General features: G+C 41.3%; 3 protein-coding genes across 3 annotated transcripts in view; all 3 read right to left on the bottom strand.

The window, feature by feature from the left end:
- Positions 1–25,362: 25,362 nt before the first annotated feature.
- On the bottom strand, positions 25,363–104,522 carry lmcd1 (LIM and cysteine-rich domains 1). Its single transcript, XM_081384395.1, has 6 exons — positions 104,303–104,522; positions 96,517–96,605; positions 90,669–90,924; positions 56,456–56,773; positions 27,274–27,489; positions 25,363–27,131 (listed from the first exon to the last, which is right to left on the bottom strand). Exons 1-6 carry the CDS (start codon positions 104,327–104,329, stop codon positions 27,003–27,005), a joined length of 1,035 nt encoding a protein of 344 aa, XP_081240521.1. The 5' UTR covers positions 104,330–104,522; the 3' UTR covers positions 25,363–27,002.
- Positions 104,523–105,765: 1,243 nt separating this feature from the next.
- Positions 105,766–116,171, bottom strand: gmppb (GDP-mannose pyrophosphorylase B). Its single transcript, XM_081385605.1, has 10 exons — positions 115,980–116,171; positions 115,246–115,435; positions 115,070–115,150; positions 114,936–114,984; positions 114,714–114,856; positions 113,367–113,525; positions 110,743–110,821; positions 109,763–109,890; positions 108,788–108,970; positions 105,766–106,970 (listed from the first exon to the last, which is right to left on the bottom strand). Exons 2-10 carry the CDS (start codon positions 115,372–115,374, stop codon positions 106,839–106,841), a joined length of 1,083 nt encoding a protein of 360 aa, XP_081241731.1. The 5' UTR covers positions 115,375–115,435; positions 115,980–116,171; the 3' UTR covers positions 105,766–106,838.
- A 23,253-nt stretch (positions 116,172–139,424) lies between these two features.
- Positions 139,425–144,179, bottom strand: part of ip6k1 (inositol hexakisphosphate kinase 1) — a 44,326-nt gene continuing 39,571 nt past the window's right edge. Inside the window, exon 6 of the mRNA XM_081385604.1 lies at positions 139,425–142,573. Coding sequence (XP_081241730.1) covers positions 142,124–142,573 — 450 coding nt within the window. The 3' untranslated portion in view covers positions 139,425–142,123. The remainder of the gene's footprint in view (positions 142,574–144,179) is intronic.

Below are 144,179 nucleotides of genomic sequence, written 5' to 3'. Positions count from 1 at the left end.
AAAACATTTTAGTTACTAAACTGAATTTTATTAGGTTTAGTGACAACATGTTGCAATGTTTATATTATATGGTACAATTTCTGGTAGGCCTACGTTTTTTTTATATTGCTTGAAACAATTTCAGGATTTCAATTCAGTTAAATTCTTGTGATTTGTTTTAACATTGACTAATTTGGATAAATATTAGGTACACAAGATAGGCGTTATTTTTTTTTCAAGAAAAAAATTTCTCACCTAATGCTGTAAGTTAAACATACAGAGAGCCTTATCAGCTGGCAGTATTATTTAAGGTTAAAAATAACTCAAATAAAATATAATGCGTTTTTTTTATTATAATAACAACTTTATTTAATGATATAAGAAAACATATAATAAATATGTAATATAGTACACATATTTAGCAAAATACTCTCTTTAGCTCTTTTTTTCTTTCCTGAGGTAAATGTTATGTGACATAATTGTTCTCCAGCTGTTTTATTGACCCTTTCCGCGGTTAAAAAAGACACCGATTGATGGATATTATGTATGATGAATATACATTTCGGTAGGTTATGCTACTGTTTCTTTTAACATTGTTCATCCGTGTTTATTTACTATTAAGTTATGATCGGTTCACGTGCCATAGGGATCTGTCACGTCACATTTACAAACGCCAAAATATTTATTGTTTGAATTTCATAATAAAATTGACAGAATCTGAGAGCTGAGCTTTTTTTTATATCATAACTAACCTGCTCTGTCTAGTCTGTCGGTCTCCGTGTCCTCTTTGCTTCTCGATTTTTATGTGCGTGAGAAAATGGATGTGTGGCGTGAGAGCGTGTGAAAAGTGTCAATTGCGTGTGTCTCACGGTGAAAGCGTGAGAGTTGGCAGCTTACAGGTATTCAACATTATTTTATTAATCATCTGGCATGCGAGCTTCAGAACCTAAAGTACAGGGCATTGATTGAAGGTCAGAATTACATGAGCTCCGGATGGATTGGCCAGATACTGCATACCTTCGCAGATGAGCTCACATTAAAAGGTGTCGTGCGGTTTTCACAGGCAGTGAACTCGTACCATGATGTGTCAGTAACAATATAGAGAGAAAACTGCAAAGTTCTCGAAGTAGTGTGTGACTGCATGGCCGGCCGAGGGAAGTGTTGTAGCCATACAGCAGGGCGACTGTACAAAATTAAAGATGAATAGATAAAAATAACATTTCGTACAGCTAAATCTGCTACAGCCGCCTACGGGACCAACACTACTTCCTTAACAGCAAGGCACGCAGTAATGGCGGCGCTGCTTTACTTCAGTGTTTCGCCGGATTTGTCTATTGGTCTCTCCTGTCCACACACAGGGGGAGGGGGAGATAGAGAGAGAGAGAGATAGAGAGAGAAATAGAGGGAGAAAAGAGGAGGAGGGAGAAAAAAAGAGAAAACAAAACCATTGGTCAAAGGTGTCTGTCTTGTCATCATGTGCCTTGGTGATATCTTTTGATTCGCTGATTGGACTGGTGCCAAGTTCAAGACCACTGTCCTCCTCCTTACTTGACCACTCAACAACAACTACACATCAGGTGAGACCCTTTTTACTTTTCAACAAACTAAATTAATTACAATAAAATGTAAATATTAAGGCCTATATGACATTTACAAAACAAGATTTGATCTCAGAGAAGGGGTTCTGACTGATTTTTTTTTTTTTTTTCTGAAGTAATTTTTCCACTTTTTCAAATTAAATTCATGATTTTTCTGAAGCTATGGTGAAATGACAGTATAATAAAATATATTCTGACAGGATTTGGTCTCAGAGGAGGTGTTCTGACTGAAATAAATGGATAAATTACTTCAGAAAATAATTTTTTCGAATTAAATTCATGATTTTTATAAAGTTCAGTCACCTCCTCAGAGAAGGGGTTCTGACTGAACAAGTTATTTTGTAAAGGTCCCATATTGTCAAAATTGAAATTTACTGAATTTTTCATGATAACAGAGCTCTAGGGGCTATGCAACTACCATACAAGTTTCAAAACAATCGAACCACAGACAAATGCACACAGTCTGCATAAAGAGAGACAGAGCGTATTTAGGCCACACCCACACCCAGGGGGAAAACAATCCAACCGTCTCCATTGACTTTGCATTGCGAGAGGCTGCTTGTCATTTCTTGCTTCTAACAAAAGACAGAAAAATGCCTAAAAGCTGCTGTGTGACAAGGTGAACAGCAAACAAGCTAAAAAACCCAGAACTACGTTTTTATTAGCTCTCGACCCCAAAAAATGAGTGTTTAGGACATAAAAGTGGATACAGGCAGTTGAGACGTGTCTCATTACTCTGAGAACGTACTCGGTTACTAATGTAACCTCGGTTCTCTCTAGAAGAGGGAACGAGTATTGCGTAAGGTTAGCTTACGCATCGGGAAAGTCTTCTTTCTTCGAGATCTGAAGCCAAAAAATTATCCTTAATTTTGTATTCATTGTCAACGCAGTGCAGCAGCCGACAGACCTAGGCAGGCTGTATAAGCGTGCTCATTGGCTGCTCGGTGGCAACTGCTTAAGCCTATCGGTGAGCGCTCTGAACGCGGCAACCAATGAGGGCGCTTCGCGCCCTCCACACCCTTCTAACCGTCAGAATGGGTGTGGCCAGCGTGTATATATTCAGCGCTCACAGGCTAAAATTCTGGTTTTCGCAGTCTGAAGCGCAAAAGCTCGTGGCGCGACACGGCAGGCCACACCGTGTTCTCTTCTAGAGAGAACCGAGGTTACATTAGTAACCGAGTACGTTCTCTTACGAGAGGTCTCTCGTATTGCGTAAGGTTAGCTTACGCATCGGGAACCCTTTGTCAACGCCGTGTGCGCCGAGCATCCAGCCCATGAATCCCAGGGAAACCGGGGAAAACACTCTGCTGGGAAATGTGGCCGGTCGGAGAGACGGGCCAGCACAGTACAGCCACTTCATGCAGCATATGAAATAGAACGGCGCGGCCGGTCTATAAACATATAACAGTACAAACAGTAGGGCCGGCAGAGCGAGCCCATACAGTACATAAGCACTCATAAGGGTAGGAGAAAAACGACATAGTCGGTCTCACATGAAGAGAAAAAATTCCCGCGCGAGAATAATACGGGCGGCCAGCAGCGCGGGGCCAGCACCGACAACAGCGCGTAACGGGAAATAGGAAACAGAGCGGATCAGCCGGTCTGAGTCAAACACTTCACCCTGAGTATAGTACCAGAATAGCGCCAGCATATGAACGTAGTCTGCACACGAGAAATGGGCAGAGCATACATGTCACTTATACTGACAGTATTTTTGCCTGTAGGGCAGGAACTTCCAGGTTATAAAACCTCACGAATGTTGACGGGGAGGCCCAGCCCGCCGCCATACAAATATCGTGAATAGAAATTCCGCTGGACCAGGCCCACGACGAGGCCATGCCTCTAGTGGAGTGGGCTCTGATGCCCAGAGGGCACTGCAGGTGTCTGGAGGCATAAGCTGCTGCTATCGCGTCCACTATCCACCTGGACAAGCTCTGCTTCGAGGCGGCAAGACCCTTGGTGCGTCCGCCGAAGGAAACAAAGAGCTGCTCTGAACGCCTGAAAGCGGCGGAGCGCGTGATGTAAACTCTCAGTGCCCGGACAGGGCATAGGAGGTTATCACTGTCCCCACTATCGGATGCTGGCAGAGCCGAGAGGGAAATAACTTGTGCCCTAAACGGGGTTCCAATCGCTTTGGGGATGTAACCGTGTCTCGGTCTGAGAATGACTTTCGAGTCATTCGGCCCGAACTCAAGACATGCAGGGCTAACAGATCACCCACTCGTTTGACTGAAGACAGAGCTATCAGAAAAACGTTTTTTAAGCGACAGATACTTTAGATCCGCGGATTCAAGCGGTTCAAAGGGAAAAGCCTTTAGGGCCGCTAGGACCAAGGACAGATCCCACGAGGGAACCGAGGGGGGCCGCGGGGGATTCATCCGTCTAGCTCCTCTGAGGAAGCGGATAATGAGCTCATTCCTTCCCATTGCCCGGCCGCGCGTCGTCTCAGCGAACGCTGCAATAGCGGCCACATATACTTTGAGCGTGGAAGGGGATCTGCCCTTTTCCAACAGCTCTTGTAAGAAGGAGAGCACCCGCGGGACCCCGCATGCGCGCGGATCCAAGTTTTAAGTAGCGCACCATTTAGAAAACACCGACCATTTAGACGCGTAGAGCCGTCTCGTGGAGGGGCTCTCGACTGTGTGATCGTGTTCACGACCCCTTCTGACAGGTCAACGGGTATCCGTTGATCACCCATGCATGCAGCGACCAGCGCTCTGGATGGGGATGCCAGATCGATCCACCGGCTTGGGAGAGGAGATCCTTTCTCACCGGGATCGGCCATGGGGGTGAGTGCGACAGCCTCACTAGCTCTGGGTACCAAGTTTGGTTTTCCCATCGCGGGGCTATAAGCAGCACTGAGTGGTGCGTTTCTCTGATCCTCGAAATGACCTGTGGCAACAGGGAGATCGGAGGAAAAGCATACAGCGGGAGGCTGGGCCATGTCTGGGACAGCGCGTCCTCGCTCTTCGAATAAAACTTTGGGCATTGAGCATAGTCTTTCGACGCAAAGAGGTCGATTTCCGCTCTGCCGAATAGGCGCCAGAGAAACTGGACTGTCTGGGGGTGCAGAGACCATTCTCCCGGGGGAATGTTGTCCCTGGACAGTCTGTCTGGACCGATATTCAGGTGGCCCGGCATGTGCGCGGCTCTCAGCGAGCGCAGCGAGCGGTAAGCCCACACGAGAAGGCGTTCTGTCAGCCTGCACAGATTCCTGGATCTGACACCGCCCTGTCCGTTCACATAGGATACCACGGACGTGTTGTCCGAGCGGACTAGCACATGGTGATCCCGTATGAATGGGAGGAAGCGCCTGAGCGCGTTCTCGACCGCCATCATCTCCAAACAGTTTATGTGGAGGCATTTTTCCCGGTCTGACCATAGGCCAAAAGCCGGTTTGCCCTCGAACAGAGCGCCCCAGCCTGAGGTGGAAGCGTCCGTCGAGATAACTTTGCGGTGTGAGATAGCTCCCATTGTCACTCCCCGCTGGTACCAGTCGGCCGCTAACCAGGGCTTCAGAGCTGAAACGCAGCTCTGAGACACTCTGATGCGAACACCGCCGGAAGCCCATGCTCTGTGAGGCACTCGGGCATTCAGCCAGCGTTGTAGCGGGCGCATTCGTAAAAGACCCAGCCGAAGCACTGCTGCGGCTGAGGCCATCCAACCCAGTAACCTCTGAAATGTTTTGAGAGGTACGGTGCTGCCCGGCCGGAGGGACGCGGCCAGGCATCGAATGCAGCGCGCTCTTGGTGCTTAGATACGGCGGATCGCACGCAGCGATAGCTGGCCGTTTTACACACAGTGTCCCGGTGGCTTTGGACGGGGAACATATATTGTGAGGCGCGATGCGCGATGTCGGGGCGAAAATGTTAGTTAGTATGTGTGAGCGCTCGAGGGCGGGCACAGGACTTACATTCAAAACATGACCGGTCGTGCGAGGCCGTGTGACAGAGCGGGCAGTGAGTAGGTGTGGGCACGGAGAAGTGGACACGTGACCTACTTCTAACACTAAAGCGGCTTTTGCCTGCTTCATGAGAGTGGGCTCTGTGAGAGACACGGGATGTATAGTGCTTGTGTACAGGGGTGAGCACAGAAACGTGGGCACATTCACTGTACTAGAAACACATACGGCGCGGAGGGCGGCAAGCGAACTGCAGAGTATAGCCCTGTTTTACTGTGCTTAGCACCCGTTCTGATGCGCCTGGAATAGCTTCCCACGCTTTTGCGTGTGCAGCCAGGGGCAGAATGGCCTCCGGGCTCCGATCGCCGCGCATCGCGGGCTCGAGAGCTCGAAACGGAGGGGCGGGCACGGCGCGCGCGCTCTTGGTGCTTAGATACGGCGGATCGCACGCAGCGATAGCTGGCCGTTTTACACACAGTGTCCCGGTGGCTTTAGACGGGGAACATATAGTGTGAGGCGCGGCGAAAATGTTCGTTAGTATGTGTGAGCGCTCGAGGGCGGGCACAGGACTTACATTTCAGGGGCGCGCGCGCTCTTGGTGCTTAGATACGGCGTATCGCACGCAGCGATAGCTGGCCGTTTTACACACAGTGTCCCGGTGGCTTTGGACGGGGAACATATATTGTGAGGCGCGATGTCGGGGCGAAAATGTTAGTTAGTATGTGTGAGCGCTCGAGGGCGGGCACAGGACTTACATTCAAAACATGACCGGTCGTGCGAGGCCGTGTGACAGAGCGGGCAGTGAGTAGGTGTGGGCACGGAGAAGTGGACACGTGACCTACTTCTAACACTAAAGCGGCTTTTGCCTGCTTCATGAGAGTGGGCTCTGTGAGAGACACGGGATGTATAGTGCTTGTGTACAGGGGTGAGCACAGAAACGTGGGCACATTCACTGTACTAGAAACACATACGGCGTCAGCCGTGCAACCAGACATTATGCTCTTTTGAAATTTCTCTGGGTTGCTGTGAGAACGGCGGATGCGCGCAGGCGAGCGGGTAGATATACCGGCTCGTTGACTGCGAGGTAAACAGCTGCAGTAGCCGTGGCAACGGGGACTGACAGTGCGTGAAGCTTCGACGGTGGTCCAGCCGCAGAGCTGCGGGGCTTAACCGTCTTTTCTTCTCTCGTGTTTAGACGCTCATAAATACTCGAGCACCCTGAGTAGGTGTGGTGCGAGAGGCGGGTTCGCTTTCTGTAAGTAAGAAAGACTGGCCGCGAGCTCGGAGAAGCAAGCAGCATAAATTTTTATCTGCCCCCGAGAGCTGGGATCGAACGCGGATCTCCCGCACGAAAGCGTATGATTCTGCCACTGAGCCACAGGGGCAAACACATTAGCTTTCAGTTAGCGCGAGCATATAAAAAGCGACCTCATGTGTCGCGTCGGCGTTTGTTTGCAGGCGTGCGTGTGTTTAAAACAGGCTCGTTTACTGCAATAGTAATATTTCCAGTCGCCTGAACTTAAGAGGGGACTGAGAAATGTGTGAGAATTGGCGGTTGTCCAGCCGTAGCGAGACTAACACACTCTCTTCTCTTTTCGCCGGTGAGTGAGGCGCGCACGCTGAACGCTGCTCGTGACCGTCCGCTTCGTCATCCCTTGAACGGCGCAATCTGCGCGGCCCAACGAGGGAGAGAGCGGGCTTGCTTTCTGTATGTAAGAAAAACTGGCCGCGAGCTCGGAGAAGCGAACAGCATAAATTTTTAACTGCCGCGAGAGCGGGGACCGAACCCGGGTCTCTAGCTTGACAGTCTAGGATTCCACCACAGCGTCATCATGTCTGATATACTGCAATAGTAACAATTCCAGTCGCCTGAACTTAAGAGGGGACTGAGAAATGTGTGAGAAATGGAGGTTATAGTCCAGGCCACAGCGGGACGAAAACACTCTGTTCCCCTTTCACCGGTGAGTGACGCGCGAGGACGGAGTAGCTTTCTTGTAACGTAAAGAGAGCTCCAAGACCGTCCGCTCCTGCCATCCCTTGTGAGCGGCGCAGTTTGTGCGGCTCGAACAGAGGGAGAGGAAACTCGCTCCGAGACCGTCCGCTTCTGCCATCCCTTGTGAGCGGCGTAGTTGCACGGCTCGAACAGAGGGAGAGTACGGGTATCTATCACATTCGCCTCATCTCCTGACGCGGCGGCGGCGCGGGCGAGAGCCGGCGGTTGAGCGGCCGGGAGGGTGAGGGCGAGAGAGAGCTCGAGGGAGAGGTTCCGGCGAGCTCCTCAGTCACAACAGTCTCCGGTGGTCGCTGCGAGCGGCGCTTCTTATTGCGCGGCCCGGCAGGGACAGGCGGAGCGACAGCTTGGTCGAAAGCTTCAAGTCGAGCCCGCAGGGTCGACATTGAAAGCTCTTCGCACTCGGAGAGTGCGGTGGCGGCGTGCCCGCGGCCCAGGCGGAGAGCGCAGAGAGGTGGCGGTCTCCGTTGCTGAGCGGGGCGCGGCACGAGCCGCAGGAAAAACGAGGCGTTTTTACAAAAACGCCTCGTGCTCTTTAGAATACACACAGTAACAGTAATAATGTAAAGGATATGTCGCCGGATAGCGTAGCAGGCACGGATGGCTGAAGGTGGCGAAGACGGCCGGCTTCCTCAGGCGCTGTCCTAAGCTTGCTGGTCGCTGGTTTCAACGGCGGCGGCTCTCAAGATCCAGCGATGCGAAGAGCGTCGCTGAAGACAAGAAAATCAGAATTTTAGCCTGTGAGCGCTGAATATATACACGCTGGCCACACCCATTCTGACGGTTAGAAGGGTGTGGAGGGCGCGAAGCGCCCTCATTGGTTGCCGCGTTCAGAGCGCTCACCGATAGGCTTAAGCAGTTGCCACCGAGCAGCCAATGAGCACGCTTATACAGCCTGCCTAGGTCTGTCGGCTGCTGCACTGCGTTGACAATGAATACAAAATTAAGGATAATTTTTTGGCTTCAGATCTCGAAGAAAGAAGACTTTCCCGATGCGTAAGCTAACCTTACGCAATACGAGAGACCTCTCGTAAGAGAACTAATGTACGCCCGCTGGAGGAGACCGTAATCGGCAACACAGGATAGTTTATCTTACAGAAATATAATATATGCATCTGACATTTGGATATTTGACTCACCAGTGACCAAATGTTTAACTTACTGCACACGCGGTGTATTTTTAGTGCATTCTGAGTGTCAGGATCCCACAATTTACCCATTCGTTCCAGCCTGTATCCACTTTTATGTCCTCAAACGCTCGTTTTTTGGGGTCGACAGCTTATGAAAACTTATTTCTGGGTTTCTTAGCTTGTTTGCTGTACACCTTGTCACATAGCAGCTTTTAGACATTATTCTGTCTTTTCTTAGAAGCAAGAAATGACAAGGAGGCAGCCTCTCGCAATGCAAAGTAAATGGAGACGGTTGGTTTGTTTTCCCCCTTGGTGGGCGTGGTCTTCAGATTATGACGCGTTGCGCTCTGTCTCTATTGTGACTTCCATATAAATGTGATGTCATAACTACTCAATCACCACCACCCCTACCAATGGTGGGTCACTCAGAGAACAACAGGCCAATCAGAAGAGAGGCTCATGAATATTAAGTAGACAGGGCAAAATCGACCTGTTCTTGGCAGAGCTCCTGAGAAAGGAGCTGTAAAATATATATATATATTGAGATGGTTTTTGGTGCTTATACAGCAAATATATATTCTCCAGGAAATAAAAAACCTAAAATAAAACTTCAGAAAGGTGTACAATATGGAACCTTTAAAGTAATTTTTTCCACTTCAAATAAATAATCGGTAGGGTTTTATTTTGGGGTGAACCATTCTTTCAAAACTCATTTTGTTTCCTTCAAAATATTGCTTTGACTTTAATTTTATGAACAAAAAGTAAATAATATTTGCCAGAGTTTTCACATGTACCTTTCTCTGCTTTTTCTTCTCATCAGCATGGCAACTCCATCTTCTCCGCCAGCATTGCTGCGTTGCAAGTGCGTTACAACGAGGATGAACCAGCGAGGCCTCAACTTCTCAAAGGGAGGAAAGATTACAATTAATAGGCTTAAAAACAGAATCTTTGAGTGCTTTAAGCGTAGGGTTAAAAACCTATATAAATAAAAAAGATGGGTTTACCCCAGAGTTCGAGGAGGGGGTTAGCTATATTTTACAAAAATACACCTTGACCAATGCATTTGAACAGATGCATTTGTTTGTTGGCCCTGGAACCCTGAAATTTAAAACTGTTCCACTGGAGACCACAAAGGAGGCGGAAAATCAGGCCAAACATGCCCTTTGTCCGTCTTCTCTAGTGATGAGTGGCGAAGAAGAGCACATATTCTCGAAGGGTGGATACCTCAGCCTCCAGGGGAAGATCATGGAAGTGAGTAAATTTTCTATCCGCCTAATACATTTTGCAGTGTTAAACTAATTCTTTAAGCTTTTAACCTAATACAATTTACTAACTTGACAGCATTACATCCTCATCATCCAGTTCCAAGTTGCCTAAAACAGAAATTTTAGAAAAAACAGTGATAATAACCGTGTTCTGCAATGTGCCAAATTCAATTATATTGCTAATTTTGTATATTTGAGCTGAATAGTCTCAAAAACATACTAAATACATTACAACATTGTATTATATTTATTTTGAAATAGTTTGTGCATCTAATGGGTCAAAGTTATAAGAAAATTCACAGGACAATACAGAAATACTGTTGACACCATATACGCTTTTTCACCTCCAGATTTACTATCTATCGTTCTATCTGACCGTCTTCATCTGTCTGTCACTATGGCACTGTGATTTGAACACACGTTCAGGAAATCTCAACACTCCAAATTTTGGATTTTTCACTTATTTGGAAAACAAATCATGTAATTAACAAATTGAATAAAAAAAATCTAAATGTGCAATGTTGAGGAAATCCAGGAACAAAAATAAGAAACAGAACTGTATTATACTCACCCATGAATTTCATTTTTCCAGTTGCGTGGCGTGAAGATGACATGCACTAATGTCCCCGTTCTGGACATTCAGCTGCAGTGTGGACGAAAGTTCCTTGAAGTGTGGAGGGATGAGGCACTGACTGACATCTACGTGGTTGATGAGGTGGTGATTACTCACCTTCGCCCCTGCATCATCCACAACGGGCGAGGAATATTCCACTCCTCACCCTACACGACTGTGGAGGTACATAATGCACAACACTACTGCTGCCATAGTATATACATTGTAACAGAGTAAAACATGCATTTTGGAGTTGTAAACCTACCTTGCAATTAATAAATATCACATGAACAAAACCATAACTGTTCAGATCAGTTAGATCTGCTAGAGCAGTGGCGTAGGCAGAAATTGTATTTTGGGCGGGCCAGTGAAAAAGTGAGTGGGCCTATTGTTTTTCCTAGAAAAAAAATAATTACTCAAATAATAATTAAACCTTAGAGAGTAGAAAAAAGAATAGGCAAACTGCAAAAACAGTAACACCTTTATTTTGCAATATTCAGCAAAGGCAATAACAAAACACTGTCTAATCATCATGTTCAACCAACAGAGCTCAATAAAGGCTGGACAAACCACCAGCATAGACAATAACCTGTCTATTTTATTCATGCTAGTCAGCAGTGCAAAGACAGTTCATCCGAAAATAAAGTAGGCTAAAAGTAAAAGAAATTCAAATAATGAAAACTATCAGCAGAGCACGGTTTAAAATAAATAACAACGCACTCCCTAATTTCTGTTAAATCAACCATATACAGTGCAATCAGCATGGTGGAAATTAAGCTTTTGTGCCAAAAAAATAGCAACTAATTTAAACTAAACAATGTAGGCTAGCCTATAAGGCTATAAAGCTATACACAACACACCACTAACTTAAGGCGAGACACTACAGGTGAATATAGGGTAACATTTTAAAATAATAGATATTACTAATAAAACTATAAAAAAAAGTTGATCCGGAGAATGACAAACAACTAATTTTGAGAAAACAACATTTAAAGATTTGTAATGTAAAAAATCATACTTTTTTAGTAGAAACAACTATTTACAGACACAATATCTTATCAAATCAGCAACAAACAATACAAACCACCTAAAACACATCAAAACTTATAACACAGCATTTATGGCCTTCAACTGAACAGAACCCCAGTCAAAAACACACATCAAAATGTCAGAGCACGTCACATAATGCATCTGAACGAATCACGTTGTCAGAAATTGACATCAGCCAATGAGATTTCGCTTTTAGAGTTAAAGGGGGGTGCGACCAAAAACGTTTGAGAACCACTGGGTTACACCATATGCTGACAAATCACACAGTGGTGTTAATATGAAATGCCAGGTTATGGGATGTTCTTTCACTTCCACATCCGTATCTTGTCTTTGTGAGCATTTAAAATGGCACATTAGAGACGGCAAGGCAGTCAAATGTCCTTTTCAAAGCTGCAAGAAAAAATTCAGGGTTAGGTCATCTTTTCTCTCTCACATAAGCAGAAAACATTCGGCGCGTGATATCTGTGGTGCAGACGGTGCTGTAGGTCTTGACACCAGTATGTCATGTGCTGCTGATGAGTCTGACAATGTAACGTTTGCAGAGATTGTAGGGCTCATGCAGAGGGACATGTGCTAATGACTAACTTGGCCCTCTTTTACCTCAGAATGCAAGCAAAAGTGCTCCTGCCAGCCACCACAATATCAGCATTAATAGAAGAAATCCAAGATTTACATGAGCACGGGATGGCACATGGCAAAAGTAAGCCAAGAACTGACAAAACTTTAGATACCTAGAGATAGGATCCAAACCATAGTTGAAGGGCTCTCAAAGGAAAATTTGTTGAAGATGTACAATCAGGGTGTGTTTAGGTCTCGTCAAATGTGCAAAACCAGCCGGTGGCGCCCCGACAAATCACGACTCGCTTTAAGGCACAACGTCACATACATCAACAACATATGAAGTAGCATCTATGGAAGAGACACTAGCACGCATTTCAGACGTGAATCATGGCAGAGTTGACGAAGAAAACGAAGAAAGCGCGGTCGGAAGTGTGCAGAGTGAGTGAGTGGTGCGTGAGTGGTGTTTACGACAGTAACGTGAAATACAAGTACTCTACAGCAACTCTAGGGGTCGCTGTTTGAGAAAAACGGAAACTGCATAGTGTGCCTTTAAGTCGTACACCAATCACAACAGACTGGACCATCTGACCAATCAGAGCAGAGGAAACTCTCTGAAGAAAGGGTTTAAACTTTAGAGAGACCAGATCCTTTATTGAATCGTTTCAGACACTGTGAGAAAAGAAGTGATGCTGCAATGGATATTATGAGAATATTAAATTTTTTATTTTTTTATTTTACATAACCTTGGATGAATGTAAACGTATTGTTACTTAAAAGTCGTCATGAAAGAAAGTTGCGATAGTCTTTTCTCCCCTATTGGGATGTACTATTACCGAGTGAAACGCTTCTGGAACAAGAACAAATGTGGGCGGGGGCTTGATTTTGTCGGTCGGGAATTGATTGGATGGTTGTGGTTTGATATTGGCTGATCTCATGTGAGTGACAGGTTGCATCGCCTACATCATCAGAGAAGAGAAGAGATGAGCTGTTATTCTGATTCAGGATTACCAGGAACATGAATTTAAAACAATGATGTGCATAAATGTGACCCTGGACCACAACACAAGTCACGAGTCGCAATAGCCAAAAATACATTGTGTGGGTCAAAATGATCGATTTTTCTTTTATGCCAAAAATTATTAGGAAATTAAGAAAAGATCATGTTCCATGAAGATATTTTGTAAATTTCCTACCGTAAAGATATAAAGCATGTATTTGTGTGAGTGAATGCAGCACAATCGGCAACATAAATGAACAACTCTAAAGGCGATTTTCTCAATGTTAAGAGTTTTTTTTATCTCGGCCAAATATTGTCCTATCCTAACAAAGAAAAGCTTATTTATTCAGCTTTCTGAATCTCAATAAAAAAAACAAAACAACAACTGACAATTATTGACCCATGTGACTGGTTTTGTGGTATAAATGATTTAGAATAAAAACTGTAATATTGCATAAAAAAAGAAGAAGAAGAATTTACCATTTTTGATTTCATGCTGACTATAGAGCAGATGTAGTGTGTGTAGTGAGTGAGGAGTACCTGGTGTGTGTGTGCAGTGGGATGCCGGTGGACTGGTTAGTGAAGCCGATGCAGGCTCGAGGACTGGAGGTGTTCACCCAGAGCTTCTCCCGCAAGCTGCCGTTCCCCGATGAGAACGAGGAAAGATATGTGAGTCCATCACGTTTTTAACCTTATGTAATGCAAATTACCTGTACTGAGTGTAAGCTGGTTTTGGGGGAATATTGTTGTTTTTTAAATACATAGGCATTTAGCATTTAGTTTGATTCAGTAATGAGGTATAATTGACTAAAACCTGTTTTCCCGTGTGTTTTGTTCAGGTGGTTCGAGGCACAAATGTGTACGGGATCTTGCGAACTCCTCGCACAGAGGCTCTCGTCATCAGCGCTCCCTGCAGTCCTTGACACAGCAACAACCAGGCGGTCGGTCTTCTGCTGGCTCTCGCGCAGTATTTCAGGAGTAAGACACTGGGTATACTGGAACACAGGGCTGTGCAGCGGAGCCGGTATCTGCAGACCTGTTTACACTCGCTACTAAGATGAGTTTGGGTGGATCTGATCACAAGTAGACCCAGGGTGTTTTAACACAACCTGGTGTTTTAATCCGTCTTCTGTCCACTTTCACCCACTTCTGTCCTGATTTCTTCGAGGGGAGGGTCTATGGCCAGGTGGATGTAGTGTTTTCTTCAGATCTTTCAGTCTAATGGACGAAATAAGCTTGTGTAATTTACATGTGAACACGACCGGAGCCAAACGCTGTGAGTGTGTGTTAGAAATCAGGAATGATGAGAGAACATTGTGTTTGGTACGTTTTTCATCTTCAAACCAAACTTGGGTCAGAAGTGGACAAGCTCAAAACATTTGAACCCCGTTTACACCTGTATTTAGTGTCGCCCACCAGTGATCCGATCGACCGAAACGAATCTTAATATCAACTATACAAAGGGCCTACAAATCTCAACACCGCTGGAAAAGTGGACGGGGTCTGTATATGTATTCGGGTGCAACCGAAAGTGGGCGGGGCTTAAGATGAAACGATTAGTTTAAAAGTCTTTATTGGGCGGGCGAGAAATTGCTTGAATTCTTAGAACTCTTCTACTTGAACTTTTAGGTACTTCTATATCTGTATATTTCCATAGTGAGTTATATTAATATGGATCTGTAGTTTTGAAGAACTTGATGTTGTTCTAACACTGATGGGGATTTAGAGGAATCTGTATATTTGCATTATTTACTAGTGATAGATTAATGTAACTTTGTACATTCTATGGACTTATTTTGTAATATGTAGATGTAGGTGAAACTCTATTTTCATTATTTATGAGATATTTCTTTTTTAAATGGTTGTTTTAATGTTGATGTGTACATTTAAAGCCTTGAATACTTGAAATTACTGCAGTATTCTTTCAGTAATAGTAATTATTTTTGTTAATATAAATAAATTACTAGTTCTATGCACTTTGGGTGTGCTTTTTTTCAGTATTCATGGGTGACTTTTATGTGAATTACATTTTTACATTTTAGGGTCTTGATGTTTGTCAATAATATGAAATATTTAATCCGGAAAGGACAAAACAAATGATAATGAATGAACCCCTAAAAGGTTCCATATAGAACCTTTTTCCTGGTTACAAAGAACCCTAAAGGGTTCTTTTGATTGAACCCTTAAAAGGGGTTCTGTATAGAACCTTTTAGGGGTTCCAAATACATAGCGCCTGATAGAACCTTTTAAGGTTCTATATAGAACCTTTTCTTCTAAGAGTGTATGGAATAGATTTATTGATGTATGGAATAGATGTGATGTATGGAAAAGATGTATTGATGTATGGATGTATGGAATAGATGTATTGATGTGTGGAATAGATGTATGTAATTGATGTATGGAATAGATGTATTGATGTGTGGAATAGATGTATGTAATTGATGTATGGAATAGATGTATTGATGTGTGGAATAGATGTATGTAATAGATGTATTGATGTATGGAATAGATGTATGGATGTATGTAATAGATGTATGGATGTATGTAATGGATGTATGGAATAGATGTATGGATGTATGGAATAGATGGATGGATGTGTGGAATAGATGGATGGATGTGTGGAATAGATGTATTGATGTATGGAATAGATGTATGGATGTGTGGAATAGATGGATGGATGTGTGGAATAGATGGATGTATGGAATAGATGTATGGATGTGTGGAATAGATGTATGGATGTATGGAATAGATGTATGGATGTATGGAATAGATGTATGGATGTATGGAATACATTGATGTATGGAATAGATGTATAGATGTATGGATGTGTGGAATATATGTATGGAATAGATGGATGTATGGATGTTCAGTTTTGTGAGAATCTAGTTCTCCCTCTCTCTGACACTCTTCTTTCCCCATCACTGTGTCTTCCTTGATCCATGTTTCCAAACAAAATCATTCTGAAGACATCCTGATTTACCAAAAGAAAAAAAAGAAGAAAAAATAGGACACCTGGGTCGGCTTTCCACAGAAATTGTAATTAGTTGTACGTGTTTGGAAAAAATATTATTATATTTAATTGTAAATATGATTATATTTAATTGTAAATATGATTATATTTCATTGTAAATATTATTATATTTCATTGTACATATTCCACAAAGATTTTATATTTCAAAATAATTTATGCGGTCAGTATTATAAACATTCATTATAGACACTGCATCAAAAAATGGAGAACAGAAACCATTGCAAACCGTTACAGAAAAAAAAGTATATTGAAACAAAGTAAACAAATTTTGAAAAAAAGTATAGTAATGACATCTTGCAGTAGTAGGTGAATAAATTGTATACTTTATGCACTGCAAGTATAGTGTTGTACTGAATATTCTATACAGTATTGAATGTCTGTATATTCAGCACTTGCATATACTGTGACAATACAGTGACCCAACGGCAACAGCCAAAAAGGTTTGAGTATTGTTGTGTAATATCAAGGAAATGCAATTACCTGCCTCCTTGTTTATTGTAGATGCCTTTTTGTTGCATGCATTGCATTCAATGTTGTTATTTATTTTGTTCGTAAAAGATGGCTTATATTGTTTTGGCATAGATGTACAGTAATTGGTTATGTATGTATATGTGACTGTGCCAACCCATATTGAGAGGAGGAGAAAAGTGTGATTATGTGTGTGTGCGCTAGAAGACTCTTAGAACTTTAAATGAACTCAGCCATCTTAGTTGAGTTTACTGGAGTTCAAGGACATGAAGAGGTGGACCGCTTGCACCTGCCTGGAGAAGGATCTGGGAAACTTTGGAGGAGTACCTAGCGCCTGTTGTAAACAACAGAAGTATAAAAGACTGATTAACTGACTGCCTCTTGGGATACTGATACGCTAGAGCTGAGGACAAGAAACCCCAAGCAAAAGATAAGAAGCCCAGAGCTTACTACACCTTTGATTCAAAACGTGATTATTGTATTTTATACTTAAACGATGAAGTTTTATTTGGCTTTATATGTTTGTTTATTATAAAAAGAAAAGTAACCAATTAAAAGAAATTTATTTGATTACAAAATCTGCCTACTGAGATTTATGATACTGGAAGACTTTTAATGAGAACATACCACAGAGGAGTCTTCTGACCAAATTGTAAGTACCTTTTGAATGCTAATGGTTTAGGTCAGATTTGACTTTCTTTACCTTACCTGAGAATAATAAATAAATAGGTAAAAGGTGTTAAGAGTAAAACAGTATCAAACTCTACAGGAAGAGCATGTTACAGTCACTCAGAAGAGTTCAAGGTCAGAGAGAGGTTTATTCTGCTTCAGCATCATGTCTTCATGTTGGTCCGGCCGAGGAGTTTCTCCACATCACAGACTCTGTCGTCTCTGCAGACAAAGCAGCCTTGACAACACTATACACACCTGCTCTTCCTCGTCCTCTTCCTCCTCTCCCTCATATATTGTTTCATATTGTTGGTATCAAAATTCATTGCAACATTTTGAGTCAGTTTTGGGACTCTGAACTGACTTGTATTATGTATTACAGCTGGTTTGGTCACATCATTAGAAACTAGATGTACCGCATCGCGGTACAAAATATGACCGCCGCTCAGGCCTGCACTGGCTTTCCACAAAAATAAATGACGTGGAGTAATTTGGCTGTATTGCGTGTTTATGTATATACCTAAAAAAAGTAATAGTATGTGCATGTCTGTCTGTGTGTGTGTGTGTGTGTGTGTGTGTGTGTATGTGTGTGTGTGTGTGTGTGTTTGTGTATGTGTGTGTCTGTGTGTGTGTGTGTGTGTGTGTGTGTGTGTGTGTGTGTCTGTGCGTGTATGTATGTGTGCGTACATGTGTGCACGTGTGTGTTTGTGTGTGTGTGTCTGTGCATGTGGATTTGTATGTGTGTGTATGGGTGTGTGTCTGTGCGTGTGGATGTCAGTGTGTGTGCATGCTTGCGTTTCTTTGTATTCCTGCATGTGTGTGTGTGACAGTATCATCCTAAACCAGCAACCCTTCGCTCAACAGCACCATCTACAGGCCGATGAGTGTACAGTCACTAAATGTGCACATAAATGAATTTATTTTATACCCCCCCATGGATGAAATTCTACAAAACTTAGCAGAGGATACCCCCAGAGGATGTCAAGTTAATCATACACATGAAATATGGTGCAGTTCTGAACATCTCCACTGAAGATAGGGGCGATTAAAGCAGAATAATATTGCATTTTCATTTTTTATGGGAGGGGCGCAAATCACAAATGAGTGATTATGGGCTAGGTTGATGTGGGCCCTTAAGAGCAACATACCATAAAAATTTCTTCATCCTCGTTGCCACGGTTCAGGTAGTTATTTAGGAAAAACTGCATTTTTTTGGGTTTGGGGGGGCCCAGCGCGGGGGGGGGAGTGGCCCCCGGGGACCAAACGAAATTTTTCCGTAGAAGTCTAGTGGGGCTACATGCCCACCAAATTTCATGTTCCCCGGTGCTTCGGTGTCCCTGGTATCGTTGACGAAAAATTTACGGGGGCCCCAGCTCAGGGGGGGAAGTGGCCCCCGGGGACCAAACGAAATTTTTCTGTAAAAGTCTAGTAGACCAACATACCATAAAAATTTCTTCATCCTCGGTGCCACGGTTCAGGTAGTTATTTAGGAAAAACTGCATTTTTTTGGGTTTGGGGGGGCCCAGCGCGGGGGGGGAGTGGCCCCCGGGGACCAAACGAAATTTTTCCTTAGAAGTCTAGTGGGGCTACATGCCCACCAAATTTCATGTTCCCCGGTGCTTCAGTGTCCCTGGTATCGTTGACAAAAAATTTACGGGGGCCCCAGCGCGGGGGGGGGGGGGGGGGGTTGAAGTGGCCCCCGGGGACCAAACGAAATTTTTTCCTAAAAGTCTAGTAGACCAACATACCATAAAAATTTCTTCATCCTCGGTGCCACGGTTCAGGTAGTTATTTAGGAAAAACTGCATTTTTCTGGGTTTGGGGGGCCCAGCCCGGGGGGGGGAGTGGCCCCCGGGGACCAAACGAAATTTTTCCTTAGAAGTCTAGTGGGGCTAAATGCCCACCAAATTTCATGTTCCCCGGTGCTTCGGTGTCCCTGGTATCGTTGACGAAAAATTTACGGGGGCCCCAGCGCGGGGGGGGAAGTGGCCCCCGGGGACCAAACGAAATTTTTCCGTAAAAGTCTAGTAGACCAACATACCATAAAAATTTCTTCATCCTCGGTGCCACGGTTCAGGTAGTTATTTAGGAAAAACTGCATTTTTTGGGGTTTGGGGGGGCCCAGCGCGGGGGGGGGGAGTGGCCCCCGGGGACCAAACGAAATTTTTCCTTAGAAGTCTAGTGGGGCTACATGCCCACCAAATTTCATGTTCCCCGGTGCTTCGGTGTCCCTGGTATCGTTGACGAAAAATTTACGGGGGCCCCAGCGCGGGGGGGGGGGGGGGGGGGATGGCCCCCGGGGACCAAACGAAATTTTTCCCTAAAAGTCTAGTAGACCAACATACCATAAAAATTTCTTCATCCTCGGTGCCACGGTTCAGGTAGTTATTTAGGAAAAACTGCATTTTTTTTGGGTTTGGGGGGGCCCAGCGCGGGGGGGGGAGTGGCCCCCGGGGACCAAACGAAATTTTTCCTTAGAAGTCTAGTGGGGCTACATGCCCACCAAATTTCATGTTCCCCGGTGCTTCGGTGTCCCTGGTATCGTTGACGAAAAATTTACGGGGGCCCCAGCGCGGGGGGGGGAAGTGGCCCCCGGGGACCAAACGAAATTTTTCCCTAAAAGTCTAGTAGACCAACATACCATAAAAATTTCTTCATCCTCGGTGCCACGGTTCAGGTAGTTATTTAGGAAAAACTGCATTGTTTTGGGTTTGGGGGGGCCCAGCGCGGGGGGGGGGGGGGGGGGGGGAGTGGCCCCCGGGGACCAAACGAAATTTTTCCTTAGAAGTCTAGTGGGGCTACATGCCCACCAAATTTCATGTTCCCCGGTGCTTCGGTGTCCCTGGTATCGTTGACGAAAAATTTACGGGGGCCCCAGGGGGGGGGGGGGAAGTGGCCCCCGGGGACCAAACGAAATTTTTCTGTAAAAGTCTAGTAGACCAACATACCATAAAAATTTCTTCATCCTCGGTGCCACGGTTCAGGTAGTTATTTAGGAAAAACTGCATTTTTTTGGGTTTGGGGGGGCCCAGCGCGGGGGGGGAGTGGCCCCCGGGGACCAAACGAAATTTTTCCTTAGAAGTCTAGTGGGGCTACATGCCCACCAAATTTCATGTTCCCCGGTGCTTCGGTGTCCCTGGTATCGTTGACAAAAAATTTACGGGGGCCCCAGCGCGGGGGGGGGGAAGTGGCCCCCGGGGACCAAACGAAATTTTTCTGTAAAAGTCTAGTAGACCAACATACCATAAAAATTTCTTCATCCTCGGTGCCACGGTTCAGGTAGTTATTTAGGAAAAACTGCATTGTTTTGGGTTTCAGGGGGCCCAGCGCGGGGGGGGGGGGGTGGCCCCCGGGGACCAAACGAAATTTTTCCTTAGAAGTCTAGTGGGGCTACATGCCCACCAAATTTCATGTTCCCCGGTGCTTCGGTGTCCCTGGTATCGTTGACGAAAAATTTACGGGGGCCCCAGCGCGGGGGGGGAAGTGGCCCCCGGGGACCAAATGAAATTTTTCCGTAAAAGTCTAGTAGACCAACATACCATAAAAATTTCTTCATCCTCGGTGCCACGGTTCAGGTAGTTATTTAGGAAAAACTGCATTTTTTGGGGTTTGGGGGGGCCCAGCGCGGGGGGGGGGAGTGGCCCCCGGGGACCAAACTAAATTTTTCCTTAGAAGTCTAGTGGGGCTACATGCCCACCAAATTTCATGTTCCCCGGTGCTTCGGTGTCCCTGGTATCGTTGACGAAAAATTTACGGGGGCCCCAGCGCGGGGGGGGAAGTGGCCCCCGGGGACCAAACGAAATTTTTCTGTAAAAGTCTAGTAGACCAACATACCATAAAAATTTCTTCATCCTCGGTGCCACGGTTCAGGTAGTTATTTAGGAAAAACTGCATTTTTTTGGGTTTGGGGGGGCCCAGCGCGGGGGGGGGAGTGGCCCCCGGGGACCAAACGAAATTTTTCCTTAGAAGTCTAGTGGGGCTACATGCCCACCAAATTTCATGTTCCTCGGTGCTTCGGTGTCCCTGGTATCGTTGACGAAAAATTTACGGGGGCCCCAGCGCGGGGGGGGAAGTGGCCCCCGGGGACCAAACGAAATTTTTCTGTAAAAGTCTAGTAGACCAACATACCATAAAAATTTCTTCATCCTCGGTGCCACGGTTCAGGTAGTTATTTAGGAAAAACTGCATTTTTTGGGTTTGGGGGGGCCCAGTGCGGGGGGGGAGTGGCCCCCGGGGACCAAACGAAATTTTTCCTTAGAAGTCTAGTGGGGCTACATGCCCACCAAATTTCATGTTCCCCGGTGCTTCGGTGTCCCTGGTATCGTTGACGAAAAATTTACAGGGGCCCCAGCGCGGGGGGGGAAGTGGCCCCCGGGGACCAAATGAAATTTTTCCGTAAAAGTCTAGTAGACCAACATACCATAAAAATTTCTTCATCCTCGGTGCCACGGTTCAGGTAGTTATTTAGGAAAAACTGCATTTTTTGGGGTTTGGGGGGGCCCAGCGCGGGGGGGGAGTGGCCCCCGGGGACCAAACGAAATTTTTCCTTAGAAGTCTAGTGGGGCTACATGCTCACCAAATTTCACGTTCCCCGGTGTTTCGGTGTCCCTGGTATCGTTGACGAAAAATTCAGTAAGGTGACGAAAAAAAAAAAAAAAAAAACTTTGACAATCCCTATATGACCGCTTTCGCTAGCTACGCTAGCGGCGGTCATAATAAGTGTGAGAAATAAAGAAATAAAGAGTCGTTGTGTGTAAACGATGACAACTGTGTTGTAGTTGTGTTTAACTTTAGCCTGCCTGTGTTAAGCATTTTGAAACATAAGTGCATCACAGTGTAAAATGTGTTTTAGTGAGTGAGAATGTGTTTAGAGTTTTGCTAAAAGAGTGCATGAGATTTGCAAACAGTGTTGTAACTACCTGAACTTGTTTAAAGCTTGTTTAAATGCTAATTTTCACTCAATCTCCTGTTAATCTTGAGTACCTATAGAGTAGTATTGCATCCTTCATATCTCCAAAAAGTCTTTAGTTTTATTATATTTATAAAAGAAAGATAGGCTGTACCGAGTCTTTCCGGAAAAAAACGAGCGGCTGGAGGCGGGCCGTGTGGGCGAAGCTTAGCTGTGTGCTAACGCGCCGAGCTAACAACACACACTAGACATTTGAAGCAGTTTTACTCACCGCCCGGTTCCAACCACGACCGCGAACCTTTATCATTGTGACGGCTCGATCCTTAAGCATTATACGATCTGCAAATCCGTCGATCTGGGCTTTGTTTATAAAACAATCATCGTCGAAATGCAGGGAACAAACAGTCTACACAACTCCGTTTATGCTCAGGAAAAACAAACTCCATCCACTGGTCCCTTAACGCTGGGTTCTTTGGGAAACTGTGCAGGGTTGTCCTGCCCTGGCAACCAAAAACACACTTCTTTGGTGACATTGACTTCCCTAAAGCCGAGCAGGGCGCTTTGATGGGTGTACTGCTTTCACTCTCTTGCTCTGGTCTACGAGTGCGAACGCGCCCGCGCTCTTCCGATAGAAGTGCCCTTAGGACCCATATAAGGAAATTCCGCCCCAGCTGACGTCACACAGGCCCATACTCGAAAAAAACTTTCCGAAACTTTTGACAAACTGGAAGGACAATTTTTAGCACAGAAATACTCCTTCAAACGTACAATTTAATTTTTGAAACTTTGTCCATGTTTAGCATGGGAATCCAACTCTTTAACAGTGTAAAAAACTCAGTATGCATGAAATAGCATTTCACCCCCCCTTTAATGTTTTACAGAAAGAGTGATTTATTCGACAGATTGGCTTAGGCTATTGAGAATTTGGTTCAGAGAAAGGGGTTTAGTGTTTTAAATGTAATTTTCTGCCAAAACCATTTTGTTTAATAAATACAAACTCTACATTTCAAAATGCTAAAAAGCTTTGATGTAGTAGTACCTACTATTCCCCACAGGAGGGCGAATAAGGAAGCAGCTATTTTACAAAGGAGAGAGAGAGAAAGCAGAGGAAAGACTGATTCAGAGTAGCCTGGGTTTCCCCATACTGCCTTGCTCGCAGCGCGATTTTATTCACGCTGCTAGGCAGTCTGGACACCATGGACCAAATTTTCCCCTGAAAAAGGGAACCAATCACAGAACGGGGAGGGAGCAGCAAGACGATGACGACACCGAAGCAGTTTGTTTATATCTATGGATCCAACATGGCATCAGACTCGACGTTATCTTCTACCCTCATGTTTTTCTTGCACAAACGGTAATATTCGCTAAACGCCATCGTGTACAAATAAATCTTTGACCCATCGTCTTTTTCCTCGTCGAATTTCTGTCACTCTACATACGTCATCTGGTATAATTGAAGCGATTGGCTATGAGCTACATACAGGCGCATTTGATAGACATTCATAGTGCCCAATAAACGGCTCTGGGCATTCGTAAACCACGCCTCAAATACGAGAAAATGAACACGTGGTTCCCAGACCAAGTCTCAAATGAGACTTGGGACCAGTTGCATAAACATAGCCATTATGTTAAGACTGTGTCTTAAGAACTAGTATGATCAACTAGAAGTTAGTTAGGGGTAATCAGTCTTACTGTTCGGTGTCAAATTAGACCAATCTACGTTTTTATGTTACTGACTTTAAAAAGTTATTAATAGTTTTAAAGAATAAAATTGGATGACTAACTTGTAAGACTAGTCTTAAAAGTTTATGCAACTGGCCATTGGTCTGACGTTAGCCAGGCTAGGTTCAGAGCGTAACTATTATAAAAGAGTGAAATAAGAGTGTAAGAAAAGAGTTTTTTAAAGTTATTTTCCCAGTGAAATCCGGGAAAGAAACATTTTTCATACTTTTATTTCGAGGAACTCCGGTGAGTGTTTTGTTCCTCCATTGTTTTTCTGTAATCGTTCATATTTGTTCAATTATGATAACTAACAGACGATGAATAAATATTGAAATATGTTGTGACAGCGATAAAAGATAGTTTTGTCATAAAACCAATCGGATGTGTACCAATGTTAAAATCACATTCCAATTAATGTGCATCTGTTCATGCAAACGGAGCCATTTTGTGATAGTTTGACATTATTAATCAACTCTGGGGATATACTGTTGTATAATGTCTGGGGGAAAGCAGAGTATTTGATTATTTAATGACATTGTCTCAAACCTCTTTTTTCTTTGCAACAGTTACATCATCATCATCACCGCTGAATGCCAACTAAACCCTGAGGAGCCACAGCACTGCACATTTCTGACAACAATATCTCTCATGATGTCTGAAATGAGGTGACACGGTCCTTAAAATCATCAGTGTTGTGAAAACATGTTGTGAAAACTTATACAGTAAAAAGATGTCGTTTGACTGTCTACATTGGACACAATTAACTGTTGTCATGGGCCACCGTTGCAAATCCATTTGTGCTAGTCACAAACATCAGTTTATTTTCGGGTTTGTTGAGTTACTGTACCACGTCCAGTGTAGACAGCATCACTGATTATAATAGGCTCTATTGTCTTTAGTCACGTCTGGTGTAGACATGCCTGAACCAGCTTGAGTAATTATGACTATTAAAAAAAGTCTATAAAACTGACCATCATGACCAGGGATTCTCAACTCCGGCCATCAAGATACACTTTTCCTGCAGTTTATCTCCAACCCTGTAACATTCTAGTGGTACTGAAGACACTGATTGGAGCTAAACTCTGCAGGACAGTGGACGTCAATGGCCAGAGTTGAGAGCCCCTGATCTAAACAGATATGTAGATATATGCTCAAATATCTACAGCAGGGATGGGTAAACTCGGTCCTGGAGGGCCACTGAACCAGTTAACCAGTGTCTTCAGGACCACTAAAGCTACAGGCGGGTGAGTTTGATCAGGGCTGGACAGCGGCCCTCCAGGTTCGAGTTTGTCCATCCCTGATCTACAGTATGTCTGAGACTGATGCGACCCATCTAGGAGTTCAGATTTAAAATCTGTAATCTTTTTATTCCTTTTAAATAATAAACTGAACTATTTACTTGTTTAAGATGTGGCACAATGAATATGTAGCCAAAAGAAATCTGAATTACCACAGCATCAGATGACAGCACTTCACTTTTTATTTACATGTAAAATTGTCAAATTTAATCTTAAAACATTGAGCTAATCTCAAAACATTACTATTTATTCTTGTAAAAGGCCTACTATGAGATTATCTCCTAAAATAATGACTATTCCCAAAATCTTAGATTTGCCATTATACTAATCGCATTAATACTAAATGCAAATAATAAAATGCAAGTAACCATATCAATGTGCATAGTTTGGATATCAAAATAAGCAGCTGTATCAGCTTAGGGATTTGTACTAATTGACATCAGTGACTAAGCATCCCATCAAACTCTACGGTTTTCTGGTGCATAATATCTTTGTAAAAAAAATAGCCAAATGCTAGCCATGGAAGGCAGCCTGATACTAGCCATGGAGATTGAAATTATCAAGATATTTTGAGAAACTAGTCCTTTGTCATTCAGCCAAATAATCTTTGTCAGTTATTAATGAATCTCCATCAGTTTGTAGATTAGTGCTATTAAAGGGGTCATGAACTGCATTTCTTATTATTATTATATTTTATTTCCCTGATGTGCACTTATAATGTTAGTAGGATTTTCACATCAAATATGTTATAATTAAGACATTGTTTAAAAGTTAAAGTCCTAATTTTAGCCCTCTTATTTAAATGGGTGTCTCTTATGCCTTCAATGTAAGTCCACTGCTATGACTGGATAACATATTTGCATATATAATAAGTATTATACATGTGGAACTCTTTTGAAAACTTAAACTACGTTTTTACTTTTACAGCTTCTGAAATAACTAATAACTAAAAAGTGTTGATTATAGCATTACTGTATATTTAGATCTACTCCTATTGCAAAAGGTTGCTGTATTGTAGCCGGTCAGTCTGTTGAGCGCACAAATGCAGCAATCTCACAAATGTCAACACGATTTCTGCACTTTCATGAAATGCTTTCAATATAATTTACAGAGTGCAAACTATGCAAATGAGATTTATTATGCAGTGTAGAAAATCATCCCATCATTATAACTGGAGTGTTGGCGTTTCAGTCACTGGCTTGGTTGACTAAACAGGAGTCTGAGATCAGAAATCACTGATAGATTAGACATTACAACTAACGCACATGTTGCAGCATTACTGTTGGGTCCAAATCTTTCAATAAAGTCTGTCTGCAAAGCCTGCGTCAAACTCATTTACCAAAGAATCTGAACAAACCAAGCTCTAACTGATGCGAATGCTCTACTCACCTTCCTAACATTAAAATCCTTTGGAAGGTACAGTAATGTTATTTTTAGTCCAGTGATCCTGTTGTTCTTTCTGTCTATATAACACACCAGTGGGTTGGTCAAAGAGGAGATGATGACGAACTAGGGCTTGATCTGTGTGTTCATTATGTAATACAACCTTGAAATGGCACCTTGGTGTCAAGAAAAGCTGTTTTTGGACCAATGTGGAAAACATACAGTATGCTGTTATAGCACAATTTTATGTCAAAAGATTTGATTTCTCAGTTCATGACCCCTTTAATTGGTTTGAGGCTTTTAATCAAATAATATTTTGTTGATATTGATGATCGATGATGGTTTTTCTTGTTCGATGTGAGTGTTCATTGTCTATTTGCCAGGGTGATATTTTGGAGTATTTGACTGTTTTGTGAACTATTTTGATGAGCGTTTGTCACAGCCGCACTGAACTCTGATACTCTGTCCACACAGCCAACAGCACAAGTGCTCCTTATGCCAGGCATGGCCATTGGCCTCCTGAAGGAACGTTTCTGAGAAGATCAGCTGCAGAAGAAAGAAAGAGACAGACAGAGAGAGAATTCATAGGTGCTTATTTCACATACGCATCTCAAGCTAAAGAATATATCATGTTCAGGTTTCCTTATTTTCTTTTATTGCATTTTTCTTTAAGATGAAAGTGTTTTACCTCATCGCAGCCCAGGCAGCGAGGTCTGATGCTCTGGCAGTAATGGCGTCCGCACATCAGGGCTCCTTCCTTCCAGAAGTAAATGAGGTCCACCAGCGGCTCTCCACACTCACAGCACATGAAGCAGGAGGGATGCCAGAGTCTGGTGTAGCCTGCCCTGTCCGCATACACCACAGGCCTGTCCCGAGCGGCCGGCTGTCCACAGCCACTGCAGTGCTGCGAGACACACGCACAGCGTAAACATCAGGTATGAAGGAGACAGGTTAACAAAGAACGTCAAAATGGGGAAAATAATACTAGTCAAGTCAAGTCAAGTTTATTTATATAGCGCTTTTCACAACACAGGTTGTATCAAAGCAGCTTCACAGTATTAAATTAAAATAATACATCAATGTTTGTTTCTAGTGGAAAACGTCCACGTTTGGTAATGCTGATCAATAGTATTGTTGATTGATTAATTAAATAAAATTAAATATCCCCAAATATCCCCAACTGAGCAAGCCAAAGGCAACAGTGGCAAGGAACCGAAAAACTCCATCAGTGTCATGATTCTGCCTTCTTGTCTCTGATTTTCCCTGGTCTTGAGGCAGGATCATGACAGGCCCATGTTTTGTGTGTAAGCACATGGCCATTTGTTTGGCTGTGTGCTTGCGTTGTCTCGTCATGTAACCCTGTTTCCCCCTTGTTATCTCATCTTGTTATCATTATTGTATCATTGCCGTCACCTGTTTCCCTCATTAGTTTCTCCCTATTTAATCCCCTTGTGTTTTCTGTCCTGTGTCGGTTCATTGTGAATACTGCTGTGATGTTACTCTGTAAATCTTGGCTGTGCTATTATTTCATGTGAGTCATTGCAAAATAGTTCCTGTGAGTATCCTGTCTTCGTTACGAGTCCTGTGAAGATCCTGTTTGTGTATTTGCTGTTAGTTAGTGTCTAGACTTCTGTCAAGTTTATAGTCTAGTTAGTATCCTCAGTCTTGTCTTGTTTTACCCCATTGTGGGCTTTATTTTCCCCTTTTTGCCTATAATAAATCGTGTTTAGTGTACTTTGTCTGCGCCTGGGTTCTCCTTCCTCATCATCATAACAGAATGAACCGACCAAAGAAGAACCCAGCAGACAGTATGTCCTCCCAGCTCCAGCGACAAATGGAGATCCGTGAACAATGCTGGTTGTCGGCTCCCACCGACAGAAAGAGGGTCAACCTCCCATTCTCGTCCCAGGGTGAGTGGATCCTGAAGAATTATGCCCAACTCTGGGATCGTTTCTCCCGGGAGGAGCCGCAGGCTTCTTCCTCGAGGTCTCCACCATCTGCCTCGCTACCTGTGATCCCAGAGGGTCGTGTCCTGGGCGTTGTTGCCCTTGGTGATCCGGCTGGTTCCACCTCTCCTGAGGCCCCTTCTGCTCCCATTGTCCTCCATGGTAAACGAGGGAGACGAGTTTCCTGGGATTCCCCGTCTGAGTCTTCCTCGACCGAGTCAGCGCTGCCCGAGAACGCCATCCCTGCTCCTGTTGCGGTTCCAGCTGAACATCTCCAACTGGTCGTTAGTCCAGCTACAGATTCGGCTTCGCGTTCAAAGAGAAAGAAGAGGAGAAAGGGAGCCTCTCGCTCTTCATCTCTAGCTGTCCCAGGCGCTGTTCCAGAGCCCGCTGCTGCAAGCGCTGTTCCGGAGCCCGCTGCTGCAAGCGCTGTTCCGGAGCCCGCTGCTGCAAGCGCTGTTCCGGAGCCCGCTGCTGCAAGCGCTGTTCCGGAGCCCGCTGCTGCAAGCGCCGTTCCGGAGCCCGCTGCTGCAAGCGCCGTTCCGGAGCCCGCTGCTGCAAGCGCCGTTCCGGAGCCCGCTGCTGCAAGCGCCGTTCCGGAGCCCGCTGCTGCAAGCGCCGTTCCGGAGCCCGCTGCTGCAAGCGCCGTTCCGGAGCCCGCTGCTGCAAGCGCCGTTCCGGAGCCCGCTGCTGCAAGCGCCGTTCCGGAGCCCGCTGCTGCAAGCGCCGTTCCGGAGCCCGCTGCTGCAAGCGCCGTTCCGGAGCCCGCTGCTGCAAGCGCCGTTCCGGAGCCCGCTGCTGCAAGCGCCGTTCCGGAGCCCGCTGCTGCAAGCGCCGTTCCGGAGCCCGCTGCTGCAAGCGCCGTTCCGGAGCCCGCTGCTGCAAGCGCCGTTCCGGAGCCCGCTGCTGCAAGCGCCGTTCCGGAGCCCGCTGCTGCAAGCGCCGTTCCGGAGCCCGCTGCTGCAAGCGCCGTTCCGGAGCCCGCTGCTGCAAGCGCCGTCCCGGAGCCCGCTGCTGCAAGCGCCGTCCCGGAGCCCGCTGCTGCAAGCGCCGTCCCGGAGCCCGCTGCTGCAAGCGCCGTCCCGGAGCCCGCTGCTGCAAGCGCCGTCCCGGAGCCCGCTGCTGCAAGCGCCGTCCCGGAGCCCGCTGCTGCAAGCGCCGTCCCGGAGCCCGCTGCTGCAAGCGCCGTCCCGGAGCCCGCTGCTGCAAGCGCCGTCCCGGAGCCCGCTGCTGCAAGCGCCGTCCCAGAGCCCGCTGCTGCAAGCGCCGTCCCAGAGCCCGCTGCTGCAAGCGCCGTCCCAGAGCCCGCTGCTGCAAGCGCCGTCCCAGAGCCCGCTGCTGCAAGCGCCGTCCCAGAGCCCGCTGCTGCAAGCGCCGTCCCAGAGCCCGCTGCTGCAAGCGCCGTCCCAGAGCCCGCTGCTGCAAGCGCCGTCCCAGAGCCCGCTGCTGCAAGCGCCGTCCCAGAGCCCGCTGCTGCAAGCGCCGTCCCAGAGCCCGCTGCTGCAAGCGCCGTCCCAGAGCCCGCTGCTGCAAGCGCCGTCCCAGAGCCCGCTGCTGCAAGCGCCGTCCCAGAGCCCGCTGCTGCAAGCGCTGTCCCAGGCGCCGTCCCAGAGCCCGCTGCTGCAAGCGCTGTCCCAGGCGCCGTCCCAGAGCCCGCTGCTGCAAGCGCTGTCCCAGGCGCCGTCCCAGAGCCCGCTGCTGCAAGCGCTGTCCCAGGCGCCGTCCCAGAGCCCGCTGCTGCAAGCGCTGTCCCAGGCGCCGTCCCAGAGCCCGCTGCTGCAAGCGCTGTCCCAGGCGCCGTCCCAGAGCCCGCTGCTGCAAGCGCTGTCCCAGGCGCCGTCCCAGAGCCCGCTGCTGCAAGCGCTGTCCCAGGCGCCGTCCCAGAGCCCGCTGCTGCAAGCGCTGTCCCAGGCGCCGTCCCAGAGCCCGCTGCTGCAAGCGCTGTCCCAGGCGCCGTCCCAGAGCCCACTGCTGCAGGTGCTATTCCCGGATCTGCTGAGAGAGTTGCGGCCGACTTAGCAGCTAAAGAGATTCTTCAAGCTGTTTCTACCCCTAAGACAATGCCTGTCGTCTTAGCTGCTCGAGCCGTATCTGACTATCTTACCGCTCTTGTCAAGATCCTTGATGTCCCTGTCTGTCCTGTCAAGTCCTCTAGTCCGGAATCCACAGCTGCAAGAGATCCGGTTCCTGAGTCAGCTGCAGCCAGTGTTGATCTGAGGCCAGCCACCCAGAGCGCTGTTCCTAAGTCAGCCACCGCTTGCACTGTTCCTGCTAATGTGTCCAGTCCTGTCCCAGCGGATGTGTCCAGTCCTGTCCCAGCGGATGTGTCCAGTCCTGTCCCAGCGGATGTGTCCAGTCCTGTCCCAGCGGATGTGTCCAGTCCTGTCCCAGCGGATGTGTCCAGTCCTGTCCCAGCGGATGTGTCCAGTCCTGTCCCAGCGGATGTGTCCAGTCCTGTCCCAGCGGATGTGTCCAGTCCTGTCCCAGCGGATGTGTCCAGTCCTGTCCCAGCGGATGTGTCCAGTCCTGTCCCAGCGGATGTGTCCAGTCCTGTCCCAGCGGATGTGTCCAGTCCTGTCCCAGCGGATGTGTCTAGTCCTGTCCCAGCGGATGTGTCCAGTCCTGTCCCAGCGGATGTGTCCAGTCCTGTCCCAGCGGATGTGTCCAGTCCTGTCCCAGCGGATGTGTCCAGTCCTGTCCCAACTAATAGGAGGATGTCTGTGTCCAGCCCTGTCCCAACTGACTGGAGGATGTCTGTGTCCAGCCCTGTACCAACTGACTGGAGGATGTCTGTGTCCAGCCCTGTACCAGCTGTCACCCGACCTCTGTTTGTTTCCCCGGACACCCCTGTCACCACTTCACCCCGGTCTGTTTCCCCTAAGACTGTTCCTCGTGTTTCCCCATCCAAGTCTGCCCGGACCCCTCGTCCTCAGCCATCGTCCTGTCCACCCAAGACCACAGTCCCACCCACCCACCCTGGACATTCCCCCATGAACTCTGTGTTGTCTCCACCTCCTCTGCCTTGTCTGTTGTTTTTGATTTTTCACCCCAACCCTGCTATTGTTTATTCATGTTTGCCGTTGTTGGTTTTTGTCATGTTTTGTTGGTTTGTGTCCATGTCTCAGTCCGTCATGTCACGTGTTTAGTGTTCCCTTAGGGAGCGTCTGGAAGCCGCTCCTTAAGGGAGGGGTTCTGTCATGATTCTGCCTTGTCTCTGATTTTCCCTGGTCTTGAGGCAGGATCATGACAGGCCCATGTTTTGTGTGTAAGCACATGGCCATTTGTTTGGCTGTGTGCTTGCGTTGTCTCGTCATGTAACCCCGCCCCCTTGTTATCTCATCTTGTTATCATTATTGTATCATTGCCGTCACCTGTTTCCCTCATTAGTTTCTCCCTATTTAATCCCCTTGTGTTTTCTGTCCTGTGTCGGTTCATTGTGAATACTGCTGTGATGTTAACTCTGTGAATCTTGGCTGTGCTATTATTTCATGTGAGTCATTGCAAAATAGTTCCTGTGAGTATCCTGTCTTCGTTACGAGTCCTGTGAAGATCCTGTTTGTGTATTTGCTGTTAGTTAGTGTCTAGACTTCTGTCAAGTTTATAGTCTAGTTAGTATCCTCAGTCTTGTCTTGTTTTACCCCATTGTGGGCTTTATTTTCCCCTTTTTGCCTATAATAAATCGTGTTTAGTGTACTTTGTCTGCGCCTGGGTTCTCCTTCCTCATCATCATAACAATCAGGTGACCTAATGGAGAAAAAAAACAACCTTGGGAGAACCCAGGCTCAGTCGGGGGCCAGTTCTCCTCTGGCGTTTATGAACTAGAGACCGGATTTAACTGTAAGATTAAAAATATTATATGAATGCCTGGCTGAAGAGATGCGTCTTTAATCTAGTTTTAAACTGGGAGAGCGAGTCTGAGCAACGAACAGTATCCGGAAGACTATTCCAGAGTTTTGGAGCTAAATGTGAAAATGCTCTCCCTCCTTTGGTGGACCTAGATATCCTAGGTATGACCAAACGCCTCGAATTTAGTGATCTTAAAGAGCGCGATGGATTATAGGGCGATAGAAGATCCGTTAAATAGACTGGAGCTAAGCCGTTTAGGGCTTTATAAGTCAGTAGCAATACCTTGTAATTAATACGGAACTTTATAGGTAACCAATGTAGTGATGATTAAATTGGTGTTATATGATCATATTTTCTTGATCTAGTAAGAACTCTAGCGGCTGCATTTTGGACTAACTGTAGCTTGTTTATTGAGGATGCAGGACAACCAGCTAATAAAGCATTACAGTAATCTAGTCTCGAGGTCATGAATGCATGAACTAACTTTTCTGCATCAGAAACTGATAGCATGTTATGTAGCTTAGCAATGTTTCTAAGGTGGAAAAAGGCTGTTCTTGTAACATATGAAATATGATTTTCGAAAGACAGGTTGCAGTCTAATATAACACCCAGGTCTTTTACTGTAGATGATAAAGTAACAGGACATCCTACTATGTTAAAGTTGTATTGTGAGAGGTTTTGTGGGTGGTTTTTTGAACCGATGATTAGTACCTCTGTCTTGTCTGGATTTAATAAAAGAAAATTGCGCGTCATCCAATCTTTTATATCTTTAACACACTCTGTCAGTTTGGATAATTTAGCGTTTTCATCTGGCCGTGATGAAATATAGATTTGAGTGTCATCAGCATAACAATGGAAACTAATTCCATGTTTCCTTATAATATTTCCAAGTGGCAGCATATATATTGAGAATAACAGAGGGCCTAACACAGATCCTTGCGGCACTCCATAGTTTACTGAAGTTATGATAGATTTTTCTCCATTTAAATAGACAAAATGGTAGCGGTCAGATAAGTATGATCTGAACCAGTTTAATGCTTGTCCTTGAACACCAGTATAATTTTGTAGTCGATGTCACCCCTCATTTATACTGCAAACGTCAGCGGTGCATTACGTCTGCGACAAGGTTTTATTCCGTCCTCCCCCGGTGCCAACTCACACCAGGAGCATTTCAGAAGCGGAGCAACTGGATGCGCAAGACCACGTGATTTGCCTGTCCGACGTGGTTTTTCTTGATTTTTGAGTTTCTACCATACAGTCTATGGTTTCTACCAAGGATATGGTGTGTAATACGTTTGGGAGTTTGCACAGGGTGTTTATTTTGAATTTGACAATGTTTTTTTGACTTTTATTTTGTATTCCCGGTGTGACTTGGCGACAAAAATTGACTAGGCGCCTATATTTAGCAAAGCGGCGCGGAGAGCCGCTTCTGGGAAGCTTCTGAAATGCGCCGCGTTGCGGCCGGTGTAAACACAAGCATTGACTAGAATGGGCGCGATCAGCTCCGGTAGCCGTGTCGCAGCCGTAATGCGCCGCAGATGTGTGCAGTGTAAATGAGGGGTAAGAGTATTGTGTGATCTATAGTATCGAACACAGCACTAAGATCAAGTAAAACTAGTATTGAGATACAGCCTTGTTCAGAAGCTAATAGTAATCATTTGTGATTTTAACGAGCACAGTTTCAGTGCTATGGTGCGGCCTGAATCCAGACTGAAACTTTTCATAGATGTCATTTTCTTGCAAGAAAGAGCCCAGTTGGGCGGACACAACTTTTTCTAGTATTTTAGACATAAAAGGAAGATTTGAAATGGGTCTATAAATTGCTAGATTATGTGGGTCTAATTGTGGTTTCTTAATGAGAGGTTTTATAACTGCCAGTTTAAATGTTCTTGGAACATGACCTAAAGTTAAAGATGAGTTAATAATATTGAGGAGAGGCTCTTCCACTATAGGTAACACTTCTTTCAGTAGTTTAGTTGGTATAGGGTCTAATAAACATGTTGTTGTTTTAGATGAGGTGATAAGTTTATTTAACTCTTTTTGTTCTATAGTTGTAAAGCACTGTAATTGTTCTTGCGGGGTGATAATTGAGGCTAAATTATAAGGCGCGATTGAGGATTGAATGTTTACAATTGTGGTTCTGATGCTTTCTATTTTCTCAGTGAAGTTCATGAAATCATTACTACTAAACTGTAATGGGATATTTTGTTCCGGTGACGCTTGTTTACTTGTTAGTCTAGCCACGGTGTTAAATAAAAACCTTGGATTATTTTGGTTGTTTTCTATTAGTTTGCGGAGGTGCTCAGCCCTGGCTGCTTTTAGGGCCTTTTTATAATGTGACATACTGTCTTTCCATGCGATTCTAAAGACCTCTAAATTAGTTTGTTTCCGTTTACGCTCTAAATTACGGGTTTCTCTCTTTAGAACATGCGTAGTATTGTTGTACCATGGTGCTTTACTTTTCTCTCTGACCTTTTTTAATCTAATAGGTGCAACAATATCCAATTTTCCAGAGAGAATGGTACTCATAGTGCTAGTTAATTCCTCTAGTTCATCTGTTTGTTTGGGTTCACTGAGCAGCTGAGACAGATCAGATTAACAATTTGAAAAATTATCTATGGTGGATGGAAGGATTGTTCTGCCTGGTCGATAACGCGGCGCAGCATGATATATTACAGGGGTACGTAATATGCAAGTTACCATGTAATGGTCAGTGACATCATCACTTTGTGGAATCATATCTATATCGGTTGGATCGGTTCCATGCACAAATTTGGTAACCAACAATGATGACCACTTGCTATAGTGAGTGAACACTTTTTGTATCGGAGACAATTGCTCCGACAATCGAGTGTGTGATTAAAACGGTCCGGTAACGTTTTGCTTGACAAAAGGAATTTAATAATTCTGTAAACCCAGCCCCTAACGCATCATTTGGATTATCTACGTGTATGTTAAAATCTCCAACAATTAATGCTTTATCGACATTGACTAATTGGTCTGAGAGAAAATCCGCAAACTCTTTTAGGAAATCAGCGTAAGGCCCAGGCGGTCTATATACGGTAGCCAAGGCTAGAGATAATAGGGATGTTTTTCTTACATCTGAGGGCATAACATTTAGTACTAGTACTTCAAACGAAATAAACTTATAACCCGTTTTCTGAGTAACATTGAGAATATCTCTATAGATTGTTGCAACACCGCCGCCACGACCAATCGGACAGGGCTCATGTTTATAGGAGAATCCTGATGGAGTAGACTCATTTAGACCGAAATAATCATTTGGTTTAAGCCAGGTTTCAGTAAGGCAAAGTACATAGAAGCTATTATCTGTGACTATTTCATTTACAATAACTGCCTTAGGTGTGAGTGATCTAATGTTTAGAAGACCTAGTTTTAGAAATGTTTTTTGTTTACTAATAGCAACATTTTCTGTTTTAATAACAATTAGATTTTTCCTAGATCCTGCAGTAGATTTATTATTTGATCTGACTAAACGAGGAATAGACACAGTTTCTATGCAATGTTCTACACTAGTATTTATATCAGTTAAATTGGTGCAGCAGAGACTATGATTTGGACTTTTGGTTACTAGTCAAAAGGTAACCAAAATTTACTAGTTATTTACTTGCTAACACAGATGATGACCAAGAAAACGGTCACAGTTGATAAATGTCAGTTTATTAGCTTTCACTTACAACACTGAATATTTATACAGCAATTGTCTCCGATACAAAAAGTGTTCACTCACTATAGCAAGTGGTCATCATTGGTGGTTACCAAATTTGTGCACACATGAAAGCCGTTAAAAACAGAAAGCTTGTCGCCTACACATACCTTGTAAAATGCCCTTTATCAGCTTTTAATGCCCATTGTTATTTTTTAAGTGTTTTTTGCAAATGGAAGGAAAATAATGACAAGTGTTTTTGAAACAAAAAAGCTTGTTGAATTGCACTACTTGAAAAACTATGCATTGCATTAACCCTGTTTGCATTTTAATGCATTGTATTTTAATGGGCTGAAATTCAACATGGTTGTATATTTAAGCTGTATATATTTCAATTCAAAACATTTCACACACATTTTTATTATTAAAAATTCAATAATCCATATTCACCTTTCAGATTTCACTTCCATAATATTCATTCTGTTTAAAAATACAACCTATAATATTCGACAGGCAATTTTCGGTCCATTTTATTTCGCTTTACAGATTCGCTTCCACAAATTCAGGGGTTCAAATTCGACAGAAAATTCACCATTTGACATCCGGGAACGACAGGAATATCTGCTGTTAGTCGACCTCACCAGCAGGGGGCGCAAGCGGCTGTTGACGAAGAAAACTATAGTGAGAGAGTCATTCGCTCATAAAAATGGGTTTACAGAAATGGAGCAAGCGATAAGTGTGTGTTTGTGTGATGATGATTATCAGGACCAGTATATCTATAGAAAAGCTGATAAAGACACAAAAGCTGTTTACACATTTAAGTCTTCACAGTTAGTTTTGCACATGTAAGCAGCTTTCTCTACCGTGAACGAGATTATAATGTTATCCCCCGATGCGAGTAGTATGAAGCTGCAGACTCGGAGCCTGCACCTACAGTCCCGCACCCAGAGTCCCGCATTCTCAGACCCCTTGTTTTTCGAGACAGCGCCTCCTATCAAATTGGATCGGATAAACATTTGAAACGTGAGTATCGTCAATTTTATTTAGCGAATCATACTCATTCGATTTATTTTTTTAATCAAACTACTTTATAGCTCATGATACACCAACATATGAATAGTCCATTTAATATTTGTAAAGATAGTTTGTAACAAAATTTGAGCCGTTAATGTATGTTTTTTCGCCTTTTTTCCCCGAAAATATTTTGATAGCTAACGTTAGCCTTTAACCTTGGACTTTTTGTAGACAAGCCATTGTAAAAAATTTATTAAAATGAGTTGACATTAAAGTAGACAGATTAAATACATTAAGTGTGTTAATATCAAAGAATGTCATCATCAATTATTTAATCAGATTTACCTTTTTTTAATTACCGGACCTTTTCTCCTAAAACTATAAATTGAATTAATTTAACTGTGATATGAAGTTGTTGCCAGCCATTTACAACTCATACAATTGTCTAATAATCAAATTTACTATGCCTTCACTATGTATTAACCAGTCTATGGTATTATTTTTACACAATATTTTTGACAATGGCATTCATCTTTTATTTTAGTGAAGTCGAGGAATTTGACAGAGCAATTGCAAAAAGAATGAAAAAAGAAGAAACATTCGCCTACCAGAAAGTAATTATTTTACCTTATGCATTTACATTACATTTTACATTTATTCATTTAGCAGATGCTTTTGTCCAAAGCAACTTATAAATGAAGAGTTTTTTTAATGCAATTGAAGACGAAAAGTAAAGTCACTAACACATTTCTTTCTTCCTTTTTTCTTTGCTTTGTCCTGTTTACAGCAAGATGATGTTTAGGTGATCGTTAAATAAAGTACAGAATTGTTTATTATTGGTGTTTTGTCTATTCTAATTTGAGTTTTGCTTTGCATTCAAAATATCAAAAAACAGGTTTTGTAATGTTAGCATGGTATAATGTTAATTAGACAATTTGTATAGGCAATATAATATCACAATATTTTTCAGAAGATAGTTCAATCTGTAATTGTATCCCTTCCATCAGTAATTTTCTTTCAATTACACCCACGCTCAAAAAATAACTACTGGGTAATTTGTTAGTCAGAGAACACAATGAGTTTTTTTTTTTTGGCACATGCATTAAGCAGGGAACGCAAATTAAATGAGACCGTAATATTGCATCCTATTGTTTTCAATGGCATTTGGATAAGGGTGTTATACGATCTTCGAAACAGTAGGAGGCGCTGTCTCGAAAAACGAGGGGTCTGAGAATGCGGGACTCTGGGTGCGGGACTCTAGATCCAGGCTCCGAGTCTGCAGCTTCATATAATTGGGCCCGATGTTCAGATAAAACTTTAATCTGAGGTAGTTGACATATTTCTCTCAGTTGTTTAGTTTTCTTAACTTTACAGTATATCATGGTGCTGTGCTGCAGAACTGGGGATTCCCTCAATACCTCATTCTCCAGGATTTCCCTGTGGTCAGGACACTTAAAGGGATAGTTCACCCAAAAATGAAAATTAGCCCATGATTTACTCACCCTGAAGCCATCCTAGGTGTATATGACATTTGAAAAATGTCCTGGCTCTTCCCAGCTTTATAATGGGAGTCAATGGATATCTTTTTTTGGAAGTCCATCAAACCCTATCCACCCGTGATAGGTTGTATTTTTAAACATAATGAATATTAGGTAGTGAAATCTGAATGTTGAATATGGTTTATTGAATTTTTAATAATAAAAATGTGTGTGAAATGTTTTGAATTTAAATATTAACAGCTGACATATACAACCAGCTGACATATACAACCATAAAAATGCAAGACCTAAAAATACAATGCATTAAAATGCAAGCAGGGTTAATGCAATGTGTATTTTTTTAGGTAGTGCAATTCAACAGGCTTTTTTGTTTCAAAAACATTTGTCATTATTTTACTTCCATATTTGCAAGTCTATCACTTTTATAACTTCACAACCTTTTCTTCTTCTGAAAAAAATTGGCCTAAATGATTACACATTGTGTTGCTTATTGAGGAGAGGTGTACTGTATGACTGAAGGGATTGGGTATAATGTCAAAAATCCTATAGACATCGGAAACTGATCAAATCTTTGGATCTGAAAGTCATCGGTTTACACAGTTGGTGTTTTGACAACCATATCTAATCGCAGTCTGGTTCATACAACAACTTATATGCAGTATTCAAGCCGCTACTGTATTAATCAATAACCAACCTTTTCCATTCTTGTATCTATAGTAAATAAAGTGCAAATCAAAGATAACAACATCCAAAAATCTTTATTAAATGAGTCCAATCAAGGCATCGATGTCAGTAGCAGTGTAACACAGAGAAAGTCTCGCAACCCACTGGTTGAGAAACACTGGTTTAATTTACAAAAGAAATTGATTCCGCTAAGCAGTGTAGTCGGGGCCATACACATGTATACACTGTATACATTTCCCCAAAGCTGTCTGTCTTTTTTTCTTCTTTTAACATTACCACAACATTCTTAACTATTTAACAATATCACATAACGTTTATTTGTTCTCTTTTTCTTCTTCTTCTGTGGTTTGGTTTTGCATACACACAATCTGTAGGGGTTTTCTTTGGGATACTCGTTTGCTCAGCATCACTCTTATTGCAATGTTCTCTTGGAGCCACAGTTTAATCAACGTTCTCATTGAATTCTGTTTCTGGAATTTTCAACTAATCCCTCCTGTTTCTGCGAAGAGTCTCACCATAATCAAGTCAAGTCAAGTCAAGTCATCTTCATTTATATAGCGCTTTTAACAATGTAGATTGTTTCAAAGCAGCTTTACAGAGATAAGCGTATAATTTAAGGTAACAGAGATTGTTTTGGCTTTATAGCAGAGTTAAGTTATTTTCCATCTAAAGTTAGTTTTGATTGATTTGCTTCCGTCGCAACGATCATTCGTTATTAAATTAGGGGCCGCTAAGACGACACCATTCCCTCTACACAGACTTTAAACGCGAACCTGTGAGAAACGCTGATGGCGTTCACATGCGCATTTAGAATGGGTTCTATAGTTATGTGCGTTTGAAAATACGCAGGTTTGCGTAATCACTGAGTACTTCATAAGATCTAAGGACGATCTCTTTCAGAACCTTTGCTTTTGGTCCCCATTCACCATCACATCTTACTCGCACCAAATCTTTACATTCAAGTGGGCGTAAAGGTTAAAAACAACAAAAACTCAGGCAAAACATGCATAAAAACACCCATTGCAAATTTTTCATTAAAAGTATAATATATTAAATGCAATTCACTAATCATCTAATAAAATTAAAGGGATGGTTCGGAGTAAAATCAACCTAAAGTCCTTTGCACCATGACCTCGAGCCAAACACCCCCCCCCCCCCCACAAGCCTTTTTTCCCCTTGGTTGAACATTATTAAACTTAGAGCTCATTTAGAGATATCAGCCGGATGGCTTAGTGATCCTATGGCTAATGCTACTGCTAACCCGGACATCGACGTCACTTCAGTGGTTTGGGAAAAGCACGTTAAAGTCCTGACAGAAAGCGATGCATAAGGATGTAGTGTAACGACGCCCAGTTCCAGGAATGCACTAATATTTTGTTGGTAGTACCAGTTTGCAACAATTATTAGTTAACACTAAGTTGTCAACACTTCAGAAAAAAGAATAATTTGTCATTACTACATCCTTATGCATCGCTTTTTCAGGACTTTATGTGCTTTTCCCAAATCACTGAAATGACGTCGATGTCCGGGTTAGCGGTAGCATGAGCCATCAGGCAAGTGTTATTTAAATACATTCCTGGGGCCGGTTGCACCAGCTGTGTGTAAGTTATAACTTTGCCTAGTTTTGACGTAAATGGACACTAAGTTACGACTTGCGCACTTCTAAATATTTTTGCGTTGCACCATTAAACTTAGTTGAAGCGTAACTCATAAACTAAATATTTACGGCAGCCTACGATCAGGAGTAACGGATGGAATAAAATATCAGACAGACTGAACTGCAGCTCATCTTTTAGCTGACAGACTTCAATTCTTTAGACATATATGATTATTTATGCTCACATTTACACTCGCTTATATTTTAAGAGAGAGAACATTATGTGAAAAGATTACTTTGTTAGCGTCTCTTTAACACGAACCAATCCTAAACAGCAGGCCACTGCGTGCATCGGTCCATGTTGTGCATGTCAAATATCAGTCATAATCAATAAACGTAATTTCTTATGTTTTTTGTATCAATATTTATTTATTGATCCTTATTCATTTCATTTCAAATACAGTTTCTGAATGTTATTTACATATAAAAACACTTATGCTATTCATGATCAAGTATCGTATTTAATGGAAATGTTAGTAACGTGAGGCAAAAGAATAAAGGATAAACTGAAATTCACAGCATCTCAACACAACATCTGCTCACGTATTTGAAGGCTGCTATTGGATCATCGAGGCTAAACGTCATATTATGCGACTACGCATTACTTTACCGAGAGCTTACGACCTACTAGCCACTCCTCTGCCTTACGAACAAATGGTGCAACGGAATAAAGTTCAGAGTTAGTTACAAACTAGCTAGTAGTTACTAAGCCTCTAGTGTGGACATTACGTTCCAATTTAAGAGAGAACTTAAAAACGGCTGGTGCAACCCTACCCTGATGTACTTACAAACTTTCCAATGCCTCGTTTTATGAGTACAGAAGAACCTATTTGTACTACTGTATAAGTTTGGTACCATTCTCGCATTATTAGTGGGGTAATTTACCAGATACAGCCTTGGATCCATTAGCGCCTGCACTTAAGCCATCCGGATGATATCTCTGAATGAGCTCTAACTTTAATAATGTTCAACCAAGGGAAAAAAGGCTTCTCTGGGGTGTTTGGCTCGAGGTCATGGTGCAAAGGACCCTAGGTTGATTTTACACCGAACCATCCCTTTAACAATCAAGTGTCGGTGTAATGTATTCTTTTATAAATTTTCAGGCCTTGTTTTGTTTGTTTTACAGATGGCTCAGCTAAACCGAAAAAAAAGTTACCAATAACTACTATTTTTCCTTTTAATTATACAAATGTCTCATTAAAACATCTACAAATGTATAAAACTGATCAGAGATTAGTTAAAACCCATAAAGACTTCAGTTACGACATATCGAAGCATCGTCACAATCACAGACTGTCCTCTTTCTGCTGTCAGTGTGAACCCACATACCCATTTTGTAGGATTCGGCTCATCATTATAAGTATTCTTATCTTTCTGTCTTGTAGAAGCCTTTTGTTGGCAGAAGGTTCGCCTGCTCCCCCGTGTTCAGTTTAAAGGCTCATCTAAATTAGCCCTCCACTCGTGCTTGGTTCTCACTTCATCCACCACAGCCTCCACAAAGAACTGCTCATCCTCACTGTTGTCTTTTGCTCTTTCTACAACTCAAACTTTCTTTTTAGTCAAGCAGAATCTTGCTAAATTATTTTTTTCCACCACACTTGTGACAGTCTTTGCCAGGCATTTCTGTAGTGCATGGTTGTTACCACATCTGTTATAGTCCTTAATGTCCATTCGTCTCGGTTTGCAGTGTTTTTCCTTGCTGCTTTGAGTTGCAAATTTGCTCTCTGACGCTTGGCAGATACAGTCTTCTTATTTTCTCATCCAGAATGCCAATTTGATCCCTGATCATCAAATCAGACACAATTGCACAACTTGCTTTTCAGACGTAAATCTGTCATGTACTATTCAATAGTCTCTCCTTCTTTCTGCATCCTATTACGAAAAACCTTTTTCTTCGATGTACAGTAGTCTTAGACATCGTACTTATCTTACTCCTCCACAGAGAACTGGAACGTGTTGAAGACATTGATCGCGGATCGGCCCGCCACTGTGAGAAGCAGTGCAATTTTCCGGCGGTCATTATCCCTCTCCAGCCCGTCGCTAACAGGTACACCTCGAAGCTCTGTTGGAAGGGTTTCCAATTGGCGTGGAAGCATCTTAACCCTCTCACAGACAGTTAAAAAAGAGTCCAGAGGGCGAGACCGTCCGGGGCATCAAACAGAAAGTTTGACTTTCTCCTTAATTCCCAGTAATTTCAGCCACAGATGCCTCTTCGTCGCCACCATTGTAGCCATTGAATGGCCAATAGTGTGGGCCATCTGTTCAGTGCCGTGGAGGGCTAGATCTGTGGCTGTACGCACTTCCTTCACTGCCTCCGGAGACAACCACAACCCCTTGTGCACGCACACGGCCGCTCATTTACAATACTACAAACTCATTAACAATAAAATGAGATTAATAAAAAATTGAATGTGCATGCGCACATGTTGTGAATCTTGTTCGTACAAATCCGAAATAATCCACACAATTATTAGTGAAGGAGACCCAATTTTTTTTCAATTCTACCTCTTTCTTCCTCTCTTAGCTTGTGTTCTCAATAAATTCCTACAACACTCCTACCCTGGAAACCCAGAGTTCTCGCGAGAGCAAGAGCTGAATTTGCTCAGCGAGTTACTCTGGCGTAGAGTAATGACGCTCATTAAATATGCCCCTCGATCTGAGCTGCACCAATCACATCGGGTTATCTGATATAGGCGGGCCAGAGGCGAGATGACGACAGCGCTGTGACGTCGAAGTCATTAGTAAACATTGCAAGATGGCTATGGAGGAACACCAGTTGTTTGAAATGGCTTTGGCCACTACAATGAACGAGTTAGACTTGGCTTTTTCTCTAAAAGAGGAACAGAACAGTTTTTGCTGTTTTGCCGACCGGATACGGCAAGAGTATAATCTACCAGTTAGCTGCGCTGGTAGCTAAGCGTATGGGGCTTGTTGTGATTGGTCGTAGTGTTATCCAATTGCGTGCAGTGAGATTTTCAAATGCATGCTTGGTGCCGCCCCTCGAGCTGGGCGATCTTCATTAGTCGACGCCAGACCATTAATCTTTCAGATTTGGGTCTGGATTTCCAGGCTACAACACTCAAACATCAGACACAGAATTCGACGCAATCCAACTAATCTGCTTCCTGACTACACCTCTTCTAGCACTCCTCTCTCTCTTTCTGTGGGACTATGAAATTGCAGGTCAGCTGTAAACAAAGTAGATTTTATTCCAGCCTTCACCAGCCACACAGCTGGGCATCTTAAGCTTGACTGATACAAGGGTTCAGAGGACAACACTTACTGCTCTCTCCAACAACTTCCACGAGCAGTTAGGCTGATGAGAGAACAGCTAATTTCTAATAGCTTGAAGTATTAACTTTTCTGTGCAACAATAATTCCTTTGGATTTTATGCAATTACTGTCACAATTCCCAAACAGCTTAATGTTCTTGTAATACATCTCCCTTGAGGTCAGCTGGGAAACTTTCTAAGGGAATTGGATGTGTGACTTTCAGGTTTTTGGGAACTTCATTATGCAGCTGAAGAAACCTTTGGGCCCTGATATACTTCAAGCAAAATCAAAGAACAAACTGGTGTGAAGTCATTTAAAACAAAATCAGGCCAAAACAACATTTGTTTTATGTTTGTTTTGGGATTTTGACATTTTCCGGAGAAGTTCACACTGGCTGGTAAATCCACATCACTGTGATCTGGTGCTTTCTTAAAGGTCCCATGACATGAAATTTTCACTTTCTGAGGTTTTTTAACATTAATATGAGTTCCCCTAGCCTGTATATGGTCCCCAATTTTCTAGAAATTTCAATCGGTGTAAATCGAGCTTTTGCTATATTTCTCTGCCTTTGAGAAAATGGAAGCTCAATCGCGCTGATCTTGAATCTCCTCCTTGTGACGTTATAAGGAGGAATGTTACCTCCCCTTTCTCTGCTTTGCCCGCCCAGGCGCCCAGAGAATATTTTCCGCCCATGAGAAAATGCGATAGGAAGTAGGAACGCGCGCGCGCGATTTTAGTTTGTCTACAAGAGATAACATGGCTTTTGAGCGAGCGAAGCATAACAATTGCTCAATAATTGGATGTACAAATGAACACCGAAGGGTTAATACAGAGCTGGGCTTGCTGAACGTCTGAAACTGAAGTCTGGATCACTCTCTTTGGCTCAGCTACACACCTCGGACAAGTAAGTCAACTAATGATATACAAGTGTGTTGCTTTACTGTTTATGGTTACCTAGATTGTTACAAGTAGAATGTGGCTGTAACATTAGCTATGCAGCTATGCAGTTTATGTGTGTGAATACACACACTGTAACGCGAGTGTTGTACACTTCTTTGTTATTTGGATTCCTGTTGGTTATACGGCGCGCACGATATCCGCATTTCAAGATCGCAGAGCTTGATGATGTAATTGTAATAAGATAAATTACAGATGTTACAGATCTCTCATGAAAAGGCAACAGTAGGTTCGCGTTAGCTACATGATAATAACTGTTAACCATCCGAATAAAGTATCATATCCAGACATAATATTTTAAACTAACCATTCGGAAACGTCCTGCTGGAGCCGCTGAGTTGCAACTTCTTCATCCGTTGCTTCTCCATCCGGATCAGATTCTGGGTCAAACTGAAATGCTTGAAAGACTGCGTGTCTTCGTGCCATTGCTATATCCAACGTAAACATGCACGCCACGGTACCGTTGCGCAAGATGGTCAAGGCCACACCCAGCCTCCACCTTGCGCCGCCTTTCTCCTCCTTATTAGTATTTAAAGCTACAGACACCGAAACGGCCTGTCTGAAGGAAGCTCATTCTGGGACTGGCTTGTAGTGGCTATAATTCTGCACCGAGGCTGTATTTTTGGAAAGAGATTTCAGATACCGTACTAGGGACCATTAAGGCCTATATTAAAGCCTACAAAAAGTAGCATGTCATGGGACCTTTAACTCATTTTTTGATTTACACTTTCATCTAAACGTCACTCTCAGCAGCGTGGGTGACGTCAGGATCTTCGCTAACAGTTAACCCTGCTCACATATTTCAAACTGCTTTTTACCCCAAAGCGAAGACCAAAAATAACTTTGCCATGAGAATCTCAGGGCCTTTATGCTGCAGATTTCCACAATCTCCTCGCCCAGGGGTGTCCAGTCTTACTCCTGGAGGGCTTCTGGAAAATCAGAATCTTGTTGGGATTGTTGGAGCTAAACTCTGCAGGACATTGGCCCTCCAGGACAAGGGTTGGACAACCCTGCCCTTACAAAAAAGAAGTTTGACAGTATGATATTAGTATGCTACTTTTAAACTAAAAAGAAGAAAGTATTCTTTCAGTCTACTTTTTATGTACTTTTTAGAAGTATTTTTGGCCTATACTTGTACTTAATCTTTTGATCGAGATAATCAATTAAGTATTCTAAGTTTACTTGGCTTTGTAGTTGAGTTTAATTTTTTTTATTGAGTTTCCAATTAAATACTTTTTTCACATTACATACTGTCTTATAAACTTACATTGTTTGAAAATATTGATTTATAAAGAAACCTGATATGTTTAGAGTATCTGAATAGGCTAGCGGGTGTAGGCTAGTCCTAGTGTACATTGGAATTAACTTTAAATCTACGTTACTCTTTCTCCACCACTGACTGAATTTTCAGGTTATCAATGTTTTCACTGTTATACATTAGGGGGCGCTATTACGCATCTTCTAGTACAGAATCTCTGGTTCAAAACACAGGCGAAGAAGCATTCATTGCTTATACACGTGAAATAACACGATCACACATCACTGAATGAAATGTCGAACCCAGTAAGAGGAAATGATTGTGAAGCTTTGTAGGTGTTAATGGACTCGATCTTCTCCATCTTTATTTTGACCATCGTTCGTAATCCAATCAAGACGTTGTCTTTGACAAAACTTAAATTTGCTCAGCTTTTTGTTCAAAAGGTTGATTTTTAATGATACTTACCCACATTCAAATGTTGATAAAAAAAGGAAAGCATTACGCTAGAATTCAAAAGCAGTGGGTCTATACTTTCTTTTGATAAATTGCATGTTCAGATATGCATACAACAAAATATTCTGGGGGCCATGAAACTTTTGAAAATTATCAAAAATGCTAGCAGTGGCAGGAAATAATAAAAAATGCTAGCAGTGGCTGGCAATAATAAAAAAAACACTGGCAGGGAAAGTGTTAAAGAACAGTTAAAGGTATATTTCAAGTTAAAAAAATATACCTACCAAAATAGGAACAAGGTAGTACACTTAAAGTGCAAAATAACATATAAATAGTAAACTAAGTATGATGTTAAATTAACTTAAAGAAAACTTACAAGTATACTTGCAGTATAAAACTACTAAACTAGTAGTTAACTGAGAGTATACTTCAAAGTGTTCTTTCATAAACAAAAAAAAATGTGCTACAAGTATTTGACTTGTAAATACTTCTAGTACAATGATATTAGTATAACACCGTGTCCTGACCAGATACAACGCGATAAGATTCCAGCGACCAGCAATTTGCCCATCCACACCAGAAGTGACGCAACAATCAAAACCCACAGCCAATCAGAACAGTGTGTGGGCGGAGTCAGCCAATCAGATCAGTGTGTGGGCGGAGTCAGCCAATCAGAACAGCGAGTGGGCGGGCTCTCGCTGTGAGTGCACAGCACCAGAGAGTAATCTTAACGGCACTCGCTAGAAAATGGATAAGTACATGATTAAATTCACAAATATTACACCAAAACATTATTTAAAAAAAACATACTGAGTTACTAAAACAATCTTTGTCAAAGAATACACTTGTTTGTTCACAGTTTGAACGTTCTTGTTTCCAGTTGTTTAATTTCAAGATCTGAGGTGAATTATTTATTGTTGCTTTTACGGCTACAAAGCTGGAGCACTAAATGATATTCAAAGTCACATTACACACATTACACGCAGTACCTGATATTATCATTGCCGCACTTTGTTCCAGCCGTGACGTCGCAGAAAAATAGAAACTGTTTCTAAAATAGAATCGCCGCGTGTTGCCGTCGCGGCTGGTTAGGACAAACACTCGTGGAAAAGAACCTTTTATCGCGTGTCGCGTGTAGTTAGGACCAGTTTTGGGGAAGTTACTTTTAAAAAGTAGTGTTTGCTCGTTACTCGTTATGTTCTGGCTTTGCCTATCTTAGCGTTTTTGCTCCCCCTGCTGGTTTTGTTGTATTTTGCACTTCGAATTGGTTTTATTCAGTTTCCGGGGTTAGGCTCAAAAGAATAACACAGCACATGGTAACGCATGTTGAATTCTCCATCGATCCATAGCAACAACAGCTCTTAAACGAGGCACTGCTTGTAAGTGGAGTTTGATTATTCTTGATTATGACCTTTTGTATGTATATAAAAGTAATTGTTTTGTTAGTTCTGCATTACTTTGTGTAAGTATTTTCTGTTGGTTTCTCCTGTGGTACATGACTTGACATTTATCATGTGATGTGACAGTCTATTTATGTATTCTTTTGTTTTCATATTGTTTTACAGTTTTACACATTTATTCAGTAAATTTGAACGACGACTCCGGTGTCAAGACTGTTTATTGAGTGGATGTGTTTAGCTTGCTGGGAACGAAGCCAGTACAGTAAAAAAGCAAGCTTCATACAAGAGCCGTTTATCATGGAAACGGATTTCACCTGCTATTGTCATCTACAGCATAGAGGCTAACACGACAACTGCAGAATATCCACGGTGTGAATTAAAGCAACCTTGAATTTTCGATCAGCCATGGAAGATAACAAAAGTCAGTCAGCTTCATCTCGACGTTCTGTGACTTCCAGCAAGTCCACAGCTAGCATGGCAGCTGCTAAAGCAAGAGCAAAGGCAGAAGCTGCACAGGCAAGGGCCTCATTTGCAAAAAGGGAAATGGAAATTAAAATAGAGAAGGCTCGCCTCGAAGCAACATTAGTTAAAAAGAGAGAGAGGCGGAAGCTGCAATGGCAGAAGCAGCAGTCATGGAAGCTGCAGTCGCAGATCTAGAGGTGAAAAGTTCACATCATAGTTTAACTATTCACCTTCCGCAGCAAAGTCCAAAGGAGCGTACTGAAGAGTATGTAAAACAAAATAGTGAACTTAATGATACTGAATCAATCAAAGGCAATTCAAAAACTGAATTACATCAAAATCGTGAGGATGAGAAAAAGCCTTCTTCACCTGTGTATCGAGTACTGTCCTCGTGGCATGCCAGTCAATACAGTGGCAGTGAAAATGAAGAGCAGTGTAATGCTCCACTCCATGCAAAGAACCCAGCTGCTCCAACGCACAATCCCAGAAGAAACACAAATCCTATGCAACACTCTGGTTATGATGCAGCCACGTTTGACTTAGCTAAGTTTCTAGCACGAAATCAGCTAGTGACATCCGGGCTCAACAAATTCGATGATCGTCCTGAAAATTATCTGGCCTGGAAATCATCATTTCTCAATGCTATCAATGACCTTGATCTTACTGCAGGTGAGGAATTTGATTTACTGATTAGGTGGCTGGGGAGAGATTCAGCAGATCATGCCCGTCGCATTAAGTCTGTAAATGTAAGGAATTTACCTGCTGGTCTTGAACTAATTTGGGAAAGACTAGATATGACTTATGGATCTCCAGAAGCTATCGAAAAGGCTCTCTTCACAAAAATAGAAACTTTTCCAAAGATAACAAATAAAGACCATCATAAGCTTTGCGAATTAGGAGACTTGCTTTTGGAGATACAAGCTGCAAAGAGCGGGGGTGATTTATCTGGGCTAACTTATCTTGATACAGCCAGAGGGGTTAATCCAATTGTGCAAAAGTTGCCCTTTGGACTACAAGAAAAGTGGATGATGCAGGGTTCACACTACAAGTATACATATGGAGTTTCTTTCCCACCATTCTCCTTCTTTGTTGAGTTCGTGTGTACAGAAGCAAGAGCACGCAATGATCCAAGCTTCAATTTTTCTTCCCTCTCCATAAACCCTGGTGGATTGAACCGGTATAGTGAAAGCCGCACCCATGTTCATAAACCTGTTGCAGTCCATAAAACAGATGTGATGCCCTCCTTTAATCTTTCCTATGAAAGGAGTCTTCAGAGAGCGACCAGTGAGATAGATAAGCAATGTCCAATACATCATAAACCTCATCCTCTCAAGAAATGCAGAGCCTTCAGAGAGAAGCCACTGGCAGAGAGAAAAACGATTTTAAAAGAGTTGTCCATCTGTTTTAAATGCTGCTCATCAAGCAAACATCTGGCTAAGAATTGTGATGTGTCAGTCAAATGCTCAGAATGTGAGAGTGACAAGCACCTGGCTGCTCTTCACCCGGGCCCAGCACCGTGGCGTTCTGGTTTTACACCTCTTTCACCGCATGGCGGGGAGGAAGAGGAGTCTAATGGTGGAGATGTGTCATCAAAATGCACCATGGTCTGTGGCAAAGGAGTTAGCGATAAGTCATGTTCCAAAATTTGCCTTGTTAATGTTTATCCTGTCGGTGACCCCAACCAAAGCAAGCGGATCTATGCCATAATAGATGAGCAGAGCAATAGATCTCTGGCCAGATCTGAGTTTTTTTACATGTTCAGTGTGCAAGGAACCTCTGGACCATACACATTAAAGACGTGTGCAGGAGTAGTGCAAGCATCTGGAAGAAGAGCTCACGGGTTCATCATTGAATCTCCAGATGGTGAGGTTCATTTTCCACTTCCTACTCTAATCGAATGTAATAGTATGCCAGATAACAGAGATGAAATACCAAGCGCTGTTGCTGCCCTGCATCATAGTCACCTAAAAGGAATAGCAGGAAAAATACCACCTATCGATCCAAATGCTAAAATACTGCTCCTGCTGGGAAGAGACATAATAAGAGCACATAAAGTCCGCAAGCAAATCAACGGTCCTCTTGATGCTCCCTATGCCCAAGAATTGGACCTTGGTTGGGTCATTGTGGGAGATGTTTGTCTGGGAAAATGTCACAAGCCCTCTCCGGTGAATTGTATGAGGACACACATCTTAGAGAATGGCCGACCAAGCTACTTCAACCCATGCAATAATCACATTGTACTGAAAGAGACATTCAATGAGAAAAAACAGATCCAAAAACCACCTCACTTGTCATACTGTCAAGAAAGTCTATCGAGCTGCAGACTTGGCCAGTCAGTCTTTCAGCAGACCAAAGATGACAATAAATTTGCACCTTCAGTTGAGGATCAGTTGTTTCTGAACATCATGGAAAAAGAATTCTTCAAGGACTCAAGTAACAGCTGGGTAGCACCATTGCCGTTTCGTGAGCCTAGGAGACGCTTGCCTAACAACAGAGAGTATGCTAAAAGACGTTTCATGTCTCTCCGTCGCAATCTTGACAAACGACCAGAGATGAGAAGTGACTTCACAGAGTTCATGCAAAGAATACTCAACAACGACCATGCAGAGCTAGCCCCTCCTTTGCAAGATGGCCAAGAAAGCTGGTATCTTCCATCATTCGGCGTGTACCATCCAAAAAAACCAGGTCAAATACGAGTTGTATTCGACTCTAGTGCACAGTTTGATGGAGTATCTCTCAATGATGTACTGCTGTCTGGCCCTGACCTTAACAATAGCCTGTTAGGGGTCCTCATAAGATTTCGAAAAGATCCTGTCGCCATCACAGCCGACATACAGCAGATGTTTCATTGCTTCTTGGTTCGAGAGGACTGTCGTGATGTTTTACGCTTTCTATGGCATCGTGACAGTGATCTGACTAAGGAGGTTGTAGACTATAGAATGCGAGTTCATGTATTTGGGAATAGCCCTTCACCGGCAGTGGCTATTTATGGAATTCGCCGAGCTGCCAAGGAAGAGGAAAAAGAGTATGGCAGTGATGTGAGTAAATTCATTGAACAAGATTTCTATGTAGATGATGCCTTGAAGTCATTTCCTACTGAGGAAGAGGCCATCGATTTGCTTAAAAGAGCACAAGAGGCACTAGCTGCCTCAAATCTCAGGCTTCATAAAATTGCCGCAAACAGAGCCAGAGTAATGGATGCCTTTCCAAACGATGATTTAGCCAAGGACATCAAATGCCTTGACCTCTCAACGGATGACTTACCCGATCAACGAAGCTTGGGGGTACAGTGGAATCTACAGTCGGATACCTTCTCCTTCCAAGTGCCAGACACTGAAAAGCCATACACGCGTAGAGGAGTCCTTTCAACAGTGAACAGCTTATTCGATCCTCTCGGATTCCTGGCACCAGTCACAATTCAGGGCCGTTTACTTTTAAGAGAACTCTCGTCACAGACACATGAGTGGGATGCACCACTACCTGAAAACAAACATGAAGAATGGACGCGGTGGTGTCATTCGCTGCAGGACTTGAGAAGTCTGAATATTCCACGCATGTATGTGTCCATCCCCTTATCTGAAGCCAAACACACTGAAATATGTGTCTTCTCAGATGCTTCCATCAAGGCTATCTCAGCTGTTGCGTATTTGAGAGTCTCGAATCAGAATGGCAATACAGAGGTTGGCTTTATTCTTGGCAAGGCAAGGTTGGCTCCAAAACCGGATCTTTCTGTACCTAGGTTGGAACTATGTGCTGCTGTCCTAGCTGTTGAATTGACTGAACTCATTACAGAAGAGATTAATTTGAAACCGGATGGAATAAGGTTCTACACAGATAGCAGAGTAGTGTTAGGCTACATCTATAATGAGTCAAGACGGTTCCATGTTTATGTGAGCAACAGAGTGCAGCGCATCAGACAGTCTACTCAGCCTGAACAATGGAAGTACGTTGCCTCTGAGCAAAATCCTGCCGATCACGGATCTCGTTCTGTTTCATCTGCGAAACTTGAGGCCACAACTTGGCTCACAGGACCTTCATTTTTGTACCATCCATCTGAGCAACTCCCTGACAATCCAAGCTCATACGACCTTGTTGATGCAGAGAAAGATGTTGAAATTCGATCAGAGGTCAAAGTCTTGTCTACTCACATCAAAGTGGATCAGTTAGGTACCAAAAGATTTGAGCAATTCTCAGACTGGAGAACAGTCGTCAGAGCTGTGGCGCGGCTGCACCACATTGCTCACTGTTTCACAGAACCAAGTGATAATAGTCAGTGCACTGGTTGGCATTTCTGCTCAAATGGCTTATCTGTAAGCGATCTCTTGAAAGCAGAGGAAATCATCATCAGCAGTGTACAACATGAAGTGTATTCAGAGGAGTTGAAAAGCATCACTTCCACAGGTGAAATTCCCTCACGTAGTCCACTTTTAAAGTTGAATCCAATCATTGACAGCAATGGTTTGCTAAGAGTTGGTGGACGCATCAGACAAGCAAAGCTAGAAGATAAAGAAAAGAATCCCCTCATCATCCCGGCTCACCATCATATCACAGCCTTACTGGTCAGACATTTTCATGAACGTGTGCAGCATCAGGGTAGACACCTCACGGAAGGCACCATAAGATCCAATGGCTTTTGGATAACTGGGGCCAAACGATGCATTAGCAGTATTATTCAAAAGTGTGTTACTTGTCGTAAGCTAAGAGGCAGGATGGAGGAACAACAGATGGCTGATCTGCCAGCAGAAAGGTTGCAAATGGATCCACCCTTTTCCTTTGTCGGCTTAGATGTGTTTGGGCCTTGGGAGGTGAGCTCACGGCGCACAAGGGGTGGTCTAGCAAATAGCAAGAGGTGGGCAGTGTTGTTTACTTGCATGTGTACCAGAGGGGTTCACACAGAGGTGATTGAGTCAATGACTTCCTCAAGTCTCATTAATGCTCTCAGAAGATTCTTTTCTATTAGAGGTCCTGCCAAGCAGTTGCGCTCCGACTGTGGGACGAACTTCGTTGGTGCCTCTAGAGAGCTTAAAATGAGTGAGAATGAACAATCAGAGGTGAGAGAATACCTGCTTGAGCAAAGATGTTCCTGGGTCTTTAATCCGCCACACTCTTCTCACATGGGTGGTGCCTGGGAACGTATGATTGGGGTAACAAGGCGTATCCTAGATTCAATGCTCCTTGAAAACAGGTATTCACAGCTTACTCACGAAGTCTTAGTGACATTTCTGTCTGAGGTCACAGCCATCATTAATGCACGGCCACTAGTCCCAGTCTCCACAGATCCTGAATTCCCCTTCATCCTAACTCCATCTATGCTTCTGACACAAAAAGCTGGTAATCTGTCAACTCCACAAGAAGATTTCAGCAAGAAAGACATGCTCCAATCTCAGTGGAAACGGGTTCAAGCCTTGGCAGAAACGTTCTGGAATAGGTGGAGAAAGGAATATCTCGGAACACTTCAGAGCCGTTGCAAGTGGGTTCACAAGCACCCGAACATCAAAGAAGGCGACATTGTACTGATCAAAGACAAACAAGTCAAAAGAAATGAGTGGAAAACTGAAAACTGTTCAACATGGGACAAACAAAACCTATTACAGACCAATATCTGAATTGGTATACCTCCTGTCTTCAGATCAGGCCGTTTAGTTCAGTAACAGTTAGTGTAAATGGTATCTTTGAGATACCAGACGGGGAGTGTTCTGGCTTTGCCTATCTTAGCGTTTTTGCTCCCCCTGCTGGTTTTGTTGTATTTTGCACTTTGAATTGGTTTTATTCAGTTTCCGGGGTTAGGCTCAAAAGAATAACACAGCACATGGTAACGCATGTTGAATTCTCCATCGATCCATAGCAACAACAGCTCTTAAACGAGGCACTGCTTGTAAGTGGAGTTTGATTATTCTTGATTATGACCTTTTGTATGTATATAAAAGTAATTGTTTTGTTAGTTCTGCATTACTTTGTGTAAGTATTTTCTGTTGGTTTCTCCTGTGGTACATGACTTGACATTTATCATGTGATGTGACAGTCTATTTATGTATTCTTTTGTTTTCATATTGTTTTACAGTTTTACACATTTATTCAGTAAATTTGAACGACGACTCCGGTGTCAAGACTGTTTATTGAGTGGATGTGTTTAGCTTGCTGGGAACGAAGCCAGTACACGTTACTTTTAAAAAAAGTAATCCGTTACTTTACTTAGTTACCCCATTTGGAAAGTAACTGTTTACGTTACTCGTTACTATTACGTTACTTTTATGTTGCTTGACTTTGGGTAGAACCCAATATCTGTTCCTAAATATGTAGACATAAAGTTATACAATGGAGGACATAACAGGTAATTATTTTGTGCTCTTTATTATAAAAAATAGTATCAATTTCGAAAGAAAAAAAGTCCTTCTCATTGGCGCTGCTGTGTGGGGCAACTTTTATTCTCAGCCGGCTCTGCATCATGGGGTAGAGTGCGACACTCCGCGATGAGCAGCGCGCTCGCACCACTTCTCTCCGCTCCGCTCCCCCTATCCACCGAACTTTAAATTTCGGCAACAGCCAATAAAGCGCTCCTGCTCTCTAACACCGGTGCGAATCGCGTCTTGATAGCATAGGACAAAATGATATAGAAGACATAAGCTTAGTTTTCAGACATACGACTCACTCTAAGGTAGTAGGAGAAAAAAGAGATTTTGAGAGAAAAAAATATATTTTGTTTAAAAGTACACATATTCAAGCTTTCTATATATTTCTCAGGTATGTGAGACAATTATAGCTTATCTGAGTTTCGGTTCATTTACAGTATGGAGACGAGCTCCAGTTCACGCGCTGGTGCCGTCATGATTATTTCGCATGCCATATTTACTATTTATTAAATTCAGGCAATTAATTGGTTGGTAAAACATTGATTAAAATTAAGATACAATTAACACACAACGAAATTCGTTTTAAAGAAAGTCTTTCTACAAAAACAAACTTAATAAAGTGGTCTAAATCATGTCTGCCCACTCCATTTATCTCCCGATATATTGCACAAAATTATGATCTTACTCATGCTTTTCACTTTTCATATAATCAACATAGATTAAATTATTTATTTATTTAGTTTATTTAAACATAAATATGAAACTAAATAGTTTTCTTTAATTTACTTATTAAATTCAGGCAATTGATTGATAAAACATTGATTAAAATTAAGATACAATTAATACAAAACGAAATTCACTTTAAATACAGGTTTTCTACAAAAGCAAACTTAATAAAGTGGTCAAAATCATGTCTCCACACAAAATTGTTATTTTATTTAATTTAAACATAAATATGAAACTAAATCGTTTTCTTCAGTTCTCAACCGTTCTCTTCTCTCAAGCGTGCAGCTGAGGCAGTGTCGCTGTCAAATATATCCATGGGAAAAGTAACGTTGTGCCGAATTGAAAAAGGAACTACGTTTCGTTACCAAATTTTTAGTAGTAACGCGTTACACTACTTTTTACCCGAAAAAGTAGTTACGTTACTGTAACGCGTTACACACAACACTGGTTAGGACACGGTGTAAGTGTACTACAAGAATACTTAAAATTAACTTGAAGAATACTTATTTTTTGTAAGGGTGCCCTAGCCTCAGTTGACATTAAACGGCTCATTACCAAATTTAAAAGTGCTGGCTAATGCTAAACGTAAATACTGTAAGATTGTTATTAATGTTGGCACTACTGATGTCTCCGGTTAGTTTACCCTGTTAACCATCTGCAAATCCTTCACTAACTTACATATTCACTGAGGGGAGACTGTGCTGTTCCATTAGTGCTCTCATCATCTGGCTGTTCCTCGGGGGCATTTTCATTCTTCTTGGCTGTACCTTTTTCTCCAGGCAAGGCAACTTCTCCCACTCCTAAGGATTCGTCCTTATAGTGTTTCACAAACTGAGCCATAGCTTTCAGCTCCATCTCGGACAGGCTGTGGCAGTATGCAGGGTCGTGATCATAGGAAGGTAGCTGTCTGAACAGTTGCTTGTGACGATATAACGATCCTTCTGTGCCAGCCACGGGTCGTCTTTCTTCAGGGAGAAGCTCCATGTACTGCATCGCCTGACAGAAAGACAGAATTATGTAAGAGAATAGCAAAAAAAAGGGAAAAACATTAAATATCTTATATGTACTCATTTATTTATAGAGAATTATCAAAAGAAAAGTGACCGGTGGCATTTTTTTTAGTATCACACTGAGGAAAAGTGTGAAACGGTAGCAGTGTTACATCCTATACGATGCTGTGCTGGCTTGAGGAAGTCAACATACTGCTCTTTGATTTTCTAACTGATCGGGCTTGATGGTTTTCCTAAAACGGACAATCAAAACTCCCAAATTTCCCTTGACTTAGATTGACAGAATGTTCAAATGAGCCAAGACTCTTCAGAGAATATTATAGGGCACCTTTTGTCCCCATTTACTGTCCCCCATCATAAAATGTTCAATATTCAGTAATGGTTGAACAATAATTTTTTTCATTCCTAATAAACTAGTTCCTAAATGTTTGGTGAAAAGTTGTTCACAGAGAACAGTGAAAAAGTAAAAAATGTAAATACTGTCTAATTATTTAATTATTTCAAATTAACAATTAGGTCCATATAATCTTATTTTACTAGGGTATAGTGTTTCTAAATCAAATAAACGAAAAACAATGCAAGGAATGGTGTAAAACCCTACATTTTCAAATAATTGAGTGCCCAACTTATCTTCCTACCTTCTGTGTGCAGGCGGTGTGTCTGAGGGTTTGATATGAGACATGTAATAGTTAAAATAGTTAAATGCATTGAAGGGTTAAAATTTAAGAATCTATTTCAGATATGCTTCCTTACATAACATCACAGTGAAGAATACTGATTTTAGCTTTTAAGGTTAAGATCTCAGCAATGTAATTCCTGTTTTCTTTAAAGGGGTCATATAATGCCATTTTTGTACAAGCTAATATGATTCTTTAGGGTCTAAATTAAAAGTTTGTAATATACTTTAATTAAAAATTCTCATTAGTATTGTAAGAAAACACTCATTTTACCTGGTCAAAAACAGCTCTGTTTTCAGCACGCCGTTTCAGTGCATGCGTCTTTAAATGATAATGAGCTTTGCTGACCCCGCCCCTCTGTTCTGTGCGTACACCGTTTCTAACACAATAACCACGCGTTGTTCATTATAAACGTGGGATTATGAATTATATTGAGAACGTCGTACATAGAAAACATGCCGTAATGTACCCTGAGTGTAAACCTTAGCATTCATCGTGAAGCCTGCAGCAAGGTTTGCAAATTTCGCAAAGATTAATATAAATACTAATATAAAGGTTAATAAAACATTACACTCACATCTTCTGGAGGTTCAGCAGGAACACGTTGGTACCGATCCGTTTTTTCTCGTTTGTAAAGCTGTCTGGTCTGAAATGATTCGCGCAAACATGAAAGCATGGACGATCGTGGGGAATCCCCGTGAGGGAATCCCCGCGTCAATCCTTTGGGCATATCGCTTCAAAAACAAAACTCAGCCACTGCATCGTCAACGGCTCGGATTTAGGAACATCCAAATGACTGCTGTGTTCCTTATTACATCTAAGAACTGAACACCACTATCGCTTAGACGCCATTCTGCTCCAGCATAACAACAATGGCGGACTACTATGACGACAGCTGACACAGCTCGCTCAGGGCGGGTCTTGTGTTGAAACACGGCTATCAATCACAATAGCGGGTGGGGCGTACGATCTTATGACGTCACAATATCGAACGGCTTGATTTCAGAGAGGGTCAAACATATAAGGAGATTAAAACAAAACCACTGGATGGATTTTTATCATGATAGGATGGTTGTGTACAGGCACTGCCAACAGACATTTCAGTGCAATCAACTTGTAAAAGTGCATGTACCATTATATGACCCCTTTAATGGCTCTTCGAGCCCCAGTTTCACTCAGACTGATGGGATTAGCACACGAATGATTCACTGAGAATCCCACCTTTTGTTACCTTAACCTGAATACTCATTTACATGCTTTGTTTGAATTTGTCTCCACCCCCAAAAGTCCCTCCTCCTAAAATGCCTATAAGATAACATGTAAAGTTATGTTAGATCAGATCATGTTGGAAGTTTCTACAGCCGCGTACAGAGGAGTTCTCAATAAAGAATAACTTCAGTTGAACGCGATCCCGACTGTCTCACTGGTCTCTGCTTTGAAGAAAGAAAAACTTTACAACAGATGGTGCCGTGACCCGGATGGAGAAGAAGGAAACTCAAAGAATTTTAAGCTCAAAGAACTGCATCTTGAAACTTCAAGCTCAAAGATCTCAACAAAGCTGACTGAGTTCCAGACTGAATCTTCTGAATCCAGATTGAAAACTTCAAGCTCCAAAAAGATCTCAAAGACTGAATTTTTCCAGACGGAATCTTTCTCTACAAATGAAAGACTCTGTGAGTTTCACTCCATTAAAAGAACCAATGCAGACCAGTACAAATGTTTTCCTCTGCGCCATTCAGAGAAGTAGTTAACAAACAGCTGTAGAGTTTGGTTAACTAAAGATAAGCCTCTAAAAAGTTTTTCTTTTAGAGATGAAATTTACCCTCTGTTGTTGGCAGGGAAGATTAACAGTTAATATTGTGTGTATGCTCTTGCTAGAGAAGACCTATCTGTAAGCTAGAGAATTAGCTTTAGAATTAGATTTAGCCTCATGTGCTAATAAGATTGTACCCTCTGTTTGCAAGACAGTAGAGAGAAGTTTTTTTAGTGTTTGTTTGTGGTAACAAAAATTCACAAAATGTTTAGGAAAAGTACTAGACAGATTACACCTTTTTGGACAGATAGTGAATTCAAGTCTTTGTTATCAGAGCACATGGACTCAATCGTGACTGAGGAAGTCAGATTGAATTTAACAAAGAAATTTGGCATTGATCCAGGCAAAGTTTGGTCAATCGAAGATTGTAAGAAGGTACTAGGAGAAAGTATTCGCAAGAACAGTGTGAAAAGTTTTATCTGTTGTCACAGAGAATTCGGTTTGACCCTAGCTACAGAACAGTCTAAGCGCAACTTCGAGCTAGAGAAACAGATCAAAGAGCTCCGTGCTAGAATATCTTCGTTGACTAAGAAAGTAAACCGCAACAAAGATGCAGAAAAAACTGATGTGGAAGAAGTTAGTCAGCCTGATAACAATTATCCTGACTTAAAAGCTTTCTTTGAAACAAATGTAGCCATCCAATCAGTAACTGATCAGCCTGTAGATTCAGTGCAGGTTTGTGGGGCTAGGAGAAGATCTCAGGGAACTAAAAGTGTTACTACGAACTCTTCTGTTGTCCAAATACAAACGGTTGCCAAAACATCTTTAGGTCCTAAGGATATAGATAGACTCTCCCAGAGTTTACCCTCAGCACACACAAATTTTTCTGAGTTTAGGAGAGCATTGTTCAGTAAAATGCATCTTTACGACATGTCGTTGCCGGAAGTCACACAGCTGATGTCACAAATTCTAACTGAATCTGAATTCAACAATTTTGAGTCTGCTGTTACTTCCAAACTGCAACATGTCAGTAAAGGCGATTTGAGAGAAGGTGTTTTGAAAATCCTAAAGAATATCTTAGGACCCAAAATCGATTGGTCGAGAGTTACTACCTGTGTACAAGAGAAAGAAGAAACTGTGAGTGAATATACTGAGAGGTTCTGTCAGGTAGCGGTAACGTACAGTGGAATAGTGGATGATTCCGAAAGTGTGTTAGCTGACAAAGGAGCTCTAATCCGAATTTGGGCAGATGGTCTTGTAGCTGAGTACAGAACAGCCTTGCCATTCCTAGATATTACGTGGGCTAAAAGAACTCTCAGAAGTAACCTAGAAAGTTTAGCGATTTGGGAAAGAGATTCTAATGTCAAAGAGATTAAGAATTGCAGCAGTTTCTGTTAAGGTCAACTCAGAGAAGCCAAAGAAACGCAAAAGTCCTAGAGAAGCCAGTTGTTCTTACTGTGGCAAGCACAGACATTTTGGAAAAGAATGTAGAAAAAAACAAAAATAACTTAAGACAAGTTAACAAGGTTAACCAGCTTCTGCTTAGCCTGCTTGATATTCTGAAGCAGCCCCTCCCCTCCTCGTTAAACTTGTGGGGCAACTTGATACGGTGTTAACCATTTAGGCTGTGATTGCTTAATCTCCCCAGTAACTTACAACAAAGATGAAAGACTTATTTTTGTTTAATAGAACAAAAGGAAAGTGACTGTCACAGTCTTTTGTTTGGGGGACATTCAGAAAACTCACAGCCTTAAAATGTTATACCACAGAATATTGCAGTTAGACAACCATCCTCTGTTAATGATGTTTATTAGGACTGATGTTTCACTGGAGAATGGAAATGTGCCAATTTTTCTCACACACTGTACAGTGTGCACACAACAGGGACAGAATAGGACACACAGACCAGGGCGGAGCCAATGGAAGAACCGATGTGCAACAGGCCTCGGGGGTCAGCCATGTGGTGAAGATTTCCTCATCCCCCCTCTTATCCCCACCTCACTGGTCCATAGGTGTCAAATCAATTAAGAAATAGGGAAAGAATGAAACAACCGCAGCAGACGCTACAACCCTAGTGTTTAAACAAATACTGCTACAACCCTAGTGTTTGGACAAATACTGCTCTGTCGTCTTTTGTTTTCTTTCGTCCTCTGTGCAGATAAACACTTGATGGCTGTTCCAAAAAAATCCATATGCAACGACGTCTCACCTGCATATGAAGCCACAACCTCAAGAAGACAACTACACCCACTGCTGAACGAGCCAATCACAAAAGAAAAAGAAAAAAATACACAACGCAGAGATAAAGAACCTTCAGTCATCCATCGATATGATCAAGACTACAAGCCTGCACCATTATCTGAGTGCTGCACCTGGTTAATATGACTGAAGATAACTTTTCATGGTTCGGAAACCTGTTAGTATCAAGTGTGTCAACCAACAAATGACTCACGTCCAGCACACCGTAAGATTTCACGGACCCTAAGTGCATGTTTGTTTCTGTGTCAACATGCAATTACAGATGAACAACACAGAGCAAGTTATATGTGCCTGTAACTTACACAAGTTACAAGAATGAACATATGCGATATGCCTGTAACTTACACCAGTTACAAGAATTAACCTTATGTGTCTAAATTTGTATTTTTGTGAGAGTTTTTTAAGAACTCTCAAAGAGGGGACTGAAGGGTTAAAATTTAAGAATCTATTTCAGATATGCTTCCTTACATAACATCACAGTGAAGAATACTGATTTTAGCTTTTAAGGTTAAGATCTCAGCAAAGTTGTAATTCCTGTTTTCTTTAATGGCTCTTCGAGCCCCAGTTTCACTCAGACTGATGGGATTAGCACACGAATGATTCACTGAGAATCCCACCTTTTGTTACCTTAACCTGTATACTCATTTACATGCTTTGTTTGAATTTGTCTCCACCCCCAAAAGTCCCTCCTCCTAAAATGCCTATAAGATAACATGTAAAGTTATGTTAGATCAGATCATGTTGGAAGTTTCTACAGCTGCGTACAGAGGAGTTCTCAATAAAGAATAACTTCAGTTGAACGCGATCCCGACTGTCTCACTGGTCTCTGCTTTGAAGAAAGAAAAACTTTACAACAGCATGAAGACTTTTCTCTTTAAGATGGTAATATTGGAACACTGATAAAAAACAGTGGCAATATAGTTATGTCACAATATGCACAAATCACACAAAGCAGGATAATATAAATCCAACAATGAAAACGATCACAGGGCATAGAAACTCAAGAACAGGAACAGGAGAACAGGAAAACAACCACTATACATAGATGACACCAGACAAAAAAACAAAAAGGGAGTATCTGTTATTGGGACAGAAGACTTGACATAACAATGCAACAAGTAGCAGAAGCTAGTGATGTCCAGAATCCATCTCCTGACCTATTCTCTGATTTGGTACAAAGTGGTCAGACAAACACTTCTACCATTAGTCACATCACCTTCATTGTCTGCCTCTGCAAGGTGGATGAGTGCAGTGGGTGTCTACTCCATTGCTCACTCTTCTTTGAGATGCAACCACAGTTATATCCAAAGGATCAAGTAAAGATAGCATACATCATCTCATGTCTGTCCGGCAGAGCGTTGCAATGGGCTAATTCCATCTGGGAAGCAAGTGGACCCATGATGAATTCCTTGACAGCATTTACCAACCAGTTCAAGGAGGTGTTTGGCCAAACGGTGAGCCCATTGTCAGTGCATGATCAACTTTTCAGTTTACATCAAGGTAAACTTCCTGTTGCAGATTATGCTTTGAAATTCCGCACATTAGCAGCGACAGGTGGTTGGAATGAAGCTGCATTAACCCTCTGAGGTCGGCAAACGCGCCGGCGCGTTTTGCTGGATTTTCTTCACATTGCAGCACTATAAACTTAAATTACTCCGTCATTTATGGTCATACAGAAAAAAGAAATATAAAAAAAAGAATCTGTGATATCTTTACTTTTGTATGTGTCCACTTACAATCAAATCGAAACATTGTGCTTTTGTAAAATAAAGAAAATAAACAGGGTGTGTGTTCTGCCTCTCCGTCGCTGTGAACTTTTTTTTCTTGAGCACGTCTATAAACTGAAACAAAACTCAGCGACTACTTGTCACACATTTATGAGCCATATACCTTTATAAACATTTAAGTGTGTACTTTTAAATGATCGGATTCAAACTGAAAACAAATATTCTCTGTTTAAGTAATTTGTATAAAACCAACAAGATATCCAGCTTCTCAAACGCTTCCTAATTATTTTTAATTCGACCACGCCCACTCGCGCAAAAGAGATTGACATGCAAATCTCCACATGGAACGCGAACGCGCTCATTTCCTCAAAAACAAAACACCAAAACACTTCACAAGTCTCTGCTTTTCGTCGAGTTTGAAAGACGCGACGTGAGCTTACATTGGATTTAGGCTACCTCAGAAGAAGAACGCGATTTGAAGACAAGAAAGATGTAAGGTAAGAAATTCTTACATATTAGTTTGTTATTGTTGCATAAATTTCACATTGCAGTTGAACTGTTGCTAGATATATGGTGAATATTATAATATTTAGACCAGTGTTTACTGTTACTGTGTTTGTGGATATCTGCTTAAATGTAGAAATGTATATGGTAACCATAATGTTTTATATTTGAGCGCGATCGCGTTTGAATGTATCATATTTTGGATCGCGATCACGTTTGAAAAGCACCAAACGGCTTCATGTGTTTACTATTATCTCATTTCATATCATCATAACGAATGGAAACATTTGAAGTAACATGATAATCAATATATTTTTCTCTAGCTTAGTTGTTACTAAAACAGTGGAAGATTTATAGGCTGCTATAGGTTATTGTTATTATTATTTTATGCAGCACTGCGCATAGCCTATTCCTACAAGGCACAACAAACCTGGTGTTCATTATATTATATATTGTTGGAAACATTTATGTGTGTGTGTGTGTGTGTGTGTGTGTGTGTGTGTGTGTATTTTGTGAATTTTAAAAAGCAATTTTAACCAGAAAAATCTAAAATTTATTCCCAAAATCGTGCAGGCCTTTCTCTTGATATCAGTATGTTCACTTTTTTTTCTTTCAGGGCCCAGATGCCACTGAGTCCTGCTGACTTCAGCATTCACATGAGTCTCTGTACATGAACATGGTAAAGTGAAAATCAAACACCTTGGAAATTAAAGGTATGTACAATGTTTTTAGGAATGGCACAAAGGTCTGCAAGGTTGCTTAGAATGATAGGGCCTGATAGCTCCTAATAGGGCCGTTAGGGGAGGGTCTTTGTCTTTCTCAGGTGTGAAAGCTTACATATTAATGAGCTCCCGCATAAAGCTTTTTCACACAAAACACGTCGTAAAATTTTTAAATCAATATATTGTCTTATCTGAATGAGCAGTCAGGGTGATTTTCACATAGTTTTAGTTTTACATATATTCTAGGCTACGTCATACAATTTTTAAAAGTCTTGTGAAGAAATAATCAGTATGGGTTTCATGACCTTATTTCAGTGAGAATTTTTTTTGTGTATTTTCACAAACCACGCAAAAATGTCATTATCTCAAAACATCAAACTTTTACACACATGCTGCTGATATATTATTGTAGCAGAGTTTGTGCTGAATACAGTGTAATTAGACTTGAAAATGTCACAAGTAACAGAAATAAGCACAAATGTCAGAGTATGTCAGAACACCTCCAGGGCCCAGAAAACAGCTCAGACCCCAGATGGTAAATAACAGCTTAATGTAAAGGACTTAATTCCACCATTTGTCAACAAATGGCCATTTATGATGACATCATTGGTCTGGAAAGCTTTATTCAATGCTCAATCCACATTTCACCTGTATACCTGTTTGCTGGATCAACCCGCTCACTCACATTCGTCCGCTTCACCACCTGTCGCAACTCCAGCACCAGAACCCATGCAAGTCGACACTGTCCATCTGTCCAATGCGGAGTAACGCTCCGCATAGAAAATCTTCATGAAGAAAAGATCTCTTTCTGGTGCTGGAAGGATCCACTGCTGACGTCATCCTGGGACGCCCTTGGATGCTTCAACACTCACCTACGGTATTCTGGACCAGGGGAGAAATCCTGAAATGGGGAGATAGCTGTTTAAAGAACTGTATTAAACCTGTCAAGAAACCAGTCATCAAGAAAGGCACCACATCTTCAGAACCTGTCTTAATTCCACAACTGTTGAGAGTTCAGAGGTAACACAGCAAGAAATACGTCCTGAGTTCCAGGATGTCTTCAGTTGGCAACCAAATTACCGTCTCATTGGCCATGGGACTGTGCCATCGATCTGCTGCCTGGTTCTACTCCAACTAAAGGAAGGATTTATCCACTCACAGGTGCACAGGTAGGAGCTGTACTATCTCAGCGGCAGGGGGAACCTCCGAGACTCCGTCAATGTGCCTTTTTTCAAAGAAATTGATATTGCAGAAACTACTTGCAACAAACCAGCTCTGCCCTGGAAGTCCGAGCAGTGGATCTACGTGCCATTCATCTGCCCCTCATGGACTCAATCTATACCTCTCCGGGCTCTGGACACCCAGGCAGCCAACAGACCCTCTCGCTCCTCAGTAATCGTTACTGGTGGCCTAGTATGACCAAGGATGTCTCCCAATACGCCAGAGGATGCTCAGTCTGTGCCATGTCAAAGGTTCCGCACCACCTGCCTGAAGGGAAACTGGTACCCATACCACGGAGGCGCTGGTCACATTTGGGAGTGGACTTTTTTTCAGATCTCCCTCAATCTGGACACCTACACCTGCATCCTGGTAGTCGGTTGATCGCTTCTCGAAAGCTTGTAAACTGACCCCACTAAGGAGTCTACTAACAGCCTGAGGCGCTGTTCCAACACATTTTCCGTCACTTCGGAATTCCTGAGGATATCGTGTCGGTTTGATTCATTCTCATGGGTATGGCGTGCCGCCTTTCAGCACTTGGGAGTCTCAGTGAGTCTGACATCTGGGTACAACTCTGTCCAACGGCCAGACTGAGCGGAAGATTCAGGAGATTGGGAAATATCTGCGGTCATATTGCCACCAACACCAACACGGCTGGAGCAAATTCCTTCCTTGTACCGAGTATGCTCAGAACTCTCTGAGACAAGCTACAACTGGATTAACACCATTTCAATGCATACTCGGTTATCAACTGCCCCCTGTTTCCCTGGTCAGGTGAGCCTTATGAAGTTCCAGCTGTAAACCATTGGTTTGAAGAAAGTGAGAGGGTCTGGGACTCAGCTCATGTTTATCTTTAGTGGGCAGTTCGGAGACATGAGAGCCAGGCCGATTGCAAGAAGAACTGCTACACCCCAGTACCATGTGGTACAAAAGGTCTGGCTCTCCACCAGGGACATCCGTCTTCGACTGCCCTGTAAAAAGCTGAGTCCCTGCTACATCTCTTGATTCACTATCTTCCACAACACTAGCAAGGAGACATGGAAAGATGGTGATTTTGCAAGTGGTTATGACGTGTAGACGATAAGCCGCACTGCTTTCGCTAATTTTCTCTCAAAAAGAACCCTGAAATAAAAGAAGGCCTACCCATTGGTGTTTAAAGTTAAGGAATGTGATCTACGAGAGATTATGCCACCAAAGAATATAAAATCAGGGCAACAATTGAAATCACAATCTCAAAATGACTCAACCCACGGATCAAGCTAGCAAACAAGCGGCTAGAGAGCAGAGTTTGGGAATGTGGCTACAGATGCTATTCTTTCGCCCATTCAATCGCTAAAGGGTGATTTGGCTAAATCCACTGATATGATTTTCTGGAGGACTGGCTTCCCAAAGTTTTGGCTGACACCTTTTCTGTCGCTCCTATCATTGAATGTGCCCATCAGGTGGGCCAGATCAATCCGAACCGTCCTTCTGCTCCCAGAACAATTGTCATGAAGTTTCTGAACTATAAGCTTGTTCTAATGGGCTGGGGTTTTTTTTCACACTTAAAAGAAGGTAAATCTCTTATATGATATACTATCTCGTCCTTTTGCCAGTGCATAGAAACCTGAACTAGGATGATCTATGAATATGACATTCTACAGTTAATGTAAATACCTATATATGGTATTTAAGTGAAATTCAGATGCTCAAATAAATAAATTCTCTTCCTTCTCATATTTGGGTAGAATTATGGTTTATTTGTACAATTTGTAGCGCGTTTGAAATGGATTAATGTTAACATGTTGCTCCATATAATGTGGATCAACGTTTTTTTTCATAACCGAAGTTTGTAATTTGGGTTACTCTCATGCATTTCGTTTGGGGAAATGCATTGTTGTGTATATTAATGGGGTTGGTGTTTTTTTGTTAGTTTGTTTTTTCCTTCAGCTCAAAAGAACTGTCACATCATCTGTTCACACATCAAGGAACTCCTCAATCCACATCAACCATTAGATGTAAACTAATATGTTAGAGTTGAAGATTTGTAGTTGGAATGTAAGGGGATTGAATAAACTTGTTAAACTCAAACAGGTAATGGTAGGCTTGAACAAATGAAAGCTAACATAATATTTCTACAGGAGACTCATCTGCTAAAAGATGACACTAACCGAGTTTCAAAGAGGTGGCCGGGGCAGGTTTTTCCCTCCCCCTACACCTCATATGCTAGGGGTGTTATGATATTCATTCACAATTCAGCCCCATTTCAGATGCATAGATCCACGGGGTAGATTTATAATCCTTAATGGTTTGATTGTGAATTAAATTAATTTAACAAGTTTATATTCTCCCAATGAAGATGATCACTCTTTCTATCAATATGAATTTTATACATTTTCATCATATCCTGGACAGTATACAATTGGAGGTGACTTTAACTTTGTATTGGACATTCAGCTTGATCGCTCCACAGGTATAGATAATACTCACCACCAGTCAAGGAAAATAATTATAAAAGGTATAATGAGCTAAATTTAACTGAGATTTGGAGATTTCGAATACCCATAAAACGTATTCAAGGATTGACTACTTCCTAATCTCTAGTAGCTTGATATCCAAAATTGGAAGATGTTGGTATATGATAGCATTTTGCTGTCTGATCATGCTCCAATAATGCTTATATTACAAATAAGTAGTTTAAACCCCGCTCCATTTAGATTTAGATTTCAAGCAAGTTGGCTTCAAAATTCAGATTTTGTAGAATTTTTAGATAAGAAAATGTACGAGTATTTTCAGTTTAATACAGACCAGAAAAGTGCTTCAGTTAGGTGGGAAGCCCTTAAGGCCTATATAAGAGGTGAAATAATGAGCTACGCAAGATTTAAATCCAAAGAATACTATAAACAGTTGGGAAAACTTGACAACTACTCTTTACCAGAGACAAACCCGGGAAACAAAGAGAACTTGTTTAATTAAAAGCTCAATATAACAAACAGACACTAGTAATAAAATAGCCAAAAAAATTATGTGGTTAAAACAGTCATACTATGATCAAGGTGAAAAACCTGGGAAATGATTGGCATGGAGAATAAAAAAAATATAACAATGAACAGAACTATACACTCTATAACGTATGATAATGGACAAACTTTGACTGATCCTAATAATGCTTTTAAATTATACATATGAAAAATGAAATAGTTCTGAATGCTTGGATACTTCTAGATGAACTTGAATTCCCCCAATTGACTGATGATGCAAAAATAAATTATGAATTATAAATATAAATATACACATATAAATGAATTATTGGAAGCTGTACAATGTATGTGTCACGGTCACGTTCTTCTGTCTTCGTCTGTGTGTGCACTACACTTCCCAGAGTCCTCAGTCGTCATCACCTGCACCTGGTCCTCATCATCCTCATCATCATCATCACCGTCACCTGTCTTCCCTCATAATCTTCTGTGTATTTAAGTTCCTGTCCTTCACTTGTCTTTGGTCGGTTAATGTTTATGGTTAGGTTGTCTGTTGCCAAGGATCTTTTATTCTGAGCACACGCTCCCTTTTTGTTTGTATTTGTGAAGTTTGTGAATTAAAACCTTGGAAGTTATCTGTGAGTTCGTCTCCTCCTTCATCCACCCTGAGAGAGCCTGACAGATTAACCGACCTAAGAAGGAATATGGAGGAAGACGAATTTGAGGCTTTTTTATTTAATCAGAATGGGAGTACATTGGAGGAGTTTGTTGAAGTGTACCTGCATCTGCATCAGGATGTTTACTGGGAGGAGGAATTTTTAAAGCAGCGTTTCTGGTGCGGGTTAGAAGATCCACTCGCCCAGATTCTGCTGAATGAGTACCTGCACCTACCCTTTATTAAATTTATGGACAAAGCTCTTTGGGTTTGTGGGTCCTCTCTCACCCTAACACCAGCCGATCCCGATCCAGCCGAGCCTGCACATCACGCCAGTCCAATCGAGCCTGCACTTCACGCCAGTCCAGCCGAGCCCGCACTTCACGCCAAATCTGCTGAGACCAAAGTAGTATGCGTCATGCCCGCCGCCCCTGAGACTGTGAGTGTCATGCCTGCCGTGTCTGGGACAGCAAGTGTCATGTCTGCCAGGTCTGGGTCTCTTCACATCAGGCCTGACACTAGATCGGTTTTTCACAAACTGCTATCGAGCCTGGCAGATCCTCCGCTGATGTCAGTGCGATCTGCCAAGATGGCAGCTCCTCCAGAGTTTCGTCCAGCCGTCGCCTGCCCGCCAGAGCCAGTCGCCTGCCCGCCAGAGCCAGTCGCCTGCCCGCCAGAGCCAGTCGCCTGCCCGCCAGAGCCAGTCGCCTGCCCGCCAGAGCCTGTCGCCTGCCCGCCAAAGCCTGAGTCAGTGCCAGAGTTTGCAAAGCCCTCTTCACCGCTGGTCCCGTCCAGCACTGAGCCTTCTTCACCGCTGGTCCCGTCCAGCACCGAGCCTTCACCGCTGGTCCCGTCCAGCACCGAGCCTTCACCGCTGGTCCCGTCCAGCACCGAGCCTTCACCGCTGGTCCCGTCCAGCACCGAGCCTTCACCGCTGGTCCCGTCCAGCACCGAGCCTTCACCGCTGGTCCCGTCCAGCACAGAGCCTACTTCATCGCTGGATCTGCCCAGCACCGAGCCCTCATCGCTGGATCTGCCCAGCACCGAGCCCTCATCGCTGGATCTGCCCAGCACCGAGCCCTCATCGCTGGATCTGCCCAGCACCGAGCCCTCATCGCTGGATCTGCCCAGCACCGAGCCCTCATCGCTGGATCTGCCCAGCACCGAGCCCTCATCGCTGGATCTGCCCAGCACCGAGCCCTCATCGCTGGATCTGCCCAGCACCGAGCCCTCATCGCTGGATCTGCCCAGCACCGAGCCCTCATCGCTGGATCTGCCCAGCACCGAGCCCTCATCGCTGGATCTGCCCAGCACCGAGCCCTCATCGCTGGATCTGCCCAGCACCGAGCCCTCATCGCTGGATCTGCCCAGCACCGAGCCCTCATCGCTGGATCTGCCCAGCACCGAGCCCTCATCGCTGGATCTGCCCAGCACCGAGCCCTCATCGCTGGATCTGCCCAGCACCGAGCCCTCATCGCTGGATCTGCCCAGCACCGAGCCCTCATCGCTGGATCTGCCCAGCACCGAGCCCTCATCGCTGGATCTGCCCAGCACCGAGCCCTCATCGCTGGATCTGCCCAGCACCGAGCCCTCATCGCTGGATCTGCCCAGCACCGAGCCCTCATCGCTGGATCTGCCCAGCACCGAGCCCTCATCGCTGGATCTGCCCAGCACCGAGCCCTCATCGCTGGATCTGCCCAGCACCGAGCCCTCATCGCTGGATCTGCCCAGCACCGAGCCCTCATCGCTGGATCTGCCCAGCACCGAGCCCTCATCGCTGGATCTGCCCAGCACCGAGCCCTCATCGCTGGATCTGCCCAGCACCGAGCCCTCATCGCTGGATCTGCCCAGCACCGAGCCCTCATCGCTGGATCTGCCCAGCACCGAGCCCTCATCGCTGGATCTGCCCAGCACCGAGCCCTCATCGCTGGATCTGCCCAGCACCGAGCCCTCATCGCTGGATCTGCCCAGCACCGAGCCCTCATCGCTGGATCTGCCCAGCACCGAGCCCTCATCGCTGGATCTGCCCAGCACCGAGCCCTCATCGCTGGATCTGCCCAGCACCGAGCCCTCATCGCTGGATCTGCCCAGCACCGAGCCCTCATCGCTGGATCTGCCCAGCACCGAGCCCTCATCGCTGGATCTGCCCAGCACCGAGCCCTCATCGCTGGATCTGCCCAGCACCGAGCCCTCATCGCTGGATCTGCCCAGCACCGAGCCCTCATCGCTGGATCTGCCCAGCACCGAGCCCTCATCGCTGGATCTGCCCAGCACCGAGCCCTCATCGCTGGATCTGCCCAGCACCGAGCCCTCATCGCTGGATCTGCCCAGCACCGAGCCCTCATCGCTGGATCTGCCCAGCACCGAGCCCTCATCGCTGGATCTGCCCAGCACCGAGCCCTCATCGCTGGATCTGCCCAGCACCGAGCCCTCATCGCTGGATCTGCCCAGCACCGAGCCCTCATCGCTGGATCTGCCCAGCACCGAGCCCTCATCGCTGGATCTGCCCAGCACCGAGCCCTCATCGCTGGATCTGCCCAGCACCGAGCCCTCATCGCTGGATCTGCCCAGCACCGAGCCCTCATCGCTGGATCTGCCCAGCACCGAGCCCTCATCGCTGGATCTGCCCAGCACCGAGCCCTCATCGCTGGATCTGCCCAGCACCGAGCCCTCATCGCTGGATCTGCCCAGCACCGAGCCCTCATCGCTGGATCTGCCCAGCACCGAGCCCTCATCGCTGGATCTGCCCAGCACCGAGCCCTCATCGCTGCCCTCTCTAAAACCCGGGACTTTCCCCAAGTATTTTTTGGGGGGGGGCCATAGAGCTCCGTCCTGGCCACTCGAGGGGCCACGGCCACCCGAAGGGGTTTCTCCGCCGTGGCCACCCGAGGGGGCTTCTCCGCCGTGGCCACCCGAGGGGGCTTCTCCGCCGTGGCCACCCGAGGGGGCTTCTCCGCCGTGGCCACCCGAGGGGGCTTCTCCGCCGTGGCCACCCGAGGGGGCTTCTCCGCCGTGGCCACCCGAGGGGGCTTCTCCGCCGTGGCCACCCGAGGGGGCTTCTCCGCCGTGGCCACCCGAGGGGGCTTCTCCGCCGTGGCCACCCGAGGGGGCTTCTCCGCCGTGGCCACCCGAGGGGGCTTCTCCGCCGTGGCCACCCGAGGGGGCTTCTCCGCCGTGGCCACCCGAGGGGGCTTCTCCGCCGTGGCCACCCGAGGGGGCTTCTCCGCCGTGGCCACCCGAGGGGGCTTCTCCGCCGTGGACACCCGAGGGGGCTTCTCCGCCGTGGCCACCGGAAGGGTCCGCACCGCCGTGGCCTCCGGAAGGGTCCGCACCGCCGTGGCCACCGGAAGGGTCCGCACCGCCGTGGCCACCGGAAGGGTCCGCACCGCCGTGGCCACCTGATCAGCCTGTTCCTCCATGGTCCCCTGTTCAGCCTGCACCGTCTTGATCACCTCCTCTGTCTGTCCTGCCACCATCCTGGAGTCCGTACTTCAGAACCTGGTCCACCTTCCCGTCACGGACTCCAGGATGCCCACCCCCCCTCCCGTATGCTGCCTTCTTCGGCGCGGGACGCGCCTTGCGGGAGGGGGGAGTAATGTCACGGTCACGTTCTTCTGTCTTCGTCTGTGTGTGCACTACACTTCCCAGAGTCCTCAGTCGTCATCACCTGCACCTGGTCCTCATCATCCTCATCATCATCATCACCGTCACCTGTCTTCCCTCATAATCTTCTGTGTATTTAAGTTCCTGTCCTTCACTTGTCTTTGGTCGGTTAATGTTTATGGTTAGGTTGTCTATTGCCAAGGATCTTTTATTCTGAGCACACGCTCCCTTTTTGTTTGTATTTGTGAAGTTTGTGAATTAAAACCTTGGAAGTTATCTGTGAGTTCGTCTCCTCCTTCATCCACCCTGAGAGAGCCTGACAGTATGAATCCAATATTCATACATTGTACAGCTTCCAATAATTCCTATTTAAAGGCTCCAGGCCCAGATGGAATACCTGTAGAAATTTATTAGAAATGTTCTAAGAAGCTACAACCACACCTTTTGGAAATGTTTAATGAAATCGTATAAAACTGGGATTCTGCCCCCATCAATAATTACTCTTGTGCTGAAACCGGGTAAACCTCCTATAGACAGAGCATCATATCGCCCTATTTCATTGGTGTCCTGTGATACAAAAATACTTTGCAAGGCTCTAGCTGGGAGGATTGAAGTCTATATTCCAAAAATCATTATGAATGATCAGAATGGATTTGTTGTGGAAAGGCAAGCCTTTCATAGTACTCCCAGAGTATTAAACGTAATACATAAGAAACATAATGCAAAAGACCATGCGATTCTGTCCTTGGATGCCAAAAAGGCATTTCGACAGGATTGAGTGGCCCTACCTGTTTGAGACACTTTGGATTGGGAGATGGGTATTTAAAATGGTTGAAATGACAGTACAGTGATCCATCAGCTCAAGTTAACAAATAATAAGATCCCGAATTTAGTTTGGGGAGAGGTATGTGGCAGGGATGCCCAATGTCTCCTTCATTGTTTTTATTTGCGATTGAACCCCTAGCTGTGATCAGTCGAAAAAGATCAGAGGTAATAAAAATTGGAGAGAGAGAGCACCGTATGGCATTGTTTGCAGATGACATACTTTAGTTCTATTTCTAACAAACCTAAAAAAATCCATCACCACATTGACTAGTATTCTGGGTAGATTTGGTAGGTTCTCTGGGTGTAAAGTTAATCATAGTAAGAGTAGTTTATTACTGTTATGGCCAGGATAGGAGCAGGAGCTTCAATTGCCAAATATTAAATTCTATTACTGGGCAACACAGCTGCAAACATCCATGTTTTATTTTTCAAAAACAAATAATCCAGCCTGGATTGATATTGGAAAAGGATTACCGCTCTCATTATACTCATATATGTATATTCAGTGCAAATCAAAACACTTAAAGAAACTCTTAACCCCTTTCTTAGAAACACCATGCAAGTTTGGTATGAGGCTCATTCTTTTTTGGAGGAGACAATAACAACTTCAGTATTTTAACCAATTTGGGGGAATAAAGATTTTATACCAAGAAGGAATGATATGGGGTTTAAAAACTGGATGCTGAAAGGGCTGCATACATTAAATACATTCCACAGTCCAGTGCAAAGGACAATTTCAGGACAATTTCACAGCCAAACTTGCACCAAAATGGAAAGGACCCTACAGGGTAATCCAACAAATGGGGCCAGTAAATTACAGAATAGCACTGGAGTCTACAGGCGAAGATGTTCGTGTTGTTCATGTTTGTAATTTAAAACCCTGTTATCCAACATCCACTGAATTAGAAGCACAAAACAGACAAAAGCTTGTCGACCTCTTTCAAGAATCCTCTGATGAGGATGAAGAATTCTTAGGATTTTAATGTTTCAACATCTCATAAGGAACCATGAGATGTTTTGTCCAATGGAGGGGGAGTGTGACGGAAAAAAAACTACAGAACCCATAATGCACTGCAACAAGTAGGAGGAGTCAGGAGTCAGTAGCCAGAAGGAAATGGAATCAGGTTAATTTAGATGCAGGTGTGTGTGCATGTGGTTGAAGGCTTTTTCCCACTACACCAAGAGCCAAAGTTGAAGCAATTTGAACTGCCTGGAGTCTTTAGACCTCTAAAATGTGCCAGAATTTAGTCAAGACTTGAGATTACTGTGTTTTAAAAGCTTTGTTGCTGCACTTCTTAATCAACAGACAGTAAGCACTGTGAAGTATGATGCCGATCATGAACCAACGAGACTGAAAGTTTTCGTGTCACAAGACTTGCGTCAGCTACACAGTGAACGAGTGTTCGGATGTTCACGATGCCATTCGTTTATCGGCTGTGTTTGAACTGCGTGGGGTTGGAATGCTGTGACCGTGAGTGAATTTCATCTAGTTTTGGACAGGCCTCAGATATTCTGTTTGCACGTTGGACTTCAGGTAGGCCTTGAACAGTTCATCCTCACTCCGAAATGGAGCCTTAAATCACAGCTGACTCTTGGAAAAGATGGGTTTAGCGGACTTTTATCCCATACTTTACACAGCACATTCACACACATCTACACAAGCCCACAAACATCAAACATCCTTCTCTTGAACGCTTTGCTTAAGGACAAAACTTTCCAATGCATTTTGTTTAGTTTGCTTCCCTTATGAACTGAAAATGACTTGATAAACTTCACAAGCATTGTGTCTGAATATTGATCGACATTGTTTAGATCTGTTCAGGTCATTTATCTTTGAAGACTCGTAAATTCTTCTATCTGCTCTGAAAGATGATTGTGATCTAATGATTGTTCATTTGATGATTATGTCATAAGATAAAATGTTTTTTTTGTTCTCGTAATTGTTTTTGCACTTTGATATGCTTTGAATAAGCAAGATGTAGGAAAAAGCAAACGAGTCCCCATTTTGAGTTAAATTAAAAAAGAATGTTTTCAATTGTAAAAGTGAGCTTATTTTGGTATTTGTATTGTTCTGTGAAGCGTGATTGGGGTTACAGGCCTATCTAGAATCACTACGTCACAGACATACTTTTTTCAAATATTTGCAAATCAGGAATTATGTATATTCTTGTATAAGAACGTATTTGGAACCCCCACTTTTTAAAGCATATGAAAGGAGAACTCTTTCCCTATTCTATAAAACGCTATTGGTTGGATCAAAAGAAAATTCTCAGTTGTATCTTTTAGCATGGAAGAAAGATCTACAAGTGGAAATCTCCATAGAAGAATGGGAGAAATCCTGTCTCAAACTGAATCTATCAATAGTAGGTGCAGACTGCTTCAATATAAATGGCTCCTCAGGACATATATAACTCCAGTTAAATTGCATATCATAATATCCCAGCACAAAATGTAATGAGGAAATAGGTATGCTCTTTCACTGTTTGGGAATGTAGAGCATTGCAGGTGTTCTGGAAGGAGGTTTTTGATGTGATTTGTGAACTAATTGGAGAGAGTATTCCCTTGGAAGCTAAATTGTGTTTGTTACATATCTACCCTGTAAATGCAGTTCTAAATGCAAGCCAATGTAAGCTTATAGATTTCAGTTTAATACAAGTCAAACAGGTCATTGCCTTTGCGTGGAAAAGTACTCAAAGATCCTGCTTCTCACAATGGATCAAAGAGATGTCTATCAACCTTGCTTTGGAAAAACTAACATAGAGACAGGTTACATGTATTCAATAAAATATGGATCCCCTTTATACAATTTGTTAACAAATAGATAAAGTGTAATGGCAAATATAATAACTGAGTAAATTTCTGATGTGATGAATTCTTTTCCCCGTAATTTTATGTAATATAATTTTTTCAACTTTTACTATTATTATTACTTTTATCATTATTGTTATTTTATATGTTTGGTTGCTGTATGTGTATATACATGTATTGGTATGTATATATTTATATTTATATGTATGTGTATGTGTACACAAATAATTGAACATGTTATCTATTTTCATTTATTTACTTTAGTTGTTATTATTGATTCATTTTTAATTGTAAATTATATTTTTAAGTTTCTGTATATGTTGGGGTGGGAAAAAGTTCTGTATTGTTCTTGTTTTTTTTTTTTTTTAAATAGTTAAATTAAAATAGAGTTGAAAAAAAAGAAAAGATGGTGTTTTTCGAATATCACCATCTTTCCATGTCTCCTTGCTCAAACCATACAGTAATCCGCTCACTCCCTCTCCCACAGGTTCTGGTGCTGATGACGTGCCTCCTCCTCCTGTCGACACTAAAGAAGGTTGTGAGTGCAGCAAGTTGACTGACTAGCTTAGGACTTCAAAGTACTTTTGTACTCAACACAAAACGTCAGTAAATAAGTTCTTCGTTTGACTGTTTAATTGTGAATTTCAAAACATAAAAAATAAAAACTTAGGATCTTTACTTTTCTTACAAATTAACTGTGCAGTTCTGTGTAGGTCAAAAGACTATTGCTCCAAAAGTCCAGTGGCTTCTGGCTGTTTCGCAGTGTTCTATTTCTTTCATACTAAATCTAACAGCCAATCAAATTACATTATACTAGATCACTGGTAAACTGTTTGCATTCCAATTTCTACATTCCATGTGCAACACAGGTTTTCTCAGGTTTTACAAAATAAACTCAAAATATTATTATTTACATAGAAATGGCTTCAACATATCCCAGCCCCTAATTGACTAGGCCTTAACATAGACATTATCCTTAGAGTGAACACACCAGGTGGAAAACTAGGCGCTGTTTTCAATGCGAGCAAATGATTCGGCATCAGCGGCTCGAGGTCATTGGGGTGATCTGTGTTCGGTGGTTAAGGGTCTCCCATTGATGATGCTCTCAACTTCGCATAGGATAGTGTGTAGTCCCGCATCTTCTAAGAGCTGTTGCTTCACAACAAAGTTCAGCACTTTTCTCACTGTGCGGATTTGACGTTTCCAGATACCGCCGTGGTGGGACGCAGCAGGCGGGTTAAAAATCCATTGCACACCCTTTCTCAACATGACTTCATTGATACGAGACTGATCCAGCTCTGCCAATGCCTCACGCAGCTCTCGTTCAGCACCGACAAAGTTTGTGCCATTGTCGGAACGAATGATTGACACTTGGCCTCTTCTGGCTTGAAAAAGCCGTATGGCATTAATACAGGAATTGGTGTCAAGAGAATGGGCTACTTCTATATGCACTGCCCTGACAGTTAAACATGTGAAGAGCACTCCATAACGCTTAACCTTTGACCTTCCTCTTCTGACCTCGAAAGGTCCAAAATAATCCACACCCGTGTTGGTGAAGGGTGGTTTGTCAGGGAGCAGACGGTCTTCTGGCAGATCCGCCATTTTCTGCTCTCCTGCCTTTGCATACAGTCTTCTGCAAAGGTTGCACTCTGAAATCACTTTTCTTGCTGCTGCATTGGCTCTTGGTATCCAATAACATTGTCGCAATATGGCTAAGACGTGGTTCCTACCTCCATGTCCACACTCTTGATGGATGTGGTGGAGAATGAGGTAAGCTATTCTGTGCTGTTTATGCAGAATGCCAGGATGCTTGGCCTCCTCAGGCATCGCCGATCTGTTCAGACGCCCTCCTACTCAACACATCATCTTGCAAGTATCCAGTTTGAAGATAGAACTGTTCTTTTTCACACGGGAGCCTCCCAGTTGCAAGGCTTGTATCTCCTCTGTGTAAGCTTGTCTCTGACTGTATTTAATCAGTTCCATTTCAGCTCTGGATAGATCTTCCACAGTAGGTGTTCTTTTTTCCAGGTTCTTCTTGCATATCACCATTTGCTGTTCAACTATGGATCTGCATTTCTCTGGATCATTCTCATTCTGCTGTATGTTCTGCTCAAACTCTTTTCTCCTCTCGCTCAGGTGCCGCAACGTCCTTCTCAAGTGCTGCAAAATCCAGGCTGCCGCCTTTTTTAGCTTATGCCAACTGGAGTAATACTCAACGAGCTGGTTCAATGGATCTGTGCACTCGTTTGAGTTTGTACATGACACTGCAGCGGATGTCTTCACCTCAACATCATCTTCAGTCAGGTAAGTACACTGTTCAGGTTGTTCCGGCCATTCAACTTCTTTTCTCAGGAAACTAGGCCCCTGAAACCAGCTCTTACTTTCCATGAAGCTCTGGATCAAACCTCTTGAAGCCTGATCTGCTGGGTTTTGTGAGGTGCTGACATACTTCCACTGAGAAGATGTAGTCGCTTCTCTAATGAAAGAGACACGGTTTGCCACAAATGTCTTGAAACGAAGGGCATCGTTTTTAATGTACTTTAGTACTGTTGTACTATCCGTCCAGAAGACCGACTCCATCAGGTTCTTCTTTAGAACAACTTCAAGTTCTTCTTTCAACATCCGATCGATCTTGACTGCAACCGTCGCTGCTGTCAACTCCATTCTCGGGATCGTGATCTGTTTGAGTGGAGTGACTCCGGACTTTCCCATCAAGAACGATACATGTTTCTCATCCCGGTCATTTTTCAGCAAGAGATCCAACACAACACCATATCCATCTTGACTGGCGTCTGAGAAATTGTAAATTTGAGCAGAATTTGTAGGCCCAAATGCAGGTGGTTTGAAACCTCTGTTCAAACTGAGTTCTGAAAGCTTGTCTAAGTCTGTCAGCCACTTCATCCATGTCTGGCATGACTTTTCCTGGATCTCTTAATCCCAACCTTTCTTCTCTTGACAGAGATCTCTTAAAATGAGCTTGACAGGTAGTAGGAGTGGTGCCAAAAAACCCATTGGGTCATACACCGAACTGACTACAGATAAAATGCCCCGTCTTGTGCATGGCTTGTCTGGCAGGTGTATTTTGAACCTGAAGCTGTCAGAACTTGTGCACCACTGCACACCTAATGCCCGTTCCACTGGTAACTCATCATGCTCCAAATCGAGATCTTTGACTTCAGCCGCTCGTTCATGGTCAGGAATGGAGCTCAGCAGGGCTCTGCTGTTGCTGACCCACTTGGTCAAATGGAAACCATCACTGGCACACAATGTCATCAGCTCCCTCACAAGAGCAATGGCTTTGTCTTCTGTGGCTACCGACTTCAAACAGTCGTCCACATAGAAGTTTTTGAGGACTGTCTGTGTGGCTTCTGGGGTACTCTTTGATTCTGCATCTTCTGCTGTTCTTCTCAATGCGTTTCACCTCTTCTGCACCCTGCAGACACGAAAGCACTTGTGACTTCTCTTGTGTTTTGTGAGCTGTCATCTGCACTGCTGTTCTTTGATGAAGCATCTTCCTTAACAACGTGCAAGATAGCTGGGTGCTTGAGTGAACAATCTGGACAAGAGGCCCTTTTTTTACAGTCCTTGGACATATGACCTGCTGTCAGACACCCAAAACAAAGGCCATTCGTTTTCAAGAACTGAATTCTTTCTTTCAGAGGTGTTCTCCAATCTTGTTGCACAAATTCAGTGCATGGTTCTTCTGACAGTAAAGACAGGGACTTTGAAAGACACTTGCTGACTTGACTGCAAAAGGTTTCTTCTCAGGTTGGCTTTTACTGACATTATTTTTGATAGCAGACACATTCTTTTAGACTCACTTTTTCTGATGCTTGGTTGCTTCTTTGAGTTGTTCTGATTACTTGACGTGGAGCTCAGGATATCTCAAAACAGTGGGTCATTGGCAGCCTTCGCTTGGTGGTACACAAATTCCACTAAATCAGGAAACTGGCTCTTTTTCTTATTCTTTCTTGAATGTCATAAGCATAACTTCTCCATCTTTCTTTCAGTTTGAATGGAAGTCTGGTCTCATGTGCTCACAGCTCCGAATGAGATCAAGTGGCTCTCCACTTGCGAACTGATTGAGGTAGTACAGCCAGTCTTGATGACTTGATGTCTGTTTTACTGTCCATAGCATGCTCGAATGCCCTTACGAAAGATCTGTAAGTCAGAGGATCTCCTGTAAACGTGGGTATATCTCTTTGAGGCAGTTGAGACCAACTCTGTTGTTTAACGAGCATCTCGGTGACTTTTTGACGCTGTAGCACTTCGTGCAGGCTATCTGTAGAAGAATCAGTGCGATCATAATGATTAAGATGCGGCGTGCTGCTGACAGCATCAAACCTTGATGATGACTTTCTTCTATCTGAAGCACCAACTTGAGTGGCTGGCTTTGGATTGAATGTAAGGGATGGCTTACCAGCTCCACGATACACATATTCATACACGATACACATTGTGTTTTTCTTGTCTACGCATCAGGGGTTCAAATCTGGGTCCTGAAGGTGGCTCTAATTAATCATAGCTAAACTCATGAGCATCTTCAAATTCTTCATACACCTTTAATTTGGCATCTGAAGCAGCAAGTTCAGTTTCAAGCTCCAATTGCTCTTTTCTAATTCTCAAGCGAATTTCTTCCTGTTCTATTGCTTCTCTCTTTTTCATTGCTGAAGCTCTTGCCAATAGCGCTTACCACGGAGTTAGCTTTGGACACACTATCATGTGGCCTAATATCATCTTCCTCATCTTTTAAGACATCTGCAATCCATTAGTTTGTGTCTTCTATAAACCACTTAAATTCCGAATATTTGTTCTCATAAGCATCTTGAACCGCTTTCTTATCATCTTCATCTATTAACTCACACAACTCGTCATTAATCTGTTTATACTGTCTTAAAGGGTTAGTTCACCCAAAAATGAAATTTATGTCATTAATGACTCACCCTCATGTCGTTCCAAGCCCGTAAAACCTCCGTTAATCTTCGGAACACAGTTTAAGATATTTTAGATTTAGTCCAAGAGCTTTCTGTCCCTCCATTGAAAATGTATGTACGGTATACTGTCCATGTCCAGAAACTAATACAGACATAGACTCATTACATGCAAAGTGAGATATTTCAAGCCTTTATTTGTTATAATTTTGATGATTATGGCTTACAGCTTATGAAACCCACAAAATCAAAATCCCAGAAAATTTGAATATTACATGAAATCACACAGTAATTACACAGTAATACCATGTTCATTGAACCAGGTTTTGGTTCTTTTGGCAGTGTGGGCAGGTGCAAATCCTGCTGGAAAATGAAGGAAGCATGAAGTGCTCTGAAAATGTCCTGGTAGACGGCTGCGTTGACTCTGGATTTAATAAAGCACAGTGGACCTAAGTCCTCTTTTCTGATGAGAGCAAATTTTGCATCTCATTTGGAAACCAAGGTCTCAGAGTCTGGAGGATGAATGGAGAATGGAGAGGCACACAATCCAAGATGCTTGAAGTCCAGTGTGAAGTTTCCACAGTCTGTGTTGGTTTGGGGAGCCATGTCATCGGCTGGTGTTGGTCCACTGTGCTGTCCACTCAACGCAGCCGTCTACCAGGACATTTTCAGAGCACTTCATGCTTCCTTCAGCAGACAAGCTTTATGGAGATGCTGACCTCATTTTCCAGCAGGATTTGCACTTGCCCACACTGCCAAAAGAACCAAAACCTGGTTCAATGACCATGGTATCACTGTGCGATTACTGTGTGATTTCATGTAATATTCTAATTTTCTGGGATTTTGATTTCGTGGGTTTCATAATCTGTAAGCCATAATCATCAAAATTATAACAAATAAAAGCTTGAAATATCTCACTTTGCATGTAATGAGTCTATATATTAGTTTCACCTGTTAAGTTGAATTCTTGAAATAAATCAAATTTTTGATGATATTCTAATTTTATGACCAGCACCTGTACATATATACATACACTGTAATACACTATCAGACACTGTAATTTGCTCTGGCCCCCTTCCTGTTCGCAGGAGTGATGGGATACTTAAAGGTCCCGTTGCATGCGATTCCATGTTTCAAACTTTAGTTAGTGTGTAATGTTGCTGTTAGAGCATAAATATCTGTAAAATTATAAAGCTCAAAGTTCAATGCCAAGCGAGATATTTTATTTAACAGAAGTTGACTACAAAAAACGGCTCGATTGGACTACACCCCTCTACATCCTGCATTAGTGACATCACCAGAACCGTTTTTTGACTAACCTCCGCCCACAGGAATGCTCCCTCAACTCTACTGGCTACTTGCGCACTTCTTATAACTTAGCCTACTGTGTTTACTCAGCTCTTACGGTGATTTTCTGAAGTAAAACTGACGCTTCATCTTTTGTGTGATGTACAATAAACTTTATTAAACTCATCAGTATATGTTTGATCATCATTCAGACAGCAGACTTGTAGGCTATTAATAAATAATGGATACATAGCCTACAAGCAGATGACAAATACGTTATAACCGTAATTAAACTACTAAACTATACCTGTTTCATCTCTATACAGCACTCTGACTCTGTAGGCATTATTGTCCGACTCGAAATGAACGCTGTTACTGAGAGTTTCTGATATTATCATCATTCCGTGAGATGAATTTTTCCTGACAGACTGAGCGCGAGCACATGAAGCTCCGCCCTCTGTGTCGTCCAGCAGCACCTCATTTGCATTTAAAGGGGACACACTGAAACGGCTCGTTTTTCTGAGCCCCAAAAAATATCAATTTAAACATGCTGTAAAAAATGATCTGTTGGGTATTTTGAGCTCAAACTTCACATACACACTCTGGGGACATCAGAGACTTATTTTACATCTTGTGAAAAGGGGCATAGAACAGGACCTTTAATAGACTATCCTCACTCAATGGCTGGCTGTCTAAGTGGTGTCCGCAAAATAATATAGGGTTCATAGACTATTGGAAAAGTTTTTGGGGCAAACCTGACCTGTTGAAAAGAGATGACATTTATCCCTCCTGGGATGGTGCTGCTCTTCTCTCTAGTAATATGCCATATAGTCTGTCTTAGAGCTCAAACATGACAAACTAGGGCTCAGGTCAGGAAACAGACATACTGGCTAAACCGACCGTCTGTTAGCGGTCTCACATCACAGAAGTCAGATAAATCCCATCACATAGAGACTCTTTCACCTACATGATATCATAGAGGCTGTGTCTGTTCCCTGAACTCTTCTTAATATCATTAATTCATCTTTACGTACCAAAAACTTTTAAGATGGCTATGATTAAACCGCTTGTTAAACTGCAACTTGATCCTACAGAATTAGTCAATTACAGGCCGATCTCGAATCTACCTTTTCTGTCAAAGATACTAGAAAAGGCAGTATTCTCACAGTATTCTCTGTTCCTTTTTTTTAGAAAGAAATTATTTCTGCAAGGATTTCTAGTCAGGATTTAGACCGTCCCATAGTACTGAGACTGCTCTCATTAGAGTCACAAATGATTTGCTCTTATCATCCGATCGTGGTTGTATCTCTATTTGTGTTACTCGATCTTACTTATCCAAACATTAACAGACTGTAGTAGTAAATGAAGAGATGTCTCATCGATCACAAGTTCAGTATGGCGTACCACAAGGCTCAGTACTAGGACTGTTGCTGTTCACTCTGTACATGCTACCATTAGGAGATATCATTAGGAAACATGGCATTAGTTTTCACTGTTATGCTGATGATACGAAGCTCTATATTTCTTCACGCCCTGATGAAACTTACCAATTCACAAAATTAACGGAATGCATAGCTGATATAATTTGCAGCTGGATGACTAGTAATTTCCTACTACTAAATTCAGAAAAAACAAAGATTCTAATTATTGGACAAAAAAACGTCCTCACGTAATAACCTAGAATACTGTCTAACACTTCATGGCTGCTCTGTCAAGTCCTCGTCATCGGTTAGGAACCTGGGTGTGCTCTTTGATACCAATCTTTCATTTGAAAGCCACGTTTCTAGTATCTGTAAAATCGCTTTCTTCCATCTTAAAATATATTTTCTAAATTACGACATATGCTTTCAATGGCAGATGCAGAACAGTTAGTTCATAGCACAATTCAGGCTAGATTACAGTAATGCTCTACTGGGTGGTTGCCCTGCTCGCATAATAAACAAACTACAGCTGGTCCAAAATGCAGCAGTTCTCACCAGAACCAGGAAGTATGACCATATTAGCCCAGTTCTGTCAACACTGCATTGGCTCCCTATTAAACATCATATAATTTTTTAAATATTGCTGATTACTTACAAAGCACTAAATGGTTTAGCTCCGCAGTCCTTGAGCGAGCTCTTAACGCATTTATAGTCCTTCACTATTGCGATCTTAAAATTCTGTCCAGTTAATAATACCTAGAATATCAAAATCGACTGCTGGCGGTAGATCCTTTTCCTATTTAGCACCAAAACTTTGGAACAGTCTTCCTACCATTGTCCGTGAAGCAGAAACACTCTGTCAGTTCAAATCTAGACTAAAAACACATCTCTTTGACCTAGCATACACATAACACATTATAAACTTCTATAATTCAATGTTAGGCTGCATAGATTAGGTCAGCCGGAACCAGGAACACTTCCCATAAATCCTGATGTACTCATTACATCATAAGAAGAATAGTGTCTACGCTAATATTAGTCTCTGTTTATCCCAAGGTTTACCGCAGTCTGCCGGATCCAGGCCGTATCCAGATCTGATGAAAGACCTGCACCTGAACATGATGACAACGCAGTCCTGAAGTGTCAACTAGTCTCTCCCCTGTGAAGGCCCCATTCCTTCCCTTTACCTCTGTACAGACAAGTAATTTGGTGAGGTCAATTTGTAAAGAAAGACTACGCACCTGCGCATCAGTATATTTTCAAACGTGCATACCTATACACTGAACACGCAATTTGCATGTGCACGCCGTCAGCGTTTTCACAGATTTAAGTTTACGCAGAGATGATAACATTTTGAAAAAAAATTCAATGCTTGCACCTTGGAACCCATTTCAAGGTTTACGTTCTCAAGCCACCAGGCACTGTTGTTGTGCAAATGAGCGACCAGAGCGCGTTATGGGTTTTCTGTTAGAAAAGTGCACACTTATGCAATTCTAGTCTAATAAAGGTTGTTTTAAGCCACTTAATCAATGACATTTTCACATTTTATATGACCTAACAGGTCCGTAGCCAGCCGGGGGGTTGAAAGGGGGGTTCTTTTTTTCAAAAAGTGGACCTTTTTGCAGTTTTCTCCTCCTTTTGCATTTAATTATGAGGTTCAAATACTTCATTTTGGTGACCTTTTATGCACTAATTTGTCTTGGTATAGCTTATTACATCCTCACACTATCAGTGAATCGGTGCAAAATAAACTCATAACAGTTAATAAATAAAGGATAACATGACACACATAAAAAAACACTCGCTACAGACGCTACAGACATAACACTCTCACATACTAGGCATCGTAAATCAATTAATATACTAATCATTCCAGATAATTTACCTCAAGCGGTCTGCTTTGAAGTTCTCAGAGGAATAAGACGAAGCATTTCAATTGGCTCCAGTCTGCCGGTATTGGCCAATCACAAAAGTTGATATCGCACAGCCAATATCATTGAATATCCCACTATGTTTTATTATTATAGTTACGCTACATTTATATGGCTATTATATTGTAGACTATTGAGTGGATAAAATATAGAAATCCTTTTAATAAAAAAAAAATATATATATATATAACCCCTCACCCCCAATCATTCAGAGGCTATGCTTCACCGTTGCTTTGAAAAGTGTATGGCGAGAACTCTCTCTGAACTGCACACGCGGCACACACACGTCCAGCTACAATAATCATATTAATTTGAAACAGCAACCCAGAATATTTGTCACAAGCATTGATTAAAACAATGATGACAATAATCACATAAAAAAAGAAAAGAAAAAAACCGACTTAAATTCTGGACCTTGACCTTGGCAGTGAGGGGGAGGGGGGGGGTATATTCTAACCATAATCTAACTACCCGAAACCCCCCCCCCCCCCCCCGTCTACGGGCTTGCCTAATCTAAAGCGAGAACTATTAACAGTTAATTAGTTGTTAAAGCACAATGATTGAATAACTCACTATTTGTATATAGCCTATTAATATATTAAAACTATAGAGACTACAATACATTAACTATGAATTAACTATAAACTAATAGTTTGCAAATTATCTTGAAATTGCAAATTTAAAATTGTCTCAGTTTAATTTCAGTTGATCATGCAGTCCTAGATTAACCTCACACACAAACAAACGGCACACATGCAAAAGCTGTATCGCACGCGTGCAACTGATGTAAATTTGTTCATTGCCCAGATTGATTTTATCATTGCATGTACTATGATTTAGCGAGGGCTGCCTGGAGGTGGTGCAAAATGCCAGCGCATTCTGCTATCAAAATAAACGTACAAATCCCGACCTAGTCTGGCATCCTTCATTCCACCCCTCCTACAGTACCTTGCGATTGAAATGATCCCCTTAAATGCATGTGAGATCAGTGGGACAAATTTATATGCAGCCCTTTCCATTAAGTCAAATGTGAGGTATGTGCCCAGTGAGATGATAAAGCAAGGCTGTTCCATACCTTTAGCTCATGGAGAGGGTTATTTTTAACATGGGATGTTTCACCAAACACCAGCCAAATTCCTGTTAAACATCAGACTGACATTTGACAAGAAATGCTATGCTTAGAATAAATAACTTTCGAGATAGTGGAGGATTGTTGTTTAACTGCACTCCTGCAAAGTAGTTCCAGGTCTTGATCGCATTAGTTTCATGATACTTCATCAAAGTCTTTCACTTATTTAAAATCAATACACTTTACCACCAGGGGTGTGCAGTAATGGATTACAAACACTCCTGTTAATCTAAGTAGTTCTTTTTTTTTAAATCAGAAAGAGTACTTTTTAAATAGTTTAAAATTGTGTATTTTTACTTTTACTAGAGCACATTTTATGTACAATTTTGTTTATATGCATAAACGTGTTAATGAATAATAAATTGGATAGGGAGAAAGTAATCGGTCTCCTGACTCCTGTCAAATCTATTGCACATACAAAAAACCTTAACCACAGGTTTAGGTTTGGATCTAAACCGGCAGGTTCTGCTTACCAGATCTATAGGCTATATCTACAGGGCCTAAAATTTGGTGCGAGGTTGCGGCTATTGAGTACAATCAGTGCCTGTCCTCCCTATACACAAAGCACGCAAGTTGCGTAGGGCCCCCGAACCACCAGGGGCTCTCAAAATGTTTTAATGACTAGGGCTGTGTTTTAGTTTAAGTTTCGGATTCTGTCTTACAGAAAGCGATTGAGAAAACATGATGATGCATTCCGTTGCTTTACTTTGGAGCGGTGCGCTGTCGCCCTTTCTACGTAACATCAAAATCAGTAAAATCATGTAGCATGACTGTCGACTTTCTATGCACGCGATCCGAGATGGAGAGAAACACAGATAGTCGGGTAAATAAAGACTTCGGATGTCTGCTTAGACGAACATATAGAGAGAGGTGCGATCTGCACTGCACTGCACTGTCACCTTCTAAAAGTCTTAATAAAAAAAGAAAAATAGCTTATCATGACTAAATGTACTTTAATTGGAGGACCAAATTCAGTATGCACCTTACTGATGACCCATGCGTGGTGATAAAACTACAGCTTGTTAATAAACACTGTTTTTTGTTTGATTCATTTCATACAATCTGCACTTGCACAAAAATATTTTTCAGTCAGCAAAATGTTTTGTTCCAGTAAGTTGTGAATGCTTCCAATATAGCAGTTTCTTTGCCGAGAGCGCCGCGGCCCTGCAAAGAGATGTGCTTTTGTGTATTTTTCTTTTCTTTTGAAGTTTCCCCAGAAATACTTCCATATTTAATGCACATTTTCCTTACAAATTATATTATCAGCATAGCAACTTGAGTAAATGTAGCTGTGTAAAAGGTAGGGGATGATGCCCCCCCTTTACCTATGTGCATTTACATTTAAATTGTAACATATTCAATGGAATTGGATTACAATGTAGTTCATGTTAGCTAGCGATAAGATAGCGATCTTAACCTATTTCAGTGCACTAGGTGAGGTAAACGGTTTGATAATATTGGTGATCACTAAACACTAAAGAGAGAGATTGGCTCTTTTTAATCTCTTTTTAACCCATCTCTGGTGTGTAATGTTGTGTGAGTTTCTAAAGGTTTTTATACTCTCTGTACTGTTCAGAACATTGATATTTTATGTGCAACAATTGATCGCTCAGTGTTTAAGGCCTTACAACTGATTTTAAATCTATTTTTGTTCATACATTATGATTTAAATGGTGATGAGTGTGCTGCAATTTCATATTTTCATCTCTGTAATAGACTATCTGTGTTGCTTTGATGTATTTTAAAAAGTTGGCAGTCAAAATTAAAACTGTTGGATGATAGATATTCTTTGACAAACAACAAAATATAATGTGAGTTACAGTATAACATTTTTATACAGTTTTCAAATGTTTTGAATTGTAGTGTACAGTGTTTATTATAGGGGGAATAATCTGCAGCTCACTACTCATGAGTACTTTCAAATAAGCTAATCTTTGACTATTACTCAAGTAGTTTTTACTCTACTCACACTACATTTTTTGGAAAGTAATGGTACGTTATTACTTTCACTTTTTTTTTTTTACTCTTTTCACCCCTGTCTACCACAGTAAAATAATTAGGAAAGGATATTTTATAAAAGTGGCATGTTTTAGCACTGTTGGTTATAGTGTTTAATTATTTTTTATTCATGTTTTGAAGAACTTCATTATTTGTGAAAAATACTGTTGGTCGACCACTACTTATACGGACTGAAAAACCAAATGATTGGTTGTGCTGGACCACATTGAACCAACTCAGAGGAAGATAGGTTATAAGGTTTACTAGTCTTTGAGAATCAGCGGTTTATATTTCTTAAGATAATGTAACACTATATAGTAACATTCAAATGAATTCAGGAAACTTAAATTTAAAATATGCTCTTTACTTTACATTCATATAGTATTCTTTTAGTAGTTTTGTTAGTTCATTTATTTTTTGTTAATCAAATTCCCTGTGTTGATAATACAGCAAGAGGCTCTACAAGTTATCAGTATCTCTCAAATCCTTCAGACTGGTCAGTTGACAAACTCACTCAAATATACATTATTTAATTAAGATCAGATGTCATGCTTACTGATAGTGGTACTTTGTGATCAAGGTCGGCACCACATAATTGCCAGCAATCAATTTTTTCCAGAAGATTTTTTTTTCCAGATAAAAACACCAAGGGAGGCCTCAGGAATGCCAGCTAATGTCCATTTTGGCCAAAGCAAGAGCAGTGCAAATTAGCATAGGGTCGCAGATAAGCAGAGGCATTCCTAATAAATGAGAATGAGTGGAGAAACATCTCTCCCTTCTACACTCGTCTTCGGTGCGTCCTCCTACAGCAACCATCACAGCATGACAAGCACAAAATGGGCTAAGACTGCTTTTTTCTGATTTTAAATAATGGTGCAAATACCCGTAAATTGACTAGCACAAACCTTAGTAAATCACATTGAGTGGTATATTAAAAACGCTCCTCCCATAAATTTTCCGTCTGAAGGGGAAACGCCAACAAACGCATATGCAATAACAACAAAACATATATATATAATGTGTCCATGCCTTTTCAGCACTAATTTTTCAATGCGTGTCTTCAGTAAATCAGATAGGGGGAGTTGAGTTAACTGTGGTATATACTGTTGTGCTGTTCTCTGAAAAAGTTAAAGATTCTGATTTCATGGTAATTCCAGGAGCCACATTTTATCCTCACAAGACACAAAACTAAAGCATACCTTGTGATTTTTGTTTTTCACCTTGTGGTTCAGGACTTAGACATTTTAGAAGCTGGAGAAATAGCACCACCAGGAATATTTACCAACTAAACCCTGGTTGTCTTGCTCATTACTGGTACCATCAGCAGCTCGTCTGTATTCACCAGGAGCATGTCACCAGAACAATGAACTACGTTCATTTCACATTACAGCTAGTAACACCGCCTGACCGCAACCATGATAAACTACTAAATATAAAGGATGCATTGATTTGTTTGAGCTTTTATGGTTCTCTTACCAGTTTCTGGGTGAGGCCTGGTGGGACCCAGTCATAGGTGACTGTGTTGAATGTTGGGTCTTTACGGGAGACCACTGGGTTGGTGACAATCATGCGGTTGCGTTTATAGACCCTCATGCCGTCTCCTCCCTTAACCTTAGCTGTGAGATGGGCATAGCGGGACTCTGCCAGCAATCTCCCCACCTTGAGGTCGTCTTCGCTGTCGGAGCTGGACACATGCTCCTCCTGACCACAGTGGCACTGTGTGCAAGCTTTTCTGCAAAAATTAAGATTAAATTGTTGTTTATTAGGCACTGTACCAGCTACGGCTTATCAGTAGAGGCAGTGTCTCGTCAATAATAATACATATTATTATAATAATACAATACAATAATAATAATGTTTTATTTATAAAGCGCCTTTCCCAAGCTCAAGGTCGCTGTTCAAGAAGATAAAAAAAACACAGCATTAGTATGCATCAATAGTACATATACAAATATACATTACCAAAACAGCAGAACACTAAACAGAGGAAGGTTGGAAATACGGTAAGAAAAGATTTTAGTTGAGATTTAAATGAGGATATAGTAGAAGTGTCACATAAAGTTAGAGGAAGAGAATTCCAGAGTTTCAGAGCCACATCACTGAAGGATTGAAAGACAAAAACGAGGTACAGTAAGTTTTAAGTCAGATGATGAGAAGAGGATAAGAGAGAGTGAGGAGGTGAATAATAGTGCAGAAGTTCAGATAAATAAATGGGAGCAAGTCCATGAAGACATTTAAAAGTTAACAAGATAATTTTATACTGAATGCGGAGAGGAACAGGTAACCTAAAGACTATAGAGCAGAGGGGTAATGTGATCAGATTTCTTGACTTGATTGATGATTCTGGCAGCAGAATTATGAACATATTGTTGTCTAGGGATTGTTTAGCAGGCAAGCAGCCCAAGAAGTGAGTTACAGTAGTCGAGACAAGGTTATCAAAGCATGAATTCGTTTCAGTATCTTTAGTGCTCAGAGCAGGTACAGTAGCAGTCGGGTAATATTGCAAAGGTGGTAGAACGCCGTCTTGGATATAGAACCATATTTTAATTTCTGCAATACAGGTATTCAGTATGTCCAGAGGAACAGCAGAGATGGAGCGAGCCGTGGCCAAGCAGAGATGGAACATAACTGAGACCATGACTACGGACAATGTGACCAAGAGGTAACAAATAAATATTGAACAGAAGTGGTCCAAGAACAGAGCCTTGAGGGACACCTTGAGAGAGAGAACACACAGAAGATTTGGACTGTAATAAAAAAATGTCTATCAGTAAGATATGATATAAACTAAGATAAAGCACTACCTACAGTGTCAAAAGCTGCTGTTATGTCAAGCATTACAAGAACAGTAAGACAACCAGAATCAGCAGATATTAGGAGGTCATTAGTAAATTTTAACAATGCCGTTTCAGTGCTGTGGCCTGACCAAACGGCAGATTGATAGGGATCAAGAAGATTGTCAGCATAGAGATGAGCCTGTAACTGCGAGGTAACTACTTTTTCAAGCAGCTTAAAAATGAAAGGAAGATTAGATATAGGTCTGAAATTATTCATAACAGAAGAATCTAGCCCTGGTTTCTTTAAAATAGGAGCGACAGCAGCCGTTTTAAAGATAGTGGGACAGACCGGAAGAAATAGAACAGTTGATCAAATGAGCAATAGGAGATGAGATAACAGACAGGCAGCTTTTAAGAAGTGAGGTAGGTGCTGGATCTAACTGACAAGTAGATGAGCTAGTTTGAGCAATTACTAACAGAAGATGGGCTGGTGAGAGTAAAGCTAGAGGATGTGCTTGGGTAAGAACCAGTTATAGGAAACTTCTGAATGATGAGTTTGATGAAAAGGTTTTATAAATAGGTTTGATTTTATTTTCAAAAAAAGTGGAGGAAGGAGTTGCAAAGGTCAATTGAGCCAGTAATAAGATGCGTTGAAGGGTTAATAAGTTTGTTAACAGTTGAAAATTATGTTGACTTATAGCAGTGTCAATTATGGAGTAGTAGTATGCTGTACGTGTGGCATTAAGATCAGACTTGTATTTCAGAGGGTCTGCTCTACCGTCACAGTCAGCAGAGAGAGTGGAGACTGACTCAGCCAGAGGTGTCGGACATTCAGAGGGTCTGCACTACCACTGTCACAGTCAGCAGAGAGAGTGGAGACCGACTCAGCCAGAGGTGTCGGACATTCAGAGGGTCTGCACTACCACTGTCACAGTCAGCAGAGAGAGAGAGTGGAGACATTCAGAGGGTCTGCACTACCACTGTCGCAGTCAGCAGAGAGAGAGAGTGGAGACGTTCAGAGGGTCTGCACTACCACTGTCACAGTCAGCAGAGAGAGTGGAGACTGACTCAGCCAGAGGTGTCAGACGTTCAGAGGGTCTGCACTGTCACTGTCACAGTCAGCAGAGAGAGAGAGTGGAGACGTTCAGAGGGTCTGCACTACCACTGTCACAGTCAGCAGAGAGAGAGAGTGGAGACGTTCAGAGGGTCTGCACTACCACTGTCACAGTCAGCAGAGAGAGTGGAGACTGACTCAGCCAGAGGTGTCGGACGTTCAGAGGGTCTGCACTACCACTGTCACAGTCAGCAGAGAGAGTGGAGACTGACTCAGCCAGAGGTGTCGGACGTTCAGAGGGTCTGCACTACCACTGTCACAGTCAGCAGAGAGAGTGGAGACTGACTCAGCCAGAGGTGTCGGACGTTCAGAGGGTCTGCACTACCACTGTCACAGTCAGCAGAGAGAGTGGAGACTGACTCAGCCAGAGGTGTCAGACGTTCAGAGGGTCTGCACTACCACTGTCACAGTCAGCAGAGAGAGTGGAGACCGACTCAGCCAGAGGTGTCGGACGTTCAGAGGGTCTGCACTACCACTGTCACAGTCAGCAGAGAGAGAGAGTGGAGACGTTCAGAGGGTCTGCACTACCACTGTCACAGTCAGCAGAGAGAGTGGAGACCGACTCAGCCAGAGGTGTCGGACGTTCAGAGGGTCTGCACTACCACTGTCACAGTCAGCAGAGAGAGTGGAGACCGACTCAGCCAGAGGTGTCGGACGTTCAGAGGGTCTGCACTACCACTGTCACAGTCAGCAGAGAGAGTGGAGACCGACTCAGCCAGAGGTGTCAGACGTTCAGAGGGTCTGCACTATCACTGTCACAGTCAGCAGAGAGAGTGGAGACCGACTCAGCCAGAGGTGTCAGACGTTCAGAGGGTCTGCACTATCACTGTCACAGTCAGCAGAGAGAGTGGAGACTGACTCAGCCAGAGGTGTCGGACGTTCAGAGGGTCTGCACTACCACTGTCACAGTCAGCAGAGAGAGTGGAGACCGACTCAGCCAGAGGTGTCAGACGTTCAGAGGGTCTGCACTATCACTGTCACAGTCAGCAGAGAGAGTGGAGACTGACTCAGCCAGAGGTGTCGGACGTTCAGAGGGTCTGCACTACCACTGTCACAGTCAGCAGAGAGAGTGGAGACTGACTCAGCCAGAGGTGTCGGATGTTCAGAGGGTCTGCACTGTCACTGTCACAGTCAGCAGAGAGAGTGGAGACCGACTCAGCCAGAGGTGTCGGACGTTCAGAGGGTCTGCACTACCACTGTCACAGTCAGCAGAGAGAGTGGAGACCGACTCAGCCAGAGGTGTCGGACGTTCAGAGGGTCTGCACTACCACTGTCACAGTCAGCAGAGAGAGTGGAGACTGACTCAGCCAGAGGTGTCGGACGTTCAGAGGGTCTGCACTACCACTGTCACAGTCAGCAGAGAGAGTGGAGACTGACTCAGCCAGAGGTGTCGGACGTTCAGAGGGTCTGCACTACCACTGTCACAGTCAGCAGAGAGAGTGGAGACTGACTCAGCCAGAGGTGTCAGACATTCAGAGGGTCTGCACTACCACTGTCACAGTCAGCAGAGAGAGTGGAGACCGACTCAGCCAGAGGTGTCGGACATTCAGAGGGTCTGCACTACCACTGTCACAGTCAGCAGAGAGAGAGAGTGGAGACGTTCAGAGGGTCTGCACTACCACTGTCACAGTCAGCAGAGAGAGTGGAGACCGACTCAGCCAGAGGTGTCGGACGTTCAGAGGGTCTGCACTACCACTGTCACAGTCAGCAGAGAGAGTGGAGACCGACTCAGCCAGAGGTGTCGGACGTTCAGAGGGTCTGCACTACCACTGTCACAGTCAGCAGAGAGAGTGGAGACCGACTCAGCCAGAGGTGTCAGACGTTCAGAGGGTCTGCACTATCACTGTCACAGTCAGCAGAGAGAGTGGAGACCGACTCAGCCAGAGGTGTCAGACGTTCAGAGGGTCTGCACTATCACTGTCACAGTCAGCAGAGAGAGTGGAGACTGACTCAGCCAGAGGTGTCGGACGTTCAGAGGGTCTGCACTACCACTGTCACAGTCAGCAGAGAGAGTGGAGACTGACTCAGCCAGAGGTGTCGGACGTTCAGAGGGTCTGCACTGTCACTGTCACAGTCAGCAGAGAGAGAGAGTGGAGACGTTCAGAGGGTCTGCACTACCACTGTCACAGTCAGCAGAGAGAGTGGAGACCGACTCAGCCAGAGGTGTCGGACGTTCAGAGGGTCTGCACTACCACTGTCACAGTCAGCAGAGAGAGTGGAGACCGACTCAGCCAGAGGTGTCAGACATTCAGAGGGTCTGCACTACCACTGTCACAGTCAGCAGAGAGAGTGGAGACCGACTCAGCCAGAGGTGTCGGACATTCAGAGGGTCTGCACTACCACTGTCACAGTCAGCAGAGAGAGAGAGTGGAGACGTTCAGAGGGTCTGCACTACCACTGTCACAGTCAGCAGAGAGAGTGGAGACCGACTCAGCCAGAGGTGTCAGACGTTCAGAGGGTCTGCACTACCACTGTCACAGTCAGCAGAGAGAGTGGAGACCGACTCAGCCAGAGGTGTCAGACGTTCAGAGGGTCTGCACTACCACTGTCACAGTCAGCAGAGAGAGTGGAGACTGACTCAGCCAGAGGTGTCGGACATTCAGAGGGTCTGCACTACCACTATCACAGTCAGCAGAGAGAGTGGAGACTGACTCAGCCAGAGGTGTCGGACGTTCAGAGGGTCTGCACTGTCACAGTCAGCAGAGACTCATTCACCAACAGTAAAGAGGCAGACAACTGGCAGACCATAACCCAGCAGACACAGCAAAGGCAGGTGAGATGAAGAGTGACAAGGTTACCGGAGAATCCCAATGGTTGGAAAGCAGGATGAAATCTCCACTGGCCAAAAAGTATAAAAAAATTATTAAAATAACGAAGCAGAAGAAACTCAAACAAAAAAGGACAAAACAACAGTTAGCGCTCAGCGTGAGCCAGACGCGCTCAGCGTTCTCACACTCCTATTGGCCGACAGTGGTCATGTGATGAAGCTCTTTGATGAAAAAGCCAAATCCTGAGTTAACCGGGACAATTTTGTAGTAGCGGCAGTTGTAGTAGTATCACTTAAGCCGGCTTGGATGTGTTTGGTTTTGTCAAATCAAAACCAATCTTGCAACCATGGTTTTGTTCAGCTAGTCACTGGTACAGGCCCCAGGGAAATCCCCCCATAGCAGTACAGTAGATTTTGTTTTTTTGATTTAAAAAATGACAGTGTTTATAGTATTACATATTCATCATATAATTAATATAGACAGATTAATTAGGCAAACACCAAAGTCGTGACATTCTGAAAATATTGAGCCCATGGAAATTCATACAGAAGCACTCACAACTCACACTCATTAATCCAGTTTTCCACATACACATCCAGAGAACTGAGGCAGGCGTGGAAGCCCTTTCCTCTCTTTTTTCATCTTTAGTCAAGAGAATAAATTACCTCCAGGAATGTGGCTGGAATCCAGAGCAGATCCCTTTACATGTCAGACATGCTGCACCCTTTCCTGCTGGCAGTGGCCCCACCAACATCTGGGAAAAAAGAAGAGAGAGAGAGAGGTCAGAGGAAAAGGACAAAGTATTCACAGAATAGCAGTTATTCACAGAATAGCAAATTACTTAACTCACTGCAGAGACATCTCATGAAACGCAGATTAATTAAAATGTAAATGTAATTTTGAGGTTTTTCAATTTAATTTGTTTAAAAAATTGTGTAATTTCTGTGCCATTAGCCAGAACTAGGGCTTCAGCAATTAATCCATAATAATCAATAATGAAAATTGACAACAAATGTCATTATCGATTAGTAGCGTCTGCCCGACGTGCACAGAAAACGTCTCCGGTTACCTAACGTAATCTCGGTTCCCTGAGAATCTGCCTTTCGACACTGCGTCAACGAAGATTTCGCTATGGGGGTTGTCCCCTCCTTGCTTGAATATACTGAAGCCTTATGAAATCTCGTGGGGGGGGGGGGGATTCGCCCTCCAATGGCCCTTCAAGCGTGAAATAGAGGCGGGCTTCCCTACACTATAAAGCGGCACTGAGCACCATTGCCTCAGAGTCTTTGGACTGAAGCAACAAGACAGCGTGCTCAGTGTCTCGTTCCCTCCTCTCAGGGAACCGAGGTTACGCTACCGGAGACGTTCCTTTTCGAGTCGGTCTCTAAATGCTGCATCATCAGAGATGTTGCTATGAGGACCACAGTGTGAGCACCAGCGCCATCACAGCGAGCTGGTAACGAAATAATGAAAGCGTCACTGTTGCATAATGCAGGTGGCAAGCCTTAGCTTGATTTCAGCTAGCTTGATTCCTGCACGGACAATACATGCGTTGCAAATAACTTTCAGGTTATAATAACACGTATATAGCAACATGCATAGGTGCCTCATACATAACCCACCCGGCATAGGTCAAACCTGTGTGGGCAACAAAACAATGACGGATTCCCATCTGTGCATATTGCACAATAAATGTGTACAACAGCAATGCACATAAATATGACCTATGAAGGGCAGCACTGCAGCAGCGTCTGCGTCTGTAACAACAGGCTCTGACTGGCTAAACGACCTGGTTGAACACCGCTTCGCAGGGGCGTCAACAACTGATATAATTTTTATCTAAAGTTGTAGATATAATCCTCTTGCAAAGGCAAACTCGCAATGTATGTGAGGAAACATTCAAATCACAGAACTGACCAGAGTGCTCAGCGTGATTTGATCATGTAGAGGGGCGAGAGCTGATCGGCCTTCTTGTGCTACTTGAAATTTCTATTGCCAAGCCATTCTGTCGGGCGAATATAAATATGATGGTGTCATGCTATAGCATACAGTCCAAGTACTCTTGCAAAAAGACAAGGTGACTAACAGGGGCTATATCAACATAAAAGTAGATATATTTCAGGTGATATAATCCAGTCCCCTGGCCAAACCTGTGTGAGGGTCTGTCTCAATACTTACAGTAAACCGGAAACCGAGTGAGCTGATGCGGGAAAGGTACGTGATCCACGCTGCCCAAAACATGAGAATTCTTTAATTTAAGCTTCAAGCGTCATGTTTAACATGGCTTGCCTGTCAGGTGCGTTGACAGATGTGTGTGCTGTTTAATGTGTGATGTGTTTCCTCTGCGCAATTTCATAATTTACAGACTTTTAGCTATTTGCAATGAATAAATCAAACAAAAGTCAATTGAAATAGCTCAACACAACAAATGTTTCAAGTGGTTTCCCCAAATTCAACTGAAAAAGATGCTTTTAATGATTTCTGCAGTCTCAAAATTATTCAACCCCTTCATGGCAAGCATCTTTTGTACTTAGTAGAACATCATTTTGCTGTTATGAGCTGCTGCAAACGAGATGTATAACCAGACACCAGCTTCTGGCAGCGTTTCTGAGGTATCTCAGCTCATTCCTCATGAGCAATGGCCTCCAGACCAGTTCAGTAACATTCTTCGGTTTGCGTTCTGCAACCGCCTTCTTCAAATCCCACCAGAGATTTTCTATGAGGTTCAAGTCAGGGGACTGTGATGCCACTGTAGACTCTTCCAGGACATCTTCTGCAACCAAGCCTTGGTGGAGTTTGAGGTATGCTAGGATCGTTGTCCTGTTGGAAGGTCCAATGACGGCCTAGCTTCATCTTCCTCACTGACGGCATGATGTTTTCTCCCAGGATTTCCTGATACTTAAAACAATCAAAAAAAACTTCTGCTTAAAACAATTTTTGTCCAAATCTGATGTTTTCATAGCATTCAGTTGCCATGTTTATTTGAAGGACAGCATTGGGCAGGATATGGAATAGTGTGTTTTGTCAATAAAAGAAAAAAAGAAAAACCTTAAAAAAAACTTTTTTTAAATGCAGTTAACCAATTTAACCAAATATATAATCAGCCAACTAATCAATTCTCAAAATAATCGTTAGTTGTAGCCCTAGACAGAACAATGTTTTTAAGCAGGATTACTCAAAGCTTCCCCCATTTTCCATTGGTCGGCCAAACAAATGATCCTGTTTGGCTGGTTAGAACTGCCCAAATAAACTAAGCAAATCTAGTTACTCTCACTCTTGCAGCATGTGTATTGAAATAGTAAAAGAAAAACATAACAATGTCCAGTGGACATAAAACATGATATAACAAAATAAAACTAAACAAAGAAAAATCATATTAGAAATTTTGCACTTTTAATGTAGACATTAAAACCACATATAAAAATAAAAACTTAAACCAATCTAAATGCATAAGTGTGCACCGTTTAATAATAGGTTTGTGGTTGTGTTCAGAATGAACTAATCGTCAAGCTCATCTAAAACAGTGCACACCAGTCTTCAGCTGAATTCTTGTGAGATATGTCTGACATCTTGTTGCTGCTACTACAAGAGCCATAGACAACAAAGAGCTTGCAAAGCATCAACGTCACTGTTGAAAGGTGTCACTCAAAGGTGAAGGCTACTAAAAATTCGAAAGGCATTTGATGTACCAAAGAGAAAACTGGTCAGGGACGCTGTCAACAGGAAACATGGTCGGCTGATTGCTTCGTACAGGACAGATATCAAATATCAGGACCCATATCCTCCATCTGTCTGGGCTATGGGGCCTGTGGGAAGACGCAAACCTTTCTGACTAAAAAAAACCTGGGTAAACTTAGCAGAAACATATATCCAGTCTTTCAAAACCATGTGTAAAACTGTGTTGCGGTCTGATGAGATATTTTGCCCAAATCTGTGAAAGGTGCGTTTGGCTCATAAGTAGAAGAACAGCAGATCTGTGGAGGAGCATCATCACACTTCAGGCTGCTTTTCTTCAGCCGGGACTCGGGCTTTAGTGCTTCAAGAACCAGAACCTTCACCTTTCAGCTTCACAACGATCCAGAACATCTCAATCAGCTAAAGATGAATGTTGACCAGCTCCACCTGAGGCCAGAACTGATCCTGTAGAGAGTGTGTGAGGGCCTGAAGAGGAGATGCTCTCGCTATCATACACATCTGGAGGCTTTGAGCAAAGAAGAGTCGAGAAACACTCCTGTCCACACAGACTGAGTGCTATACATTAAATACTTAGCTAAGTACAGTAGTTCACATTTATGCAGTTATAGTTATTTCAAGTTTTTCTATTAAATGTGTCACTTTGGTTTTCAGTTGCATTGCATAGAATGTTTTTACATTAAATGTGCAAAAGTTCTGATTTATACTTGTTTAATTCTTTACATGACACAAGCCAGCTGTTTTAACAGGGGTGCGTAGACTATTTTATCCACTGTATTCGGTGAGGCTAATGCTTGTCAAACATATGAAACAATTTTGTCAATCATATCACATTTCTCACACAACATGAAATAAAGACTACTGATACAACATTACCGATTCATGTATTCAGCAAACTAGCTATCCAAATAACAAAAAACATTTTTTTTTAAAAATGAAAGAATCAAATAATTAGCGAAAAAAGACAATATACAAAACATATACATGTCTGATGATGAAAATGAATAATTTGGGTACACTTTTGGGTCAGGACATGTCAAGAGCAAATTCTTACTACTTAAAATATATATAAAAAATGCTTTGTGCTGATTTAAATAAAACACTATTACACTTTTTTTTTTTACTGTAATACAGTAAAATGGCATTTTTATAGTGATGGCATGAATAAAAGGGTGAGCTGTGTTTGTCTATCGATGAGAAATCAGCAGAAACTCTGATCAGGTGATGACAAACACCACATCCATTCACTTTAAATCACTCAACAATAGCTTGAAACACAATCCATAATAACAAGCTGTCCTCCACAATTCTCACTCGATACAGAGGGCTTATCTTTCATCACAGAGCTTAATATGACCAAAATAACAGCACACAGAGATAAACAGACCACAACAAAGCATGCAACCATGGCGTTAAAGCCCTTTAAAACCTTTTGACCTTGTGACCATATCGAGGACATTGGCGAGTACGTTTACACGTTTACTTTTAATGGAAAAATTTGCGACCTTTAGTTAATGCATTAGCTATCATTAATCTAGGTATAAATATACTATTTATCAAGGTTAACATTAATTAGTTCCAGAGTCCCTCCAGCGGGAGTTCTTCTCTATATCAGTGCCAGTCTTGAGTTTCTTCCGGGAACAAACACGTCACAATATTCCTCATTTAAATAATAAAAACTGCAGGCTCACTCTCGCTTGTATCCAAGATAAATCATCTATCATCTCTATCACTAAATACAACGTCATCGGCCAAAACGTGTATGCAAGTTTGCTTTTGTTTCCTGAACGAGTGTCCGTGTTGCTTTCACATTCACATGAATCGCTCCACAGTTCGAGTGCAATTGAACTCAGGACACCTCCTCCAGTCTCGGGTTGGCCAGCTCTGCATGAAGCTTTCACAACAGTAATGTTTCATGTGAACCGTGCCCCACGTGTCCGAAATACACTGCTGGGGTGAAAGCCCAAAGTCCTTTAGAAATCCCAGTCGAATGGTTTTTAATGTCCAAATATAAGGAAAAGTATGGGAAAAAGAGGATGTATGGTCATCCGAATCAACCGAGGCTGCATTATACTATGATTCAATGATTCAAACTAGTCATGATTCAATGATCTTTAGCTTCACCAGAACTTGAACTTGGCCTTGAATGACCAAGTTGATAAAGTTCAAGTTCTGGTGAAGCTACAGATCACTGAATCAACTAGTTAGGCCTACTAGTTGATTCAATGCTAGCTAGTAGTTTGTAGCTTGGTAAACTATTTCAAAATAGTTCAACTACAGTCATTAATAGTAGAAAGTACACTAGCTTTTTTGCTTGTGTCATTAACTCATGGCACATCAAACATAAACATGTCAGGTGTTGTTGTAGGACACCTGCTGGAAGTGGTTGTGTTGTTGTGAAGTGCAGGTCAAGCAGAAAGTCGGCCTTGACTCTGGATTTAGAGACTGGTGGAAATAGAGCATTGAATAAAGCAGAATAACATTTCTGATTTTGTTCATATTCTGGCCAATGGAGACAGTTCAAAAAAATGGGAAAATGTTGTTTTTCCCCCAGAGTTTGCATGCCTGTAACTTAAGAGGTATTACATATATCTTAATATCCTTTTAGATTTCTTTTATAATCTTCATTTTTAAAGCCCTATATGGAGATCTCAACGTGGCTCCATGCATGAATTGTTAAATTGTACACATTTTCAGTGGCCAAACCCCAAATGTAGGTCACTTTGCAAAACAACTACACTGAACCATACCCAAGTGCCAAAAATACACTGAAATGGTCAAGCGCATTAACTTGCTGCATTCAAAACATCCTATATTTGAATCGGTTTCAAGGATAAAGTGTCAAATAAAGGTAAAAAAAAAATATTTCAATAAAATGAATGTACTATATTTTAGTTCAATGTTTTTAGTTTAATATTTGGTGTTTTTAAGGGATTTTATGGCTCTAAATTATATTTATGGAATAGTTATGATCCATTTATTAACTTTTTGAGCATAGACCTGAAAATTACAGTTCAAACTAAAACTGTGATATATCTTGAATGCTTTGTGGCACAGAGTGAAGTTTGGTCTCTTTCTGAAGACAGCACTTGGCAGATTATTGCTGAAGTGAAAAAAAAAAGGTGAAGTTGAAGTAAAATTTTTTATATGAAATATATAGTTTACAAAACATATTTTACTCAAACTGTGGGAAAATCGTGAAATTCGTTTTCCATTAATTTCCAATTAGCGTCCATTTTTTTTCAGCTCAATGTCCATGATTTTGTGCGTGTTCAATAGCAAGTGACAAAATCTTTACCAAATTTATTTCGAAAAAAAAAAAAAAACATAAAATGTTTTGGTCAAAAATGACTAAAAAGCACCAAAGTGTTTACATAACTACATAATTTATAAGCTACATAAGTTAATCCTTGGTCATTCTAAACCTTGGGTAAATGGAATTCTGGGATATCTTATTTCATTATCGTTATTAGCATTAACTTTCCGGAGCTTTATATATCTACCTTTGTGAAATCTAAAACAGAAATAAAGTTATTGTACCAGCTAAATTGGCATGTTTTCTTTATAATTAATAAAAATCTATAGACAAAATATCTTAATCAAAAATCAAGACATTTACATTAGTCAATAAAGGTTCATTTCTAGTTTCAACATATTTCTTCTTTTCTTCAGACATTCCTCTTTAAAAACGTTACTTTAAAAAGTAAATATTAGCTGCATGAAAAGTGGTTTTCTGTATGCATATTTCAGCAATTTACTCATGAAGCAACATTAGATCCCCATATCTCTAGGATTAGACCATATAGGGGCTTACAAATTAAGATGCCCAAAAAAAAAAAGTTTGTTAAGAACCAGAATGTAAAAGGATATTGAGATATCTTTAATACTTCTTGAGTTACAGGCATGCAAACTTTGTAATAAATAAATATATAAATTGGCATTATCTGTGCAATTGATTTGATGGAGGGAAATAAAATACATTTCAACATTAGTTGTTCTTCTGACATTCCTCCTGTTAAGGAAAGAAAATTTGAACACCTCCTTCTCCCAGGTCTCTAAGAGGGTCATGACATTCACACTTTTGCTGCACTCCTACTTTAGCTCTGGTATTAAAAAGGATGATACAGTATATCCCAGTCATTCATGTACCTAATGCATTCATGTATTCACATTCATGTATCCCAGCCAACACTGGCTAGTATTCAATACATTTTCAAAGAGTTTGTGAGTGTCCTGGACTACAGATGCCAATTAACTCAAGAACTAAACAATTGTTCAGCGGCAAATAAAAATCTACAAAAGCATGTGTTATGATTATGAATATGATTAATCATTCCCAGTTGATCTCGGACCTCAGCTCCAGGGTTGCCAGCCGTCTCGTTTTGGCGGAAAATTAATTCCAAAAACGGGATGTTTACAGTAGTTCCTAATGCTAAACTATGAGTAAATCAAATTTTATCGAAACTTCACACCCGGCGCATTATTGTTTTCGTATGGCTGTTACTGTACACGGGAATCAACACTCAAATCAAAAAGCCCCCACCCAGTGTATGAGGCCAAAACAAACATAATTACTGCGCAAACGCGTTTCTTTTCACTTTATAAAGGTCAAAACAGAAAGCTCAAGTTTTAAATGTGGTGTTAGCAATTCAACAAATGTGAATTCATCAATGAAATAAACACCATTTTGTACAGTTAAAACCTCAACGCGCTTGACGAGTTGAGCTGAATTGTTTGAGAGTGAGTCAGATAACGTACCTTCTGATCCCTCGCGATCATATCCATCGTGCTAGAAAATAAGTCTTATTTATTTAAGCCTTAAGTTCTGTGGAGTAGAGCTGAGTTCAGTCCAGTTCTGTGGAGTAGCGCTGAGTTCAGTCAGTGTTTGGTGAGGTGTGTGTGTGTGTGTGTGTGTGTGTGTGTGTGTTTGACGAACTGAGAGCCTCTGTCTGTCTGACTGACTGGCCGCTTCCTCTATGCAGGAATATGAGACATTACATCACCCGTGAATGTGAGATTACACGAAACTAACTGAACTGAGTCTAAAACGGTACTCTGTGTCAACTCTTTGTTTACAGAGCTGATGTGATTAGAAGAAATGTGCTGATATATAACAGCACTCTGGCTCGTGTGATGTACCTCTCCTTATAAACGTGTCGTTGCACAGCATCCATTGTGGCAATTGCAATAAATCCACGTTAATAAAATGACATACAGTTTTTCAGTAGGCTACTCAAGAGTTCCTATAATGTCAAATGCAATAGATTAACTTGCCTTCTGGTCACTCGCGCACATGTCCATTCAGTGTCAGGAAGATGGACTTCATCGCCTGGCGTTCTTCTGTCTGTGTGTGCGTGCTTCAGATTTATTTCAGACGCTTTAAACTACTAGAAATGCCCGTGATCTCTCGTGCAGGAATGATACCTCATGATTAACACTCAAAATACTGAGATTTACTCCAAATACTGCATTTAATTGTAGAAACAGCCAAAAAGGCAAATGCATCGACCTGAAAACAAGTTCTAGGGAATCTTTTTAAAAGAATGAGCAACTTTTTGTGAACTTTGATGTGCACATACATGCTTAATGTTATTCTTTTAAACTGTATTATTACTGTATAATACTGGTGTCCTATTTCCTTAGATCCTTTTCCTATTCAGCAACAAAACTCTGGAACAGTCTTCCTAACATCATAAGAAGGATGGCGTCTACGCTAATATTAGTCTATCTGTTTATCCCGAGGTTTACCACAGTCCGCCGTATCCAGATCTGATGAAGGACCTGCGCCTGAACACGACGACAACGCAGTCCTGAAGTGTCAACTAGACTCTCCCCTGTGAAGGCCTCCCTCCCCTCCCTTTAACTCTGTACAGATAAAGCGTTGTCAAAATGATTTTGGTTCGCATGGCTACGTGGAAGCAATAAATAATTCTGTATTTGAAATTTTTAAGACCAGACAAGTAATTTGTTGAGGTCAAGTTGTAAAGAAAGACTACACACCTGTCGCCTGCGCACATATATATTCAAAAGCGCATACTAAGCATGTTATTACGCATGTGCACGCCGTCAGCGTTTTCACAGGTTTGCGCAGAGATAAACTTTTTAAATTTTTTTACAATGCAGGCACTGTTGTTGTGCGGATGAGCGGCTGGAGCGCGTTGTCGTGTAAGTTAATAACTAATGATCTTTGCAATGGAAGTGAATCAATCAAAACTAACTTTATCTGGACAATCACTTTATTCTAGAGCTGCTGTAAAGCCAAAACAATCTCTGTTACTGTAATTTCCTATTATCACTGTAAACCTGCTTTGAAACAATCTATATTGTTAAAAGCGCTGTATAAATGAAGATGACTTGACATTGTTTTGGTATTTCACAATTTTATAGTAAATAATTCTTATCTTATAATAGTTTCAACTGAACGCTTTAATGATTTCCACATGATTTTAATGCCCTTTATGTTGCTAGGACATTCAAGACATCTCCATATGGTTTATCTACATTTCATGTGCATGAATCACTGCCGTCTTATTTCCGTTTACATTCCCAAAAGCTGCAGCAACTACAAACATTTAAAAGTTAAAAGGGTTTAAACTGCTTTCAAATAAAAACAACTCAAAAGAAAACACCAAAAAGATGTTTCATGGGTTTATATAATTTTCTTTTGATAGAAAAGACATCAAAAATCTTAATCTGTGTACAGAGACATGACTTCACGAGTCTGTTTCATCTTTGTTCATCTGCACAGGAATAATCCATCACATTTCTGCGTGACCTTGAGTGATGAATAAAATGTGATTTGCATAATTTAGTGCATACTACAGGTGTGAAAGTCTTCACAGTCATCAGACACTGCGTTATCTGATACACAAACATACTTGTCATTCTTTCTACAGGCACAGTTTTCTCCAGAAAGCAATAAATGGCTCCCTTTATAAAAAAAAACTAAACAAAAACAAAAAACACTGAAAATGAATACCAACATAATTACTAGACAGCCTAATGACATCTCAAAATCAACAAGATGAACCAAAGGAAGGGGAGTCCTGGTCTTATTGTCAGTAACACAGAACACAATGCAGAGGGAGATAACAGCAGCACTTCACGGGTCATTAATGTGTGGATGCAGCCTTTAGTTGGAGAACATCTACTATAGATGTGATTTACCTGCAGAAACAGCACAATCAGTTACTGCACACTTCAGATATCCAGATACAATCAACACCTCATGCTCATTCTCAGCCTGAACCTCACACACACACTCGGGCACTTCGTGAGGGGTGTGAAAGGTGTTTCACATGATGATTCGCGGTTCAGGAACAGAGTCTGTGATGGATTTATGAGGCAGAACATTGGCACCGTTGATGTAGAGTTCATCGTTCACGATCACATCCTCGCCTAGAACTGTGACGTTCTCCATCCGCACCTAGAACAGAACCAAACCTCATCATACAAATCACACACAAAATCTACTTACTGTACAACAGATTATTGAAAACAAGAGTAGGGTTCAAAACATCTCAGTAATAACCACCCATTCCCATGTTTGTGTTTATTATAATATGTTTATAATACATTTATCTGATCCTTAAAAGTATTGCTTATAGACTATGTATTGTCTATACTTGTTTCCCTCATTCTTCTTTCCCATTACATCATTCACAATGTTTTATGAGATGAGTAGTGATTATTGGCCAGAGGAGAACTGAGCAACTGATCCTGGTTTCTCCCAAGGTTTTTTCCTCTGTTCTGTCACTGATGAGTTTGGGTTATTGCCACTGTTGCCTCTGGCTTCGCTTAGTTGGGGTATTGTACACAAAAGAAAACATAAAAGCTGCTAAATCTGCTTATTTTTCCACTCTCTTAGAAGAAATCATACACAACCCTAGGTATTTATTTGAAACAGTGGCTAAACTAACAAGAAATAAATCTTTAACCCAGAAGTTTCCAAGCAGCACAGCAGTAATGACTTTATGAACTTCTTCAATTATAACATTGATAATATCAGGGAGAAAATTATAATCATGCCACCCTCTACTACAGTATCGCATCAGGCAGTGCATTGTAGTCTCCCTGAGGAAAACTTCGATTCATTCGTTGCTATAGGAGAGGAAGAATTTACTAAACTCGTTAAATCATCTAAATGTACAACATGTATGTTAGACCCTATACCGACTAAGCTACTGAAAGAGATGCTCCCAGAGGTCATAGATCCTCTTCGAAAATATCATTCATTCATCTTTGTCTCTAGGATTACGTACCAAAAACTTTTAAGCTGGCTATGATTAAACTGCTTGTTAAAAAAATGCAACTTGATCCTGCAGAATTAGTCAATTACAGGCCGATCTCGAATCTACCTTTTCTGTCAAAGATACTAGAAAAGGCGGTATCCTCACAACAGTGTTCCTTTCTAGAAAGAAATGATATTTTGGTTCCTGCCACTGCCGCCTTTTTCCACCGTTGTTGCCATCAATATGTGTTTGGGTAAAATGAACATTTTTGTTTTATTCTAAAAACTACTGACAACATTTCTCCCAAATTGCAAATAAAAATCTCATTTTGAGCATTTATTTGCAGAAACTGGTCAAAATAACAAAAAAGATGCAGTGTTGTCAGACCTCGAATTATGGAAAGAAAATAAGTTCATATTCATTTTTAAACAACACAATACTAGAGTGTTTTAACTTAGGAAGAGTACAGAAATCAATATTTGGTGGAATAACCCTGATTTTCAATCACAGCTTTCATGCGTCTTCATGCTCTCCACCAGTCTTCACATTGATGTTGGGTGACTTTATGCCACTCCTTACATTAGTAAACATTAGTATTGTGTTGTTTAAAAATGAATATGAACTTATTTTCTTTCCATTAATCGAAGTATAATGGATGGCAATTGATGGCACAACCAAACTGAATAAATGACTGTTTCCTATTGTCTTTTTAGAGCTGCTTTACAGCATAATGCAATTCTCTTCGCGTCGCTGAATCATTATTTTACTGTTATCACTGTAAAGCTGCTTTGAAATTATCTGCATTGTATAAAGTATAGAAATGAAGCTGACTTGAATTGTTTTTTTCTTTTGTGCTTTGAATTAAAGTCTTTAATATTGTTATTCATCTTGGAGTTTGCTCAGTTCTTGACTTCAAATTCTTTATAGAAGGATTCCTTTGAAATTGCTATGGAGAAAACCAATGGTTGAATCAAACCAGTTGTTGGCTCTCTTGCTGAAAGAGTGAACTCACCCACTGTCCCACCGATGAGCTCCAGCCCACTATGCTGGACTCCAGCCAGGAGTGTGAGCGTATGTGCGCCCCCTTCAGAACCGTACAGCGCTTCACTCGCACCCCGTCCTCCAGAACCACCCCAGCGCCGATCGTCACGTTAGGCCCGATGGTGCAGTTGTCCCCGATCACAGCCGTTGGGTCCTGGGTGGAGGTTAATGGCATATATGTTTAGTACATGCACTGCATGTTCTGCGTCCAGTGCTGCTCCTGCCTGGAAGAGCTTGATGAGCTGTTCGGGTGTGTGTAGCTGAGCTGAACTCTGCAGGAGCCGGACTGGACACCCCTGCCTAGCAATATACTTAAAAGAATAGTTCACTTCAAAATGAAAATTCTTTGTTTATTGCGGCTTTAAACGTCCATTTTTTAAAGTGAGCAAAAATCTGAGCAACCTCTTTCTTTACTCATGTTGTTAGTTCATTGGACATATTGTGTGTAGTTATGGATCTCCACTGTGACCATTTTTTCTGAAAACTCAGACTGAATTGTTTACCGGAATAGATGTCCTCAGTCCTTGACCTTCATTTAATCCATACTAACAAAAAGATTCAAGAAGATTTTTTTTAAAGAGCTTATATTTTTTTATATATATTTTGTGTGAGCATCCCATAACCTTTCCATTCTTTTGAAAGTCTCACAAGCCTAATTATACTGTTATTATGTTACTGTTGTCCGAGTTTATTCTTGATTTAATGTTAATAAAACATCATTTTAACAAACAGTTAAGTAGATTGATGTCTTTCCTCATTAAAGAAGCTCTGTTTGGTGAGAATATTTGCCAGGGTGTGTTACAAATATGGATGTCAAGTGAACTGACTTGCTTTAAATGGAAACTATAAAATATTACAAGTGTGTAAAGTGAGATTATTTTGTGGACACAGACTACATAATTAATATGAACATGTCAATTATGCATGTGTCAGTGATTTGTCGCACCACGAGGACGTTCCCGAGGAAGCCCGGGCCCGTGCGCAGCCTCTCAGGCGCCTGCTGCCGGACCGACTGCAGGAACATGCACATGCCTGTCAGGAAGTCTTTGGGCTGGCCGATGTCCATCCAGAAACCTGGAACACAGACGGTTAGCTTAGTTAGCAACAAAACCGTTCTGGCGCCACCTTGGCTCTCCATTCTTCTGCTGTTTTTGTTTGTTTGTTCTTCCAAAGACAAACTAGTGAACATTAGGCAACATTATTTTTAGAGACAATATTTTTCTGGTTTTCGATTATTCTGACATTTTGTTGGACATTCTAAGTCGGTGGTGCCGAGGTGCAAATCATATCAACCAGATGAACTGGATAATATTCAGAATGTTCTGATCCAATCTGACTTCTGACCTGTAATGCTCCTGGATCATAATCATACACTGTTCTCTCGTCGGCCAGAGGAGAACTGAGCGACTGAGTCTGGGTTCTCCCAAGGTTTATTTCTGGGGTTTCCCAAGGTTTTCTTTTATTGTTTGAATCTCTTGTTTTAATTCATCAAATAAAGTGACCTCTATGAGTAGTTGCGACTATTTCATTAGAATAAAATAAAATAATGTGAATTAAACAGATTAAGGGTAGCAAAGTTCAAGTTCAGGGAAGGAGGTGGACATTAAACATTAATCTTTAATCATAAAATATGCGTAAACAACAAAACGACAGGACTGGGACTGCGGCGACTGTGGCATATAAGCATAATAAAGTCAGCAACGGAAAATATCCCAGACTCTCGGCTCGCCCTGCTTCATACCACAGTAATGTTCAGAAAACTTTAATACATAAGCTCATCCATGAACATGATTTCTGCCCGAGTCCCGTCGGATTGCTCTCCATCAGCTGCAAAACTAGCCTCAAAACGTACATATTGTGCCTTTAAATGTATCATTATATATGCTTTATGAATGGCTCTAATTAAGCGTGTGTGTGATCCTTTACCTTGCAGCTCCATGGCGTACAGTTGTCCTTCCTCTGCCATGACTGGAAATATCTCCTTCTCAATGGAGGTGGGTCGCAACTGAAGTACAAAATACAGGAAAATGTTGGAAACTTCAGCAATAAATTAAAACAAGTTTTTATTATTATTAGAAAAGAATCATATTCCCTGAAATAACTGCAGAAAATGCTTTTCTTACTTAGTATTTGTGTCTGGTTTCCAGTACAAATATAAAAAAAACTCTTAAATCATGATGCATTTACTAGATAAGTAAAATTAGATAAGATATTATGTCTTGTTCTCCGGGGGAATTAATCAAAATTAAGTGAGTTTGCTTAAAACAAGCAAAATTATCTGTCCATGGGGTAAGAAAAATAATTTTAATTCAAACAGAAGCACTGTTTGAGCTACACTGATGTATGCTAGATGAACTTGAGAAGTGTGAAATGTTTATGATTTCTCATTGGTCAACAATGGCTTACAGTCACACGTCTTAACAGGAATAGAGGAAAATAACAGGACTGGCAACTTTGGTTCCCAAGTAAATCAATCAGCCCTATTCAAGGTTTTGAGGATCAGCAATTCATTTTTAATTTAATCTCAAAACTATTAATTACCCAAATACGTAATATTTCTACAATATATATTTAATCCAAATATTTAATCTGTACTTAAAAAGTACTAGCCTTTTTCCTGTATGTCAAGACTGCAAACTGGTTAGCTATCTAGCTAGGTACCTAATTACATTTACAAAAATATCATTTCTTGCAAAAATTTGACCTAGACAACATTTTTGATAAAAAAACGTTGGTCTACATTATTGCGCTTGTGTCCTGCGATGGACTGGCCATCCATTCAGGGTGTTTCCCTGCCAATAGTTCACTGGGAAAAGCTCCAGCACCCCGCCTACAGATCCCACGGAGGACAAGCGCTTTGAGAATGGATGGATGGATTTACAGAATAAAGAATAAAGAAAGTTATGTGCTGGGGACAGCACTTCTCCTTCACAAGTGCTTGGTCACCACACACAGCAACCGATCCACATTAAAAGCTAGTGTGTTACTGCCGTGTTCCTTTAGCTCAAACAGCAGGACATGGGGCTCGCGATGGCTATGGGATCATTTCCCAGGGAATGCATGAACTGATAAAAACAGTTACCTTGAATGCGGTGTGTGTTGTTTTTGGATAAATGATTCTTCCAAACACATTCATGTAAATACTGTAAATCATATGAGCTCTTCATTGCTGGAGAGAGCCGAGGATTACATTACCTTGTTTAACGCACCTTTAAATCACTACATTTAATAGCTTACTACAATGTAAAGTTGCAATGCAAAGTTATGAATTGTGATAGTCCTGCTATTAAACCCTGAAATTCTAGAGCACATCACACAAAACATGTCACATTTCACCCTAGTATTTTAAAATATATGTATTGATGAACAATCTTGATATTGTCAATAATTGGCTGGTTTAAAGGTGCATTGCGCAAGTCTCTGAGTTTTTGCAGAACTATGCCCCCTTCTGGCGACACACGAAACTGCAACCAGAGTTGTGCACGCGGTTACGTGGAGTTTGCGTTGGGGTTTGGGATGAACTAGAAGCCGGTCTCTTTGAATCCATCTTCTTCTTTTGCCAAAGTCGCTTGAGTTGTCTTCGCTGATGCGGATAATGGCGGCGAATACACAAACCTGCCAGACATAGCCAGGTGAGCGTGAACGCGCATGACGTCACGCCCAGTCGATTCCGTCCCGAATCCCTCTTATTTATTTTACTGTACAGGATTATAGAGGCAATCGCAGAGATCATAGAAGGGCTCATTCAGCCCATCAGGCAATTGTTTAAGCATGTATGGGTTAGAAAAACGGGTATTTTTAACATGAAAATTTGCTTAATGCACCTTTAAGCCAAAGCTTTCCATGTTCTTCATATTCAGTTCAGAAGTTTACTTTTCAGGGGTGATATTTGCCCCTTAAATTGATTTCCAGTGGCATTTTTATCTTTATATGGATCATTTTTTCTAACCTTATTAAATGTCTCATCATTTATATCAAATTCTTCAGTTAATCAGTAAATTAGGGCAATTGTGAAATCTGTATCAACAAAACCCACTTTTGCGCTGCAGTAGAGGCAGAAAAGCTGCATCTGAAGTGGCATTTGATGTATTTAGACAGATTAATACAAATTCACCCCTATTAATGCATTTTCTAAATGCATGTTATTGATCTTATTTTGAATAATTTATCCATGTATGCGTTTCATTTCAAACCTTTTTTTGACCTTGCAATTTTTTATAATGATCATAACTCGATCTTCGATCAAGAAAAGTATTTTACTGTAGTTAAATGCTTTCATGTCATGTTTAGAGCCTTTACTTAATCCTTACTCAGAGACTTTTGTGCACATTATAAATGAAAGGCAGTACAATGAGTTGGTAATGAAATTGTGCCTAATTGCCATGAAATTGTCACAACAATGCAAAATAATGTAGTTTACAGTACTAAAAATATGCTTCATTTACTTTAAGCAGTATGTACATATATTGATCGCAGTTTTTACTAATAAAAACTAAATGTTTTTGAAAAGCCCATTTAAACTGATGATGGTGCAGTGAGTCGGCCCTGACCTGGATCCTCCTCAGCATGGCAGGGCTGAAGATGTACATCCCTGCGTTGATCTTGTTGGAGACAAACACTTGCGGTTTCTCAACGAAGCGATGTATTCGCCCGGTGTCCCCTTCATAAACAACCACGCCATACTTAGACGGTTCCTCCACTTTCGTCACCTGAAACGTCAGCCAGATGTTAATGTGGGTGAGTGACAGAGAGTCAGGAGAGAAATGTCCTTTATACTCCTTTACAGATGTACGATGTATGAGGCAAGAATTCAGAGAGATAGAAATGTATATCACGTTAGGATCTAAAAATGTAGTTGTTCATTGAAAGAATCTCTGAAACTTCTCATACAGGTTTAAGTCATATTCAGATCTCTGACAGTGAGACCATGGGCCCTATTTTAAGGATCTAAGCACAGGGTCTAAAACGCACAGTGTCTGCATCCACTTTTGCTACTTTAACGACGGGAAAAATTTTCGGCTCTCCCGGCGCATGGTCTAAAAGTGTTGTCCCTATTCTCTTAATGAGTAATGGGTGTGTTTTGGGCATAACGTGGAATAAACCAATCAGAGTCTCATCTCCCATTCCCTTTAAATGCTTGCGCCACAGCGGATTCGCTATTTACGTGACGAAATTTGCAAGTGGAAAGACTGAACGCAAACGGAGTTGCTTGTGCGCGAGGTTAAAGCTGTGTGTGTGTGTGTGTGTGTGTGAGGTTAAAGAGCAAGCAGACCATCTACGGGACAAGTCGGATTCCTATCTTTATGTACACAATATTAATCTTTTACATTGTGATCCTTTCATTTTTAATATTCTGCATGTTTGTCTGCTGCTGCGCATCCCTGTGTGTGTAATAAGCAGAGTGTGTGTGTAATAAGCAGAGTGTGTGAGTAATAATAAGCAGAGTGTGTGTAATAAGCAGAGTGTGTGTGATATCAGAGTACATTTACATAAGCAGAGTGTGTGTGTGTAATAAGCAGAGAGTGTGTGTAATAAGCAGAGAGTGTGTGTAATAAGCAGACTGTTCACCCGTTGTGGAGCCGCCTATAGGCTCATATTACTAATGCTCCCTTTAAATAACATAAAAAATATTGTGCCATTGACTTTAGAGCAGGTTTCAGTTGGTCAATGGCTCAGTCTATATCAGTTGCTCATTATAGCAACGGTCCAGCAATGCACCAGCAACCCATGGGGCACAGATGGGCACAAATGCATTTGCTATTAAACAACGTGGCGTAGGACGTTAAAATGATAACTGCGTCGGGCTGAAACTAGCAGAAAACACGTTGCGCCGGGTGTGTGATCGGCCCCATGTTTTACACAACATTTGAGGTTTGCAAATGAAATCGATTCCTTACAACAATCGTGCCCTCTCTGCCACGCTGTTGGTGGAACTTCAGCATGTCCTCGAAGGGGAAATCACAGATGACGTCGCTGTTGAGAACGAAGAAAGGCTCCTCGCTGTCGGTCAGCAGCTCTCGAGCCAAAGCCAGAGGACCAGCTGAAAGCACAGACACAGAGTCACAGGGTCACGTCGGCTGAGGACTGCGCCGTACAGCGATGAGAAGAGGTTCACCTACCAGTGCCTAGAGGTTCCTTCTCATGTGAAAGCGAGATTTTTATTCCAAGCTGTCAAAATCACAAATGAGATTGTGTTACTTTGATATTCTCCACATGTAACAGGCTATCATAAACACGAATGTTCATCAAATACCCTTTGCTCCTGAGCTCTCATCTCTCGCTCCAATAGATCAGACATGTAGCTCACAGCCAGAATGACATGACGGACTCCGGCCTGAACACAAACACACCCGCAATCAACATCATATGAATGCAACGCTTCATAGAAGGCTCAGTCCGCCTGTATGGAGGAGTGTGTGTCGGCTGTACCTTGACTAGCGCCTCCACCTGATGGAGCAGGATGGGTTTGTTGCAGAACTCCACCAGTGGTTTGGGCACGGTGAGCGTGAGCGGGCGTAACCTTGTGCCGTAGCCGCCGACGAGAATCAGGGCTTTCATTATGGGTCAGCAGAACAGGGATCAGTCCAAGCAGACAGGAGCAATCATGTGGGAGAAATACCTGAGAAACAAAGACACAAACATCAGGAACTATAAGCTCTAACAGGTCCTCATTATATCAATATTTATAAAGGCACCCGGACACTAGTGTTCACTGAAAGTATTTGACACCTGTATGAACACAACACACCCACGTGACGCAGCACACCTGTAATACCTGAATATCATCTATCTTACACTACAAAGAGCTTGCCAACCAGTCAAGCCTGGACACACCAAGTCATTCTTTATTATTAATATTTCCACAGTTTTTAATAATAGTAAAGTCTGTTTTTTAACAGTACTGAAGGAGTTCACATGTATGCTGGACACTTTTGTGCTGTTTATGTGCTTAGCCACCGCAACTCATTCATTTCAGAAATGTTGATGATAATATTTTGTCTGAAAAACGAATTTCTAAGCACTTAATATTTACCTATTTAAAAAAATGATAACATATAAATAATACAATTTACAATAATACAATAATACAATTTTCATTATTATTATTACTACACAGTAAAACTGTACAGCTCATGTTTCATTTGATTGAATCATAAACTCACCCAAATAAACGATTCACCTTGCTGCTCTTACTTGACGATTACGCTCAGTACATGTATTTTAAACTCATTTCCACAAATAAACTCTATTACTCTGTAATTGTGCGTCTATCTGACAGGTTTACGGCTCTATAATATTCTGTGATGAAGTGAGTTGAGTTCCGTAGTCAGTGATGACGAGGCAGCGTGAGGGCGGGGCCAGAGCTGGCACTACGGCGTGACGTCACGGGTCAATGGACCGTACCAGTTTACTGCGAAGGAATCTCTGGACGTTTTCCGTTTAGTAAGGTAGATTTTACGACGTACCAACATCATTTAAATCATTGAAGAGTATTTCGAATTCATTTATTTTATGACAGAATACGTTATAAAAGTGATTATAAACAAAATAATGGATAAACAGCTTAAATTGGCTATAGTATCCCCCATTGAAATGGCACGCGCGGCCTCATGGACCAATCATTTCATAACAACGTGGCGCATAAGTGAATAAGAGCCAGAAGAAAAATAATAACACATAAAATTTGTTTGGGATATATATATATATATATATATATATATATATATATATATATATATATATATATATATATATATATATATATATGTGATTTTATATATAAATTACACGCTCCATATTTTAAATTCTGTAAAGATTTCAAGACTTTTGTGAGTAGGGCACAGTGATGTCCTAATTTAATCATGTATTCACATGTAATCATAGTAATTTAATTATATCTGACGGCGTATTTTAATCACTATTTAATCACTGAAAACTTTTTCTTTTGGTCGATGTTGCATCTACGCCACTAGGTGTCATTGCAACACAGACACAATACTAAAAAACAATCTAAACCAGATAAACTGTTAAATATTATATATCGCACTATTAGGTATTTGTTTTTATGCGTGTCTTTATGTTTAATTTGGCATGTGTGTTTCAGTGGGCAACCTACAAAATTGAAATTATGACACAACACAATTAAGTCAAAATTCTGACACAAATGATGGCATAAAAAGTCATAATTATGACATTACAAAATGTAGAAGTTTTGACATGTTCAATTATAATTATGACATATTAAGTCGAACTTATGGCATTCATATCCGAAATTATGAGATTTGAAGTAATAAGAAAAGTGTTCCAAAGTGTGTTATAATCTATGGCCGACAGCAAATATAACATAAAATGGTTTCTTGTATTCTAGCTCATGATGTCCCTGATCAGAGTCAGAGATCAGCAGCTGCCCTGTTTCTGCAGACTCTTCATCCATCACTGGACACAACACTGCGATGGACACGTATGGAAATGTAGGCTACCGAAAGATGGCTTGTCTTGGTAGAGGATTTTTAACCCACAGAAACTAAAGGGATCATTTTAAAGTCCCAGACTGGGACATACATTTTTGAGATATGTGGAAATTATATTAATATGTTCATTACTCTGGTTACACCTGTGACTCTAGCCAAATAACAAGCATTTTTAAAGGGTGATAAACAATTACAGGAGAATAAGGTAGCCTTATGGCAGTTTCAGTGGGAACGGGTTGCCAACCGTATAATACGGAATCGTCCCGTATTTGACACATAAAACTCTTGTTGAATACGGAACGCACTTTGTTCCGTATTTTTGAGAATCAATTCAGTGCAAATCGAAGACAGACACATAGCTTCTAATATATGTCAGACTATACAAAGACATTTGTAGGCGATGATAATAAAAAAAAAAAAACGTTTTTAATAGCTTGGAACATCATCAGAGAATGCCCTTTTAATTGGTCGTTTCAGTCATTGTGAGTCACGTATCGTAGCAACGATGACGACAAATGACAACAGCGGGAAATGTAAAAATAAATGACTACCTCCGAGCAGCCGGCGAAAAAGAAAAGAGCACAAAAATATAGAATTGAATGGGAAAATGACTAGCAGCTACCATAGTAGTATTGTACCATATGCTGTCGCGTTTTTTCTGTTTGTCACGGCGGAGTGTGTGAAAAGAAAAGTTAACTATAATGGAAGTATAATTATATAAAGATATTTGCACTACACTTCCTTAAAATGTTGTCTAATTAAATAAAAAAATATGATTTCTTTGCACGGGAAAGAACATTCTAGAAGTCTAATTCTATTGACTAAGTTCGCACAAGACTACAGAAAACTGTTGTGTTTATTTTTCTTCAAATGCAGTCTAAGCCGATGAGTTTTGAATGTTATATGTTGTATTTGTTTAAATTAAAAATAAAACGTATTATAAACTAAACAAATCCATGGTTCATTGTTGACAAAATTACCACGATAGCCTTTATATTCCCCCCCACCCACTGTTCCTTATTTACATTTCAGAAAGTTGGCAACCCTACTGGGAAGCGGAGAACAGGTTTGTGACCGGTGATCTACAGTACAGCATTACAGATGTCCTGCTCAGGATTGAAGTCAAGTCAAGTCACCCTTATTTATATAGCGCTTTATACAATACATATACAATACAGTACATTTACAATACAGACAGGTATCAAAGCAGCTTCACCGTGATAACATGAAAAAAATAATACAACAAAGTTTGTTTCTAGAAGAAAATTGCATCATAGTCCAATTTAAGTAAGGCAAATCAATAATATTGTTGAATATTAAATGTCCCCAACTAAGCAAGACAAAAGCCAGAGCAACAGTGGCAGGAACCCGAACTCCATCAGTGACAGAATGGAGAAATAAACCTTGGGAGAACCCAGACTCAGTCGCTCAGTTCTCCTCTGGCCAACGAGTGAACAGTGTATGATTATGATCCAGGCAGCATTACAGGTCAGAAGTCAGATTGGATCAGAACATTCAGAATATTTATCCAGATCATCTGGTTGAAAGTCGGAGTCATCCCGCCGGTATGGAGACGGGTTTGTTGAGGATCAGTGCCGATGGCTGTCGTGTCGATGAGGCCTTCACAGGACTGATGAGGCTGGCACTTCAGGGATGCATCATGGATGGGTCCAGGTGCAGGTCCACCATCTGATCTGGATACGGCCTGGATCCGGCGGACTGCGGTAAACCTCGGATAAACAGAGAGACTAATATTGGCGTAGACGCCATCCTTCTTATGATGTAACGAGTACATCAGGATTTATGGGAAGTGTTCCCGGTTCCGGCTGACCTGATCTATGCAGCCTAACATTGAATTATAGAAGTCTATAATGTGTTATGTGTATGTTAGAGAGATGTGTCTTTAATCTGGCTTTGAACTGACAGAGTGTGTCTGCTTCCCGGACAATGGTAGGAAGACTGTTCCAGAGTTTTGGTGCTAAATAGGAGAAGGATCTACCGCCAGCAGTCGATTTTGATATTCTAGGTATTATCAACTGGCCGGAATTTTGAGATCGCAATAGACGTGACGGACTATAATGCGTTAAGAGCTCGCTCAAGCACTGCGGAGCTAAACCATTTAGTGCTTTGTAAGTGATCAGCAATATTTTAAAATTTATACAATGTTTAATAGGGAGCCAGTGCAGTTTTGACAGAACCGGGCTAATATGGTCATACTTCCTGGTTCTGGTAAGAACTCGAGCTGCTGCGTTTTGAACCAGCTGTAGTTTGTTTATTAAGCGTGCAGGGCAACCACCCAGTAGAGCATTACAATAATCTAGCCTTGAGGTCATGAACGCATCAACTAACTGTTCCACATTTGTCAATGAAAGCTTATGTCGTAATTTAGATATATTTTTAAGATGGAAAAATGCGGTTTAACAGATACTAGACACGTGCAGGGCTTGACATTAACTTTTTTGCTCACTAGCCAATGTGGCTAGTGGTTTTCCAAAGTTACTAGCCACACAGCATTTTTACTAGCCACATTTTTGTTGTTGTGAAATTACCTGATAAAAGTTGACTATGGCGTGCTAAAATTTACTTGAACTAGATTTGCAACCCTTTTAAATGTAAAACCACTGTACACACCCAAATCAAGACTACATAAATATATAACAATACAGGTCATTATCATTAGCTCTGATAAGGTTGTGTGTAAAGCTCCTTCTTTAAAATAAAACCATGTATTATGTAGGCCTATTATATGTCGCCACATAGCTCCACACCGGCATACGACTAACTCCAGCAGGGCAGCTAGCTGTCTCTTCGTTTCTGTGTTGTCGGTCACTAGCGCGCAAGGCAACACTGTGTGCATGTAATACTCATTAGGGCTGTCAAAATTGCTCAAAAATGACGTTCGAATATTCCCTCTAAAAAAAACCCACACATTAGTGGGCAATAGGCTAAACACATAGCCAAGCCTATTGCCTATTCGAACTATTCGAACATCTGGTTGCGCATTTTGTCAATGACGCGCGCTTACGTCAATAACAGGACAAATTAATAGAAAGAGACATAACTACTTGTATAGGTAGTTTATTTAAGTTTAAACATATTTGACAACGTATTACCTACACACAAAAAAGTAAATCAACTTTCTCTCGCTCGCCCTCATCCTGCTGCGTTCACGCCGGACACGAATAGCGCGTCAGGCGCGAGTGATTTCAAGACGCGTTTATGCGCGTCTGGAGGTCTTGCGGCGCGAATGAGGCGTCACGCTCTCTGCACATAACGGTTTAAAGGATAAACAACAATAAGCAAATGTTGAGTGCTGATCAAGAGTTTTGTGCAAGCAATTTAAGGTCGCGACTTAAAGGTCGCAGGCTTCATTCAGTGATTGAAACAAATATTATTAACATTAATTGAAGTTTCACAGTATATAGAACCTACATTGAACGCTCCGAGCGAGCTGTGCTGTGGTAAACATGGAACTTTTCCTTGACATGAAACGGTAAATAATCAAACCAGTGGAAGCCTGCAGTGCATGAAACTGCTGTATCTAACGTACCTTATTCATGCAATATCTATTCAGTCAGTACAGTAGCCTACACTTTAGTAATGTTTCTGTTTAATGTGTCAACGCTTCTTCCTGTTACCTGTCCCTGATCCCTCAGGCAGCGCGCCCACTCGCAAAGCAGACAGCCGCGCCTCTGCTACCGCGGGCGTTTTCCACATTCGAATATTCATTTTCACCTTCGAAATTCTTTTTTTTTTTAAAGTATTCGAATTTAGAATATTCGTTGACAGCCCTAATACTCACGGGAGTTGTAGTGTTGTAGTGTCGTAGTGTCACACTTATTTCAGATGCCTTTTGAAAAGACTACAATTATTCAACCCGCCAAAGTGGCTAGTTGGAGTGACTGTGTTACCCGCCACGAGCAAAATCCACCCGCATTTGGCGGGTTGGCGGGTGTTAATGTCAAGCCCTGGACACGTGACTTTCAAATGAAAGATTGGTATCAAAGAGCACACCCAGGTTCCTAACCGACGACGAGGACTTGACAGAGCAGCCATCAAGTGTTAGACAGTATTCTAGGTTATTACGTGTGGAAGTTTTTTGTCCAATAATTAGAATCTCTGTTTTTTTTCAGAGTTAAGTAGTAGGAAATTACTAGTCATCCAATTTTTTATATCAGCTATGCATTCCGTTAATTTTGTGAATTGGTAAGTACCGACTTAGGTTTTGAAGAAATATACAGCTGAGTATCATCAGCATAACAGTGAAAGCTAATTCCATGTTTCCTAATGATATCTCCTAATGGTAGCATGTACAGAGTGAACAGCAGTGGTCCTAGTACTGAGCCTTGTGGTACGCCATACTGAACTTGTGATCGATGAGACATCTCTTCATTTACTGCTACAAACTGATAACAGTCAGATAACTGTGATTTAAACCATGCTAATGCAATTCCACTAATGCCAACATCATTTTCGAGTCTATTTAAAAGAATGTTGTGGTCAATGGTGTCAAATGCAGCACTAAGATCGAATAACACTAATAGAGAGATACAACCACAATCGGATGATAAGAGCAAATCATTTGTGACTCTAACGAGAGCTGTCTCAGTACTGTGGTACGGTCTAAATCCGGACTGGAAATCCTCACAGATATCATTTCTTTCTAGAAAGGAACACTGTTGTGAGGATACTGCCTTTTCTAATATCTTTGACAAAAGGTAGATTCGAGATCGGCCTGTAATTGACTAATTCTGTAGGATCAAGTTGCATTATTTTAACAAGCGGTTTAATCATAGCCAGCTTAAAGGTTTTTGGTACGTAATCCTAATGACAAAGATGAATGAATGATATTAAGAAGAGGGTCTATGACCTCTGGGAGCATCTCTTTCAGTAGCTTAGTCGGTATAGGGTCTAACATACATGTTGTCGATTTAGATTATTTAACAAGTTTAGTAAATTCTTCCTCTCCTATAGCAATGAATGAATCAAATTTTTAGAATAAACAAAAGAATTAAATTTTTCCTCAGGGAGACTACAGTGCACTGCCTGATGTGATACTGTAGTAAGTAGATGGTTGCATAGTTATAATTTTGTCCCTGATATTATCAATCTTATAAGTGAAGAAGTTCATAAAGTCATTACTGCTGTGCTGCTTGGAAACTTCTGGGCTTGAAGCTTTATTTTTCTTTAGTTTAGCCACTGTTTCAAATAAATACCTTGGGTTTTGTTTATTTTCTTCTAATAGGGTTGTAAAATAAGCAGATCTAGCAGCTTTTTAAGCCTCTCTGTATGCAATCGAGCTCTCTTTCCATAAAATGCGAAATACCTCTAGTTTTGTTTTCTTCCAGTTGCGCTCCATTTTTCTGGCTGCTCTCATAAGGGCCCGAGTGTGCTCGTTGTACCACGGCGTTGGACTATTTTCTTTAATCTTTAATCGTTTTATCACTGTCAACTGTTACTGTCAACTGTTACTTGCATCAACTGTTACTGTCATTGTAAACTGTTACTGTCACTGTCAACTGTTACTGTCAAATGTCACTGTCAACTGTTACTGTCAAATGTTACTGTCAACTGTCATTGTCAACTGTTACTTGCATCAAGTGTTACTGTCACTGTCAACTGTTACTGTCAACTGTTACTGTCATTGTCAACTGTTACTGTCACTGTCAACTGTTACTGCCAACTGTTACTGTCACTGTCAACTGTTACTGTCACTGTCAACTGTTACTGTCAACTGTTACTGTCACTGTCAACTGTTACTGTCACTGTCAACTGTTACTGTCAAATGTTACTGTCAACTGTTGCTGTCATTGTCAACTGTTACTGTCACTGTCAACTGTTACTCTCATTGTCAACTGTTACTGTCACTGTCAACTGTTACTGTCAACTGTTACTGTCACTGTCAACTGTTACTGTCATTGTCAACTGTTACTGTCAAATGTTACTGTCAACTGTTGCTGTCATTGTCAACTGTTACTGTCACTGTCAACTGTTACTCTCATTGTCAACTGTTACTGTCACTGTTAACTGTTACTGTCATTGTCAACTGTTACTGTCATTGTCAACTGTTACTGTCATTGTCAACTGTTACTGTCAAATGTTACTGTCAACTGTTGCTGTCATTGTCAACTGTTACTGTCACTGTCAACTGTTACTGTCACTGTCAACTGTTACTGTCATTGTCAACTGTTACTGTCACTGTCAACTGTTACTGTCAAATGTCACTGTCAACTGTTACTGTCAAATGTTACTGTCAACTGTCATTGTCAACTGTTACTTGCATCAAGTGTTACTGTCACTGTCAACTGTTACTGTCACTGTCAACTGTTACTGTCAAATGTCACTGTCAACTGTTACTGTTACTGTCAACTGTTACTGTCATTGTAAACTGTTACTGTCACTGTCAACTGTTACTGTCAACTGTTACTGTCACTGTCAACTGTTACTCTTACTGTCATTGTCAACTGTTACTGTCAAATGTTACTGTCAACTGTTACTGTCAACTGTTACTTGCATCAGCTGTTGCTGTCATTGTCAACTGTTACTGTCACTGTCAACTGTTACTGTCATTGTCAACTGTTACTGTCATTGTCAACTGTTACTGTCACTGTCAACTGTTACTGTCACTGTCAACTGTTACTGTCATTGTCAACTGTTACTGTCACTGTCAACTGTTACTGTCATTGTCAACTGTTACTGTCATCTGTTACTTGCGTCAACTGTTACTGTCACTGTCAACTGTTACTGTCATTGTCAACTGTTACTTGCGTCAACTGTTACTGTCACTGTCAACTGTTACTGTCATTGTCAACTGTTACTTGCGTCAACTGTTACTGTCACTGTCAACTGTTACTGTCACTGTCAACTGTTACTGTCATCTGTTACTGTCACTGTCAACTGTTACTGTCATTGTCAACTGTTACTGTCATTGTCAACTGTTACTTGCGTCAACTGTTACTGTCACTGTCAACTGTTACTGTCATTGTCAACTGTTACTTGCGTCAACTGTTACTGTCACTGTCAACTGTTACTGTCATTGTCAACTGTGACTTGCGTCAACTGTTACTGTCACTGTCAACTGTTACTGTCATTGTCAACTGTTACTTGCGTCAACTGTTACTGTCACTGTCAACTGTTACTGTCACTGTCAACTGTTACTGTCATTGTCAACTGTTACTTGCGTCAACTGTTACTGTCACTGTCAACTGTTACTGTCATTGTCAACTGTTACTGTCATTGTCAACAATACCTAGGGTTTTGTTTATTTTCTTCTAATAGGGTTGTAAAATAAGCAGATCTAGCAGCTTTTTAAGCCTCTCTGTATGCAATCGAGCTCTCTTTCCATGAAATGCGAAATACCTCTAGTTTTGTTTTTTTCCAGTTGCGCTCCATTTTTCTGGCTGTTCTCATAAGGGCCCGAGTGTGCTCGTTGTACCACGCCGTTGGACTATTTTCTTTAATCTTTAATCGTTTTATCACTGTCAACTGTTACTGTCAACTGTTACTTTCATCAAATGTTACTGTCATTGTCAACTGTTACTGTCACTGTCAACTGTTACTGTCAAATGTCACTGTCAACTGTTACTGTCAAATGTTACTGTCAACTGTCATTGTCAACTGTTACTTGCATTAAGTGTTACTGTCACTGTCAACTGTTACTGTCAAATGTCACTGTCAACTGTTACTGTTACTGTCAACTGTTACTGTCATTGTAAACTGTTACTGTCACTGTCAACTGTTACTGTCAACTGTTACTGTCACTGTCAACTGTTACTGTCAAATGTTACTGTCATTGTCAACTGTTACTGTCAACTGTTACTGTCACTGTCAACTGTTACTGTCACTGTCAACTGTTACTGTCAAATGTTACTGTCATTGTCAACTGTTACTGTCAACTGTTGCTGTCATTGTCAACTGTTACTTGCATCAACTGTTACTGTCACTGTCAACTGTTTCTTGCGTCAACTGTTGCTGTCATTGTCAACTGTTACTGTCACTGTCAACTGTTACTGTCACTGTCAACTGTTACTGTCACTGTCAACTGTTGCTGTTATTGTCAACTGTTACTGTCACTGTCAACTGTTACTGTCACTGTCAACTGTTACTGTCACTGTCAACTGTTGCTGTTATTGTCAACTGTTACTGTCATTGTCAACTGTTACTGTCACTGTCAACTGTTACTGTCATTGTCAACTGTTACTGTCACAGTCAACTGTTACTGTCATTGTCAACTGTTACTGTCATTGTCAACTGTTTCTTGCGTCAACTGTTACTGTCATTGTCAATTGTTACTGTCACTGTCAACTGTTACTGTCACTGTCAACTGTTACTGTTACTGTCACTGTCAACTGTTACTGTCAAATGTTACTGTTACTGTCAACTGTTACTGTCAACTGTTGCTGTCATTGTCAACTGTTACTTGCATCAACTGTTACTGTCACTGTCAACTGTTTCTTGCGTCAACTGTTGCTGTCACTGTCAACTGTTACTGTCACTGTCAACTGTTGCTGTTATTGTCAACTGTTACTGTCACAGTCAACTGTTACTGTCATTGTCAACTGTTACTGTCATTGTCAACTGTTACTGTCACTGTCAACTGTTACTGTCATTGTCAACTGTTACTGTCACAGTCAACTGTTACTGTCATTGTCAACTGTTACTGTCATTGTCAACTGTTACTGTCAAATGTTACTGTCAACTGTTACTGTCAAATGTTACTGTCATTGTCAACTGTTACTGTCAACTGTTGCTGTCATTGTCAACTGTTACTTGCATCAACTGTTACTGTCACTGTCAACTGTTTCTTGCGTCAACTGTTACTGTCACTGTCAACTGTTACTGTCACTGTCAACTGTTGCTGTTATTGTCAACTGTTACTGTCATTGTCAACTGTTACTGTCACTGTCAACTGTTACTGTCATTGTCAACTGTTACTGTCACAGTCAACTGTTACTGTCATTGTCAACTGTTACTGTCATTGTCAACTGTTACTGTCATTGTCAACTGTTTCTTGCGTCAACTGTTACTGTCATTGTCAACTGTTACTGTCACTGTCAACTTAACTCACTGTCAACTTTTACTATCAACTGTTACTGTCACTGTCAGCTTAACCCTTAATCGCTGTTTGGGGTCATTATGACCCCACTGGACTTTTCTTTCATTTTTTAAAAATGTTACCTTCATATCAGAGGCATGAAACTCTGGGACTTTTCCTAAATAACCTATCTAAACATGCACAAAAAAACTGGGCTTGATTTGGTTGTTCTAAAGGTGTGTAAAAAAAAATTTACCGTTTAAGCTGTTTGGGGTCAAAATGACCCCACATTGAAAATGAATGGGAAAATGAAAAAAATGACTTTTTTTTATTTTGTTTGTCAAAAAAATAAAATTAAATCCATTATAAATCTGAAAATTTATACATATAAACCAAGGTCTGGTCCTAGAGCATAAATAAAAAGTAGAACGAACTTTCTATCTCATACACACACACACACAGACACACACAAACACATAAACAAACACACAAATGTATGTGTTTGCAACAGAGAGCATTTTTACAGAAATTGGTAAATAAAATAAACAAAACTGGCATAAATCTAAAAAAATTTACATTTAAATCAAGGTCTGGTCCTAGCGCATAAACCCAAAGTGGAACGAACTTTCTATCTCATACACACACACACACAAACACACACAAACACACACAAACACACATGTATGTCACTGCAACAGAGAGCATTTTTATAGAAATTGGCAAATAAAATAAATAAAACTGGCATAAATCTAAAAAAAAAATTACATTTAAATCAAGGTCTGGTCCTAGAGCATAAACCCAAAGTGGAACAAACTTTCTATCTCATACACACACACACACACACACACACAAACACACACAAACACACACGTGTATGTCCCTGCAACAGAGTGCATTTTTATAGAAATTGGCAAATAAAATAAACAAAACTGGCATAAATCTAAAAAAAAATTACATTTAAATCAAGGTCTGGTCCTAGAGCATAAACCCAAAGTGGAACGAACTTTCTATCTCATACACACACACACACACAAACACACACATCTATGTCACTGCAACAGAGAGCATTTTTATAGAAATTGGCAAATAAAATCAACTAAACTGGCATAAATCTGAAAAATGTCACATATGCAACATGGAACAAGCTTGTTCACACACACACACACACACACACACACACACACACACACACACACACACACACACACACACACACACACACACCACAGTCATGTCATAGTGGTGACTTGTAATGGTTCTGCAAATGTATGTATAATAATTTGCAAAAGCAGATAATTCAAAATATATCAGAAAACAACAACAAATTCTAACTCTGACAAAAATACAGATTTTTTTATGTATTTCAAAATGTTTAAATAAATATTCACAAAATATATATATCAAAGTTGTGAGGAGAAGTTGAAGCATCACAAACAATAAAGTGAAAATGAATGAGTCTCTATGGCCCTCTATTGGATATATGTGGTCATTGCACTTTCTTTCTTTAATTATAATTTCTAAAATTTTTCCACAAACTAGCAGATGTCAGTATTCTATCTCTAACACATAGAGCAATGTCCAAAAACTATTTAGATTTAATTAAGATCATCATTTAAGTGATTTTTTCTTTAAAAAATCATTTTTCATGAGCCAATTTATGGCCTAGTTATGTAATTGTGCAGTAAATAGGTAAAAAACTTCAAAATTTCCACAAAAACACAGCATAAATGTATAGTTGAGAAGTAAATAAAAAAAATGATATATAGTTTTCCATATAAAAAATGTATATTTCCTTATGCAATTGCTCTTTAAAAGTTTGGGGTCAAAATGACCCCAAACAGCTTAAATGTTGTCCTTTTTTAACAGCGATTAAGGGTTAACTCACTGTCAACTGTTACTTGCGTCAACTGTTACTGTCACTGTCAACTTACTTGCGTCAATTGTTACTGTCATTAAGTTGGCTTGGAAAAGCCAACTTACTGATATTGTACTTAAACTTTTTATTATTATTATTCTTCTTCTTCTGAGCCAAATTTTAGACTGCATCTCCTCCTAGACCGTTAAAGCTACGACCACCAAACTCGGGTCATACCTTCATACTGTTCTGACTTGGTGTGCTATATCTTTTCAGACAGATTTGAGTTTGTTTTCTTAAAAATTAATATTAAATACCATAAAAATCCCATAGACTTACATTGCAGACTGTTCAAATTGAGCCAAGACTACGGTGGCCCATTAGTGTACCAGCCAAAAACTCAAATCTAAACTCCCTGAAGCCCTAGACTCAATTAAACTACTATTCTATGTACTAATAATGTACTAATCTATCTATCTATCTATCTATCTATCTATCTATCTATCTATCTATCTATCTATCTATCTATCTATCTATCTATCTATCTATCTATCTATCTATCTAACTATCTATCTATCTATCTATCTATCTATCTATCTATCTATCTATCTATCTTTCTTTCTAACTAATCTATCTATCTTTCATTCTTACTATCTAATCTCTTTTTTCTTTTTCTTTCTAACTAATCTATCTATCTTTCTTTCTAACTAATCTTTCTTTCTTTCTATTTAACTAATCTATCTTTCTGACTAATCTAACTTTCTTTCTTTCTAACTAATCTATCTTTCTTTATTTTTCACTAATCTATCTATCTATCTATCTATCTATCTATCTATCTATCTATCTATCTATCTATCTATCTATCTATCTATCTATCTCTCTTACTAACTAATCTCTTTTTTCTTTTACTTTCTAACTAATCTATCTATCTTTCTAATCTATCTTTCTTTCTAACTAATCTTTCTTTCTCTTTTTAACTAATATATCTTTCTGACTAATCTAACTTTCTTTCTAACTAATCTTTCTTTCTTTCTTTCTTTCTTTCTTTCTTTCTTTCTTTCTTTTTAACTAATATATCTTTCTGACTAATCTAACTTTCTTTCTAACTAATCTATCTTTCTTTTCACTAATCTATCTTTTTTCTTTCTTTTTAACTAATCTATCTATCTATCTATCTATCTATCTATCTATCTATCTATCTATCTATCTATCTATCTATCTATCTATCTATCTATCTATCTATCTATCTATCTATCTATCTATCTATCTATCCATATTTCTTTCCTTCTTTCTTTCTTTCTTTCTTTCTTTCTTTCTTTCTTTCTTTCTTTCTTTCTTTCTTTCTTTCTTTCTTTCTAACCATCTTTCTTTCTTACCATCTTTCTTTCTTTCTTTCTTACCATCTTTCTTTCTTTCTTACCATCTTTCTTTCTTTCTTTCTTTCTTTTTCTTTCTTTCTTTCTTACCATCTTTCTTTCTTACCATCTTTCTTTCTTTCTTTCTTACCATCTTTCTTTCTTTCTTTCTTACCATCTTTCTTTCCTTCCTTCCTTCCTTCTTTCTTTCTTTCTTTCTTTCTTTCCTTCTTTCCTTCTTTTTTTCTTTCTTTCTTTCTTTCTTTCTCTTACCATCTTTCTTTCTTTCTTTCTTACTTACCATCTTTTTCTTTCCTTCTTTCTTTCTTTCTTTCTTACTTACCATCTTTTTCTTTCCTTCTTTCCTTCTTTCTCTTACCATCTTTCTTTCTTTCTTTCTTTCTTTCTTTCTTTCTTTCTTTCTTTCTTTCTTTCTTTCTCTTACCATCTTTCTTTCTTTCTTACTTACCATCTTTTTATTTCCTTCTTTCTTTCTTTCTTTCTTTCCTTCTTTCTCTTACCATCTTTCTTTCCTTCTTTCTTTCTTTCTTTCTTTCTTTCTTTCTTTCTTTCTTTCTTTCTTTCTTTCTTTCTTTCTGTCTTTCTTTCTATCCTTCTTTCTTTCTTTCCTTCCTTCTTTCTTTCTTTCTTTCCTTCCTTCTTTCTTACCATGTTTCTTTCTTTCTTTTTTCTTTCTTTCTTTCTTTCTTTCTTTCTTTCTTTCTTTCTTTCTAACCATCTTTTTCTTTCGTTCTTTCTGTCCTTCCTTCTTTCTTTCTTTCTCTTTCTTTCTTTCTTTCTTTCTTTCTTTCTTTCTTTCTTTCTTTCTCTTTCTTTCTTTCTTTCTTTCTTTCTTTCTTTCTTTCTTTCTTTCTTTCCTTCCTTCTTTCTTACCATCTTTCTTTCCTTCTTTTTTTCTTTCTTTCTTTTTCATTTTTTCTTACCATCTTTCTTTCCTTCTTTTTCCCTTCTTTCTTTCTTTCCTTCTTTCTTTCTTTCTTTCTTTCTTTCTTTCTTTCTTTCTTTCTTACCATCTTTCTTACCATCTTTCTTTCCTTCTTTCTTACCATCTTTCTTTCCTTCTTTTTTCTTTCTTTCTTTCTTTCTTTCTTTCTTTATTTATTTATTTCCTTCCTTCTTTCTTACCATCTTTCTTTCCTTCTTTCTTACCATCTTTCTTTCCTTCTTTTTTCTTTCTTTCTTTCTTTCTTTCCTTCCTTCCTTCCTTCCTTCCTTCCTTCCTTCCTTCCTTCCTTCCTTCCTTTCTTTCTTTCTTTCTCTTACCATCTTTCTTTCTTTCTCTTACCATCTTTCTTTCTTTCTCTTACCATCTTTCTTTCCTTCTTTCTTTCTTTCTTACCATCTTTCTTTCTTTCTAACCATCTTTCTTTCTTTCTTTCTTTCTTTCTTTCTTACCATATTTCTTTCCTTCTTTCTTTCTTTCTAACCATCTTTCTTTCTCACCTTCTTTCTTTATTTCTGTCTTTCTTTCATTCTTTCTTACCATCTTTCTTTCTTTCTTTTTCTTTCTTACCATCTTTCTTTTTCCTTCTTTCTTTCCTTATTTCTTTCTTTCTTACCATCTTTCTTTCTTTCCTTCTTTCGTTCTTTCTTTCCTTCTTTCTTTCTTTCTTACCATATTTCTTTCCTTCTTTCTTTCTTTCTTTCTTTCTTTCTTTCTTTCTTTCTTTCTTTCTTTCTTTCTTTCTTTCTTTCTTTCTTTCTAACCATCTTTCTTTCTTTCCTTTTCTTGCCATCTTTATTTTTTTCTTTCTTTCTTACCTTCTTTCTTTCCTTCTTTCTTACCATCTTTCTTTCTTTTTTCTTTCTTTCTCTTTCTTTCTTTCTTTCTTTCATCTTTCTTTCTTTCTTTCTTTCTTTCTTTCCTTCTTTCTTACCATCTTTCTTTCTTTCTTTCTTTCTTTCCTTTCTTTCTTTCTTACCATCTTTCTTTCTTTCTAACCATCTTTCTTTCTTTCTTTCTTTCTTTCTTTCTTTCTTTCTTTCTTTCTTACCATCTTTCTTACCTTTCTTCTTTCTTTCTTTCTTTTTCTTTCTTTCTTTCTTTCTTACCATCTTTCTTTCTTTCTAACCATCTTTCTTTCTTTCTTTCTCACCTTTCTTTCTTTCTTTCTTTTTCTTTCTTTCTAACATCTTTCTTTTTTCTTTCTTTCTTACCATCTTTCTTTCTATCTTTCTATCTTTCTTTCTTTCTTTCTTTCTTTCTTTCTTTCTTTCTTTCTTTGAAATCTTCTTATCTTGATCTATCCATCCAACCACCCATGGTCATGTTAAAACATGGTAAATCATGCTAGCAATGTGGTAACCCATACTAGAAACATGGTAAATCATGGTAAATCATGGTAAAACTTTTTCAAACTTTCTGGCTAGGCTTTTTCAAGCCAACTTAAAGTTTGTCTACGAACTTTACCATCTAGTTGTCAACTGTTACTGTCAACTGTCACTGTCAACTGTTACTGTCACTGTCAACTGTTGCTGTTATTGTCAACTGTTACTGTCACTGTCAACTGTCACTGTCAACTGTTACTGTCACTGTCAACTGTTGCTGTTATTGTCAACTGTTACTGTCATTGTCAACTGTTACTGTCATTGTCAACTGTTACTGTCACGGTCAACTGTTGCTGTCATTGTCAACTGTTACTGTCAACTGTTACTGTCACTGTCAGCTTAACTCACTGTCAACTGTTACTTGCGTCAACTGTTACTGTCACTGTCAACTTACTTGCGTCAATTGTTACTGTCATTGTCAACTGTTACTGTTACTGTCAACTGTTACTGTCACTGTCAACTGTTACTGTCACTGTCAACTGTTGCTGTTATTGTCAACTGTTACTGTCACGGTCAACTGTTGCTGTCATTGTCAACTGTTACTGTCATTGTCAACTGTATTGTCAACTGTTACTGTCATTGTCAACTGTTACTGTCATTGTCAACTGTTACTGTCACTGTCAACTTACTTGCGTCAATTGTTACTGTCATTGTCAACTGTTACTGTTACTGTCAACTGTTACTGTCACTGTCAACTGTTACTGTCACGGTCAACTGTTGCTTTCATTGTCAACTGTTACTGTCATTGTCAACTGTTACTGTCATTGTCAACTGTTACTGTCATTGTCAACTGTTGCTGTTATTGTCAACTGTTACTGTCATTGTCAACTGTTACTGTCATTGTCAACTGTCACTGTCATTGTCAACTGTCACTGTCAACTGTTGCTGTTATTGTCAACTGTTACTGTCACTGTCAACTGTTACTGTCACTGTCAACTGTTACTGTCATTGTCAACTGTTACTGTCACTGTCAACTGTTACTGTCATTGTCAACTGTTACTGTCATTGTCAACTGTTACTGTCATTGTCAACTGTTGCTGTTATTGTCAACTGTTACTGTCATTGTCAACTGTTACTGTCATTGTCAACTGTCACTGTCATTGTCAACTGTCACTGTCAACTGTTGCTGTTATTGTCAACTGTTACTGTCACTGTCAACTGTTACTGTCATTGTCAACTGTTACTGTCATTGTCAACTGTTACTGTCACTGTCAACTGTTACTGTCATTGTCAACTGTTACTGTCATTGTCAACTGTTACTGTCACGGTCAACTGTTGCTGTTGTCAACTGTTACTGTCATTGTCAACTGTTACTGTCATTGTCAACTGTTACTGTCATTGTCAACTGTTGCTGTTATTGTCAACTGTTACTGTCATTGTCAACTGTTACTGTCATTGTCAACTGTTGCTGTTATTGTCAACTGTTACTGTCATTGTCAACTGTTACTGTCATTGTCAACTGTTATTGTCAACTGTTACTGTCATTGTCAACTTAACTCACTGTCAACTTTTACTATCAACTGTTACTGTCACTGTCAACTTAACTCACTGTCAACTGTTACTTGCGTCAACTGTTACTGTCACTGTCAACTTACTTGCGTCAATTGTTACTGTCATTGTCAACTGTTACTGTTACAGTCAACAGTCAACTGTTACTGTCAACTGTTACTTGCACCGTTACTGTCTCTGTCAACTGTTACTATCAGTCAACTGTTACTGTCACTGTCAACTTACTTGCGTCAATTGTTACTGTCATTGTCAACTGTTACTTGCGTCAACTTTTACTGTCATTGTCAACTGTTACTGTCACTGTCAACTATTACTATCAACTGTTACTGTCACTGTCAACTTAACTCACTGTCAACTGTTACTATCAAATGTTAGTCACTGTCAACTTACTTGCGTCAACTGTTACTGTCAACTGTTACTGTCACTGTCAACTGTTACTGTCACGGTCAACTTAACTCAGTCAACTGTTACTATCAAATGTTACTGTCACTGTCAACTTACTTGCGTCAACTGTTACTGTCACTGTCAACTGTTACTGTCACTGTCAACTGTTACTATCAACTGTTACTGTCACCGTCAATTTAACTCACTGTCAACTATTACTATCAACTGTTACTCTCACTGTCAACTTAACTCACTGTCAACTGTTACTTGCGTCAACTGTTACTGTCACTGTCAACTGTTGCTGTCATTGTTAACTGTTACTGTCACTGTCAACTGTTGCTGTCATTGTTAACTGTTACTGTCACTGTCAACTGTTACTGTCACTGTCAACTGTTACTGTCACTGTCAACTGTTGCTGTCATTGTTAACTGTTACTGTCAACTGTTACTGTCACTGTCAACTGTTACTGTCACTGTCAACTGTTGCTGTCATTGTTAACTGTTACTGTCACTGTCAACTGTTACTGTCACTGTCAACTGTTACTGTCAACTGTTACTGTCATTGTTAACTGTTACTGTCACTGTCAACTGTTACTATCACTGTCAACTGTTACTGTCACTGTCAACTGTTACTGTCATTGTCAACTGTTACTGTCATTGTCAACTGTTACTGTCAACTGTTACTGTCACTGTCAACTGTTGCTGTCACTGTCAACTGTTACTGTCACTGTCAACTGTTGCTGTCATTGTCAACTGTTACTGTCAACTGTTACTGTCATTGTCAACTGTTACTGTCACTGTCAACTGTTACTGTCACTGTCAACTGTTGCTGTCATTGTCAACTGTTACTGTCAACTGTTGCTGTCATTGTTAACTGTTACTATCACTGTCAACTGTTACTGTCACTGTCAACTGTTACTGTCAACTGTTACTGTCACTGTCAACTGTTACTGTCATTGTCAACTGTTACTGTCATTGTCAACTGTTACTGTCACTGTCAACTGTTGCTGTCATTGTCAACTGTTACTGTCAACTGTTGCTGTCATTGTTAACTGTTACTATCACTGTCAACTGTTACTGTCACTGTCAACTGTTACTGTCAACTGTTACTGTCACTGTCAACTGTTACTGTCATTGTCAACTGTTACTGTCATTGTCAACTGTTACTGTCACTGTTAACTGTTACTATCACTGTCAACTGTTACTGTCATTGTCAACTGTTACTGTCAACTGTTACTGTCACTGTCAACTGTTACTGTCATTGTCAACTGTCATTGTCAACTGTTACTGTCAACTGTTACTGTCACTGTCAACTGTTACTGTCACTGTCAACTGTTGCTGTCATTGTCAACTGTTACTGTCAACTGTTACTGTCACTGTCAACTGTTACTGTCATTGTCAACTGTTACTGTCAACTGTTACTGTCAACTGTTACTGTCATTGTCAACTGTTACTGTCAACTGTTACTGTCACTGTCAACTGTTACTGTCAACTGTTACTGTCACTGTCAACTGTTACTGTCATTGTCAACTGTTACTGTCAACTGTTACTGTCAACTGTTACTGTCATTGTCAACTGTTACTGTCAACTGTTACTGTCACTGTCAACTGTTACTGTCATTGTCAACTGTTACTGTCAACTGTTACTGTCAACTGTTACTGTCATTGTCAACTGTTACTGTTACTGTCAACTGTTGCTGTCATTGTCAACTGTTACTGTCACTGTCAACTGTTACTGTCACTGTCAACTGTTACTGTCACTGTCAACTGTTGCTGTCATTGTCAACTGTTACTGTCAGTCAACTGTTACTGTCATTGTCAACTATTACTGTCATTGTCAACTGTTACTTGCGTCAACTGTTACTGTCACTGTCAACTGTTACTGTCATTGTCAACTGTTACTTGCGTCAACTGTTACTTGCGTCAACTGTTACTGTCACTGTCAACTGTTACTGTCATTGTCAACTGTTACTGTCACTGTCAACTGTTACTGTCACTGTCAACTGTTACTTGCGTCAACTGTTACTGTCATTGTCAACTGTTACTTGCGTCAACTGTTACTGTCACTGTCAACTGTTACTGTCATTGTCAACTGTTACTTGCGTCAACTGTTACTGTCACTGTCAACTGTTACTGTCATTGTCAACTGTTACTGTCACTGTCAACTGTTACTGTCAACTGTTACTGTCACTGTCAACTGTTACTGTCACTGTCAACTGTTACTGTCACTGTCAACTGTTACTGTCACTGTCAACTGTTACTGTCAACTGTTACTGTCACTGTCAACTGTTGCTGTCACTGTCAACTGTTGCTGTCACTGTCAACTGTTACTGTCACTGTCAACTGTTACTGTCAACTGTTACTGTCACTGTCAACTGTTACTGTCACTGTCAACTGTTGCTGTCATTGTCAACTGTTACTGTCATTGTCAACTGTTACTGTCATCTGTTACTTGCGTCAACTGTTACTGTCACTGTCAACTGTTGCTGTCATTGTCAACTGTTACTGTCATTGTCAACTGTTACTGTCACTGTCAACTGTTACTTGCGTCAACTGTTGCTGTCATTGTCAACTGTTACTTGCGTCAACTGTTACTGTCACTGTCAACTGTTACTGTCATTGTCAACTGTTACTGTCACTGTCAACTGTTACTGTCAACTGTTACTGTCATTGTCAACTGTTACTGTCATTGTCAACTGTTACTGTCAACTGTTACTGTCAACTGTTACTGTCACTGTCAACTGTTACTGTCATTGTCAACTGTTACTGTCACTGTCAACTGTTACTGTCAACTGTTACTGTCATTGTCAACTGTTACTGTCATTGTCAACTGTTACTGTCAACTGTTACTGTCAACTGTTGCTGTCATTGTCAACTGTTACTGTCATTGTCAACTGTTACTGTCAACTGTTACTGTCACTGTCAACTGTTACTGTCATTGTCAACTGTTACTGTCACTGTCAACTGTTACTGTCAACTGTTACTGTCATTGTCAACTGTTACTGTCATTGTCAACTGTTACTGTCAACTGTTACTGTCAACTGTTGCTGTCATTGTCAACTGTTACTGTCATTGTCAACTGTTACTGTCACTGTCAACTGTTACTTGCGTCAACTGTTGCTGTCATTGTCAACTGTTACTTGCGTCAACTGTTACTGTCACTGTCAACTGTTGCTGTCATTGTCAACTGTTACTGTCACTGTCAACTGTTACTGTCAACTGTTACTTGCGTCAACTGTTGCTGTCATTGTCAACTGTTACTTGCGTCAACTGTTACTGTTACTGTCATTGTCAACTGTTACTGTCACTGTCAACTGTTACTGTCACTGTCAACTGTTACTTGCGTCAACTGTTGCTGTCATTGTCAACTGTTACTTGCGTCAACTGTTACTGTCACTGTCAACTGTTACTGTCATTGTCAACTGTTACTGTCACTGTCAACTGTTACTGTCAACTGTTACTTGCGTCAACTGTTGCTGTCATTGTCAACTGTTACTTGCGTCAACTGTTACTGTCACTGTCAACTGTTGCTGTCATTGTCAACTGTTACTGTCACTGTCAACTGTTACTGTCAACTGTTACTTGCGTCAACTGTTGCTGTCATTGTCAACTGTTACTTGCGTCAACTGTTACTGTTACTGTCACTGTCAACTGTTACTGTCACTGTCAACTGTTACTGTCACTGTCAACTGTTACTTGCGTCAACTGTTGCTGTCATTGTCAACTGTTACTTGCGTCAACTGTTACTGTCACTGTCAACTGTTACTGTCATTGTCAACTGTTACTGTCACTGTCAACTGTTACTGTCAACTGTTACTTGCGTCAACTGTTGCTGTCATTGTCAACTGTTACTTGCGTCAACTGTTACTGTTACTGTCATTGTCAACTGTTACTTGCGTCAACTGTTACTGTCACTGTCAACTGTTACTGTCATTGTCAACTGTTACTGTCAACTGTTACTGTCACTGTCAACTGTTACTGTCACTGTCAACTGTTGCTGTCACTGTCAGCTGTTACTGTCACTGTCAACTGTTACTGTCAACTGTTACTGTCACTGTCAACTGTTACTGTCACTGTCAACTGTTGCTGTCATTGTCAACTGTTACTGTCATTGTCAACTGTTACTGTCATCTGTTACTTGCGTCAACTGTTACTGTCACTGTCAACTGTTGCTGTCATTGTCAACTGTTACTGTCATTGTCAACTGTTACTGTCATCTGTTACTTGCGTCAACTGTTACTGTCACTGTCAACTGTTACTGTCATTGTCAACTGTTACTGTCACTGTCAACTTAACTCACTGTCAACTTTTACTATCAACTGTTACTGTCACTGTCAACTTAACTCACTGTCAACTGTTACTTGCGTCAACTGTTACTGTCACTGTCAACTTACTTGCGTCAATTGTTACTGTCATTGTCAACTGTTACTTGCATCGTTACTGTCTCTGTCAACTGTTACTGTCACTGTCAACTTACTTGCGTCAATTGTTACTGTCATTGTCAACTGTTACTTGCGTCAACTTTTACTGTCATTGTCAACTGTTACTGTCACTGTCAACTGTTGCTGTCACTGTCAACTGTACTGTCACTGTCAACTTAACTCAGTCAACTGTTACTATCAAATGTTACTGTCACTGTCAACTTACTTGCGTCAACTGTTACTGTCACTGTCAACTTAACTCACTGTCAACTATTACTATCAACTGTTACTGTCACTGTCAACTTAACTCACTGTCAACTTTTACTATCAACTGTTACTGTCACTGTCAACTTAACTCACTGTCAACTGTTACTTGCGTCAACTGTTACTGTCACTGTCAACTTACTTGCGTCAATTGTTACTGTCATTGTCAACTGTTACTTGCATCGTTACTGTCTCTGTCAACTGTTACTGTCACTGTCAACTTACTTGCGTCAATTGTTACTGTCATTGTCAACTGTTACTTGCGTCAACTTTTACTGTCATTGTCAACTGTTACTGTCACTGTCAACTGTTGCTGTCACTGTCAACTGTACTGTCACTGTCAACTTAACTCAGTCAACTGTTACTATCAAATGTTACTGTCACTGTCAACTTACTTGCGTCAACTGTTACTGTCACTGTCAACTTAACTCACTGTCAACTATTACTATCAACTGTTACTGTCACTGTCAACTTAACTCACTGTCAACTGTTACTTGCGTCAACTGTTACTGTCACTGTCAACTTACTTGCGTCAATTGTTACTGTCATTGTCCACTGTCACTGTCAACTGTTACTGTCACTGTCAACTGTTACTGTCACTGTCAACTGTTGCTGTCATTGTTAACTGTTACTATCACTGTCAAATGTTACTGTCACTGTCAACTGTTACTATCACTGTCAACTTAACTCACTGTCAACTGTCACTTGCGTCAACTGTTACTGTCACTGTCAACTGTTACTGTCATTGTCAACTGTTACTGTCAACTGTTACTGTCACTGTCAACTTAACTCACTGTCAACTGTCACTTGCGTCAACTGTTACTGTCACTGTCAACTGTTACTGTCACTGTCACCTGTTGCTGTCATTGTCAACTGTTGCTGTCACTGTCAACTGTTACTTGCGTCAACTGTTACTGTCATTGTCATTGTCAACTTTGTTTTGACAGATTTTTTCTTTTTACATTTTAAATAAGCTTTTAATATTATTTCAGGGTGTAGTTTACATCCACATGGACTTTTGCATGACCTTTAAGTGATCTTTAAAGCAGATTCATGATAAAAATGTTCTTGTCCTTAGTGTCCATGCTGAGAATTTTACACAAATCTTCAAAATATAAAATTCTTAGAGGTCTTTTAGAATAGTCACTATACATATGGCAGAAAAACGAAACATTAAATATTTGAGTCACTTAATCAGTGTATGTAGTGACAGTGTCAGTATGTAGTTGTCCATAACAGTTGACAAACTTTTTGTTGCAATATCAACTAGCAATATGACACTAGCAAATATGTTACACTGATAAAATATATAAACTCAAACCAATAGTTGTTTTATTGAGAAAGCATATTGTTTTTACAACTTTTTGCTGATGTGAAATGTACCCTATGCTGGCTTGAAACTATTGGTGTTTTTAGTGGGTTTCATTATTTGGTTATTTTGCTTCTAGAAATGATTGTTCTGCTTTTTTTGCTCAAATCAAAACAGCAACAAAATATTAAAGAGACAAGACAACTTTACTTAAATAAACAATTTATATCTCACATTCAAAGTTGTCATATAATTTTTTCTTAAAAAAATACCCATCCATGCAACAACAATAAAGATAAAAGGATCGTTTTCAGGATGAGGGGTAATAATATTCTTTCTTTTTATGCCAAATCTATGAATCTGTGTTCCTCTCTCATGGTTCGGCACAAAAGAAAGGTTTAGATACACAAACCAGCTACACTTTAATCATGTTAGCAATGATGTATTCTAAATTGCTAATTTATTGTGAGAGAACACATCACATCACGCATGTGGCATTTGTTCTTCAAACGTTTCCCTTCAACGATTACAGAAATGACCTGATGTGCTGCGATGACTCTGTTAAACATTAATGTACGCGATACACTCCTGGACGTCCCAGTTATGGCTATTGACCAAAATCACACGTCTAAATACAGACACATCCCTACGGCACAACTCCGCATAGATGCCATGTTGATTTATAATTTACACACCACATGTGACCAAAGTCAATAAATGTAGGACAAGACGAACGAACGAACAGTTATTACAGTATATTTGCTCAACTGCTACTACAGGCGGATGTGATGTCTGTTTCCCAGAGAATGCAGAAAAGTGTCCATGTTTCAGCAAAAGGTTGACACTATAGTGCAATAAATGATTCATCTAGACAGAGAACATGCTGAACGTGTCATTCTGACGAGGACCAACCAAGGGACGAATCTTGCTACATTTGCTGATGGCAAATGGTCACTGTGTATCGGTGTAGTTAAAAGACAACCCTTCAAAATGAATCCAAAACAAAACAAATGAAAAGACATGCTCTTGTAATGGTTTATAATAATTTACAGTGCAGATGTTAGTGAGCACTAACTAAAGCGAAGATAAGTTTCTTAATCAGCCGTCTGTTTTTCAGCAAAAATATCGAAAAATGCCTGAAACAATAAATGGAGAAGAAGCAAAACAGTTTCAAATATTAAAGAAGAATTATTTTTTTTTCGATTAAATCAAGATTTGCCAATGTGGTGAGAAATTAATTTGAGAATTTTTTCTGTAATCGAATCTTACACAATTTTGCTTTTCAATGTTTTAAGGATGTTTAAAAATTTCGACAGATTAAGAAAATTATGTTTTTTGCAGTGAGGTTTTCTTCTGTACTGATAACCTCGTTGCTGACAGGGAAGGACTTTGTAACACAAGGGTAATCTAAATTCAAGACTACAAATATACTATCCCAACAAATATGTAAAAACTGTCAAATTTAATGATTGCTCTAAATGTACAGAGTAAGATAGCTACCAAAAAAAAAAAAACATCACCTGACTGGTTAAATAGACGAACATAACTAAGCTGTCCATTCAACTATTGCCATAAGGCCAGATCCATCATCCTGTCATCAGAGAAGAGTGGTTTAAAACCACCAACTCCTACAATAAAGCTTTAACCAGCGACTCTGAGCTAAACGCCTCCCTTTAAAACTCTTGGAGAAATGCTGGGAACTACAGCTCATATTTCACCCCAAAAACACCACAAGAAAATAACATTACTGCATGAAGATATTTTTAAAACCAGTAAGATTTTGTTTGCATTGTGACATTATTTTCATAATTAAGCATAGTTATAATATATTAATAAATGGAAAACAAAATCAGTGTTTCTGGAAGATTTGGGTAGAAATGCTCTCATGCTTAATTTATCATGAAAATAATAGCACAAAAAACTTAAAGGTCCTAAAATAGGCTTCATGATTTCTTGTGAACTTTGGGTAAAATGTGACCTGGGCATTTCATCTTGTGATTCACCACACACACACACACACACACACACTCACACCCACACACACTTTAAGAGAGACCCTGACAGCGGACGTGCCCTGAGCTCCTGGATCATGACTGCAGTTCTTCAGCCGGTCACATGATGGATCTCCTGTCGAGGAGAGGCCGTCTCTCTCGTGACAGCAGAGTCAAGAACCTGCCTCCATTTCTGGTGGACATGAATCCCTCATGGCTCAAATACTAACTGAGAAACAGAAAACACACCTTTAGGTTTGCGTTATGTGCAATCTTTATAAACATCGTTGCTTTTCTAAGAAAATGTCAACAGTCTGGAGGGAGTAGCTTTGCATGTCGGACTGCAACTGAAGGACCGACTGGTTGGCTACTGGTTCTCCTCGCGGATCTGCTGCAAAATGTTGACGAGGCTCTCGAGTCCGAGCACGTATCCGCGGTCCGGGCCGTCGTGGACGGTTTGGTCATCCCGGAAACCCTTGAAGGTGCTGTGGGCGAAGTCTATCATGCGCACGTCCACACTCAGCGCCTGAGGCTTGTCCTGAGAGGCCTGGCTCTCCTCCGAGGGGTCCGCACACTCCGGGTCCTTGCCCTCGTAGATGATGAGCAGAGAGCTGGAGTAGAAGCGGTACGAGGCCTGGCGCTCCAGCACACTCTTCAGGCTGCACAGTTTGCTCAGGATGGGCTCAAAAAGGTCTTTGCGCAGCTGCGTCCCGTTGTGCATGAACTGAAAGAGTGCGTGTCGAAAGCCCTCGGTGGAAAGGCCCCGGCCGTAGTACTTGTTCCTGCATAGATAGTGACCCGTGTCCATTTGGTACACCTGCAGAATGAGCACAGGAGACAAGGACAGGTGGGTCAGGCTATCATAGTCAATGTGGCCTGTGATTTATACGTTATATTCGGTCAAGGCTTGATTATACGGTCTTCCATTGGCTTTTGCCTTCAACCACTGTGTTCTCTGGTCAGGCCAACGTTCTAAGATACAATATGGGACTTTTTTTAACAAGAAAATAATAAAAATGTTATTAATGAGAGAGTGCAAAAACCTTCCAAACCATGTCTTATAACTCAGATACACTTGGATAAACCTATATATATATAAATGAAGACTGTAGAGTCTACAAGCAAAAAGGGAACAGAAGATTTTTCAATTGCATTTGTCACGTACAGACAGCGTTGTCAAAACGAACCTCGTTCACAACCGATCCGTTAAAATAACTGAAAAAGCTGTGTTATTCATGTCAGGCCAGTAGATGTCACTTTGTAAAGAAACACTACGCGTCTATAGACTGAACATGTAATACGCATGACATCACCGTTTTCACAAATTCATGTTTTTGTAGTTTACATGGAGACGATAACGGCATCGGTTTCAAAAACGTGCACACTGAAACCCGTTTTCAACGCCATTGTCGTGCAAATGAACAGACAAAAAACTGATTTTTTTTTTCTCCATTTTTAATTGGACACAGTGTCGTGTAATCAGACCCTAAGTCAAATATCACATGCTCTCTAAAGAACCAGAGTTGGTTCTCATAGGTCGATCAGTAACTGTTCTTCAGCTGGGTCAGCTGCTTCAGTCTGACTGGAATATACACATACATATTCATATTTACAAATTACTACAGTGACATCTGCTCTCCAGCTTCTGTGCCATCTTGAGATTCAAACTTGGGTGCCATTGTACGAGTACCATGACTCAATGTGTCAACTACTAGAGTTTAATCTCGAACTAATTCAAATCAGCACCACTGCATTGTCTTAAAACCCCATTAACATTTCCCGTTACTTAAACGCAACAATTATTGCTATATTATTGCCTTAGTCAGGGTAGAAGCCATTCTGAATTTTACACGGATAAAAATGAGGCTGTGAGGGACAGACTTTCACACCAATAGATCGTTGTTTTTTTTTGTTCCGAAACACGGACTTAATTTGTTACAATGTTGCATTTTCTTGGTTCGGTTTGCTTTCACAAGGAAACCTTTCAAAGCGCACCAAACTGTGTTCACTCAAGTCACATGTGAGTACAACTGTCCTTATTGGTCAACATCTGTCCTTATTGGTCAGAGTTTCCTCTGTGTCAAGTGTTGAGTGTTATAATGCAGCTAGAGCAGGAATCAAGGCTTCATCAGTACTGCATTCTCACACACAGAAGAGCATACACACAACATTTTAAGATGAAGAGCTGCTCTTTTGCTTTTCAGCTGTGATAACTAATGTGCTCACTCACAGAATCAGACACTACTGCTATTTATAAAGCGCATTTTCCGTTTGAATTGATTCGTTGGTCCGTTAGGTTGGATTGCTTTCACACCTCGAGTCAACCGTCCCAGAGTTCATTTGCAATCGGTCCGAGAACACCTTGATCAGGTGATCTCAGAGCTCTTGCCTTGTTCGTATGCCTAAACAAACCAAACCAAGGG

Source organism: Scardinius erythrophthalmus, assembly GCF_964197995.2.
Source record: "Scardinius erythrophthalmus genome assembly, chromosome: 14".
Classification (NCBI taxonomy): domain Eukaryota; kingdom Metazoa; phylum Chordata; class Actinopteri; order Cypriniformes; family Leuciscidae; genus Scardinius; species Scardinius erythrophthalmus.
Note: the sequence above shows the minus strand (reverse complement) of the source record. Positions and strands in the feature narration are given on the sequence as shown.

Bases quoted from the DNA above. Each gene is read 5' to 3' on its own strand.
- gmppb (XM_081385605.1), bottom strand. From the start codon at position 115,374: ATGAAAGCCCTGATTCTCGTCGGCGGCTACGGCACAAGGTTACGCCCG. The intron at 115,151-115,245 runs GTACAGCCGACA...GTTTGTGTTCAG, and splicing joins AGGTGGAGGCGCTAGTCAAG to GCCGGAGTCCGTCATGTCAT. The intron at 114,985-115,069 runs GTATTTGATGAA...TGATTTTGACAG, and splicing joins TGAGAGCTCAGGAGCAAAGG to CTTGGAATAAAAATCTCGCT.
- lmcd1 (XM_081384395.1), bottom strand. From the start codon at position 104,329: ATGGATATGATCGCGAGGGATCAGAAG. The intron at 96,606-104,302 runs GTACGTTATCTG...CTTTTTTCCCAG, and splicing joins TGATCGCGAGGGATCAGAAG to ATGTTGGTGGGGCCACTGCC. The intron at 27,490-56,455 runs GTAAGTTAGTGA...TGTGTCTCGCAG, and splicing joins AGTCTCCCCTCAGTGAATAT to CACTGCAGTGGCTGTGGACA.